At 43.9% G+C, this 120,881-nt stretch overlaps 2 protein-coding genes across 2 annotated transcripts; both read left to right on the forward strand.

Moving 5' to 3' along the window:
* The first annotated feature begins 7,706 nt into the window (after positions 1-7,706).
* Positions 7,707-10,737, forward strand: LOC139415047 (claudin-1-like). Its single transcript, XM_071162808.1, has 4 exons — positions 7,707-8,211; positions 8,590-8,754; positions 9,020-9,110; positions 9,725-10,737. Exons 1-4 carry the CDS (start codon positions 7,992-7,994, stop codon positions 9,900-9,902), a joined length of 654 nt encoding a protein of 217 aa, XP_071018909.1. The 5' UTR covers positions 7,707-7,991; the 3' UTR covers positions 9,903-10,737.
* An 8,290-nt stretch (positions 10,738-19,027) lies between these two features.
* Positions 19,028-118,129, forward strand: LOC139415056 (prolyl 3-hydroxylase 2-like). The gene is made up of 15 exons (XM_071162820.1): positions 19,028-19,681; positions 82,463-82,615; positions 85,618-85,807; positions 93,504-93,635; positions 98,123-98,250; positions 103,910-103,999; positions 104,399-104,439; positions 104,949-105,040; positions 105,640-105,767; positions 112,212-112,307; positions 113,828-113,978; positions 114,583-114,700; positions 116,169-116,244; positions 116,378-116,518; positions 116,731-118,129. The coding sequence occupies exons 1-15, from the start codon at positions 19,262-19,264 to the stop codon at positions 116,830-116,832; spliced, it is 2,058 nt and encodes a 685-aa protein (XP_071018921.1). The 5' UTR covers positions 19,028-19,261; the 3' UTR covers positions 116,833-118,129.
* The last annotated feature ends 2,752 nt before the right edge of the window (positions 118,130-120,881 follow it).

A 120,881-nucleotide genomic window follows, 5' to 3' on the forward strand; every position in this document is an offset into this window, starting at 1 on the left:
CACGGCTCTATTTAATACTGTGCGTTTCCCAGCCTCCGTTCTGGACCTGGGGACTGTGAAGAGACCTCTGGTTGCATGTCTTGTGTTGTACCGATGAGTGTCCGAACTGTGTGACAACTGCTTGAACAGGTAGTTCGATACCTTCAACACATCAATACCTCTCACAAAGACCAACAGTGATGCAGTCAATCTCTCCTCAACTTTGAGCCAGGAGAGATTGACATGCCTGTTACTGACACATTCCCTCCGTGTACATCTAAGTGAAATACATGCTGCTTTGTTCTGGACCACCAACTGTAATTGACCTAAGTTCATCTTTGCCGCACTTGACCACACAGCTGGGCAGTATTCCAAGTACGACAAAACTAGGGCCTGTAGAACCTGTCTGGTCGACTGAGATGTCAAGAAGGCAGAGCAACGCCCTGTCACGGACAGATCTGTTCCCATTTTAACAACCATTGAGCCTATATGTTTTGACCATGACAGCTTGCTTTCTAGGGTTACACTCAGCAATTAAGTCTCCTTAACTTGCTCAATCGCCACATTCTTCAATAACCTTTGCCCCCCTCCACGTGTGAGGGTACACACTGTCCTCTAGTCTTTTTTCATCTCTTCCACAGCCACTTTGATGAACTTAAAACTACAGTGCTTGTCTTTCCTTATTTTGTTCATTATGCATGAATATGAAGGCTCAGCATTTGTTGTTTGCATGTCATGCGTAAATTTGCTAATCTTGTCAACAAAAAAGTGATTCAACTGGTTGGCAATATCAAAGGGTTTTGATATAAACAAGCCATTTGCCTCAATGAAGGATGGTGCCGAGTTTGCTTTTATGCCTTGAATTTCATTTAAAGTACTCCAGAACTTTTTACAATTGTTCTTTATATCATTTATCTTTGTTCCACAGTAAAGTTCCTTCTTATTTTTGTTTAGTTTAGTTACGTGATTTCTAAATGTACTGTATTTTTGCCAGTCTGCTATGTTGTCAGACTTATTTGCTATTCTCTTTGCTTCATCTCTCTCATCCATGCAGTTTTACAATTCATCGTCTCTCCATGGGGATTTGGCAGTTCCAACAATACGTTTTTTGATGGGTGCATGCCTATCAAGTGACTCCTAAGTGGCGCAGCGGTCTAAGACACTGCATCTCAGTGCTAGAGGCATCACTACAGGCCCTGGATCAATTCCAGGCTGTATCACAACCGGCCGTGATTGGTAGTACCATAGGGCGACGCACAATTGGCTCAGTGTCGTCCGTGGTAGGCTGTCATTGTAAATAAGAATTTGTTCTTAACTGACTTGTCTAGTTAAATAAAATATCAGCAACAGAAGAAGCAGTTTCATAAATGCTTCAAGTGTAGTGTCAGGCTGTTCCTCAGAACAACAAATATTTTTCACTTATTCGATATAGGAATCATTGCATAACCTCTTGTATTATCGTTACTACACAACTTTAGGTCCGGTCTTTGGAATATTTTTTTTCTAAATATGTCTATTATATTATGATCACTACATCTGGTGGGTGTACACTGCTTTAGTGAAGAGGCGACTCCAGGATGCTGGCCTAATGCGACCAATTGAACATATGCGGTGGTACTTAATGAATATGATGTCAGTTCAGTTGTCATCTGAGACAGTCTCATCAATGATAAGATGACAAACTGGATGCTTGCAACTCTAGGCAGAGTTGCAAAGAAAAGGCCATATCTCAGATTGTCCAATAAAAATAAAAGATTAAGATGGGCAAAAGAACACAGACACTGGACAGAGGAACTCTGCCTAGAAGCCCAGGATCCCGGAGTCGCCTCTCACTGTTGACGTTGAGACTGGTGTTTTGCAGGTACTAATTAATGAAGGTGCCAGTTGAGGACTTGTGAGGCGTCTGTTTCTCAAACTAGACACTCTAATGTAGTTGTCCTCTTGCTCAGTTGTGCACCCGGGCCTCCCTCTCCTCTTTCTATTCTGGTTAGAGCCAGTTTGCGCTGTTCTGTGATGGGAGTAGTACACAGTGTTGTACGAGATCTTCAGATTCTTGGCAATTTCTCACATGGAATAGCCTTCATTTCTCAGAACAAGAATAGACTGACGAGTTTCAGAAGAAAGATCTTTGTTTCTGGCCATTTTGAGCCTGTATTTGAACCCACAAATGCTGATGCTCCAGATACTCAACTTGTCTAAAAACGGTACTTTGTTGAAGCACCTTCGGCAGCGATTACAGCCTCGAGTCTTCTTGGGTATGATGCTACAAGCTTGGCACACCTGTAATTGAGGAGTTTCTCCCATTCTTCTCTGCAGATCCTCTTGGCCTATGTCAGGTTGGATGGGGAGCGTTGCTGCATAGCTATTTTCAGGTCTCTCTAGAGATGTTCGATCAGGTTCAAGTCCGGGCTCTGGCTGGGCCACTCAAGGACATTCAGAGACTTTTCCCTAAGCAACTCCTACGTTGTCTTGGCTGTGTGCTGTCATGACGTTGGCCTGGGGGGGTAGGTTTATGACAGTCATAAATACCTCTTTCCCCTTTTTCCTCTCTCTACCCTACTGATGTTACATTTGCAAAACCATTGGTTAACAGAGATTCTGGGAACATCAGAAGGTGGGGGGAAATGAACTATATTCTGGTAATGCGACCAATTGAACATATGCGGTGGTACTTAATGAATATGATGTCAGTTCGGTTGTCATCTGAGACAGTCTCATCAATGATAAGATGACAAACTCTACAGTGGAAAGTCTACACATCAGAGTTATCGGATTCACATGGAATTGTTGTTCAATTTAAATGTTTGAATATGAAATTATTCGTGATGGGCTGAAATGTGATTTCAGCTTCTAAAATGTGAGATTTGGGTTTTCATAAGACAGGGTTCTGCTCAATCAGTGGCTCGCCCCTGTGAAGGGACATGGGCTATAAAACTTTTCAAACACGCCCTCCTCTCCCTTCCTATATAAGCCCTTGACGACAATATAACCTCCTGTTCCGAGGATGTAGGACGACGGTCCGATGTCAGAATGGTTCAGATAATAACTACAGAATGAAGCTAACATCAGCGTGAGCTTTGGTTGCGAATGGTATGAACTTTGAACTCTTATTCACTACAGAAGTGATACCTCCTAGCCGTTGAGTTAGCAACAGCAGATGCAACGAGGGTTAGGAAGGAACAGACAGAGTATCCCGTCTATCACCCAACGACATTACTACAACGTATCCAACTGACAGAGACATTCTTCAAAGGACTCGGTTTGGCAACACGGCCTTCCATCTACCACCAACCTACCGAAGTGCAGCTCAGAGTAAATATTTATTGCATTTTCCTTTTCCAAATGGGCGGTAATTTAGAATGCATCAGATACTGTATTTACGATAGCACAGTTTCTCCCTGTGTCCCTCAGTCTTCGCGCTCTTTCACTCAAACCCATCCCTTTTCCTTTGTGTAACAAGCTGTCATAGCTGTTCCGTCCGCTAGGGATGTTTTCCTTTATGACGTAATTTGTTATATGATTTAATTATGTGTGTGTAATTAGTTAGGTATTTAGTAAATAAATAATTAAACCCAATTTTGCATTGCTGATTCAAATTGTTAGCCAGGGTTCGTGCAGATAAGAGATGGTGCCAGATTTCCTCCAGACGTGACGCTTGGCATTCAGGCCAAGGAGTTCAGTTTTGGTTTCATCAGACCAGAGAATCTTGTTTCTCATGGTCTGAGAGTCTTTTAGTTGCCTTTTGGCAAACTCCATGCGGACTGTCAGGTGCCTTTTACTGAGGAGTGACTTTCGTCTCGTCACTCTGCCATAAAGGACTGATTGGTAGAGTGCTACAGAGATGGTTGTCCTTCTGGAAGGTTCTCCCATCTCCACAGAGGAACTCTATCAGAGTGACCATCGGGTATCAGAGTGACCAAGGCCATTCTCCTCCGATTGCTCAGTTTGGCCGGGCGGCCAGCTCTAGGAAGAGTTTCGGTGGTTCCAAACTTCTTCCATTTTAAGAATGATGGAGGCCACTGTGTTCTTTGGGACCTTCAATGCTGCAGAATTTTTTTGGTTCCCTTCCCTAGATCTGTGCCTTGACACAATCCTGTCTAGGAGCTCTATGGACAATTCCTCCGACCTCATGGCTTGGTTTTTGCTCTGACGTGCACTGTCAACTGTGGGACCTTATATTCACAGGTTTGTGCCTTTCCAAATCATGTCCAATCAATTCAATTTACCACAGTTGTAGAAACATCTCAAGGATGATCAATGGAAACAGGGTGCACCTGAGCTCAATTTCGTGTCCCATAGCAAAGGGTCTGAATACTTATGTAAATAAGGTATTTATGTTTTATGTTTTTTATACATTTGCAAAAAATTCTAAAAACCTGTTTTCACTTTGTCATTATGGGGTATTGTGTGTAGATTTGTACATTTTCGAATAAGGCTGTAACGTAACAAAATGTGGAAAAAGTCAAGGTGTCTGAATACTTTCCAAATGCACTGTGTGTAAATGTGATGTTTCAGGTTTTATATATATATACAGTGCCTTGCGAAAGTATTCGGCCCCCTTGAACTTTGCGACATTTTGCCACATTTCAGGCTTCAAACATAAAGATATAAAACTGTATTTTTTTGTGAAGAATCAACAACAAGTGGGACACAATCATGAAGTGGAACGACATTTATTGGATATTTCAAACTTTTTTAACAAATCAAAAACTGAAAAATTGGGCGTGCAAAATTATTCAGCCCCCTTAAGTTAATACTTTGTAGCGCCACCTTTTGCTGCGATTACAGCTGTTAGTCGCTTGGGGTATGTCTCTATCAGTTTTGCACATCGAGAGACTGACATTTTTTCCCATTCCTTCTTGCAAAACAGCTCGAGCTCAGTGAGGTTGGATGGAGAGCATTTGTGAACAGCAGTTTTCAGTTCTTTCCACAGATTCTCGATTGGATTCAGGTCTGGACTTTGACTTGGCCATTCTAACACCTGGATATGTTTATTTTTGAACCATTCCATTGTAGATTTTGCTTTATGTTTTGGATCATTGTCTTGTTGGAAGACAAATCTCCGTCCCAGTCTCAGGTCTTTTGCAGACTCTATCAGGTTTTCTTCCAGAATGGTCCTGTATTTGGCTCCATCCATCTTCCCATCAATTTTAACCATCTTCCCTGTCCCTGCTGAAGAAAAGCAGGCCCAAACCATGATGCTGCCACCACCATGTTTGACAGTGGGGATGGTGTGTTCATGGTGATGAGCTGTGTTGCTTTTACGCCAAACATAACGTTTTGCATTGTTGCCAAAAAGTTCAATTTTGGTTTCATCTGACCAGAGCACCTTCTTCCACATGTTTGGTGTGTCTCCCAGGTGGCTTGTGGCAAACTTTAAACAACACTTTTTATGGATATCTTTAAGAAATGGCTTTCTTCTTGACACTCTTCCATAAAGGCCAGATTTGTGCAATATATGACTGATTGTTGTCCTATGGACAGAGTCTCCCACCTCAGCTGTAGATCTCTGCAGTTCATCCAGAGTGATCATGGGCCTCTTGGCTGCATCTCTGATCAGTCTTCTCCTTGTATGAGCTGAAAGTTTAGAGGGACGGCCAGGTCTTGGTAGATTTGCAGTGGTCTGATACTCATTCCATTTCAATATTATCGCTTGCACAGTGCTCCTTGGGATGTTTAAAGCTTGGGAAATCTTTTTGTATCCAAATCCGGCTTTAAACTTCTTCACAACAGTATCTCGGACCTGCCTGGTGTGTTCCTTGTTCTTCATGATGCTCTCTGCGCTTTTAACGGACCTCTGAGACTATCAGAGTGCAGGTGCATTTATACGGAGACTTGATTACACACAGGTGGATTGTATTTATCATCATTAGTCATTTAGGTCAACATTGGATCATTCAGAGATCCTCACGGAACTTCTGGAGAGAGTTTGCTGCACTGAAAGTAAAGGGGCTGAATAATTTTGCACGCCCAATTTTTCAGTTTTTGAATTGTTAAAAAAGTTTGAAATATCCAATAAATGTCGTTCCACTTCATGATTGTGTCCCACTTGTTGTTGATTCTTCACAAAAAAATACAGTTTTATATCTTTATGTTTGAAGCCTGAAATGTGGCAAAAGGTCGCAAAGTTCAAGGGGGCCGAATACTTTCGCAAGGCACTGTATGTATATATATATATATATATATATATACAATTTTGAAAAAATTAATTACAGAAGGTTTTTGCTATGTCATTATGGGGTATTGTGTGTAGATTGATGAGGGTGGGGAGACGATTTAATACATTTTAGAATAAGGCTGTAACGTAACAAAATATGGAAAAAGTCAAGGGGTCTGAATACTTTCCGAATGCATTGTATGTAAACATAAACTGTGTTTAGTATGTGTTTGTGAAACATTTAAATACAGTAAACATGGCTAACGTAAACTCACGTAAACTCATACATCGCCTGGGTCCGTACAATTGCCCTTATTTTAGCGCCCCAAAAACGTCATACTTCCAGATCAACTGTAATGTCAATACCATTGTAAAGCACAATTTCTCCCCTTTCCAGCATTATCAATTACATGACCTAAACGCTGCCCATTTCTGCATAATTCAAGAAGGCAATGAGCCCCGTCGGGTCTTTTTTTAAATGGCGGGTGGGGAAGCGAAACTAATGCGTGATAGTGAGAAGGAGAGATGTTGTGTGGGAAAATAGCTTTTTTCACTCGGTCTGTCCAACATCATCTTATCGCCTCTAAAATGTAAATAAAACACTATAAATAGTTTATATATTGTGTCATTACATACCTATTTGAAGGTTTGTGTCGAATTTGAATAACGGTGCTAAAGTGATCTTAGAAGTAAACAGTGGCTTTGAGAATGATGATCACATGCAATGATGAGAAAAAAATTACTAGGTATCCCCCCTTACCCCTGTCATTGTCCATTTCTTGTTTTTAAAGGATGATAGAAGTGCTACACCTGTTGGAGAGAGATTGTAAGACAGAAATACTTTATGCGTGCTGTACGTTACGACATGACATGTCAAGATGTAACGGAGAGTCAGTTTTTTCAACTTTTCTCCAATACTATAGATCCATTACCATGTCGATCAACGCTTTAACAGAAACCTAATTCACACCCCCGATGTTGACGTCAACACAGTCGCTACAGTCCCATTAGTTTTCTTTGTAGCCTCGTCTGCGCACATTTGTATGGAATGGGGTGATTTTACGTTAGTTTTAAATACAAATTGCATACAAAACCTGACAATCCTGAAAATGTAAGCCCATTACATAGGCCTAAAATCAACTGCATTGGTTGGATTTAAAACTGGTTTAGATTTTGTGTCAAACTGGGGAAAAATCACCAAGGGTTTGATTTTCATATGGGTTGGAAAAAAGGAATGATAAGCAAACTCATTTAACAGCTCAGACTATGTCATAAGCATATAAATATGAATTTTGTGGAAGGCCATCTAATGTGAATATATTGTAATGAAATGTATAAAACACAATTATCACAAGTAGGATGTGAGTGACTATAGCAGATTAATAAACATCACAGCTTTAGTTTTGTGCCGTGGAATAAATTTGTCTCAGTTGATTTTCACGTAGTTCTTTAAAAAATAATTAAACGGCATGAATGATAGAGGAAAAGACTATCACACCCATTATGAGAAAGTGATGAGCTTTTCATAGAAATCGATCTATGTATAACCACTAGTATGCGCTCGAGAATTGTCCCGCAGACGGTTTAAATAGCCAAGAGTGGATGCACTACTCACTGAACACAGGCGCAATGCTGAGAGTACGAGATAACGGTCCACAACGCGGCAGGAATTAAACTTTAACGGAGTTCGGTTTGCTTCAATAGATTAAACAGACATTGAGAATCAAGGACATTTCAACAATTTAAAGATTAGATTTTCCACTGTTCATGTATTTTGTCTATTTTTCATCAACTCCCATTTTAGTAGCCTTTATTATCAAACATCATCTCTACCATACCATATCATCGGAATACCATGACGAGCTCTGCGGTTCAACTTCCCGGTTATGCTCTTGCTTTGATCGGTCTTGTTGGCTCAGTGATTGCCACCACTATGGTGGAGTGGAAAAGGCACTCTTACACAGAGAGCACGGTAACATCAAAGGAAACGTACCTGGGCTTATGGATGTCATGCACCGTCGACGCCACAAGACACACGATGTGCGTCAATTACAAGTCACTCTTTCACCTGCCAGGTAAGTTTTCCTTAGTGTCTGCCATCATCACCCACTATTCGATCACTAGTGGTCACTCACCTTCAGAGCAGGCACAATATAGCTTAATATAATGGTAGGCTACTTGTTGATGTCCGATTACAATGAAAATATACAAATAAGCCTAATAATACACAATACATGTTGATAATTGAAACAGATGACTACAACCATTTATTATTACAAATCATACTTGTTCACACACTGTTCCAGTGTCTATGTTCTTTCTCTCAGTAAGTTTCACACTGACTTGTGACTTTGATATGGATGTGTTCAATGTAGCCATATTCAATCTTAGTGTATGTCCGACTGAGTGTTGAGAGTATGCGTTGGCCTTTGACATTTGCCCTGTGCGTATAGCGGAGATTCTGACCACCCGAGTGGTGATGATCCTCAGTGTCCTGTTGTCAGCCATTGGGGTGCTGGTAGCCACGCTGGGGATGAGATGCACTCGGTGCCTGGAGGAGGATGAAAAGCAGAAGGATAGAGTAGCCATTGTTGGAGGATTCCTCTTCATCATTGCAGGTACAGTCGGCTACATTATCATATCAGTAATGAAAGTTGTTTTTATTGATTTAGCTCTGAACAGTAAATGCTACATTGTGAAATGCCAAAAAATGGTCCCATCTGATACTACATAACTCTGTGGTTTAGCGTACAGCTCTGTACCATAGCCCATAATGCTGCTTTTACCACTGAAAATGCTGATAGTTTTAACTCTAGGTTGAGTGAGAGAAGCTGATATGAAATAGTGTGTAATAAGATGTTCTAATATTGCTCTTCTCTGTAGGTGTTCTGGCCATATCTGTAACCTCCTGGTTTGCCAACGCCATCATCCGGTCCTTTGTATTCTCAGACTCACCTACTTCCTTACATAACAGGTACTGTCGAGTAGCACGGTAGCAGAATCATCCACAACTCTATGTGTTAAGAATTGTAATAGTCTTTAGGCTGAGTCTTATGAATGCACTACTTTTGACCAAGGACCCATAGGGTGGATCTAGTCAAAAGAAGGGGACAAAATAGGGAATAGGGTGCAATTTGTTGTACAAGCTAAGAAACTACACCTGGCTGTAGTGCAATTTATGTAAAATTGTTATTTAAATTTTGAATTCTACACATAGTTTATTTAAGCAATAAGGGACGAGGGGGTCTAGTGTATGTCCAATATACCACGGCTAAGGGCTGTTCTTAGGCACGACGCAACGCATTGTGGAGTGTCTAGATACAGCCCTTAGCCGTGGTATATTGGCTATATACCACAACCCCCCGAGGAGCCTTACTGCTGTTATAAACTGGTTACCACCGTAATTAGAGCAGTAAAAATACATTTGTCAGACCCGTGGTATACGGTCTGATATACCACGGCTGTCAGCCAATCAGAATTCAGGGCTCAAACCACCCAGTTTATAATCTGTGTTTTGCGGCTGATGTGGACTACATTCTGTGGTGTTGACTGGGTGTGTTATTTTGTGTTTCTTTTTTAAACCGATAGGTTTGAGTTTGGCAACGCTGTGCTGGTGAGCTGGGGTGCTGGTATCTGCTCTGTGGTGGGCGGATTTCTCCTGGGCTGCAGGTATCTGTGGAGTTGTCCCCAGGGCTCACGCTCAGTCTCATCCTTCACCCAACCCAAAGTCATTCCTGGCACCAGGCCTGGCACCCACTATGTTTAATGGGCCACACTATGCCTAGAGGACGCCCTAAGAAGCTCAATTCGTTGAGGCTTAAACCAGAGAGCCTACTACTCACACTGAAGGACTACAGTAGAGCAGAATATGTGTAGTTACTCAAGTACTCTACTGTGTGTGACTCGCCTACATTATGATTGTGAGAGTTCATTTGGGAGGTCTGTGTGCTCCATGAAAGTATTTTTCTAATGAATTGTGTTTGGATGTGTGAAGACGGTTGGCTGTGGTCATGATGTGCAACACCTGCCATATCTCTGTTTTCAACCTCATGTCAAGTGCCTCCACTAAAGGAATTTTCAAATATCGCCAATGTAGCTACCATTTCATTATATACCATCACCAATGTACAGTGCTGCAGAGTAGTATTCCTATGACTCTCAAAATGTACAGATGGGAATAAGCAGGAAATCTGGAATCCCCTAACAAGGGCTTCTGGGAAAGCTAGGAATTCTGGTAATGTTACTGGAACTATGCGACTCTACTGCAGAGTAAGCTTCCATAAATATCAGCTTGATTGAACTGTGTCTGATTGTGTTCTGTTGCGGCCAACAGATTAGAATACACCTTCCATTTAAATGATTTTCACTTTTCACCAAGGGAATGTATGGTTGACCTATGGCACAGATTGCACATGACAAGAAACTTTATTTCTTCAAATTTCTTCAAATTTGTACATTTGAAACGTGCACTTTAGAGTCTACTGTACTGCAATATTCCCTTAATTTAGTACTTGATCATGTGCTATATATGGTAAACTTGTCATAAATCTGCTGTTATTATTATCAAGATGAATTTGCATAAAGATACTTCATTAGATAAAGATACTACTGAATGTGTGTTGTGTTTTACAGCCTTCAAATTATGTACTTTTTATATTTTCTCTTGCTTTTCTTCTATTTGACTCTTTCAGGTTTCTATAACCTACTACCATACCCCGTTCAAAGACACTTATAACCTACTACCATCCCCCGTTCAAAGGCACTTATAACCTACTACCATCCCCCGTTCAAAGGCACTTATAACCTACTACCATACCCTGTTCAAAGACACTTATAACCTACTACCATAGCCTGTTCAAAGGCACTTATAACCTACTACCATACCCCGTTCAAAGGCACTTATAACCTACTACCATACCCCGTTCAAAGGCACTTATAACCTACTACCATAGCCTGTTCAAAGGCACTTCAATATTGGTATTGCCCATTCACCCTCTGAATGGCACACATACACTATCCATGTCTCAATTGTCTCAAGGCTTAACAATCCTTATTTAATCTGTCTCCTACCCTTCACCTACACTGATTGAAGTGGATTTAACAGGTGCCATCAATAAGGGCTCATAGCTTTCACCTGGTCAGGCTATGTCATGGAAAGAGCATGTGGTCCAAATATTTCGTCCACTCAGTGTATAATAATCAGTTGTAAAATTAAAACATAATACTGTACTTGCATCAGCATCAAATGCTTTTGCAAATCATCAAATGTCTGCATTTCTCTCTCTCCATGACCAGGGTTAGCTATTGGAAATCCCATACACATGTAACAGGCGAGAACTGAAACGATCCGCACTTGGCGTCCATTTTAGGGCAGAGTCTATTTAAGGCAGTTTCAATAAAACACTCAGAAACACTACTGATTCCTGGTCCTTTCAGTGAACAACCTGTCAGTTGTTTGTCATGTGACAGTAGGCCCATGTTTCTCATGCCATTTGAAACAATGTGTATTGAAACCAAATCACACTAAGCCAGTTCTTTTCACACACACATCACACAATGATAAGATCATTATTTCATGTAATTTGCTGGACACTAACTAGGGGTTAAACTGCTCTTGTATGGTAAAATGCACCAATAGACATTACCTTATTTCTATGTTGTCTGTGGGTGTATTCTTTCCATAAACTGAAAGAGTGGATGGTTCTTCTGTCTGACTAGTTCTGTTCTGTTGTTTCACACTATATGAAGGTCCTTTATGTCTCCGTGTGGGATTTGTAATATAAATGAAAAGGCCTAATGAGATGCCAGGTTATTTCATAAATGTATTAATGTTGCCAGGAGAAGCCTAGTAATGGACTAGAGGAGCCTAACGTTTCTCCTTTTAGTTCAAGGACCTTACATGTTCTGTTTAAAGGTGAATTGGCTCTGGAAGCCAAAACAGCCAAACACTCCATCTAAACGTGAATCGATTCTCCATTGTGTTACAGTTCTAGAAACAAAAATCCCTTTACTTTCATATCACATCAAAATAATTTCACAAATTCAAAATACACACAGTTTTACTGGTTTTAACACAGTTAGGTGCTTCTGCACCTGCATTGCTTGCTGTGTGGGGGTTTAGACTGGGTTTCTGTACAGCACTTTGTGACATCAGCTGATGTAAGAAGGGCTTTATAAATACATTTGATTGAATTTGATTGATTACAGACTACAGTATTTCTCAGTGACAACACATTTGTGGCGGCTGTCTTCCATTTACACACAGGTGTTCGGAGATAGCAGATAGCTAATTAGCACAGGTAGTTTGCCGGAAACAAGCGCTGTAACATGGAAATATAGCCGAGCGGGAACCCTAACCTTAAAGGGGTGGATCAATGTAACTTTTTTATCTTGTCTATTTGTCCATGAAAAGTCGTGTTTGTAGTCTAATTTAACTAGACTTGCCGGAAAGACCCAAGATGTACAGTTTAAGAATTTCAGTTGGTTTAGTCAATTTGTTTACAATGCCAAAAATATCCCATTCTAGATGACAACTAATTCAATCCAGTGTGCTAGTATATTTTGAAATCAGAATAGCCAGGTTGGTTAGCCATCGTTTACCTTCAAACACTGTACTTCCACATACATTACAACGATCTGACATGATGTGAGACACCAGCACTGTTTTTACTCTGGTCTGGTTGGTCTGTGACAGGGTCAAGGCAAGGACCACATGCAGGCTTCAGTAAGGATCCTATTAGTAGTGATGTGTGCATGATGCAAAGGAGAGGAGGCAGGGGAGTGGAGTCGATAGGGACATCTCCAGTTGACGCTCACTATAAATCAGTGTACATAAGATAGAAACCAGTACCCCCATATCTCTCTTATTAAACCTAGCTAGTGCATAATGAGACATGATGTAATGCATTAGTCCAAATCTGACACCAGTGTGGCTTTTGTGGCAAGGACAAAATTAACACAAAAGTGTTAAGGTTTTCAGATGTCATAGTCAACTAAATGCTATTCCAATATAAATGCTTTTGTCAAACCTCTCTTTGGATGTGCAATTGAGACAAAGGCTGTAATGACTAGAGTTGGAAGCCTGTTCAAACTACGCCAAATACAGTATTTCAGTTAAACTAAAAAAAAACATTATAATTAATAAAAGAGCACCTATGCATTAGCACTTCTGTTGTTGTGTCCTTTTTGGGAGATGCCTTCAACTTTCTTAATATATATTTTTTTACCGTATTCCAGTCACTCAGGATATCCCATGGATCTTCATCCTCTTCCTCTCTTGCCTACCCACTGCCCGGAAGGTCAACTTTTTACTGGCAGCTACATTGCGTAATGTTATTATACTAAGGTGGCTGGCTAGATAAGCGATTCTTCAGAAAGACAGGAATTACATGAACTCCTGCCTCACCACAGTTTCATTATGAGATGGGTTGTAGGGGAGGAGTAGAGCATAGGCCTAAAACATAACACATTCACTTGTATTACTACTGTGTACCTAGTAACGAAACAAACAGAAATGGCTTCCTACTCAGAACGGATGGGAAGCACACTCCCCATTCTCCCGTAAGTCTAGAATTAGCATATCTACTGTAGGTCCGAGAATTGTCCAGACCTTAACCTCTGACCGAGAAGCAGGGATAGGACACAATGAGATGGTGGTATGCATAGGAAATAATGGTTCTGTGTAGTCCATTAGGTTATTTTAATATTAGGTCCAGGCATAGAGATTCATACTGTACATGTATGCATGTTCAATATCAATGGGTTACAAAATAATTTATCTCTATGGGTCCAGATCCATCCATTCTGGATTATCCCTATAATAATGCTCTGGGAGAACCTTGAAGTTAATCACAACATCCTTACTGATTCAAATGCTCGTACAAGATACCAAAGGTTCTTAGTGCTGATCAAAAGTTCATGTTGGGAGAAGTAGGGTGGCAAGTAACATTTGTCAATGTGCCCTTGAGCAAGGCACTGAACACTTAAATTACTAAAGATGTCAATGTAAAGTGAGTGAAAAACTAATCTTTATCCTAAGTGTTGCTGCCCACTCCCTTTGTACCAAGTGCATTTTATTAACAATATCAAAACAGAAAGGGTGAAAATATGACAGGAAACATTCATTACGAGTTGGCGCAAAAGTGAAAGTAAGGCGTTATGGTCTGGTACCACGTCCGTACCAGCCAAATAAATAGTCGGGGAAGCCTCCTACGCCTTTACCAGTAAAACCTGAGGGAGAGGTTATTTTCCTGGCACCACTCCGTCAGGGCCATCACCTCCTCCCCATAGTCTGTCTTGTCATTGTTGGTAATCCCCTTACCACGGTTGTGTCGCCTGCAAACTTGATGATTGAGTTGGAGACATGCATGGCCACGCAGTCAAGGGTGAACAGGGAGTACAGGAGGCGCTGAACCCGTTTATCCAAGTACAAACCAGCGTAGGAAGGTCTGTAGCTCCCATGGCACACCCTTTGACCTGTTTAGAAATACGGTCCTGAAAGATAAAGATGTTATAATTAAGTGTCCATTCAGGCAGTGAGACAATGAATTCTGTAGGAGGCATCTCAGTCTCAGGTCGGGTTCTCAAGAAATGGTGCATAGCTGCCAAACCTTGTTCATGCTCAATGGTGGTGTATAGAGACTCTCCACATCCATGGGGACTAAAAAGGAAGCTGTACCTATATTGTTCAATTCCTTAACACATCTGTGGTATCTTGAAGATGGGCTGGGAGTGACGTCAGAAAAGGCTTAATAAAGTAATCAATGTACTTAGAGATGGGTTCTGTCAGACTTTCATTACCACTAATGACTGGTCTTACTGCTAATGACTGGTTGAAGGTAAGAGATTGGTAGAATTCATCATTGTCTAATTGACGGTAGGCTTCTGTCACATATTTGTCTTTACTCCACACTACTGTAGCACCACCTTTGTCTGTTTTTTTTTAACCACAATCTGTTCATTTTTGGACAATGATTCAACTGCATCCCTCTCTGTCTTAGAAAGCTTACATCGTGTTTGGTTGGAGTCAATTTTACCCTTAAACAGATTCTCCACATCAAAATTCACTTTCTTGGCAAACGCTGTGTACTACTCACTTCACAGAGCAGCGCAAACTGTCTCTAAACAGAATAGAAAGAGGAGAGGGAGGTCCCGGTGCACAACTGAACAAGAGGACATTAGCGCAAGTACATTAGTGTCTAGTTTGAGAAACAGATGCCTCACAAGTCCTCAACTGGCAGCTCCATTAAATAGTACCCGCAAAACACCCGTCTCAACGTCAACAGTGAAGAGGTGACTCCGGGATGATGGCCTTCCAGTCAGGGTTGCAAAGAAAAATCCATATCTCAGACTGGCCAATAAAAAGAAAAGATTAAGATGGGAAAAAGAAGACAGACACTGGACAGAGGAACTTGAGAAGAACTAGAGCCCATTTGCGCTGTTCTGTACTGGGAGCAGTACACAGCGTTGTACGAGATCTTCAGTTTCTTGGCAATTTCTCGCATGGAATAGACTTCACTTCTGAGACCAAGAATAGCCTGACAAGTTTCAGAAGAAAGTCTTTGTTTCTGGCCATTTTGAGCCTGTATTTGAACCCACACATGCTGATGCTCCAGATACTCAACTAGTCTAAAGAAGGCCAGTTTTATTGCTTCTTTAATTAGCACAACAGTTTTCAGCTTTGCTAACATAATTGCAAAAGGGTTTTCAAATGATCAATTAGCCTTTTAAAATAATAAATTTGGATTAGCTAACACAACGTGCCATTGGAACACAGGAGTGATGGTTTCTGGTAATGGGCCTATGTAGATATTCCACAAAAAAATCACCCGTTTCTAGCTTCAATAGTCATTTACAACATTAACAATGTCTACACTGTGTTTCTGATCAATTTGATGTTATTTTAATGGACAACAAATGTGCTTTTCTTTCAAAAACAAGGACATTTCTAAGTGACCCCAAACTTTTAAACGGTAGTGTATATATTCCCTTTAGTATATAGAGCACTACTTTTGCCAGGGCTCATAGGGCTCTGGTCAGAAATAGTGCACTATGTAGGGAATAGGGTGCCATTTGGGACACATTTATATCAGCCTTGTGTGGGGGTTTATTATTAATGAGAGATACAGATTGTCTCCATGGCGCACACCAAAATGTGGAATAGTAAAATCGTAAATCTCATCCCTTTGCCAAAACATGCTTTCGGCCCCCGAGCTCAGAGGAGTTGCCGACTTTTGAAAGTTATCCAAACAATAATTTATTTATTTTTGACTGGAGAGTAATATGATGCCTTGCCGATTTGTTGTTGTTGCTCATTATATCTAGAGTCAGATAATACCTGTTTTGAAGGGTATTGGCTAGACACATTATGGTTCACCACAGTGCCAAACACATGTTTACATTGACAGAGGTGCCTACAGTTATTGGTAATCTACTGAGAAAGTTAACTGTTGTGCAAAGATGACCTAATTGCTGGCTTACTAAACCGATGTTCACGTAGTGGTGGGCCATATAATTTTCACTGTTTAAAAGCATTGAGTGCCCTCTACTGGGGTGGTTAGAGCGTTGGACTAGTAACCGTAAGGTTGCAAGTTCAAATCCCCGAGCTGACAAGGTACAAATCTTTCGTTCTGCCCCTGAACAGGCAGTTAACCCACTGTTCCTAGGCTGTCATTGAAAATAAGAATTTGTTCTTAACTGACTTGCCTAGTTAAAAAAAGGTTAAAAAAAATAAAATAACAGCATTCATTCCTTCAGCAACAGTTGGGTTAGCTGGCAGGTCGAGGATTGTAATTACAAAGGCTGCAATTGTATTCATGAGTTAGCTAATCATCCATAGAGTAAGAATTTGATGGATCACTTGCATGTTCCCCAATGAGGGCACTCAATGCTTTAATGAGTTACCAACAGGTGGGACATGGGACAGTTAATATCACAATCCATATGGCTCATATTGTGGTATACAAATAGTTATTCTTCCCCATCCAAAATATTGATTCATAGATACTGTATGCTGTCTTAAGATCTTGTTGTTGAAAGGAAAAAAGCCGGGTTCCCCAACAGGCAGGTGGGTGATTTGACAGCTCTTTGGTCTTGGCCATAGTGGAGTTTGGCGTGTGACTGTTTGAGGTTGTGGACAGGTGTCTTTTATACTGATAAGAAGTTCAAACAGGTGCCATTAATACAGGTAACGAGTGGAGGACAGAGGAGCCTCTTAAAGAAGAAGTTACAGGTCTGTGAGAGCCATCCACCATTATTTGCAAATAAATAAATAAAAAATCCTAAAATGTGATTTTCTGGATTTTTTTTCTCATTTTGTCTGTCATAGTTAAAGTGTACCTATGATGAAAATTACAGGCCTCTCTCATCTTTTTAAGTGGGAGAACTTGCACAATTGGTGGCTGACTAAATACTTTTTTTTGCCCCACTGTATATGTGATCGTATACAAATTTAAGCAAGGTTTGAAAGGATTATGTTTTAGTCTGTTTGGGCCTCTTGCGGTCAATTTGCAATCTACAAATGATTTGTAATTATGGTCCGGCCCCCTAACCATCACCTCAAAATCGGCCCACGGCTGTATCTAGTTGATGATCCCTGGAATAAAATATTGCTGATATACAGGTAACTGCCAAAATAAAGGAAACACCAACATAAAGTGTCTTTATAGGGCGTTGGACCACCACGAGCCACCAGAACAGCTTCAAGTGTCTGGAAGTCTTCTATAAGAAACTCCATCATTTGGTGTTTTGTTGATGGTGGTGGAAAACACTGTCTCAGACACCGCTCCAGAATCTCCCATAAGTGTTCAATTGGTCTTAGTTGTGGTGACTGATACTTTTTTTTTTTGTATTGCTATCCTTGTAGGGACCAAGGAATTGATTTCCATCCAAAATCCTATTTTCCCTAACCCTAACCCTAACCTTAACCCCTTAATCCTAACCCCAATTGTAACCCTAAACCTAACCTCTAAGCCTAAAATAGCATTTTTCCTCAAATGTCTCCCAATTTTCCTTGTTTTACTATCCTTATGAGGACTTATGGTACCCACAAGGGCAGAAACACACACACACAAGCCTTTAAACCCCCTATGCTCTTTTAAAACCCCTCTTTCAAAGTCACTGAGATATCTTCTTCTAGCCATTGTAACCAACATAATGGGCAACTGGTTATTGACCCTAAGCATGTTGGGATGTTAATTAACTCAGGAATCACACCTGTGCAAGCACCTGCTTTCAATATATTTCCTTGTTTTATTTATTTTGGCATTTACCTGTATATGCCATAGGGGCAAGTAACGAAGCTCTGCAGAAAGTACTAGAAAGAGTATTGGCCCCAGTAGAGGGAGACAATGTACAGTGATTGAACATTTTCAGAGCTTGTTACTCGAGAAGATCTGAGGTACCGTGGCGTTGTTCCACTCTAGCCATTCTTCGATCTCAGAACATGTTTGGTTAAAGGAAAACAGGGAATGAAAATAGTCCCATTTAACATTGTGTCGCCAAACTTGTGTATTTGTAGGAAAATATAGACTAGAAGGTAGACCTGTAGCGTAGCCTTATTCAACAGTACTAGAAAACGCTGAAACTGAACAGTAGTTACTGTATCCCGTGTGTTACTAGTACATATTCTAGATATACATGTTGACACTAAACAGTAGGCTACATCCAGTTAGGTTTTATATGTTTTGTTGTGAAGTAGCCTATAGATTTAGGCTGATTGTTGCTATGATAAAATAGTTATTTCATGTAGTGCCATCGGGCAATTCATAAAGCTTAGTCTAGTAACTTTACAATTGTGTCAAATGACTGCTAATATCGTAAGAACTCAGTGAGATGTCACCATTGATTTAATCGCAGAGGGGTCGGAGTTAGTGGAGCGAGAGTGGGGGGGTCATTACAGAAAATGTTTCCTTGACTGAAGTAGTCCCATTTACACCCCGCCATTACCGTCCGGAACATCTGCCAAAAGACTCATTGAATGGGAAGCAAACCTTTTTCAACGTTTAGCCTACCACGTGACTATCACATCTTCTATCTGGACTCCGCAAGCTGCCCTGGTAATTTTATCACAAAACCGAGGAGCTTGTGCAAACTGGTGCGCGTGGAAAAAGATAACTAACGCCGAAGATGGATGTTGTGCATTTTTCCATTGGTAGTATCTTGTCGATTGCTCTTCAAGCGCTGTTGTTGTCTTCTTCATATGGTTCGTTGGAGCCCTACGACCTTTTATACAACAACGCCGTCGAAGCATTTTACAGAAAAGACTATAAAGATGTGGTGCGACACATGGAGAGTGCGCTCAGAAGCTACGCAGAAGTCCGCCAGACTAAAGTCCGATGTCGGCTGAGATGCCAGAACCAGCACCCGTTTGATTCCGCCTCCATGGACCTGCAGTTCTTTGACGTGGTTCTCCGAAGATCCTATTGTCAGAACGAGTGCATTGAGGAAAAAGTTGGAACACAGTCCATGCACAAAATCAGCGAGGATGTCATCCAGGATTTCCACAGACGAATCCCGTACAACTATCTTCAGTTGGCTTATCAGAAGGTAAAATATATTTTAGTACATCTCACCAACAACTTTTGATGTAGTTATTTATTATATTAGTCATCTTTATTAGGCTACAGTGCATCATTCGGCGTCCTACACAGGCCACTGCAATAAACTCTTGCGCAGCTGTATTCTCACCCAGCTGTTGCTGCTGCTGAGCAACGTGACGCCGTCTCTACCCGGTGAGCTGTTGGCTGTGTTACAGTGTTGTCCTTTCCGTAGCGACGGGAGAAAAGACACACTGTTACGCTCAACTATATCTGATCTAGCCTACTGTATCAGTTTTGTTGCAAATCATTTAGGGGACTTGAGTGAAACTTTGTCTTTCCCCATCCCTACTGTCTCCAATTACTAGCGTAAATATAACACAACGGGCTATAGTAGCACAGGTCCGACACTAAGAGGGTAATTTCCTTCAGTTATATGAAGCATCTTCACAAAACGTACTATTTCTCTAAAGCTAGCACGACTTTCTCACATACGCATGCACATCCATAGTAGGCCAACACACACCGCAGGTTATGGAATTGTGATAGCACCTCCCCCACTATGTCTCTCCCTGCATTCATTCATAACGTTTTCCAGACAATACCTCTGCCATTGAATCGAAACAGGTACACACATCGGTGAACTTGTTCTCCATCAGAGAATTTCCTTTGGGTGGTGGACCATTCTTGATACATACGGGAAACTGTTGAGCGTGAAAAACCCAGCAGTGTTGCCGTTCTTGACACTCAGTTCCTGGCACCTACTACCATACCCCGTTAGGCATTTAACTCTTCTGTCTTGCCCATTGACTCTTTTTTTTATGGCCTGATGGTGTGCCGGTGTCATGCCAACAGCTGGCAGCAGCCACAGAAGTGTGTGTATGTGTTTGCTTTGGCTGCCAGTTACTCCTCGATAACCAACCAGCCCATTACACAGACACTACTACACTGGTATCTGATTACTTATATTTGTATTTATTTAACTATGCAAGTTGGTTAAGAACAAATTCTTATTTACAATGACACCTACCCTGGCCAAACCCCAACGACCCTGGGCCAATTGTTTGCTGCCCTATGGGACTCCCAATCACGGCCTGATGTGATACAGCCTGGATTACATGGTGGTGCCCCTCAAATCCAGATTTGACATTGGACTGTCTAAAAACACAAACATGTATATGCCTGCCTAACAACATTTCAAAAATAGTGAATTATTCCCATCTCTAAAGCACCAACAACATCACATCTATTTGATCAAGATCTATATGAACTGTGAAGAAGTTCACCGCTCACCTCTCCTCTTTAACACTAGAACTGCTAAAGCAGTCATTTTCACTGGTCATGATTTTATAGTTGTTATTACTCTGCCATTTAAAAAGTCAAGCCCCCTTACTTCATTGACTTGTCCTAAATAAGTCTACATAACACACTGTGCTTGTTAGAATCTTAATATCACAAACAGAACTGGAGTGGAGTTATAACCAGTTTTATGAGGGCATGTCACTTTTAAAAATGTTTTTCCACCGTTGGTCCTCCTTCTGACAGTAGGGCCCGCTCCTTCTTCTGACAGTAGGGCCCGCTCCTTCTTCTGACAGTAGGGCCCGCTCCTTCTTCTGACATTAGGGCCCGCTCCTTCTTCTGACAGTAGGGCCCGCTCCTTCTTCTGACAGTAGGGCCTGCTCCTTCTTCTGACAGTAGGGCCTGCTCCTTCTTCTGACAGTAGGGCCTGCTCCTTCTTCTGACATTAGGGCCTGCTCCTTCTTCTGACAGTAGGGCCTGCTCCTTCTTCTGACATTAGGGCCCGCTTCTTCTTCTGACATTAGGGCCCGCTCCTTCTTCTGACAGTAGGGCCTGCTCCTTCTTCTGACAGTAGGGCCTGCTCCTTCTTCTGACATTAGGGCCCGCTCCTTCTTCTGACAGTAGGGCCCGCTCCTTCTTCTGACAGTAGGGCCCGCTCCTTCTTCTGACAGTAGGGCCTGCTCCTTCTTCTGACAGTAGGGCCTGCTCCTTCTTCTGACAGTAGGGCCTGCTCCTTCTGACAGTAGGGCCTGCTCCTTCTTCTGACATTAGGGCCCGCTCCTTCTTCTGACAGTAGGGCCCGCTCCTTCTTCTGACAGTAGGGCCCGCTCCTTCTTCTGACAGTAGGGCCTGCTCCTTCTTCTGACAGTAGGGCCTGCTCCTTCTTCTGACAGAAGGGCCTGCTCCTTCTTCTGACAGTAGGGCCCGCTCCTTCTTCTGACAGTAGGGCCCGCTCCTTCTTCTGACAGTAGGGCCCGCTCCTTCTTCTGACAGTAGGGCCCGCTCCTTCTTCTGACAGTAGGGCCCGCTCCTTCTTCTGACAGTAGGGCCCGCTCCTTCTTCTGACAGTAGGGCCCGCTCCTTCTTCTGACAGTAGGGCCCGCTCCTTCTTCTGACAGTAGGGCCCGCTCCTTCTTCTGACGGTAGGGCCCGCTCCTTCTTCTGACGGTAGGGCCCGCTCCTTCTTCTGACGGTAGGGCCCGCTCCTCCTTCTGACGATAGGGCCCGCTCCTCCTTCTGACGGTAGGGCCCGCTCCTCCTTCTGACAGTAGGGCCCGCTCCTCCTTCTGACGGTAGGGCCCGCTTCTCCTTCTGACGGTAGGGCCCGCTCCTCCTTCTGACGGTAGGGCCCGCTCCTCCTTCTGACAGTAGGGCCCGCTCCTCCTTCTGACAGTAGGGCCCGCTCCTCCTTCTGACAGTAGGGCCTGCTCCTCCTTCTGACAGTAGGGCCTGCTCCTCCTTCTGACAGTAGGGCCTGCTCCTCCTTCTGACAGTAGGGCCTGCTCCTCCTTCTGACAGTAGGGCCTGCTCCTCCTTCTGACAGTAGGGCCTGCTCCTCCTTCTGACAGTAGGGCCTGCTCCTCCTTCTGACAGTAGGGCCTGCTCCTCCTTCTGACAGTAGGGCCTGCTCCTCCTTCTGACAGTAGGGCCTGCTCCTCCTTCTGACAGTAGGGCCTGCTCCTCCTTCTGACAGTAGGGCCTGCTCCTCCTTCTGACAGTAGGGCCTGCTCCTCCTTCTGACAGTAGGGCCTGCTCCTCCTTCTGACAGTAGGGCCTGCTCCTCCTTCTGACAGTAGGGCCTGCTCCTCCTTCCGACAGTAGGGCCTGCTCCTCCTTCCGACAGTAGGGACTGCTCCTTCTTCCGACAGTAGGGCCTGCTCCTTCTTCCGACAGTAGGGCCTGCTCCTTCTTCTGACTGTTAAAAGTGCATCTGATAATCACCCTGATAATTGCCTCAACTGGAACCTAAAGTATTCCCGAAACAAATTTCACACATATAACAGCAGATTAAATACATTAAGAAAAGTATGATGGGGTAGAATGGGCGAGTTAATGAAGCGAACAATGAATAATTGTGCAATCACCAATTGTGAATGAAGAACAGGTCTGGCCATTTATTATATTGATCCATTCTAATCTTAAAGGGGTATGTACCTGATATCAGTCCACCTAATAAAAGCGTGCGTGATTATACATGCTGAACAGCTTTCAATATCTGGGAAAATATCCACATTGGGCAGCGGGTGAGCAAGTGTCTGAGAATGTGGTGGTGAGGCTTGTTGAACTTTAATGTCACCATGGACAATTTCTTCACTTCACTGTCAATGGCAAACAAGTTGCTTGCAAAGAAAACAAGTCTGGCCGGCCCCATGAACAAATACAGGAGCTCCCTCCCTCTGCACCAAATAAGGCACCTGCACAGCCATGGTACAGCACAACAGTACTGAAGAATGACAAGATGACAGGAACACGATAAAGAGAAAACCGGAGACGATTACGCACAACAAACCAAACAAAAGTATGTCAAGTGTCAAGTAAGTGAAAGTTACCAAAATTGTGTCAACTGTTAGGAAAAGGGATAACAGCTCAATTAAATTCAGCTGTTAGAACGTGTCAGTCAGAATGACTGCTCATTAGCTCGAAGGGGGGGTGGGGAGTGGTCCGTCGAGACCCAGCGGTTCTAGTGTTAAGGTCTACCCTGAGTGTACAAAACTTTAGGAACACCTTCCTAATATTGAGTTTCACCCCCTTTGCCCTCAGAAGAGTCTCAATTCATCAGGGCATGGACTTTACAAACTGTCAAAAGTGTTCCACAGGGATGCTGGTCCATGTTGACTCCAATGCTTCCCACAGTTGTGTTAAGTTAGCTGTATGTCCTTTGGGTGGTGGACCATTCTTGATACACACAGGAAACTGTTGAGCGTGAAACAAGTGATATCAACAAGGGATCATAGCATTCATTGGTCAGTCTGTCATGGAAAGAGCAGGTGTTTCATGCAAGGAGCAATGTTTTATCTACTCAGTGTATTATAGTAATAATCATCATCATAGGGGGCATGTTTAGGTCATGTACTGTATGGCGTTGTCCCAGCCCTATAAATCTGTGCTCAAAGGGAAATGTATATGATATTTTCAAGCAGAATAATAGTCTCAAGGGCCTCCCGGGTGGCGCAGTGGTTAAGGGCGCTGTACTGCAGCGCCAGCTGTGCCACCAGAGACTCTGGGTTCGCGCCCAGGCTCTGTCGTAACCGGCCGCGACCGGGAGGTCCGTGGGCCGACGCACAATTGGCCTAGCGTCGTCCGGGTTAGGGAAGGGTTGGCCGGTAGGGATATCCTTGTCTCATTGCGCACCAGTGACTCCTGTGGCGGGCCGGGCACAGTGCGCGCTAACCAAGGTTGCCAGGTGCACGGTGTTTCCTCTGACACATTGGTGCGGCTGGATGGATGCGGTTGGATGCGCGCAGTGTTAAGAAGCAGTGCGGCTTGGCTTGGTTGGGTTGTGTATCGACTTTTAACCTTCGTCTCTCCCGAGCCCGTACGGGAGTTGTAGCGATGAGACAAGATAGTAGCTACTAAAAAAACAATTGGATACCTTGAAATTTGGGAGAAAACGGGGTAAAATTAAACATTTAAAAATAATAATAGGCTCAACAAGGCGTTAACTAATGGCTGTTTTCTCGATAGCCTCCTCCACATGTCTCTGCATGTCTCCCAGCGTGTTGATGTCTTTATGAACTGGCTAAAATGTGACATATCAAGGCCTTGAGGTACAAAGGTAGATCTGAGGCATTCCTATTGGCTGGCCTAATACGACTTTATCGATAAGAGCAGGCTCTGTGAGTATGTGTCGAGCTGGCTGCGCGTTCGCGGTGTTGTCGAGCCGGGGGCACGTTCGCGGTGTTGTCGAGCCGGGGGCGCGTTCGCGGTGTTGTCGAGCTGGGGGCGCGTTCGCGGTGTTGTCGAGCCGGGGGCGTGTTCGCGGTGTTGTCGAGCTAGGGGCGTGTTCGCGGTGTTGTCGAGCCGGGAGCGCGTTCGCGGTGTTGTCGAGCCGGGGGCGTGTTTGCGGTGTTGTCGAGCTAGGGGCGTGTTCGCGGTGTAGTCGAGCTGGGGGCGCGTTCGCGTCCGTGGTGTTGTCGAGCCAGGGGAGTGCGCGTGTGGGTGCTGTCGAGCCGGGGGCGTGCGCGTTGTCGAGTCAGGGGCACGTGCACGCGGGTGTTTGTGAAAATAGACAACATTCCTCCACTATTTAACATTCCAGCCTCGCACACTCACCACTGGACCCGCTCTCTGGCATAATGGCCCCTTTCGGGCCTGGCAGCAGAAGGGCCCACAGACACCAACACAGACACGCCAACTGTTCTACTCTAGTCTGACTGGTGCGTGTCCCAATTCTCCAACCATTTAGCCAGGCAAATATGTTGTTTTCCAGTTGTTTGCTTTACTAAAAGGAGAGACATGCCAGGCTTGTGCAGGAGGTAAAGGGAGACTCTTGTTCTGCCCTAGGTAGCCCCCAGTAGTAGCTGGTGGTTGGCCAGAGCTGGCTCCACATCCTAAAGCCACAGCAGGATCAAAAGCCTTCAGCGGGCCCTGGACTCCCAGGACCTAGTCTCATCGGCTCCTAGGCTATGTTGCTTATCTCCAACATCCTGGGGAGGGTGACCGGTAGGCCACTGAGGGATGTGTGAACTGTTGTGAACCAAAGATTCTAACCACATTCTGTCCATATAGGCCCTGTAGGTGCTGTTTTTTGGGGGGGGAGATGTCTCTCTTTAGTGACTTGTTTCCCATGCCCATGTTTTGAAGTTTTGTTTGTGGCTAGGAAAGTTATTGCGTTATTGTTCACCATTTATTGCCAATTAACCGCAACACATTTATAGAGACAAAGGAACGAAGGAAATTTAATCACTTAAACATCTGTATTTATTTGGGATTTGGCTAGGGTCAGAGGTTATTTACAGCTCTAAATAGGGCCAGATGGCCCAACTGTTTGATTTATAATTAATTCATGAAGTTATATGACACATGAGGACAGTCTGCCTTTGCAAATTCCATCTGGCCCATCATATGACACATTGGACTGCACGTTGCTATGTATCTCATTGTGGATAAACTGATTTCCTATTGTCACTTTGTTTGGGAACCCCCCCCCCCCCCCTAGGTCACCACACTGTCTGGATCCTGCTGTTCTTGAAGCCACAGTGTTCCACAGTGTTTACTTTGTGTCTTTTATTGTTGCATTGTCGAGAAGGAACCTGCCAGTAAGCATTTTGTTTGACGGTGTATCCCGTACATATGTGTAATAAAACCTGAAACCTCTCTCTCCGGAGTGCCACGTTTTTCACCAGTTTTCGCTCAAGGCTCTACACACATGAGCAATTCAGGTACTTGTTTCTCCACTGTGAATGATGGTTTGATATCCACTCAGCAGGCTACCTGTTGTTGATCAGCTCCAACCCTCTCCTACATGGATCTCTGAGATGAAGACGTGGGCAGGACTTCTGTGGACCTAGGGGGGGTGGAGGGGGGTGACCTTAACCAATTACTAGGACTCATTTTCCACTACGCAACAGTGTAGTGATCATCGTGGCATCTGCCTCCTTGAATGCGTTGTCGTCACACTGATCCAATTAGCCAACCAGCCAAGAAGAGAAGGAAAGGGAGTAGAACCCCAGTTAGGGGGGATCCCCACACCGAATGGATCCCCAGCTAGGAGGGGATCCCCACACCGAATGGATCCCCAGCTAGGAGGGATCCCCACACCGAATGGATCCCCAGCTAGGAGGGATCCCCACATTGAATGGAAGCCCAGCTAGGAGGGATCCCCACATTGAATGGAAGCCCAGCTAGGAGGGATCCCCACACCGAATGGAAGCCCAGCTAGGAGGGGATCCCCACACCGAATGGATCCCCAGCTAGGAGGGGATCCCCACACCGAATGGATCCCCAGCTAGGAGGGATCCCCACACCGAATGGATCCCCAGCTAGGAGGGATCCCCACATTGAATGGAAGCCCAGCTAGGAGGGATCCCCACATTGAATGGAAGCCCAGCTAGGAGGGATTCCCACACCGAATGGAAGCCCAGCTAGGAGGGATCCCCACATCGAATGGAAGCCCAGCTAGGAGGGATCCCCACATTGAATGGAAGCCCAGCTAGGAGGGATCCCCACACCGAATGGAAGCCCAGCTAGGAAGGTTGGAGTTGGAAGCTGGGGTTTTTCGAGTGGAAAAATATCTCCCCCACATTTCTATTACATAATATTCTAGAGCAGTATCTGGCAAGGCGGGGAGCGCAGATCCTGGTGTTGTCCTCTGTTGCTGATAATTGAAGAGGACTTAAGAGCTGAGAAGGAGGAAGGGGTCGAGGGACTGAATATTATTTACATCAAACAGAAATCCATCCTATAATGGCGGTGTCATGGTGACCCCAGGATAGAGAGAATTTATCTCTGGAACCTGTTGATAAGGGATATTACTCACTTGGTGAAAGAGCCAGAGCACAACCTTCGTCTCCACATTCCTGTGTTGAGAGTCAGCTCTAGCCCACAGGTTAAGGACCAGGAACAATGCAGGGTTTTCCTATATGCATTTATTAGCGGTGGCCCACCGCACTTTTAAATGAATAATCGTTGGATCGATGACTGGAAGTCTACGGGAACAGCTAGCATGTCATTGCTAGCTTTCCCCCGCTAGTAGCAGTGCACATTCATTTCTGCATGTGTGTCACTCCTGAATCCACCGCTGATTGGTTGACTCTGAAGCGTGCCTTTACTAACTTACTGCACTGTGCCCACAGTGATGATGGCTGGCCCTAGACAGAGTGGCACTGGGCACGGCCAAAGACTGTCTGCATGACTGCCTCTGAGCAGATACCAGCACAGCAGGAATGTGGGCGCACTTTCCCTATTGAACTGTTCTGTGTTACAGCATCACACTAATGCTCTCTACTTCATTTAACAATCAGAAGGCTGGGGGAAAGGAGGGAAGACGCTGGGAAGCACTGCCTAGAAGACTGCAGTGTTTGTGACGGGAGATGAGGCTGCAGAGAGAGAGAGTAGAGAGAAACCTGGCCAGGAAGTGACATTCTCAACTGTGTTGACATAATTGTAAAGCCTTAATCAATCCACAGAGACAAGTTGGTTGTCCATGCACTCATTTCTGCATCCAGGAGCAGGGGTAGTGTATACTGGGTAGTGTACACTAAAGGCAGGACAGGTGCTTCTGCTGTTTGTTTGATATTGGTTCCAGCTCCTTGCTTTAGATCAACCTGGGAATTGGGCACAATGACCCACAGTGCATTCCTAATCATGTGTAATGTATTGGAGGAGCACAACATCCCTCGTCATGGCAGGGAGCAGTAGCCTGTTCTAACCAGCCGGCGACCAAAGTGGAGGGTTTCTCTTACTTATTCTTGTTTTCATTAAAGAGGCGTTCATCAGTTTGTATGGAGGGCTCCGGGTTTGGCATTGAAGTGAGAGTTTAGTGGTTCCTGTATTCTCCATTGTGTGTGTGTGTGTGTGTGTGTGTAAATATGTGATGTGATTTCTTGTGTGGCCTGTGAGGGGATGAACTTGAGTGTAACCTTGGGAAGGATCCTGTCTATGGAAAAAGGTGAAGTCTCTTGCCATGCTCAGCGTCTGTTAAACTTAACTAATGTGACTATATGATGTAGGTTTAGATCAGCTGTGGGACCTTCCATCTTATCCGTTCTGAATGAAGTATCTGGGAAGTGAAACTTCGACAGCTTTGTGAGGGTGGACTGCTGTGAGGCCAGACAGCACATCCAGAGAGACCAAAGGGCCATTTGTCTATGGAACTGACCGTTTACTGTTAATCCAGTTACTGTTAATCTCACAGAACTACACTATGGGCTTTGAGGGAGAGGTGTAGAGGGAGCGCTGGAGAGGTGTAGAGGGAGCACTGTAGAGGGAGAGGTGTAGAGGGAGCGCTGTAGAGGGAGAGCTGTAGAGGGAGCGCTGTAGAGGGAGAGGTGTAGAGGGAGCACTGTAGAGGGAGAGGTGAAGAGGGAGCACTGTAGAGGGAGAGGTGAAGAGGGAGCACTGTAGAGGGAGAGGTGTAGAGGGAGCACTGTAGAGGGAGAGGTGTAGAGGGAGCACTGTAGAGGGAGCACTGTAGAGGGAGAGGTGTAGAGGGAGCACTGTAGAGGGAGCGCTGTAGAGGGAGCGCTGTAGAGGGAGCGCTGTAGAGGGAGCGCTGTAGAGGGAGCGCTGTAGAGGGAGAGGTGTAGAGGGAGAGGTGGAGAGATGTAGAGGGAGCGCTGTAGAGGGAGAGGTGGAGAGGTGTAGAGGGAGCGCTGTAGAGGGAGCGCTGTAGAGGGAGAGGTGGAGAGGTGTAGAGGAAGAGGTGGAGCGCTGTAGAGGGAGCGCTGTAGAGGGAGCGCTGTAGAGGGAGCGCTGTAGAGGGAGAGGTGTAGAGGTGTAGAGGTGGCGCTGTAGAGGTGGCGCTGTAGAGGTGGCGCTGTAGAGGTGGCGCTGTAGAGGTGGCGCTGTAGAGGGAGCGCTGTAGAGGTGTAGAGGGAGCGCTGTAGAGGGAGCGCTGTAGAGGGGGCGCTGTAGAGGGGGCGCTGTAGAGGGAGAGGTGTAGAGGGAGAGCGCTGGGTTAGGGTTGGGGAGGATTGAGATGACGAGGGGAAAGACTAACTGTGGTGGATTCTTCCTGGGTGTGTCTCACTGTCCAGTCTGTCACAGTGGGGAGAAATGAGAAGGGGGTTGTGTACACTGGGTAGTGTACACTAATGGCAGGACAGAGTTAGTCATCACCAGTTTGGGGTTTTGACTAAGATGACATTGACTGATATTGTGTTCTTATGTTCTTGATTTAAGAAAGAGTCCGTTTTAGCATTGACTAAGCCCTTGTCTGAGAAGTTTCCACATGGAAAGGGACATTCTCAGAGTTTGATGAGGGATCTTAAATCAATCTATACTAAAGCTAATTCTGCCTGGCCATGTGCTATAAATTCAGCTAGGTTCTCATGTTGCTTCTCTCCCCTGCGCAGTATTTCCTGGAAGTTCTGGGGAGCTGATGTGTTTAGGGTGGGCGCTATCGAGGTCATGGAGGCAGGAAGTACACTCTATTTTTAAATATTTGGAGGAAAAGGACTTTGAAATTGTCCTCGTCTTTTTATTTTTTCAAATAAATCTAGATGTTATCTTCTGTGAAGCCTGGACCATTGCTTAATTGTACATCTGAGGAGATTAGTCTAGCTAGCTTGTACTCTGTGTGCTGCACATTCATGTGATGAATTGAACTCTTTTCTAGTGAATTGAGTTAAACTCAGGGAGGACGACTACCCCCTAACATTGAAGCCACGAAGTTCAAGGCAAACGGTGGTACTGCAGGCATTGTTGGCAAAAAACAGGATCTTCCATTATAGTGAATTGCCATTTTCCAATCTTAGTGTTTAATAAAAAATAAACAATAAACAATCATAGTACCAATAATTACTTCTGTTACACCAGTTTTATCTCCTATAACTGATTATTTTAAAATCACACACAGAAGTTATAAGGATCATTCAGTTGCTAATAAAACATTTTTAAAAGGGTTTATTGTAATAAGAACATTCTTATTTACAATGACGGCCTACCACGGCCGAACCCGAGCCCATTGTGCCCCACCCTATGGGACTCCCAATCACGGCCAGTTGTGATGCAGCCTGGATTCAAACCAGGGACTGCAGTGACACCTCTTACACTGAGATGCAGTGACACATTTTACACTGAGATGCAGTGACTTAGATTACTGCGTCACTCAATGGCAGCCTGCAGTACCCTGTAGGCCTTTAAGTTGAGATACTCAATGAGAGGGGGCAGCACTGAGTTAGCCTGCAACGTCACTTCCTGGAGTAGCTCACTCTACATGTTATGTCTACATACATTTCCCACACAAGACACCATCTTAACAGACTTCCTTGGCTTGAAATGTGAGTCTTCACATAGGAATGAATTGTGTCACATGATTGATGGCTTTGTCCATTCATGTGTACAGTCATTGGTTAAATTTGACTGTTGTCCTCTGTAGAAACAAATAATTGAGGAGCTTTGATATGTGGCTGGGATAGTATAGCAGTGGCCTGGTCCTCATATGTCAGAGCAGATCCATATGTCTCTGATTACCCACTGGAATTCAATCAACACAACCACACTGCAGGAGCTGATCTGGGGCCTGTGTTGTGCACGCCATGTCCAATCAGACAGTAGGACAAATGTAGTAGCGATGTTGGATGACATCTACTTTCTGATGCATGAGTCCAATGTGGCAGCTATGTTAGTATGGTTTAAGGCCTTTTGAAATGGCAGGCTGGAGGCATGTTGCATGTCTCCTTCAATGTCTCATGTGATGAATAGGGTTGAACAATTCAGGTAACTTCCCTTTCCAGGAATCCTGTTTTAAAGATTCTGGATATCTTGCTAATATTCTAATGGGTATTTCTGGAAAACCTGGGGATTTTGGAAAAGTTACCAGAGTTTTACAACCCTAATGCTGAGAAGACTTAAACAGTTAATGAATCTTCAAGTTTCTATATGATGTGAAAAACATGTGAGTCAGAGGTGCAGTCGCTCTCAGCTCTCACTCGTCAATCCCGAGGCTATGAGGTTGTTTCCTGTGAAATTCAATTAGAGGTGTTCATTGTTTACCCACGGTCTCTATGCTGTCATCAACTCTAGACCCGAGTTTCAGAGAGGCTGTATAACAAACACATGTGTTTATATGACTATGTGTGTCTGTGTGGTGTGTGAGAGAGGGGGAAAGATAGAGGGGGGATAGAGTACAAACTAAAGGCCAATCTGTTTTGAAAAGCTGGGCTGGACTCTTGATATGGAGCTCTTTATAACACACCATGAAAAGACAACCTTAATCTCCACGGCTCAGAATTTGTCCAAATGTCCATCCTTCTTGCCAGACCACTGCCAGACATCCATCCTTCTTGTCAGACCACTGCCAGACGTCCATCCTTCTTGTCAGACCACTGCCAGACATCCATCCTTCTTGCCAGACCACTGCCAGATGTCCATCCTTCTTGTCAGACCACTGCCAGACATCCATCCTTCTTGCCAGATCACTGCCAGACGTCCATCCTTCTTGTCAGACCACTGCCAGACGTCCATCCTTCTTGCCAGACCACTGCCAGACGTCCATCCTTCTTGTCAGACCACTGCCAGACATCCATCCTTCTTGCCAGATCACTGCCAGACGTCCATCCTTCTTGTCAGACCACTGCCAGACGTCCATCCTTCTTGTCAGACCACTGCCAGACATCCATCCTTCTTGTCAGACCACTGCCAGACGTCCATCCTTCTTGCCAGACCACTGCCAGACATCCATCCTTCTTGTCAGACCACTGCCAAATGTGCAACGTAGTGATGCACCGATATTACAATATTTTCCTTGCCCAACAAAAACGATACCGATAACTGATATTTAACATTTTAACGGCCTTATAATAATTCTAGTACAGTTAAATGAACTTCAGGATTGGTGGGCCCCCTGCGGGATGGTTGAGCTAATGCGATTAGCATGAGGTTGTAAGTAACAATAACATTTCCCAGAACATAGACATTTCTGATATTGGCAGAAAGCTTAAATTCTTGTTAATCTAACTGCACTGTCCAATTTTCAGTAGCTATTACAGTGAAATAATACCATGCTATTGCTTGAGGAGAGTGCACAGTTTTGAACATGAAAAGTTATTCATTAACAAATTAGGCACATTTGAGCAGTCTTGATACAACATTTTGAATAGAAATGCAATGGTTCATTGGATCAGACTAAAACTTTGCACATACACTGCTGCTATGTAGTGGCCAATATCTAAATTGCATCTGGGCTGGAATAATACATTATGGCCTTTCTCTTACATTTCAAATATGATGGTACAAAAACAATTTAAAAAAAAAATATTTTTTTATTTGTATTATCTTTTACCAGATCTAATGTGTTATATTCTCCTACATTCCTTTCACATTTCCACAAACTCCAAAGTGTTTCCTTTCAAATGGTATCAAGAATATGCATATCCTTGCTTCAGGTCCTGAACTACAGGCAGTTAGATTTGGGTATGTCATTTTAGGTGAAATTTAAAAAAGGGGAATCCTTCAGACTTGCCTAGTTAAATAAAGGTTACACACCACACTGAACAAAAAGTGTTTTTTTTTGGAGCATTTACGTATGTCCCCATTACCAGTAAAACATAATCAAAACCTATTTATTTCACATACTTGCTGTGCTGTTTTGTTGTTCATTTGTTCAGTTGTTCCATTCTCAACCAGGATTTCTATGAAACGTCGTTTGGGTCTTTGTGTGTCAAAAAAGATACACAATTTGACGTGTTAAATAAGCTTGTTGACCAATCAGGACCTGAATATGACTGCACATCACAATAATTTAACACGTTCATCATTTTTTTAACGTAGTTATTACACATTGATTACACTATCACTCGTATTTCATTTGTCACAACAATTCAACGTATGCTATGATGCTGGTAAAGTTGTCTGACACACCTACGGTGCTGGTCATAAAAACAGCTAGCTAGCTCATGGATGCAAATGATGTCCTTCCCCCAAAAACATAGCAAAACGACATCTGTTTCAGTAGCTATATAGTTAGCTAGCTAATTATATAGCTAGGTGTCATCATCTAAAATAACCCTAATTTATAAGACCGGTCTTATTTGATTAATGGTGGTCGTACCCGTCTGTGAAGCTAGCCACAATAAGGATTAGCCACAATAGTGGACTTCAAAATAAAAGTATGTCATTGACAGTGAAACAAATGAATTCAAATAGTAGAATTATGCCATAATTGAATAGATGATGCTAAACGAGGTTGGAATGTTATTTTTTAAAATGACAATTTGTTAATTTGACAATCTGTTGAAATCACACTGTATTCGACTTTAGAATTGCATTGGGGGCATACTCATTACACTGTACAGCCTTACCTGTGGATCAATGACATGGGGTATCAGTCTACTCAGTGACACCTAGAGAACATTCGCGTCTTAGCTCTTATTGCGGGACTCTGAAACAACTGAATTGAGCCACATTTATTGTAGCTAGCTAGCTGCCCCAGCAGTGGCGTCGATCAAATAATGCTTTATTACCAACGCGGTATTGTAAACACATTGTTCATGGCCGGTGTTTTCTTGTTTGCAGACTTTTTTTGTACAGCTTTGACAGTGCTACTGATAGTAGTGGTGGCACTTGGCTTGCACATGCAAATTCAGAACACTCTATGATATAAAATAGTTCCATAGTCTGTATGTCGTGATGCTGTTGCTGTAGTGCAACATCTGAAAAATAGAGCACTTGGTAGTGTGTACCGGTGCTCGACCAGTTGGCGACAGCCAACATCGCCCACAACAGGGAACGGTTTATTGTCAAGGGCAATGAATTCCATTATGTTGGGGTTAATGGATTTCGCCTTTGATTTGTCTCGCTGAAATGTTCTTACTCTTTCAAATGACTGCTCGACTTGTTGACTTCTCAATCAACACAGCAGACATTGTGGGCTAGGTTGGGAGTGCTGTGTTGCACGTGTAGTGCAAAATGACGTCATATAGGTGTGCACGTCAGCTTTGACATCGATTTTTCACATCGGCGTTAAGCTAGACATCGGCCCGATACCGATGTGACAGTTTTAGCTAATATCGGCCAATTCCGATATGTTCATCGATATATCGTGCATCCCTAGTGCGTAGTACAGGAATACAGCAAGTTCATGCTGGCTTCCCCGTTGATTGTTATTGCACCATTGTCTTCGATTTTTGGTTATTGAAGCTGCACTAAGTTTATTTGAGACACGTTTTACGAAAAGTGTCTCACTGTCTTCACTCTTTCCCCAGACAGCACTGCTGAAAAGTCCATAATGTGGCAGGTGCGCAACTCTTGACTTCCACTAGGTTATTATGACAAAACGTAGTGCTGAGGGAGAGTGTGTGTATGTTGGCATCGTCTACCACTTAGGCCAGATGTCCTCGCAGAACCTTCACTGTACATCCCATGGCTTCCCCAAAACTCTGGGTTATGTATGTCACGACCCTCACGGAAAGACTCTATAGAGTTATTTCACAAGAAGATGTTCCGCTGGCTTACACAGCAGCCCAAGCAGATTAGCTTGGTTGATGGATGGGATGTGGAGAGAGTTTGAGAAGGGGATGGCTGGGATCTGGCAGGTCCTGATGACCATAGCAGTCGGTTTGGGTTCATGCCTTTTGGATAACAAAGCCTTTGTCTTGTGAAATAAACCTGAGTAATAGCACTAGGGAGAGAGTAATCGGGTTTATGAGAATTGAGTATTCTTGGTTGGGATTCAATCAAATGCAGTTGGCTGACTGCTTCCTGCCAAGGTCATAACCCTGTGAAGATCCCACATGGGGTGTTGGGTTGGAGAGGTAGTTATTGCTTGTCTTAACCTCCCCTGACCAATATGGAAGAAAACCGCCAGTGAGTGTGACAGCTTAGAGATCAGTGTCAGGCTGATGCCCTGACTTGGGCCACACATGGTCCCTGTTTGTACAGGGCTTGTTTTTGTTGTCTTAGCTATATAAAAAGACACTCCACAAGCTTAACCCCCAGTTCAACCTATCGATGTTTCCCTTATGTCAGAGTCCTGTTAAGTGAAGTTGTACATGTGTTCTCTGGAAGTATTGGGAATGAAATATATATTTGCTGGTAGTGAGTCTCAGGACTAGCTAGCTCTCCCTGGTGGAGTCTTGCTGTGGAGATTCCTCGTTAGAATGACTTAGTTCCTGGCGAGAACAGACCAGTCCAGCACAGATGACAGACAGCTGGTGCCCCTGTCTGCAGTGAGGAGATGAGGTGTGCACTGTTTGAAAAGCAGTGTAGAAAGAAGCCATGTAGCCGGCTAGCCACTGAGATCCGCTAAAGCAAGTTACAGAACAAACGAGTAGATTGTGTTGTGTGCATTTGAAGAGCATGAGCAGGTCTATTTGCAACCGGTCTTCAATATCGAGACCTTGCCAAATGGATGCTGTGATGTGTACACAACTAGAACAAACTCTGCTTTCGTCTGCCCAGGAAAGCAGGCAGCACTAGCTGTGCTCTCTGCATTTAGTACTGAAGGCTTACTTGGAGAAGGGAGGGATAATGAGGAAGGATTCACTCTCACTTTAAACCTCTGCCATTGAAACAGAGTAAAACCTGCTTAAAATTCTTAGACAACTATTAGCTCAAGTAGTCTGCTATCGATAAACATGTGTGCAGAGTTTTATTTTACAACTGTTTTTACAACGCCCGCCTGCGCTTGACTTTATTAGGTCCTGTCAGCTTTATTTTCCAGGCTATTAACTTGTCATTAGGGTGCTAGTTTCAAAGTCAGACTTGCTGTGTAACATGGTCGGGTAAGCCCTCCTCGTGTTCATTTTCACAGTCAGACTTGCTGTGTAACATGGTCGGGTAAGCCCTCCTCGTGTTCATTTTCACAGTATGTAGAGGCTTTGTCTCCAGTCATGATTTTGAGGAAAAATGACATCATTGCCAAAACGACGTCCACATGTGCTTAATAAGAGGCAAGGCATACGTCTTCCTGGATGCCTACACACAAAGGTGACCATACAACTCTGGAAAGTAGAGGATGGGAGAGTAAAAGAAAGAGATCCCTTGCGGTGAAATCAAAAACCTCGTGACAAACCCCCTTAAGACCCCATGCAGAATAGATTGGAGTGAAGGAAGAGAGAGTTCTAGAAACTGTCTGCTTGTAGTCTCACGGACGTTAATGCTATCAAATAGCTGTATCTGACCACGCATCCCTTAGGAAGATGTTTATTGGGTGGCATGTTTACATTTCTGTGTTTTGTCTCTGAAGCAGCTTTGTTTTGTCAGGCTCTATTCTAACACAGAATTAGGCTTTATTGTAGCTATGCCTTGAGTATAGAGTTTCTTGAGGCTCTCAAGGCCACAGAGAGAGGGGGTTAGGGTAATTTTAGACAATGATTGTCCTAGATTTTTCTTCATTGGGAACATATTGTTTAGAGTTCTCTCAGCTGTTTTTCTGGGGGCTCACATAGTTATAGCATGTCCCCATCGGAACAGACTTGTCAGATGTGTGTACACAGAGCTGCTCCCCCTAATTCTCAGGCTTTCCCATCCCAATTAGCCTGGTAAATATAGATGTTTGGTGATCTACACAACTCCTTTCTGTGTACACGGTAGTGTCAGAGAGATCTATTTTGCGTATTGAATGAGATGAGAAAATGGATTCAAAGTGATTATATGCTGTAGGCCTGTTATGAGAACACAATTATTAGTTCAGCATATCACAGCTTGTATACACTGAATGTACAACATATGAATAACACCTTCCTAATATTGAGTTGCACCTCCCTTTGCCCTCAGAACAGCCTCAATTTGTCAGGTCATGGACTCTACAAGGTGTTGAAAGCTTTTCACAGGGAGGCTGGTCCATGTTGACTCCAATGTTTCCCACAGTTGTGTTAAGTTGGCTGGATGTCCTTTGGGTGGTGGACCGTTCTTGATACACACAGGAAACTGTTGAATGTAAAAAATAGAAAAACAGCAGCGATGCAGTTCTTGACACACTCAAACCGTTTATCTTTCTTCTTAGCCATGCCGAAGCAACTACTCTCATTTGCATATAGAACATGTTGCCAATGGCATGTCAAAATATGACTAATTGGGCTAAGTATGTATCTATCTAATGAAGGAGCCCCACATGAGATCAAATGCTTGGCAAGACAGTTTACAGTCTAGGAGAAATTAAATCAAGAAAACAATGCCTCTTTTTTTTGTTCTTGTACAGTGGGCTTCAGCTCAATTGCCATATCAGATATCTCCATCTCAATCTCTCCTAGCATTTCCTCAGAACATCCGGAAAACAATCATCTGGGCAATTCTCTCAATTCTCCTGCCATCTTTCAACTTGAAAATGACTCTCAAGAGCTTTCTCAGATATGCTCTAACGTGTTCTCCGGGTTTGAGCAGAAGATTAAGGGTGAAGCAGCATTTTCCAGGATGTGGGGACCTCGCTGGTTCAGTGGAATCATTTCTGGGGAACTACAGTTTCATAAAAAGCTGACATCTTAGACATTTGATGGGGCTCATAGTTTCAGAGGCTGGCTTTTATGTTGGTTTACTGGTTAACCCTAAACTCTTGTAAAGTTAAGCCCAACATATTCTCTCTTAATGATCTAAATAAGGGTATGCACGGTAGTTATGTGGTTTCAGTTAATTATAGGTGCTTATTCCTAAATACTTTTCACATGTTTACTCCATATGCTTATGAAAGAGAGACACTGGGATCTTGGTGGCCTACTGTACACAAATGTTAATATTCATTACTTAAATAAATTGTAAGGCAGACCTACATTGTATAACTGAGTTAAGTCAGTTTGAGTAATTTTGGTCCTTACTATTCATGCAATAGGAATTTCTGAGGGGAACCCTCAAACCAAACCATTCCATGCTTTGCGTGATGGTGCGGATTTCTGGAATGGCTTTCTGCTTGTTTATTTTCACATCTTCCCTGAGTGAATAAATACTTCTACACAGTAGGACACAGTCACGTTCTACACAGTAGGACGCAGTCACGATTAACCTCTTTGAGGCTGGTTGCTAAGCATCGGTGAAACAAACAGAAGGACCAATGAGAGGTCTGGTTCTCTATGTGGGGACTGCAAGCATCTCTTCATCAGGGTGGAATGTCTTTTTATGGGGCTGAGCTGATGGTGAGCCTCACTTCACTGCTCACTTTGTGGCCTCTAGCAGATGGCTAACTCCTGATGCATACCGGACAGACCAGCTATGACATTCATGAGAAAATTAGGTCCATTTCCCAAGACGGTCTCCTAGCAGACTGATTCAGTCTAAATCAGAAGAGAAGTACAATATAGCATTGTTCCACCATGGTATTTGGACCGTGGTTGGACAGATTGTTGGATATTAAACAACCAGCCTTTTATAGCTTTTTAGGGAGAAATTAACTCGGTAATGTAGGTTATTACCGTCTATGAAAGCGTCCATTGTTGTTTTTCATTTACAGTACATGCTCACCTGTTGTGTCAATATTAGCTTAATTCTAAATTTGATTTGTGCAAAATAATCACATTTTTTGTGTTCAAAAGCATGTGACTATTGCATTTCAGCCAATTTAATTGTCATGGGGGGGAAATGATCACTTACATTACTTTAAATGTCATAACAGTGCTGCCTGGAGGCAGAGGAGGCACCATAGTTCCCAGAGTGGTGGAGCAAAAAGATTCCCTGGGCCCCAGCGATGCAGAACTCCCAAACCAAACAAGCTAAATGTGTTTTTATGTTCTTTTTTGAAGAATACAACACTGAGTATTGCGCGAAAGCACCTGTTGTTCCGGAAAGCTGCATGATCTTGCTCTCCGTGGCCGACGTGAGAAACTTTTAATGCGAGTTTAACACTCGCATGGCCGCCGGGCCAGATGGACGGAAGGTAGCCTAGTGGTTAGAGTGTTGGACTAGTAATAGAAAGGTTGCTAGATCGAATCACAGAGCTGACAAGGTAAAAATCGTTGTTCTGCCCCTCAACAAGGCAGTTAACCCGCTGTTCCTAGGCCGTCATTGTAAATAAGAATTTGTTCTTAACTGACTTGCTTAGTTAAATAAATGTTCAATTTAATTCAATCACCAAGCTGGGGATCCTGGGACTAACCACCGCCCTCTGTAACTGGATCCTGGACTTCCTGACGGGACAGTCCCAGGTGATGAGGGTAGGCAACAACACCTCCGCCATGCTGACCCTCAGTACGGGGGCACCTCAAGCGTGTGTGCTTAGTCCCCTCCTGTGCTCCCAGTTCACGACTGCCTGGCTGCGAACAACTCCAACTCCATCATGAAGTTGGCTGACGACACGACGGTGGTAGGCTTTTATCACCGACGGCGATGAGACGGCCTACAGGGAGAAGGTCCGAGACTTGGCAGTGTGTTGCCATGACAACGACCTCTCCCTCATCGTCAGGAGCTGATTGTGGACTAGAGGGGAGAGCACATCCCCATCCACATTGATGGGGCTGTTGTGGCAGCATCACCGCTTGGTATGTTAAATCTACCACCCTCTGTAGCACTTTGTGGAAGATGTGCGGAGAGCCCAGTACATAACTGGGGCTGAGCTCCCTGCCATCCAGGACCTCTATATCAGGCGGTGTCAGAGGAAGGGCTGAAAAATTGCCAAAGGCTCCAGCCACCCAAGCCATAGGCTGTTCAATCTGCTACCTTCGGCAAACAGTACCTGAGCATCGGCTCTCGGACCAACAGGCTCCGAGAGAGCTTCTATCCCCAAACCATGAGACTAATAAATAGCCATAAGACTTGCTAAATAATGAAGGGGACTATCTGCACTAACCCACAAAACTATGCACTATATACAGTACACACTTTTATACTTATCATATGCTGCTGTTACATTCTTCATTTTACTCTTATTATTATCTATCCTGATGCCTAGTCACTTTACCCTGGTTTCATTTATTTATTCAACTAGGCAAGTCAGTTAAGAACAAATTCTTATTTACAATGATGGCCTACCCCGGCCAAACCTGGACCATTTGTGCACCACCCTATGGGACTCCCGATCTCAGCCAGATGGGATGCAGCCTGGGTTCGAACCAGGGACTACAGTGCCTCTTGCACTGAGAGGCAGTGCCTTAGACTGCTGCGCCACTCGGGAGCCCTTCATGTACATAAATACCTCACATTGATCTGGTAGTGTATACAGTGCCTTGCGAAAGTATTCGGCCCCCTTGAACTTTGCGACCTTTTGTCACATTTCAGGCTTCAAACATAAAGATATAAAACTGTATTTTTTTGGTGAAGAATCAACAACAAGTGGGACACAATCATGAAGAGGAACGACATTTATTGGATATTTCAAACTTTTTTAACAAATCAAAAACTGAAAAATTGGGAGTGCAAAATTATTCAGCCCCTTTACTTTCAGTGCAGCAAACTCTCTCCAGAAGTTCAGTGAGGATCTCTGAATGATCCAATGTTGACCTAAATGACTAATGATGATAAATACAATCCACCTGTGTGTAATCAAGTCTCCGTATAAATGCACCTGCACTGTGATAGTCTCAGAGGTCCGTTAAAAGCGCAGAGAGCATCATGAAGAACAAGGAACACACCAGGCAGGTCCGAGATACTGTTGTGAAGAAGTTTAAAGCCGGATTTGGATACAAAAAGATTTCCCAAGCTTTAAACATCCCAAGGAGCACTGTGCAAGCGATAATATTGAAATGGAATGAGTATCAGACCACTGCAAATCTACCAAGACCTGGCCGTCCCTCTAAACTTTCAGCTCATACAAGGAGAAGACTGATCAGAGATGCAGCCAAGAGGCCCATGATCACTCTGGATGAACTGCAGAGATCTACAGCTGAGGTGGGAGACTCTGTCCATAGGACAACAATCATTCGTATATTGCACAAATCTGGCCTTTATGGAAGAGTGGCAAGAAGAAAGCCATTTCTTAAAGATATGCATAAAAAGTGTTGTTTAAAGTTTGCCACAAGCCACCTGGGAGACACACCAAACATGTGGAAGAAGGTGCTCTGGTCAGATGAAACCAAAATTGAACTTTTTGGCAACAATGCAAAATGTTATGTTTGGCGTAAAAGCAACACAGCTCAACACCCTGAACACACCATCCCCACTGTCAAACATGGTGGTGGCAGCATCATGGTTTGGGCCTGCTTTTCTTCAGCAGGGAAAGGGAAGATGGTTAAAATTGATGGGAAGATGGATGGAGCCAAATACAGGACCATTCTGGAAGAAAATCTGATGGAGTCTGCAAAAGACCTGAGACTGGGACGGAGATTTGTCTTCCAACAAGACAACAATCCAAAACATAAAGCAAAATCTACAATGGAATGGTTCAAAAATAAACATATCCAGGTGTTAGAATGGCCAAGTCAAAGTCCAGACCTGAATCCAATCGAGAATCTGTGGAAAGAACTGAAAACTGCTGTTCACAAATGCTCTCCATCCAACCTCACTGAGCTCGAGCTGTTTTGCAAGGAGGAATGGGAAAAAATGTCAGTCTCTCGATGTACAAAACTGATAGAGACATACCCCAAGCGACTTACAGCTGTAATCGCAGCAAAAGGTGGCGCTACAAAGTATTAACTTAAGGGGGCTGAATAATTTTGCACGCCCAATTTTTCAGTTTTTGATTTGTTAAAAAAGTTTGAAATATCCAATAAATGTCGTTCCACTTCATGATTGTGTCCCACTTGTTGTTGATTCTTCACCAAAAAATACAGTTTTATATCTTTATGTTTGAAGCCTGAAATGTGGCAAAAGGTCGCAAAGTTCAAGGGGGCCGAATACTTTCGCAAGGCACTGTATATAGTATCAGTCAAAAGTTTGTACACCTACTCATTCCAGGGTTTTTCTTTATTTTTTTATTATTTTCTACATTGCAGAAAAGTAGTGAAGACATCGAAACCTATGAAATAACACATGGAATTATGTAGTAACAATTATGTAGTAACAAATCAAAATATATTTGAGATTCTTCAGTAGCCACACTGCCTTGATGACAGCTTTGCACACTCTTGGCATTCTCTAAACCAGCTTCATGAGGTAGTCACCTGGAATGCTTTTTAATTAACAGCTGTGCCTTGTTAAAAGTTAATTTGTGGAATTTATTCCCTTAATGCGTTTGAGACAATCATTTGTGCTGTGACAAGATAGGGGTGGTTTACAGAATATAGCCCTATTTGCTAAAAGACGAAGTCCATATTATGGCAAGAACAGCTCAAATAAGCAAAGAGAAACAACAGTCCATTACTTTTAAGACATGAAGGTCAGTCAATCTGGAAAATTTCAAGAACTTTGAAAGTTTTTTCAAGTGCAGCTACAAAACCATCAAGCGCTATGATGAAACTGGCTCTCATGAGGACCACCACAGGAAAGGAAGACCCAGAGTTACCTCTGCTGCAGAGGATAAGTTCATTAGAGTTACCAGCCTCAGAAACTGCAGCCCAAACAAATGCTTCACAAAGTTCAAGTAACAGACACATCTCAACATCAACTGTTCAGAGACTGCGTGAATCAGGCCGTCATGGTCGAATTGCTGCAAAGACAACACTACTAAAGGACACCAATAATAATAAGAGACTTGCTTGGGCCAAGAAACACGAGCAATGGACATTAGACTGGTGGAAATCTGTCCTTTTGTCTGATGAGTCCAAATTTGAGATTTTTGGTTCCAACTGTCGTGTCTTTGTGAGTTGCAGAGTAGGTGAATGAATGATCTCTGCATGTGTAGTTCCCACTGTGAAGCATGGAGGAGGAGGTGTGGGGGTGCTTTGCTGGTGACGCTGTCAGTGATTTATTTCGAATTCAAGGCACACTTAACCAGCATGTCTACCACAGCATTCTGCAGCGATACGCCTTCCCATCTGGTTTGGGTTTAGTGGGACTATCATTTGTTCTTCAACAGGAAAATGACCCACCACACCTCCAGGCTGTGTAAGGGCTATTTGACCAAGAAGGATAGTGATGGAGTGCTACATCAGATGACCTGGCCTCCACAATCCCCGACCTCAACCTAATTGAGATGGTTTGGGATGAGTTGGACCGCAGAGTGAAGGAAAAGCAGCCAACAGGTACTCAGCATATGTGGGAACTCCTTCAAGATTGTCGAAAAAGCATTCCAGGTGAATCCGGTTAAGAGAATGCCAAGAGTATGCAAAGCTGTCATCAAGGCAACTTTAAATAATCTCAAATATAAAGTATATTTGTATTTGTTTAACACTTTTTTGGGGTTACAACATGATTCCCTGGTTATTTAACGTGTTATTTTATTGTCTTGATGTTTTCACTATTATTTTACAATGAAGAAAATAGTAAAAATAAAGAAACTCTAGTAGGTGTGTCCAAACTGACTGGTACTGTAGCTACATTCTTGTGTATTTTATTCCTCTCATGTTTATAATTAGTAGATTCTGCATTGTTGGGAAGCATTTCACGGTTAAGTCTACACCCGTTGTATTCAGTGCATGTGACAAATAAATCATTTGATTTGACAGTGATTAATCCATTGTTAAATAGGTTTTCTGTGGGCTATGATGGGAACAGTTTTTCTAATCAGGTCACATGTTGTTGTTTTTTAACTCCTTGGAAAATCTCCTGACCCTGGTGAGGATGTAAACCTTATCAAACTGTAGCAACCTTGTGCTTGTTCATACGAATTACATTTTTTATAAACTAGACTAATGGCTGTTTCCTCTGTAGACGCCAAAATAACCGTATAGAAAAAGTAATTAATGTTCCCTATAGGAATGGCTGAAAGAACCAGAGGTATTCAGGGTTTTAGGCCGTCACACGCTGGCAAGCCCTATTGTGTTGATTGATTAATTGCGGTTAATCATTTTGAATTTTAAAGGTCTAGCCAGACCACGTTTAAATATCAACCAAATTTGATCACGTTCACATGTTCTGCTAACACAAACAAATGTACTATAAATACCTAACGTTATCACGCCTACCCTGGCCAGATTGACAGGGCGCGTAGGCTGTATGCAGCTGCTGCTGTTAGTAGCCTACAGTTGATCAGACTGAAAAAATGTATTTTTTTCTTCTGATAGGCATACATAAATAAATCATATTTGGGTGTAGCGTAGGCTGTTGCGACATTTATGTCAAGAGTTTTGGCTTGTCTGTCGGGAGTAATGTGTTGTCACAGTTTGCTGAATAAATACCGGAGTAGTGGAAAGCGCACTTGAGCATGTGTTGTGCCCGTGATTTCTGTTAATCTGATTGGACAAGGCGCGCACAGAACCTGCAGCACTCCAATGTGAAGGACATATAAATTGTGCTGGAGTTGACAAATCAAGAGGCAAATCAGTCTAAAAAAAACAGTAACCCCAGCTTCTTTTCCTCTCACTCGCCGAGCGTGATGTGGTCTGTCGAAACGTGCAGGCGTGTGATAGGCTCCCCGTTCTACAGTATGTTTTCCATGAGCTGTGTCCCAGCCTCTACAGCAGAGGCTGGTCTTGACGCCAGGCCACTGCGGTGGTTTTCTGCCCCGTCAGGCTGCAGGGAGGCCGTGTGGTGGGAAGCATAGTGAAAAGCCTCTAACGGGAAGGCCAGGGCACTAGGCAATGTCACACTCTGTATCATGTGACCTCAAAGACTGAATCGTTCTGGAATAGGACAGGATGGGACTGTAAAAGGAAATGAATTATATGGGAGTCTTTTGTACTCTCTGACTGTGCAACTGAATTTGCAGAGGTTCTGTTGCACTAGCGTATTTGCTAGTCTACACTAGGACTACACCAAAGGTTAGCAGGGATTATGTGAGTGAGGAATTTGATGCTTGAGGGCTTTAGGGAGAAGTGTTGAGAAAATAATTTATGGCCTGAATGACTGATTTCAATCAGGGCCCCGCATCCATTGGGAATGCTGTTATGGATGGTAATAGCTGTCACCTTCGGTTCACCCTCTTTCCCCAGTGCCCTCAGACTTACTGCGACTCATTGGGTCTTGGACAAGGTTTCTAAACCAGTACCACCCTCTGGCTAGACTTTCTGGATAAGGGGGGATTTTTTTATTTTTTTTATCAACAAGAACACCCCCCTCGAGTACAAGAAGGAAAAATCAGCATCACACCTCTGTGGGAAAGCTGTATATGTCTAAGACATCTGTTATATTGTACCCTGTTAGCTGCGTGGGGCGACTTTCACTCACCATCACCTGGTTGACATTAGAAAGGAAGGTAAATGTTTGAAGGGTTTAGAGATGTTTTCATCCTGGCTTTCTTTTGTCAGCCCCACAGCTAACAGCTGTCGCGGCTCTGTGTGGAACTCACATAGAAAACAAAACAGACATCTCTGTCCCAGGACAGAGGACAGGTATTATGGAAGGGTGTAACTATAGCTTACTACTACATGGCTGTGTGGAGTGCCTGGGGAGAGTTGAGCATGCAGACAAGTAGGTCACTTACCTATCAACCCCGTCCTTGTATAATTAAGCATGCTCTTTGGGAATTACCTCCCTTTTTGAAAGATCTTACACTATGTTTAGACATTAACTCCGGTTGCTCCCAGCACATACCGTACATACTCCCCAGGCTGTCACATAGCATTTCCCATTGTGACCCTTTTGTTTTTACAGTGACGTTAAGACTTGGAATGCAAAGCTGCAGCCTTGTTATTGCTGTGATTATTTCAGTTAGACTGCGCTGCTCCCTGCTATTCGCTTTCTGTGCCACACACAATCAGGACCCCAGGACTGCTTACTGCTTGGCAGGGAAATCTGTGAGGAGGATATTGTGTATGATTCCTGGTCAGGAGTGTATTGAATGAAGCTGAAGGAAATAGCAGTCACGACTAGAGGCTTCATGCGGGGCTGTGTCAGGCCACTTCCCTTCCTCTCCAGTTGTGACAGGAGTCAGGAAGATCAAAGTGGAGCCCCCTGCAGGGTTTGTACTCGGGGGTATGTATGTATGACCCCCGTCCCACCCCCGCCTAAAGAGGAAATTATGTCAATAACTAATCAGGGAGTTAAAGGGACACCTTTTCTTCCACAGGCCCTGGTGTCCCAATCCCATCACCAATGATAGTCACTGTGTTCCCCAGTTGTTAATTTACTGTCTATGCCCTCCCCTGCCTGTTATTCTATGGAGAATCTCCCTCCAGGAATCTGTGGGAGGTCCCCCATGATCCTGTTACTCCTCTGGCTGGCTTATCTTTCGGCTGAGTCCTCAAGCTGAAAGCCAGATGGTGGCGGTGTGAGTTTCCCAGACTGCTTTGTGTGCGGAGGCCTGATGGCATTGCTAGGGATTTCCTTTCGTCCCTGGGGATGGACAACTCTCCTCACCGTCACTCAGTGGGAAGATTCAAACTGCATATCTCAGTCCTTTCTCTCTGTTCACCTCTTCTAACAGGAATGGGAGGTCAAGCAGTAGCTGAAAGCACATGGTAAAGGTTTCATGCATTCCACATGGCTTACGCTTATCCAATACCTTTTACAGTAGATATATATAAAAGGTAGGCCAATAAGGGAAGGGAACAATCTAGCTGATTGAAATGGGGCCAGTCTGTACTCATGCGCTCCTGGCTCAGAGGCCGTCTGTAGAATCATGGCTTGGATCTGGAGAGACACAGTACAATGGAAAGTACTGTGTGCTCCACCCATTTACCCTACAGGGGGTGAACTCTCATCCTTTCTGAAGAAACTCATCCCTTCATGCATTCCTCATCTACTGTTAGACTGGGCCTCTCTATGTCACTCTGTCAGGGAGACATTTGAGAATAATGGGAAAGAGTTTTGAAAGCGTGGCTTACAGTACCTACAATGGAGCAGAAAGGGTAGGGATGTGTTTCCACATGAAGAACTTGAAGGTCAAGATAGTGTGGAGAAAGATTTTTAAATGTGTTGTAGTACATTTATAGTTGATGGGCCATGGACGATTCTGCAAACCTAATGAACTTGCTGAGGTTTTGAACCCAGGGAGGTTTTCTTGTTTCAGTACAAAACTATTGCCTGTGTTAGCATAGGATCATAAATCGTGTGGATTATTTCATGTGGGCTTGATGTTTCCTGCCAGGCTCTTACATAGTTAGACTTTTCCATCGGAGGGGTTCCTCAGTGGCCATGAGAGTGTGGGCCTTCCCCGGCAGGTCTTGTTAAACGGGAGAGTGATTTATGTTAACGCCGTTGTAAAGCCAAGACTGAAGTCAATCGCTTCTACTGTTGACTGATGAGGAAACCCCTGGACTTGGTGGGCTTGATGACAGAACTGAGGACTTTCGGGCGAGAGTATTTTTTTTCCCAACCTGCCACATTTCTCCTTCTAAAAATCCTGTGCTTATGACGTAGCAGACGATTTAAACCTCAACTTATCAAATCACATTTTATTTGTCACATGCACAAAATACAGCAGGTGTTAGCCTTACAGTGAAATGCTTACTTACAAGCCCTTAACCAACAATGCAGTTTTAAGAAAAATAAGTGTTAAAAGTATTTACTAAACTGAAGTAAAAAAAGAAGAAAATAGAAAAATAACAAATAATTAAAGAGCAACAATAACATAACAGTAACGAGGCTATATACAGGGGGTACCGGTACAGAGTCAATGTGCGGGGGCACAAGTTAGTTGAGGTAACTGAGGTAATATGCACATGTACACTACCGTTCAAAAGTTTGTGGTCACTTAGAAATGCCCTTGTTTTTTTAAAGAAAAGCAGATTTGTTTTGTCCATTAAAATAACATCAAATTGATCAGAAATACAGTGTAGTCATTGTTAATGTTGTAAATTACTATTGTAGCTAGAAACGGCAGATTTTTTTATGGAATATCTACATAGGTGTACAGAGGCCCATTATCAGCAACCATCACTCCTGTGTTCCAATGGCACTTTGAGTTAGCTAATCCAAGTTTATCATTTTAAAAGGCTAGTTGATCATTAGAAAACCCTTTTGCAATTATGTTAGCACAGCTGAAAACTGTTGTGCTGTCAACTGTAGTTGAACATCTTTCTCTGCTCAAACCATCTCTGTTTGATCCTCATTAGTCAGACCTAGAGAAAGAAGCCTGTCCTCCCTGTCATAACCCAGTCTAACCCAGTCCTAGCCCAGTCTAACTCAGCCAATGAGTCAGTCTGCTCCCCGTAATAGCTGGGTTTGTTGTTAAACAGCTGTGTGTGGACAGTGTTCCAGACTCACCATCCAAGTTTAATACCAGTCTGGGACTACAGTGATGAAGATGGACCTTTCAAGGAGGAGAGAGTGAGTGTGAAAGAGAAAAGTTCAGAATATTTAAAGGGATACTTCGAGATTTTGGCAAGGAGGCCTTTATTTACTTCCCCAGAGTCAGATGAACTTGTGGATTCCATTTTTTTAACATGCTAGCAGATACCTATAGACTTCCAGTCATTGCGCTAAGGCTAATTAGCATTGGCTTTCAAAACTACGTCTATCTTCCTTTATATTTGACCCAGAGACATAAACCATGGTATCCACGAGTTCATCTGATAAAGGGCCTCATTACCAAAATCCCGAAATCATTACCAAAATCCCAAAATCATTACCAAAATCCCAAAATCATTACCAAAATCCCGAAATCATTACCAAAATACCAAAATCATTACCAAAATACCAGAATTATTACCAAAATACCAAAATTATTACCAAAATCCCAAAGTACCCTAAATATTCTGAACTTTTCTCTTTCACACTCTCTCTCCTCCTGTCTCTCTCTCTCACACACACACACACACACACACACCCTCTCGCTCTCTCTGTCAGAAAGGGAAGTCGCACATGGACGAGAGCATTCTCTTCTTGGTCACACGGTTTCGCACCGCGAAGTCAGGACGGGCTGTTGGATGATGTTAGAGCATGGATGTCTGTTTCTGGCCTGCTAGCTAGACGGGTCTTGACCAGACATTTGTTACTGGACATCACAGGGCAGATGTATGACATGGTAGCGATAAAGGAAAAGAGGTAGACATGACTGGCTGCTAGTTACGCTCTCTCTTTACTGCCTGTGAATATGAGTGTGTGTCTCAGTTTGTCTGCGATAGATATTACTGTCCACTGTTCTGTGTGTTTTAGAGGTGTTTTTCACTGTGGTGCTGGCAGAAAGCCACACAAACTCATTTTTAATGACCTTAGAAATAGCCCTGGCTAGAGGTGTTTTTCACTGTGGTGCTGGCAGAAAGCCACACAAACTCATTTTTAATGACCTTAGAAATAGCCCTGGCTAGAGGTGTTTTTCACTGTGGTGCTGGCAGAAAGCCACACAAACTCATTTTTAATGACCTTAGAAATAGCCCTGGCTAGAGGTGTTTTTCACTGTGGTGCTGGCAGAAAGCCACACAAACTCATTTTTAATGACCTTAGAAATAGCCCTGGCTAGAGGTGTTTTTCACTGTGGTGCTGGCAGAAAGCCACACAAACTCATTTTTAATGACCTTAGAAATAGCCCTGGCTAGAGGTGTTTTTCACTGTGGTGCTGGCAGAAAGCCACACAAACTCATTTTTAATGACCTTAGAAATAGCCCTGGCTAGAGGTGTTTTTCACTGTGGTGCTGGCAGAAAGCCACACAAACTCATTTTTAATGACCTTAGGAATAGCCCTGGCTAGAGGTGTTTTTCACTGTGGTGCTGGCAGAAAGCCACACAAACTCATTTTTAATGACCTTAGGAATAGCCCTGGCTGGCAACACCTCTCAACCATCTCAGTAGGTTAGAGGTGTTTTTTCAGCTTTTTAATGACAGCTACTTTGCGTTTCATAGTGTTGGTCAGCTGGAACATGTCTTGAACTGAACAGCTTTCCATTTACTCTGACTTGAGACATGCAGTTGTTGTTTTAATTCAGGGTGCCACATCCGATCCCGAGCTTGTCTAGGCTACAGACTTCTACACCTGCATTGCTTGCTGTTTAGGGTTTTAGGCTGTGTTTCTGATATATCAGCTGATGTAAGAAGGGGTATATAAATACATTTGATTTGATTTACAGACAAGGAATTATTTTTTTAATGATGGAGCATGTTCTGTGCAGTCTTAGTGGTGGGTGATTCTTAGGAAAAGGTGTTTTAAACTTCAATCGGGATCAGGTGAATATAAATATTTGGCGACATTCAGCACCTTGAAGAGACCTCTCTAGCTCTCCTTATCTCTCCCTCCCCTCGCCCCCCCACACACACCCTTCCCTCTTGCCACCTTGGCTCATTCCGAAATGACATCAATCCCCAAAATGTCCTGAAATACTTGTATAGTCCCTTGTGTCCAAAGCTGCCACTGAACTATGGGAATTCCACAGTAACAGAGTGATGCTGAGAATTTTTCCCATTAAAATGCATGTCAAACAAAAACCAATGATCATAAAGTTTAACAAACCATACAATTCTATGCACGAGGACTTCTTGTAACAAAGCACGTTTACTTGAAGAACAGTGCAGATGTTGACGGCACAAATAGCTCCAACCTGGTGAAAACAAGCCTTTTGACTGATGTTTATACCTGTAAGTATACAACTGTAAGTGTTTTAATGCTCTAATTAGATCAGGTGAATATTAATTAGGTTAGGTTGTCATGTGAGACGTTGTTTGTGGGTCATGCCTTTTTAAAATGTCTTAATGTAAAACAGTGGAGAATGTATAGGGTTTGTAAATGTGCCATATCAGCAGTCAGACAGAACCAGAATTCCCCCAGAAAGAGCTTCTGCATCCCAAATGCCATGATATTCCCTACATGGTGCACTACTTTTGAACAGAGCCCTATGGGCTGTAAGGAATCAGTTTGTGTTTGTGTGCTCACGTGTGTGTCTCGTTAAATGAGCGGTAAAATACCTAATTGGATTTAAGCTGGATCCTTATTGACTCCTCTTTAACCTCCTTCTCCTAATCTCTGACATGTGTTTTTATTTCAGAAGACCTCTGCAGGAAAAATACAATATTAAACTGTACCATATATATGCCGATCTTATCCCATATGAGCCAAAGTGGGCAGGGTTGAAACCACTGCCAGGTGGAGTGTTTTAGTACAGACCCTGGGAGACCATGTGCCCCAAATGGCACCCTATTCTCAAAAGTAGTGGACTACCCTATGGGCCCTGGTCTAAAGTAGTGCATTATATAGCAATTAGGCTGTCATTTGGGTCTTAACCTGAGACTCTGTGTAGATGAATATCTCTCCCTCTGTAAGTGTTCCAGGATATTCCGTTTTAGAAGCATTACAAAGTGTCTGTCAGTCACTGTCGTCCATGGCATTGATGCCCCAAGTCAGATGAAGGCCACATCTAGAAATGTTTAACTCATATGAACACTACCCATCTCCTGTAGCTTCCTGTACAAAGGAGGTTGATTCAGTGTAATAATGTGCTGTCTGTCAGTCACAATGCCTCATCGGCGTAGATCTCTCAGGGGGAGGAACGTATAAGATGTAGCAGAGCTCCAGTTGTTCCATCCAGGCAGGGGTCCTCTGGGCCTCAGCTTGCCCAGGACAGGGGGCCTCTTTGTGGGTTGATGGTGGAGATTGCGCCGCTCTACTGGAGTGCGGTGGCCTTCTGGCCCAGTTCACTTACTGTAACTGGATTGGCTGTTTAGAGCAATCCCTCAACATGCACATACCCATTCAGCAACCCAATGGTCGGTGCCGTTTAAGATGAGCCAGATCGTTTTGTTTTACGAACATGGACTTATATATTACAGCATATTAGATGACTGTCATTCGTATTCCATTCACCCAGTTCAAATTAACAGCAATAGGTTTAGGCTACTACATGATACTTACATTTCCCTGTACCTATCATGAGATTGCTACAACCTAGCCTATTAATGAAGGTTTACAACGCAGTTGCACACAGGTCGAGAGAGAAATTTGAGGTGACACACATGGACAGACAGTGACACATTCAATACCGCCTTGCACACTCTTGCCTGCATCTAGCTGATCTAGGGTGTAATCATTAGTCCAACAGAATTGACAGAATGAATACACCCCTGATCACACACACAGTTCACTTTCACAGCCACATGCAAACAGCTAGTTGTATTACTTCTTGTATCTACACACTCTCCTCATCTCACCTTTTTCCCTCCGCTTGTGGACTTCAATGCGTAACAAACCAATCCAAACCTTCATATCATAACCCCTACATGCAGCCTATATCGTTGTCACCATATTAGCTAAAGTATCGTCATAGTCAACATGGCTAATAGAACTAACGTGTTAGTAAACCCCCTACAATAATGCAGTACAGTGTACAGTCAGTAAGCAGTTTAGCAGTTACACTGGCGGGCCTCAGTCCAAAAGCTTACTTGCCACTGAGCTTACCCAACTAGCTAACATAGCATCTCTCTGTTTGAGCCGGATGTTTGAGTAGGCTAAACTAGCTAGTTGCATTTGGTAGCTAAGTAAGTGAAAGTGAAAATAAATGACAATATAGCTAGCTTTTTCTCTCTATCTCTCTCTTGCTCCTCCTTCATATTTGAATAAATTAATTTGTTCAAAATTGTTCAACTACTGTCATTCTCTCTTGAGTCAACTACTCATCACATTTTATGCACTGCAATGCTAGATAGCTGTAGCTTATACTTTCAATACTAGATTCATTCTCTGATCCTTTGATTGGGTGGACAACATGTCAGTTCATGCTGCAAGAGCTCTGATAGGTTGGAGGAAGTCCTCCAAAAGTTGTCATAATTACTGTGCAAGTCTATGGAAGGGGGTGAGAACCATGAGCCTCCTAGGTTTTGTATTGAATCGGTGTACCCAGAGGAGGACGAAAGCTAGCTGTCCTTCTGCTACACCATGGTTCTACCCTACAGAGTGCTGTTGAGGCTACTGTAGACCTTCTTTGCAAAACAATGTTAGTCAATTATTTGGTGATGAGAATTTATTTTCTGTAGTTTTATCTAAAAATGAAACTTTTTATGAAATTCACTGAAGATGGTCCTTCCCTTCCTCCTATGAGGAGCCTCAACTGATGCAACCCCGAAACTCCCCCCAAAACCCACATGCAATCATCCCCACATAGCGTACATACGCACAGAGATTTCCTCTCAGCCATACCCCAAACCCAGCCCCTGCTGAAGACATTCATAGGGACATGCATCATATTAATGGATTCCATTCCATATGGTTTGGCTTAAAGTCAGCACCTTACAGGTGCTCAACTCTGTGACCTTTAAATGCAATATCCAGAGCTCAGTGTGTGGCCAAGGGCTATGTGTGTCATGTGTCTTTAAGTTTGCTAGTTAGACAGGATATGGACTAATAAATGATCAGACAGAGGGATGTGTGATTATAAACAAGCCACAGCTGGGGTGGTCCTGTTCCCTAGTTGTTTTAGTCTGTGTTTCTGTTGGTGTTTGTCACACCATTCACAAATCAGGCCTGTGCTTGTTTTCTCTTGCGGTTGCTAGTGTTAGTGGCCTTACTGGCTTAGCTAAGAGCTCAGTTGCTCTGTAATGGGCTCAATCACATGGAATCATATAGATACTGAGCCAGGTTCTGGTTCTCACCAGGCACGGAATGAAAACCAAATGCACAAGAGGCCTACAGTACACTGCCATGGACAATTGACTTCCACTAGAAGACGTCCGCAACCACTCCCGGCCATACCTCCAACAGACAATGCTTAAGACTTGTGTTCTGAGGGAAGGTTTGTCAATGAACAGTGGAGGTAGAAAAAGTCAATTGGAAACAGCCTTTTCATAATGAAGTATGAAAATCATGGCTAGCGGTTAGCCTTTTCCCCCTGAACAACACATGGACCACATTACCAATGTTTAGGGTTTTGAATTGGAGATTGTCAAGTGTTATGATAGCCAGGGGATACAATGTTCTGTGAATTGTTAATTCCTTACAGATTTAATTTGAAAATATGGTCTAAACTTCATTTCTTACCATGTGGAAGTGTATTTGAAGAAAATAGTCTAAAAGTGATATCTTTATGCCTACAGTGCGTTTCAAACCGTGTGCTGAATTTAACCACTGAAAAAATAACAAATGAAAGTGATGTCAATGTAATGTAATGACAAGGTTGTGCTGAGCCTGCGCCAGAGCTTCACGTTCCGTCCATGTCGTACGACCACAAATAACTTAATGACAGGACACTCACCGTCCCCTCCTAGACCTGCTAGCACATTCCCTTTCTCCCTTTTCTATTACAGGCCATCACCAAGGCCCTACAACTAGTCATCAGGCGATGGGAGGGCCATGACAGCATCGCGTTAGATCTGCTGCTCCCCGCAGGCGGACGGACCTTGGTCTAAAACGGGCAGCTGCTCCTCATGTACAGATAGGCTAGTGGTTTGTGAAGGGTTCCACTGCTAGGAGATGCCAGCCTGCTCTTGGGTGGTTTCAATCTCTCCACTGCTGCCTCGATGATTATGATATCTGTCAGTAGGTAGGCGTCTCCCAATAGTCAAAAGTGTCTTCTTTGACCTTTCCTTGTCTCCTTTCCTTTGTCTGCACTAGACTGTGAAAAACTAGACAAGGAAAATCATTTCACCAGTTATTTTATAGCCTTGCAGATGGAGACAAGGAGAGAGACTTTAGACTATTGACACACAGAGGCGTTGAAGAACACTGCTGATTGCTGACACTGTCCATTCCATGTGGCCTTGAACTCCGCCTCCAGAGACGTGTTCCTGAGTCAAGAAAATGTTCTTGGGTCAGTTTCTGAATTTAAAATGGATTAAATTGAGATGTTTTATTTTGTCACCCCCAGGGGTACGCGCAATGCCGTTGGCGGTACGCCAAATGAAAACGTGATTAACATTTTTTTTTTTGTAAATACAGTTGAAGTTGGAAGTTTACATAGTTTACAAGTTTACATCTTAGGTCAGTTAGGATTACCATTTATTTTAAGAATGTGAAATGTCAGAATAATAGTAGAGAATGATTTATTTCAGCTTTTATTTCTTTCATCACATTCCCAGTGGGTCAGAAGTTTACATACACTCAATTAGTATTTGGTAGCATTGCCTGTTTTACTTGGATCAAGTGTTTCAGGTAGCCTTCCACAAGCTTCCCACAATAAGTTGGGTGAATTTTGTCTCATTCCTCCTGACAGAGCTGAGTCAGGTTTGTAAGGCCTCCTTGCTTGAACACGCTTTTTCAGTTCTGACCACGCATTTTTTATAGGTTTAAGGTCAGGGCTTTGTGACGGCCACTCCAATACCTTGACTTTGTTGTCCTGAAGCCATTTTGCCACAACTTTGGAAGTATGCTTGGGGTCATTGTCCATTTGGAAGACCTGTTTGCGACCAAGCTTTAACTTCAGGACTGATGTCTTGAGATGTTGCTTCAATATATCCACATAATTTTCCTACCTCATGATGCCATCTATTTTGTGAAGTGCACCAGTCCCTCCTGCAGCAAAGCACCCCCACAACATGATGCTGCCACCCCCGTGCTTCACGGTTGGGATGGTGTTCTTTGGCTTGCAAGCATCTCCCTTGTTCCTCCAAACATAACGATGGTCATTATGGCCAAACAGTTCTATTTTTGTTTCATCAGACCAGAGGACATTTATCCAAAAAGTACAATCTTTGTCCCCATCTGCAGTTGCAAACCGTAGTCTGGCTTTTTTATGGTGGTTTTGGAGCAGTGGCTTCTTCCTTCTTTCCTCCTGAGCAGCCTTTCAAGTTATGTGGATATAGGAATCGTTTTACTGTGGATATAGATACTTTTGTACCTGTTTCCTCCAGCATCTTCACAATGTCCTTTGCTGTTGTTCTGGGATTGATTTGCACTTTTCCCACCAAAGTACATTCATTTCTAGGAGACAGAACGTCTCTCCTTCCTGAGTGGTATGATGGCTGCGTGGTCCTATGGTGTTTATACTTGTGTACTATTGTTTGTACAGATGAATGTGGTAACTTCAGGCATTTGAAAATTGCTCCCAAGGATGAACCAGACTTGTGTAGGTCTACACTTTATTTTCTGAGGTCTTGGCTGATTTCTTTTGATTTGTCCATGATGCCAAGCAAAGAGGCACTGCGGTTGAAGGTAGGCCTTGAAATACATCCACAGGTACACCTCCAATTGACTCAAATTGTGTCAATTAGCTGAAGCTTCTAAAGCCATGACATCATTTTGGGGAATTTTCCAAGCTGTTGTGTATGTAAACTTCTGACTGGAATTGTGATGCAGTGAATTATAAGTGAAATGTATCTGTAAAAAAAATTACTTGTGTCATGCACAAAGTAGATGTCCTGACCGACTTGCCAAAACTAGAGTATGTTAACAAGAAATTTGTGGAGTGGTTGAAAAATGAGTTTTAATGACTCCAACCTAAGTATATGTAAACTTCCGACTTCAACTGTTTACATACACTTAGGTTGGAGTCATTAAAGAGGGGGTATGCAGCTGGAGGTTGAATGTTTGAAAGGGTACGGGACTATTAAAAGTTTGGGAATGAATGCCGTAGCGGAAGGAAACCGCTCAGGGATTTCACCATGAGGCCAATGGTGACTTTAAAACTTTTACGGAGTTGAATGGCTGTGATAGAAAAAAACTGAGGATGGATCAACATTGTAGTTACTCCACAATACTAACCTAATTGACAGAGTGAAAGGGAAGCCTATACCGAATACAAATATTCCAAAACATGCATCCTGTTTGCATCAAGGCACTGAAGTAATACTGCAAAAAATATGTGGCAAAGCAATTCACTTTTTATCCTGAAGTGTTATGTTTGGTGCAAATCCATACAACACATTACTGATTTCCACTATCCATATGTTCAAGCATAGTGGTGGCTGCATCATGTTATGGGTGTGCTTGTAATTGTTAAGGACTGGGGATTTTTTCAGGAGCTAAGCCAGGAAAAACATGGTTTAGTCTGTTTTCCACCAGATGCTGGAGAGATATTAATTCACCTTTCAGCAGGACAGTAACCTAAAACACAAGGCCAAATCTACCCTAGAGTTTCTTTCCAAGAATACAGTGAATGTTCCTGAGTGGGCGAGTTAAAGTTTTGACTTCAATCTGCATGAAAAACGATGGCAAGAAAATAGTTGTCTAGCAATGATCAACAACCAATTTGACAGATTTTTAAGATTTTTAAAAATGTTTATAATGGGCTAATATTGTACAATCCAGGTGTGCAAAGATCTTAGAGACGTATCCAGTAATACTCACAGCTGTAATTGCTGCCAAATGTGATTCTAAATAAATGTGCAAAAAAAAGTTTTCACTTACGGTAGTCATTATGGGGTATTGTGTGTGTGTGTGTGTGTGTGTGTGTGTGTGTGTGTGTGTGCAAAAATCAAATTATTTTGAATTCAGGCTGTAACACAACAAAATGTGGAATAATTCAAGGGGTATGAATACTTTCTTAAGGCACTGTAATTAAGACCGTGTCGTGGATGAGTTATACCAATTGATAAAGTATAGGCTTGAGGTCTGCAGTCATATGGATCATGGGATTGTATTTATGGCCAGCTTTAAAGAACATGTGTTTTGGGGATTCTTGTGAAGAGAGAGGAATTCCCCTATTTAACCCTGTTGAACCTGTCCTGTCACACACTCCCAGCTTCTTACATTATCAATTATCACCAAAGCATAAGATCTTAACTTTTTTGGTCCATCAGCCACGGTGGCAGGTAGATTTTCAAAAAATCTCCCTGCTGCTGATTTTTTTACCTACCCAAATATTTTTCTGCCGTAATTACACCAACAACAAACATGTTTGGGATGAGCATGCTTTCTGTTTTTCTGAAACAATACATGTATTACTAGTAAGAATGAATGGGGTATATTGTTTTCAATTGAATTTGCATGTTAAAATAAATAATTTAGTACAATAATAAAAACAGGTAAGCAGTTCTAAACTGAACATCAAGAATCAACCTAGTGCCTTCCCAGCCACAAGGCTGAGTGATACGGCTTATTTATTGTTATAGTTCAGGGCTCTACGCTGACATATTTTACGGGTACATGATGTGCTCGTAAGTAGAAATGTAGAAGCACACACAATAATCTAGAATAACAATTATAGTTTGATAAGAAATTACTAAATGTTTTCAAGAGTGATCAATGCTCAATCAAGCACAATCGTTAGGTGAGACAATTTTTTACCTGCCCCTCTAATGAATGGGCCATTACCATGGTAACTTGGGCACTCGCTTGTCTGTGATGAAAAACTGACTGAGATGTTTTCCTAGCAGCAGACAGTTGCAGCAAACTCAAACTAACATTGAAAAACAACCTAGCGTGTGAACAAAACGATATAACTGTCCAGGAAACAAAGTCATTCTTTAGTAGCCTTTCTGGTCAATTCGACTAACTTCTACATGTGGCCTTTGGATTTAAAAAAATAACTGTTCCCAAATGCTCTGTGTGACGACCCGCCAATGTGGCTGGTGAAATAGACATTCTTACCCCTTTCTTACAATGACAAAATCTACACGCATTTGTCAGATGGCGGCTGTTCATTTCCAACCCTGTTGAAGACAGGCCAGGAGATTTTATTAAATCGGCCACACTCGAGAAGTAGATCAGCATATCATCCATACTCATGTAAGCACACAACACACGCAACATGCACACACAACACACACACATGCACACACACATGCACACACACAACACACACACAACACAACACATGCACACACACATGCACAGACATCAACACACACACACAACACACACACATGCACACACACAACACAACACACACACATGCACACACACATGCACAGACATCAACACACACACACAACACACACATGGACAGTGAGCGAGTGAATGTGAAAGGAAAATATGTAATGTTGCCAACATGGCAGGGTGTCGGTGCTACAGAGCAGTACCCCTGAGGGAAGTAGCGAGTCACTGAGAATATGGACAAAAAGAGCTGGCTGTGAGGCTCCTAACACTGCCATACCGCCTGGTTCACTTCTACTGAAGGGTTATAGCTGCTGTCTTACACACACACACACACACATTCCAAGTCACACTGTGTGTATATGTGTGAGTTTCGGGGTGGGCGTGCTTACTTGTGTGTCTGTGTGTCCTGCTGGTGCTATTGTTGTGTGTAGGACACAGTGTTTTATGGGTAGAATGATTTACTGTACATTCTATCAGGATTAAAGGGGAAATTCGCCCAGATTACAAAATTACATATTGGTTTCCTTACCCTGTAAGCAGTCTTTGGACAAGGTATGACAGCAATCCATGCTTTCAATTAGTTTCACAGGCACTGTTTCCAAATGTTAACATTTTAGGATTTGTGGCACAAATCCCATTCAAGTCATGAGATCGATATTAGCATTTTCCACACATGTTCAAATCATCTAAAAGGGTATTTTTGTCATACCTTGTCCATAGACTGCTTACAGGAACCCAATGTGTCATTTTGTAATTTGGGTGAACTCTCCCTTTAACACATTCATCTCCTTTGTTCTCATTGTGTGCACCCAAATGCGCACCCTATTCCCTATATAGTGCACTACTTTTGACCAGGGTGACATTTAGGACTCCGCCATTATGTAACCAAATGAAGTGTTCAAACGTGTCTTTGTGGTGGAGTTTAGGTTGGCAGTTGCCACCCTTTCCTCACTACTTTATATAGGGCCCTATCAAACCTGTGTTGCGGAGAATGCAGACGGAAATCACGGAATCTTGACATAATAACAGAATTCAACAATATTAAAACTTTGTAGTAAATTAACTAAATGTATTGAACTTATTAGAACATGCATTAATTTGACCAAGTTAATCATAAGACATGAACAAAATCCATCTTATTATTATTTTCCAGTAACTTTTGTAAAACAGGCACGCACCACACACTCACACTGTTATGTCTACTCTTTGTTTAGCCATTAGCGATGATGCTAATGATAACCGATTTCTGGTAGATGGAAAGGCTTTCCCAAAAATCTTAAAAAACAGAGAACTGTATTTAGGAAAAAACTAAATGGATTCAGGTCAAAAATGTCATGGATTTTATAGGGTCCTATTTATACAACCAGTGCCAGCTTGTTAAGCCAATGTCAGCTTTTTAACAATACACTTTGTTTAAACTCCTGTGATTTATGTGTGTGTTTTTCATTGTGTGCAGCATATGTTTATGTGCGTTGCTCAATAGAGTTTAATGTTGCACTGTATTTATTCATGGTATGACAGGATTTATGAGACATCCCAAATGGCACCCTATTCTCTACATAGTGTACTACTTTTATGGGCACTGGTCAAAAGTAGTGTACTACATAGGGAATAGGGTGTCATTTGAGATGCATACTTTGTACAATAGGGGTTCTCTGAGGACTGGACATGAGTTCTGGGTCAGACTAGAGAGGATTTTTTTTAAGGACACAACCTCATAAACCTTCCCAGCACTGTCCCATTTGTACGAGACGTTGAGGAAGGAAGAAAGATTAGCCTTGAGGAGAGGACAGCCAAGGGGCTCGGACGATGACGGACTTCTTCCGTTTCACTGATCTTTGTAAAGAGTCATGAAGAGAAGCAGCAAGTACGTTAACGCTTAAAGGGACAGTTCACTCAAAAACCATCTCTCTGTATTTTGGTCCACTGTTAATACTATTCCAAAAAAATGGTGTATATCAACAGTCAAATTTTCAAGATTTCAGTACAGAGCAAAAAAAAATCTGTGGGGATGATGATGCATTTTGCATCATGATGATTTAAGTGGTCGCTATACTGTGAGAACCCCGAAGTTTAACTTGTCTAATAGAGGTCGACCGATTAATCGGAATGGCCGATTTAATTAGGGCCAATTTCAAGTTTTCATAACAATCGGAAATTGGTATTTTTGGGCAACGATTTTTAATTTAACTAGGCAAGTCCGTTAAGAACACATTCTTATTTTCAATGACGGCCTAAGAACGGTGGGTTAACTGCCTTGTTCAGGGGCAGAACGACAGATTTTCACCTTGTCAGCTCAGGGGATCCAATCTTGCAACCTTACAGTTAACTATTCCAACGCAATAACGACCTGCCTCTCTCTCGTTGCACTCCACAAGTAGACTGCCTGTTACGCGAATGCAGTAAGCCAAGGTAAGTTGCTAGCTAGCATTAAACTTATCTTATAAAAAAACAATCATTCATAATCACTAGTTAACTACACATGGTTGATGATATTACTAGATATTATCTAGCGTGTCCTGCGTTGCATATAATCTGACTGAGCATACAAGCATCTAAGTATCTGACTGAGCGGTGGTAGGCAGAAGCAGGCGCGTAAACATTAATTCAAACAGCACTTTTGTGCGTTTTGCCAGCAGCTCTTCGTTGTGCGTCAAGCATTGCGCTGTTTATGACAAGCCTATCAACTCCCGAGATGAGGCTGGTGTAACCGAAGTGAAATGGCTAGCTAGTTAGCGCGCGCTAATAGCGTTTCAAACGTCACTCGCTCTGAGCCTTCTAGTAGTTGTTCCCCTTGCTCTGCATGGGTAACGCTGCTTCGATGGTGGCTGTTGTCGTTGTGTTGCTGGTTCAAGCCCAGGGAGGAGCGAGGAGAGGGACGGAAGCTAAACTGTTACACTGGCAATACTAAAGTGACTATAAGAACATCCAATAGTCAAAGGTTAATGAAATACAAATGGTATAGAGAGAAATAGTCCTATAATTCCTATAATAACTACAACCTAAAACTTCTTACCTGGGAATATTGAAGGCTCATGTTAAAAGGAACCACCAGCTTTCATATGTTCTCATGTTCTGAGCAAGGAACTGAAACGTTAGCTTTCTTACATAGCACATATTGCACTTTTACTTTCTTCTCCAACACTTTGCTTTTGCATTATTTAAACCAAATTGAACATGTTTCATTATTTACTTGAGGCTAAATTGATTTTATTGATGTATTATATTAACTTAAAATACGTGTTCAGTCAATATTGTTGTAATTGTCATTATTACAAATAAATAAATAAATAAATAAATAAATAAATCCTCAGATTAATCGGTATCGGCTTTTTTGGTCCTCCAATAATCGGTATTGGTATCGGTGTTGAAAAATCATAATCGGCCGACCTCTACTGTCTACCCCATATTGGATGCATTTTGTGTTTTGAATGTTTTGATAAACTGCGCTCTGCTCTGCCTCCCCCAGAGCTTTCAGAAAACAAACTTCATCCTTGTGTCTTGTTGGCTAAGCCTACCAAAGATATTTGACCGGAGGAGTAAAACCCTCCTCGGCTGTTGTCCAGGTTAAATGGATTACTGTCCTTATAGTGGCCTCCCAGACTGCTCTTCTGTTTCCTGTTGCCTCCGCTTTGCTGTTATGTTGTCCTCCGTAGGGAAACTCCTATGAGAGAGAGGGAGGGCGATGGAGAGAGAGGGGTAAAGAGAGTCTGAGAGGGGGGCGAGTGAGACAGAGAGAGGAAGATATGTTCCTGAGCCAGGTCTGGTTCTATGTTCAATTAGGAGCCACGTCTGGTTCTATGTTCCATTGTGAGCCAGGTCTGGTTCTATGTTCGGTTGTGAACCAGGTGTGGTTCTATGTTCCATTGTGAGCCAGGTCTGGTTCTATGTTCCATTGTGAGCCAGGTCTGGTTCTATGTTCCATTATGAGAATCCAGTAGAGTCGGCGGCCAAGAGAGCTGCATGCCAGGCTACTGTCAGAAATAAGGCTCAGTCTCCACTCCTTTCCAAATATCCCACGTCTTTAGCCCCACACACAGACACTCACACAGACACTCACACCACCCTGCCACACTGACCTGCCAGCCTGCCTGGTTACTTTGTTAAATGACCCCACGCTGTGCTGTGAGACAATGGTCTTATCAGAACCTCTGGTGAATGGACTCTGCATGGGAGCCCCCCACACACACACACACACTCTGTCCCTCCATCTTACAGGAGTCTAACAGTTATCTCATCTCTGTTATTGTCTCACTCAGAGCAGCTTAGCCCTGGCTAACTGATTACATGGAGATAGCAAGCTAATCGGAAGTTCGCTAGCTGATGACATTGAATTCACTTAACTAAACTGTGCGTAAAGTTAGCTAGCTTGCAGCCCAGTTGAGTTAGCCTTGAAATGTAACATTCAATATGGCAGCTCTTTCACAAACCTGACATTTTTAAAGAGATGGTGTACAATTTTCAATGTAATGCATCTCAATAGGAAAATGTGTGCTTTTACACAATGTAGAAATCTATTCCACAAATGACTTTGTAATTTCAATGACAGTAGGGCACAACACGTGCTTCAAAAGTAGCTAGAATTCATAAAGGCTCAAAATAGGCTGTATCTTAATACATTTAAAAAATCAATTTTCCGGTGCTCCTAAATTTCATGAGGTGCTCCTAACTTTAAGTTGGAAGCACCAGTGCCACAAATGATTTGTTAAATTTTAGAGCCCTGCTTAAGGCTAACTTTAAAGGCATGTCTACGTTTCACTGTTGTGTCCCATCAAACACCACTGAGGAATGTGGTTGTTTTTTTATCATTGTGTTTCTGTATCTTTTTTTGTGTTTCCTATGCTCCTGACTTGATTGTCTTGTTATTCAGCCCCCCCCCCCGTTTGATAATTTATTACAAATCTAAAACTTAAATAACACATTTACTTAAGTATTCAGACCCTTTACTCAGTACTTTATTGAAGAACCTTTAGCAGTGATTACTGCCTCAAGTCTTCTTGGGTATGACGCTACAAGCTTGGCACACCTGTATTTGGAGAGTTTCTCCCATTCTTCTCTGCAGATCATCTCAAGCTCTGTCAGGTTGGATGAGGAGCACTTCTGCACAACTATTTTCAGGTTTCTCCGGAGATGTTTGATCGGGGCCATTCAAGGACATTCAGACACTTGTCCCGAAGCCACTCCTGAGTTGTCTTGGCTGTGTGCTTAGGGTTGTTGTCCTGTTGGAAGGTGAACCTTCACCCCAGTCTGAGGTCCTGAGTGCTTTGGAGCAGGTTTTCATCAAGCATCTCTGTACTTTGCTCCATTCATTTTTGCCTCGATCCTGACCAGTCCCTGCCACTGAAAACATCCCCACAGCATGATGCTACCACCACCATGCTTCACCATAGGGATGGTGCCAGGTTTCCTACACACGTGACGCTTGGCATTCCGCCCAAAGAGTTCTTGGTTCTCATGGTCTGAGAGTCTTTAGGTGCCTTTTATTGAGGAGTGTCTTCCGTCTGGACACTCTACCATAAAGGCCTGATTGTTGGAGTGCTGCAGAGATGGAGAACCTTCCAGAAGGACAACCATCTCCACAGAGAACGGATACTATATACTTGTTGTTGGGGTGGGATTGGTGTAGGGTGTGTCTAACTCATTGATATATTTATTGAATATTATATGAATCCTATACATTAAAATTGACAATTTGGGTGCAATCAGTATCTGAGATCAATTATATTTCAACAAAATAATGTTGCAGGAATGTTAATCTTATCAGTTTCTAATGACAGAACCATTTCATTTCAGAACAATCTGAGATGGTAGATGTCAAAATCCTCTTTCTTGTGCTTTTTGAGGATGTTGAGATTTGGAATAGGAGCTGTGCCTGTGGGGGACTTCTCAGAATGTTCTGCTTTTTAAGGTAATGGCTGTGACTTGTGAGACTCAATATTGTGCTGTTTTTAAGAGTTTGTTTGAGAATGTTGATGGGATGTTGATACACAGCAGTCCAGAGCGAAGATCAACATTCTTGTTTGACATGTCAATGGTAATATCCTTAAGTGCAGAGCCACTTACAGCTAAAGGTTAGGGAGCTAGTAGAAAGGTTACGGAACATGTAAATGATGTATGTTTTGCATACTGTGACTGGTGGTCTTGAAGATCCGCTCTCCATTTTAAAATGATTTGGAAAGCAGGTGGAAAACCATGTGAATGATCCATTCATTTCAGCTTGCTTTAAATTAATCTAGGATTCCTAAAGTGTCAATGTGTTTCCTTTAAGTATAGCTTTTTCAAATGGAGATGCCTGATACTGCAGGCTATGTGTACCGCCTTCCTTTTAAGAACCTCTCATAACGACATGAGCAGATTGATTTCAACATGGAAAAATACATTTTATATTTCTCTGGGGAGGAGGCTGTGCGGGATACAGTGAATGCTGGGTGGCTGGATGAATGCTGGCATTGTCACACACACATACCATAGCCTCCCTTGTGTGTGAACAAAGTGCTGGCCTGCTTTTGATTTAACACTCTAACACTGCAGAGAATGACCCCTGACCTGTCTCAGAGGGGTCTGTCCATAAATGTTTCTGTGAAATGTGACGTATTTCATGAATGTCATCCTCAGGTGGGAACCCCCCTTCAGAGTGATTCTGTGGGAGATAATTACACTTTAGAAGTCGTGCGATCTCATGTTATCTCCTCGGTGGCGTTGGTCAGTTGTATGGGACCAAGAAGACATTTTGGTGATGAGGGTAGACACATGCTGGCCATTGGGGGGAGGCTGCTGCCCCAGCCACAGCTTTGGCCTGCTGAGGAATGCCATATAGTGGCTGAAAGCATAGCTATGTATAGTCCACACACACACACACAGGCTTACCCACAGACACACACATTTAACCCTACGGACTGACAGGGACAAAACATGTCTATTGGCTACATTTTCTGGCGCTAATATCTAATTGGAAATCTTTTCAGTTTTCCACCAGAAAGGCCTCCTTTTGGCCGGTGGAAATCATAGATATTTGAAATTGTGTGCAAGAGTGGTTTAAAATAACACTGGGCTGCCAGGCCTGTTTTTAGAAGCTCCTGGGACAAAGGATTTAATGTTACTGTACACGGGGAGGGAAGGAGGGAGTGAACGTGAGAGAAGTTTAAAGCCCTGATTTCCACCCTGTCTGAAAGTCACACACTCACACCTTCTGTTTTCAGGATGCCACACAAAGCAGACCTTGTGAGTCAGCACAGTTCAAGAACAGGGGCCAGACTGCGGGGAGTGGGTGATGGTTGACTGAGGATACAGTAGCCAGTGTTGCTTCAGAATAGGTGAGGAGAAACAGGCTACTCTTTTAATGTCAGTGATTTGACAACAACTCCCATGGGGGTAGAGACATGAGTCCCTCAGGAGTCATAGGAAGTGGTCTGTCCTGTCCAATTACTGAGCTCCAGAGAATAGTGATGTTACCCACAGGACCAGTTTTGGTTACAGAGTACTGCTGTTAGAAACCAGAATAAACATCTACATTTTCCATCTGGCCAAACCCAGATTTCCACCAGGAGACTGGCATCTGAGATGCATCATAATGGGCACGAATTGTGTTTTGTTTGCTAATACGTTCTCTACGATGGCCCTCTGTTTCCCACTCTGGGTCCTCTCTTTGTTTCCGACTGCAGTGACTGAGCCTCAGTGTTCTCTAACCAAAACCAGCTGGCCCCATCCAGACCACACAGCCAGGGCACCTCTACTGTGTAAAGTGGCAAGATTATTACACCACTGTTTTCTTTGCTTTTCAACAAACATATCTGGACAAGGCCTTTAAAGAGGGGAGGGAGGGATGAAGCCATATCCTGTCTCTTCAAGCAGTCTTGTCATAGTGAAAGGGGCTGTGTGATGTCTCCCGTCTCTTCAAGAGATCTTGTCATAGTGAAAGGGGCTGTGTGATGTCTCCCGTCTCTTCAAGCAGTCTTGTCATAGTGAAAGGGGCTGTGTGATGTCTCTTCAAGAGGTCTTGTCATAGTGAAAGGGGCTGTGTGATGTCTCTTCAAGAGGTCTTGTCATAGTGAAAGGGGCTGTGTGATGTCTCTTCAAGAGGTCTTGTCATAGTGAAAGGGGCTGTGTGATGTCTCTTCAAGAGGTCTTGTCATAGTGAAAGGGGCTTTGTGATGTCTCTTCAAGAGGTCTTGTCATAGTGAAAGGGGCTTTGTGATGTCTCCCGTCTCTTCAAGAGGTCTTGTCATAGTGAAAGGGGCTGTGTGATGTCTCCCGTCTCTTCAAGAGGTCTTGTCTTAGTGAAAGGGGCTTTGTGATGTCTCTTCAAGCGCCCCATCAGGCTTGTAAGGCATTTCTACCTTATTGGATGAACACACGTTGGGCCCTTGGTGGGGTGAGGACAGCCAGAATGGGGCCAGGTGGGGCGAGGACAGCCAGAATTGGGCCAGGGTGGGGCGAGGGATAGCCAGAATGGGCAAGGGTGGGGCAAGGGACAGCCAGAATGGGGCTAGGTGGGGTGAGGACAGCCAGAATGGGACCAGTGTGCAGAGCTGTCAACAGGAAAGGGGGAGGGAGGGAAGGAAGAATGGGGTGAGTGTAGGAGGGTTGAGGCGGGGCCGAAAGCTCACAAGGAAGGCCCAAAAGCACACTTATGACATCACATAAGAATGTTCCCCTTTTCCACGTTCTTCTTAGTACAGACACATTTTCATTGAGATGTGCTTAACGTGTTATATACGCTAACCATGTCTATGTAATGGACACTGCAGCTGGCTGGCTGGCTGGTTTTACTTGAGAGCTTGTGTGTTAGTGTTGTGCTTTAGAGGAGGGAAAACAAGTCCATGTCTGGTTAGTGTAACCGCTCAGCAGAAGTGATCAGAGTCAATGTACAGTAGCCTACTGACGATCTACAGTCCTTGTGTATGTAGCATAAAACGGCTTTAATTAATTAGCTTAACGACTTGAAATGTTTTGAAAGATTTATTTGGAGTGACGTCACAAGAAGCACTCTCTCGTGTGAATTCCACTAACGGTCCGTATGTAGCCAAACGTAGCTGCTGCTCATGTTAGTATCTGTACTGATGGCGCAAAAGCCATGAGAGGGAGACATAGTGGAGTGGTAACGCGCGTGCAAGCAGTTGCTCCCGACGACACTTGGGTACACTGCAGCATCCACTGAGAGACTCTTGCTGCCAAGGGAATGCCTGACAGCATGAAAGCCGTTTTGGACACTACAGTGAAAATTGTTAACTTTCTTAAAGCAAGGCCCCTAAACTCTCATGTATTTTCTGCACTATGCAATGATATGGGCTGCGGCCATGTAACGCTTTTACAATATACAGAAGTGCACTGGTTATCAAGTATTGACAGGTTTTTATTAAATTGAGAGACGAGCTTAAAGTTTTCTTTACTGACCATAATTTTCACTTGTCTGACCGCTTGCATGATGACGAGTTTCTCACAAGACTGGCCTATCTGGGTGATGTTTATTCTCACCTGAATGATCTGAATCTGGGATTACAGGGACTCTCCGCATCTATATTCAATGTGCGGGACAAAATTGAGGCTTTGATTAAGAAGTTGGAGCTCTTCTCTGTCTGCATTAACAAGGACAACACACAGATCTTTCCATCATTGTATGATTTTTTTGTGTGCATATGAACTCAAGCTTACAGACAATGTCAAATGTGATATAGCGAAGCACCTGAGTGAGTTGGGTGCGCAATTACGCAGGTACTTTCCTGAAACGGATGACACAAACTACTGGATTTGTTATCCCTTTCATGTCCTGTCTCCAGTCCACTTAACAATATCTGAACTAGAGAGCCTCATCGAAATTGCAACAAGCGGTTCTGTGAAAATGTAATTTAATCAGAAGCCACTGCCAGATTTCTGGATAGGGCTGCGCTCAGAGTATCCTGCCTTGGCAAATCACGCTGTTAAGACACTGATGCCCTTTGCAACCACGTACCTATGTGAGAGTGGATTCTCTGCCCTCACTAGCATAAACTAAATACAGGCACAGACTGTGTGTGGAAAATACAATCTAACATTACAGAATTATGTGCATCCTTTCAAGCACACCCTTCTCATTAACCTGTGGTGAGGTATTCACAATTTTCGATGAACAAATAAAGTTTTATATGTAAGATGGTTAAATAAATAATCAATAATAAAATTATTGATTATTATTATTTGTGCCCTGATCCTATAAGAGCTCTTTGTCACAACCCGGCTTTTGGGAAGTGACAAACTCACACTCATTCTTATGTTTAATAAATGTGTGGCAGGCTTACAATGATGGCAAAAACCAACATTTGAGAGTGTGCTGACCCTGGTGCTAGAGGGTTTACGCAGCTGGAGGGTGAATGTTTGAAAGGGGACGGGACTATAAAAAGTTTGTGAACCACTGCTCTAATAGAACAGGTCATTGAACATACACACATTTTCCTATAGTTGGAGTACACAATGCAAAATACTTCTGCCAAAAACACAGCTACTACAGCCAGTAATGGCTGTTTACACAAATTAAATGGTTTGTTTGATGCGCTAGTGAGTGCATTTCCAATTACTGTTCTGGGCAAATAGAAGTCCACTCATACTCCCAATTGTTAACGATTTACAGTACACACTGTTGAATAGGGATGGTAGTTTTCTTGGACTTTTCGCCAGATGCTTTTATCGAGGTGCCAAGCAGTGATGAATTGTGTGGTAGCTTCTGAAAGTACCCGTCTGTTTTCCCAAGCTTTCAGGCAGAATCCATATGAGCCAGTAGGTTTACAGTGGAAACTAAGAGCACTGTTTGCGATGTATGAATAGGCTGCATCACATTTATCCCTGTCATTATGCTTGAAGACACAGAAGGGTCTGCTTACAGTTTGGGACAAAAAACATACAAAGCCAAACTACAACAGCTGCTACTAATAATACTAATACCTTCATTCATAATAATAATCATTAAATGTGCCATTATCAGTTCTGTTCTCTCCAAATGGCTTGATTTGACTTGTGTGTCCTTCACTGTTGAGCCTTTCTTCATGACTGCTATTGTCAGTGAGCAAAACATATGTCAAGTGCCTTATTGGTATGCTCTGGAATGATCCAGTAGCATTTACAGATCCTTGTGAAGATTAAACAAAGATTAAAACACTCCCAATGTTGTGTCTAAGCAGATACATTTTTTAACTTGTGTTTAGTCTATACAGACATAACAACTTGGCCTTAACATCTTCCTGATTAGACTGCCATACTGTAGATATTCTGTTGAATGCCTCCCTGTTTGGGTATGCAACCCCAGTCCAAATACGACTCAACCTCATAAATATTGAGTTAGCAACAGTAAACTGTCTGTTTGTAAACGGACTGTCTTTAGACCAGTAAATATTATAACACATCATCAAATTAAATGTAGTCTATATTAGTACAATATCTTATATTTTATTGCCAGCATTACGTAGTGACTTAAGAGATGACTGGAATGTACTGTATGTGAAGAGCGCTAGGTGATGTGAGTAAATGTTGTCTGATGGAAGGATGAGTGACAGAATGTACAGCACTGTCTGTGCAGCTCTGTTTCATGTTGAAATATGCTCCAAACATCAGACTTCAATATGCACCACCTGGTTTGTGACTTGCCTTGAGAAACAATGTCTTCTTTCTAGACTAGAGGTGTCAAACTCATTTTGACCGGGGACCACATTCGGTCTACAACGAGGTCCACAGGACTGCACTGAAACTGTGGTATATTTACTTGCCTTCAGAATTTGCATAAAAATGGTCCTCTATCCATCGATTTTGGAATTTACGATGCTCCCTGATTGTCTAGCTTCCTTTTGGGTGATTATTAGTGAGCTGGACACAGTCAAAAAACGAAGAATGTAGGTCTATTATCATTTATACACAATTTCGATTTGGTTTTAGATATTTTAAAGTATATTGAGTTCGTCAACAAAAACACTAAAAATAGCACCCTGAAATGGTATGACGGTATGAAAATGTGGATATCACCCAAGCCGAGCGCCAAACTGGTGGCAGTTGTGAAAAAAAGTAAATAGTTGGAAGAGTTGGTTGAATATAATGCCACTGTTAATTAGATGGTTTTTACATCAACCGGGCTATTTTCTCTTGAACAGTATGGTCTATCTACTGGTAACTCGTGGACAATATGGACACAGATATAATAACTGAATACATTTTTATGTTATTCTATTATAAATTACCTAAATTAAAATAGATTGCCATAGATTACCTGTTAATTACCAAAAATTCTGGTTACTTTAATAAACTGCCAGTAGTTTTGCAACCCTAGAGATAATGGATATAATATCAACAAAACAAGTTTCCTCTTAGATACCTTCTCTGACAGATGTTTAAATTCTACGCTAGTCAGCAGTGACCAGTGCTAGTCAGCAGTGCTAGTCAGCAGTGCTAGTCAGCAGTGACTAGTCAGCAGTGACTAGTCAGCAGTGACTAGTGCTAGTCAGCAGTGACTAGTGCTAGTCAGCAGTGACTAGTGCTAGTCAGCAGTGACTAGTGCTAGTCAGCAGTGACTAGTGCTAGTCAGCAGTGACCAGTGCTAGTCAGCAGTGCTAGTGTCAAGATCGTTGGAATAAATAGACCAAGGCGTGCGTGCGTAGAGTTCCACATGTTTCATTTATGCAACTCACCAAAACAGGCACAGGATGGACCGGGCTGGGGAGAAGCACAGGAGGCCTGCTGCGTGGAGCTGGCACAGGACATACTGGGCTGTGGAGGCGCACTGGAGACGTGGTGCGTAGAACCGGCACACATTGTACCGGAACACTGACACTCTCCTCAAAGCGAGTGCGGAGAGCTGGCACAGGTGGCATCGGACGGTTAACATGCTCCTCAGGGCAACTGTCTTGCCTCTCCAGCCAAACCAACAGCTCTCTCCCATCACTCTCCTCAACTTTCGCCAACCACTCCTTGCTCGATCTATCCCAATATTCCTCCTCGGTCTCTGACTCACCGCTCAGTTCCGCCGGCCACCCCGTGTAACTCCCCCCCCCAAAAAATTGATGAGGCTGCTTCTTGGGCCTACGTCGTGGCCGTGAACCCCGGTGTCGTCGCTGACCCTCCCTCGCTGCTTCCGTCTGCTCCCATGGAAGGCGATCCTTTCCGGCCAGGATTTCCTCCCACGTCCAGGATCCCTTCCCGTCCAATATCCTCCCTTGTCCAGGATGTCTGCTCCTCCTGGACACGCTGCTTGGTCCGTGGGTGGTGGGATCTTCTGTCAAAATCGTTGGAATAAATTGACCAAGGCGCAGCGTGCGTAGAGTTCCAAATGTTTCATTTATGCAACTCACCAAAACAATACAGAAACAAACTAAACGAACGTGAAGCTATGCAGTGCTCAAGGCAACTAACACAAATAAGATCCCACACCAAACAGGTGTGAAAATGCTGCCTAAGTATGATCCCCAATCAGAGACAATGATAGACAGCTGCCTCTAATTGGGAACCATACCAGGCCAACCTAGAAATAAAGAAACTAGAATGCCCACCCTAGTCACACCCCGACCTAACCAAAATAAAGGATCTGTAAGGTCAGGGCGTGACAGCTAGTCAGCAGTGCTAGTCAGCAGTGACCAGCGCTAGTCAGCAGTGACCAGCGCTACTCAGCAGTGACCAGCGCTACTCAGCAGTGACCAGCGCTAGTCTGCAGTGACCAGCGCTAGTCAGCAGTGACCAGCGCTACTCAGCAGTGACCAGCGCTAGTCAGCAGTGACCAGCGCTAGTCAGCAGCGCTAGTCAGCAGTGACCAGCGCTAGTCAGCAGTGACCAGCGCTAGTCAGCAGTAACCAGCGCTAGTCAGCAGTGCTAGTCAGCAGTGACCAGCGCTAGTCAGCAGTGCTAGTCAGCAGTGACCAGCGCTAGTCACCAGTGCTAGTCAGCAGTGACCAGTGCTAGTCAGCAGTGCTAGTCAGCAGTGACCAGTGCTAGTCAGCAGTGACCAGTGGTACTCAGCAGTGACCAGCGCTAGTCAGCAGTGACCAGCGCTAGTCAGCAGTGACCAGCGCTAGTCAGCAGTGCTAGTCAGCAGTGACCAGCGCTAGTCAGCAGTGACCAGTGCTAGACAGCAGTGACCTAGTCAGCAGTGCTAGTCAGCAGTGACCAGTGCTAGTCAGCAGTGCTAGTCAGCAGTGCTAGTCAGCAGTGACCAGTGCTAGTCAGCAGTGCTAGTCAGCAGTGCAAGTCAGCAGTGACCAGTGCTAGTCAGCAGTGCTAGTCAGCAGTGACCAGCGCTAGTCAGCAGTGACCAGCGCTAGTCAGCAGTGACCAGCGCTAGTCAGCAGTGCTAGTCAGCAGTGACCAGCGCTAGTCAGCAGTGACCAGTGCTAGACAGCAGTGACCTAGTCAGCAGTGCTAGTCAGCAGTGACCAGTGCTAGTCAGCAGTGCTAGTCAGCAGTGCTAGTCAGCAGTGACCAGTGCTAGTCAGCAGTGCTAGTCAGCAGTGCAAGTCAGCAGTGACCAGTGCTAGTCAGCAGTGCTAGTCAGCAGTGACCAGTGCTAGTCAGCAGTGCTAGTCACCAGTGCTAGTCAGCAGTGACCAGTGCTAGTCAGCAGTGACCAGTGCTAGTCAGCGGTGACCAGTGCTAGTCAGCAGTGCTAGTCAGCAGTGACCAGTGCTAGTCAGCAGTGACCAGTGCGAGTCAGCAGTGACCAGTGGTACTCAGCAGTGACCAGTGGTACTCAGCAGTGACCAGTGGTACTCAGCAGTTACCAGTGGTACTCAGCAGTGACCAGTGCTAGTCAGCAGTGCTAGACAGCAGTGCTAGTCAGCAGTGACCAGTGCTAGTCAGCAGTGCTAGTCAGCAGTGACCAGTGCTAGTCAGCAGTGCTAGTCAGCAGTGCTAGACAGCAGTGCTAGTCAGCAGTGACCAGTGCTAGTCAGCAGTGCTAGTCAGCAGTGCTAGACAGCAGTGCTAGTCAGCAGTGACCCGTGCTAGTCAGCAGTGCTAGTCTACTATTACCTCAGAAGTCGTAAACCATTGTTGGCAGATGTTTTTGTTGTCACACAGACATATCTGCTATTGGAATGTGTGTAATGCAAATGACCAGGGCTAAGGAGCTCACTGTACTGTACTTCTCTAATCGGTGAACCTTTTTAGCGAAGGTAAGTCAGTGAAGGTCTGTCAGTGAAGGATTAGCAGGCTATGCCGGGTGTTTTAGTGGTGAAGAATGTTTATACATGTAATAGCCACTGGCATACATTTGACACCTCAAACGCTACATGCACTCAATGCTATTAGAGTGTAGTTAGGGTGTTGTTGTTCTACAGGTCCCAAGAGAAGGCTCACTCAGTAATAGGCCTGGATGAGGCTAGGGAGTATTGACATATCTGCTTGTTTCCATTTCTGTGTCCTGACTTCAGATATACTGTAGCGTACACAGTGTGGTACTGTGGAGTTTTGGCATAATTCCTCTAAATCTACCCACCCCCCACTACAATGGAGCAGGTTTCAACACATTCAAACTATCTCTGGCATATCTGTGAATTTCACTTTTTCTCAATGCAGTTCATCTCCATGACAGCTATGTCCATCAAGGTGCAGGTATGTGCATTGTGTGTTTCCAGAAAGCAGCTTACGTAAAGAGGTTTTTCCTTTGTGTGCAGGCCATTGGCTGCCAGATTTCCCCAGTTCTTCCCAGTTTGTGGGAAGGCAGTAGATGCTGGTTGCCTGGTTGGTGACTGCTACTGACTCTTGACGCCCATGCTTGTCTCCCCATCATTTGAGAGGGAGGGATACAGTACGTGCTTGTCTCCCGATCATTTGAGCGGGAGGGATACAGTACGTGCTCGTCTCCCGATCATTTGAGCGGGAGGGATACAGTACGTGCTCGTCTCCCGATCATTTGAGAGGGAGGGATACAGTATGTGCTTGCCGTGACAGCGGCCTGGCTACAGCACTATTTACATATTTAAAGTGGGTGGCTCCTGGGGAGAGAGACATGCACATTTGACTTGAGTTTCTCACCTATCCCACATCAAGAGGTTTTTACTCAGAGTGAGTAGAAGGGTTTCTAGAGCACTAGCATCTCTGAACAGAGAGCGGGCTGTGATTTGCAAAGCAAGTGCAATGCGAAAATGTCAGCAGTCAGACGTCCACCAGCAGGTGGTCCCTAAAACGCAGCGCCAAACGAACGGCCGATCAACATTCGGTGTGTGTGTGGTCCCTAACACAGGTTAGTGTTTAGCTGGGAGGGCAGAGTGAGGGCACTAGTTATTTCCCCCAATACAGGTGCTCCTTTGTACAAGGAGTGCTGGTGGTTAATGGTAGGGTTGGGAGCTTTGAAGTTAAACAGGTGATATACATATTCGTGTGTATACATTTTTTTTTCTCTTTTGAAATGAAAGGAAAAATCGAACATGTTGTTGTGGGGAAAGCCTTATAAAGAACCGTTGATAACAAGGATTGGGGAGGTCAACTGAAAGCAGTTGATCTATTTTGGGAAAACTTGCTACTGGAAGACCGTCTGTATCAGAATGATAGTGATTCTGTGGGAACCGTACGTTTTCTCATCCATCCCACTCATCCCAACCTCGCATCCTGGTTAGGGGGTCAAACCTCCCCTATTTACTAATAGTCTGTCACCACGGCAACTCAACACAGCCCCGGAGAAATCCCACCGATGCATGTAAGAGAGATTGAAAAAGAGAATATATGGCTGATTCAACTTCACTTTTTGAAACGAGTCTCCTTTCTTGATAATGGAAAGATTTTTGATATACCAGCACTACCTGTGCTACCAAACACACCATTTGATACTGTTCATCTATCGTGCTGTAATCCATCTTTAAACATTTGATCTGCACTGTCATACTCAGGGGATATTCTGACTCATTTCAGGGGGTTGGATTTATGTGCACATGTTTCTAATGAAATAATCTGAGTGGTTGAATCATGCTTTAATATGTGACAGTTTGATACTGTACTCCTGGAAGTCTCCTCGAAGCCCCTCCAGCCTCCCAGATCTTTCCTCTCTCCATAAACCAGAGACCTCACTGGATGTGTGAGGTCAGCGCTGTGGAGTTTCGCTGTAAATCTACCATCACTAGAGAATGAGTCACTCAGCACGGCTCCTCCAGTCCTATCTGTTGCCAGTGGGATACCCCTGAGGTCCTCATGTTACAGTTTTTCATAGGGAACCTTCACGCTTACTTCACTGTTTTTTTTATTTAATTGCGCCATTTTTTTTAAACATCTGTTTTTCCAAGAGGAAACTACTTCACACAATGTAGATTTAAGCAAATGTTGTGAAAACTTTACTTTTGGCACTTTGACCTTCTCTAAGGGTTTTGATGTTGATATAGAATTGTGAACAGAGATTTGTGATGGTTTGGTGGCTCCCCATGATCAAAGCTGGATGGCAGTCTCCTCCTCCGCTTTCTCTCTCTAGTCTCTCATGTCTCGGGACAATCGGTCTGGCAGTGCTAAGACGCAGCTGTGTTTGTACTGCAGTGGCGTGCTGGACTTTATCCCCATTCCTCCTGCTGACCCTCTCTGGGGGGGTTGGGGGAGAGGAGAGGAGCAGAGCAGAGTGGTAGGTGGTGTTAGTCACTCCCCAGGTGGCTGAATCTCCCCCATCTCCTCTCCTGGACGCCACAGCCCTATCCTTGGCTCTTAGTCTCGGACGCAGAAAACTATGGTGGAATTAGCTGTGATTACCGGAAAAGTGGAGAGGTCAGCATTTGGATGGGACACAAAAATGCCTCCCCCGTCCTCCCGGCTGTCCTGCCGACAGGCCGTTAGCCTCGGCATGGGCAGTAAGAGGGAGAGGTGGACTGTGCAGGAATGCAGTCGACGGCAGTTTACTGTTTTGCCTTTCAGAGGTAACCAAGCATGTCCACACAGTTTTTCTTTCCCCTGCTCCTCTCCGGCAGAGATAAAAGAGGCTGCTTGGAAAAGGAGAGGGGGGGGGGGGAAGAGGATGATTGTTGATCGGCACAGCCCCAAGAAAAGGGCTCAGCGGCCAGCCTTTCTGGTCAGGAGAGAGTCTAGAGCCAGCCTTTCTGGTCAGGAGAGAGTCTGGAGCCAGCCTTTCTGGTCAGGAGAGAGTCTGGAGCCAGCCTTTCTGGTCAGGAGAGAGTCTGGAGCCAGCCTTTCTGGTCAGGAGAGAGTCTGGAGCCAGCCTTCCTACTCAGGAGAGAGTCTGGAGCCAGCCTTTCTGGTCAGGAGAGAGTCTGGAGCCAGCCTTTCTGGTCAGGAGATAGTCTGGAGCCAGCCTTCCTACTCAGGAGAGAGTCTGGAGCCAGCCTTCCTACTCAGGAGAGAGTCTGGAGCCAGCCTTTCTGGTCAGGAGAGAGTCTGGAGCCAGCCTTTCTGGTCAGGAGAGAGTCTGGAGCCAGCCTTTCTGGTCAGGAGAGAGTCTGGAGCCAGCCTTTCTGGTCAGGAGAGAGTCTGGAGCCAGCCTTTCTGGTCAGGAGAGAGTCTGGAGCCAGCCTTCCTACTCAGGAAAGAGTCTGGAGCCAGCCTTTCTGGTCAGGAGAGAGTCTGGAGCCAGCCTTTCTGGTCAGGAGAGAGTCTGGAGCCAGCCTTTCTGGTCAGGAGAGAGTCTGGAGCCAGCCTTTCTGGTCAGGAGAGAGTCTGGAGCCAGCCTTTCTGGTCAGGAGAGAGTCTGGAGCCAGCCTTTCTGGTCAGGAGAGAGTCTGGAGCCAGCCTTTCTGGTCAGGAGAGAGTCTGGAGCCAGCCTTTCTGGTCAGGAGAGAGTCTGGAGCCAGCCTTTCTGGTCAGGAGAGAGTCTGGAGCCAGCCTTTCTGGTCAGGAGAGAGTCTGGAGCCAGCCTTTCTGGTCAGGAGAGAGTCTGGAGCCAGCCTTTCTGGTCAGGAGAGAGTCAGGAGCCAGCCTTTCTGGTCAGGAGAGAGTCTGGAGCCAGCCTTTCTGGTCAGGAGAGAGTCTGGAGCTGGTTGTGGAGTTAAAAGCTTGGAGCTGGGTCTTTGGTCCCTGGTCCCTGGTCTCAGACTATTCTTAACTGTAGTCCCAAGGTAAAAAATGTTGCCTTTACGTTCCACACATCTGGAAGTTCTCACAAAGACTTGTACAATAGCCCACCTGTGCTTCAAAACGACAGGAGAATTAAGTCCTCAAGTTTCACAGCACAGGATGAATCATGTCTGTCTGCTGAGGGCTCAGTGCTGTTAGTGAATGATGCTGTTCGTCTGGTTATATTCACCAGCTATGGAGCCTTTGCACAGTTTCCCAAATGGTGCTATGGTCCTCACTGGTGTGTCTTGGCTATTTCAAAGGAACGAAACATTGGCTAATTCCATTTGTCTGGAGAACAAATGGAAATAGCATGTTGTCAGGAACGTTATAAAATCATTAGGTTTTTGGCCAAAACTATTTAAGAGCTACTGCCTTCGAGAACTTTTAGAATAACACTACATGTATGGGGAAATATCAGTGTCGATACAGACCTGCTGGTAGTCAACAAATGTCACACAGGTCACTGAAAGCACCATTGGGCTGTTCTACGGCTAGTTAACATGGACCCTGTGTGAGAGTTCAGAGCACTTCGGAGCGGAGATTGTGTCGGCAGCTGCTGGCTTTTACTGAGCTCATTTGTTCCCACTTACAACGAATTACAACTATATAAAGGCTTTATATAGCATACATAAAGGCTTCATAAGCACTACATGAATGCTTCACAAATGATCTCTAAGCATATATCATACTCTATATGTCATTATTATGAAGCCTTTATGTATGCTCTATAAAGCTAAGCTGTACTTCGTTTAACGTGTGACTGCTCATTTAGATTGTCTGCCCCAAGGCCTGTACAGTATCCATGTCACTATTACTAAAACACGCTATCAGGCCTCTGATAGTGGTTAGTTCAGGAGGCCTGTACAGTATCCATGTCACTATTACTAAAACACGCTATCAGGCCTCTGACAGTGGTTAGTTCAGGAGGCCTGTACAGTATCCATGTCACTATTACTAAAACACCCTATCAGGCCTCTGATAGTGGTTAGTTCAGGAGGCCTCTGATAGTGGTTAGTTCAGGAGGCCTCTGACAGTGGTTAGTTCAGGAGGCCTGTACAGTATCCATGTCACTATTACTAAAACACCCTATCAGGCCTCTGATAGTGGTTAGTTCAGGAGGCCTCTGATAGTGGTTAGTTCAGGAGGCCTGTACAGTATCCATGTCACTTACTAAAACACCCTATCAGGCCTCTGATAGTGGTTAGTTCAGGAGGCCTCTGATAGAAGTCAAAGATGCTTGGAAGGCCCCATTTCATCCTTCTGTTGTTATTCTAGTTGCATTTGTCTGTAATGGAAGATAATGCTTGGGATTGGGATCATTATTTCACGCCAATATGCCAACATTTTTGATTCCCACATGTTTCAGATGAGGGTGATGTTGACTGAATGAATGGCGGATTTCCATACCGACATGATGTGGATAAGAACAGTGTGTCCTTTAAAATCACTATTCTTCTCTCCTGATGATCTCTTGCTCAACCAGAAGCATTCATACTGCAAACTAGATAACTTCATGAATGATAGGCTGCAGGAGGCCTTTTGTAAATAAGTATTTAGTATTTTTATGCTCAAGTCAGCACTGGTTTTACGGTCCTCTTTGAAGTGTAGCTAATGATATGCCACTTTCTTAGGGTACGGTAGATTCCATGCCAATCCTACATCTTAATGAACACTATCTTTTTGTACAGAAAAGGTGTCAGGTCATGAACCTGACCCCGTTCTTTGAATGGCACGATATACACCACATTTACTTCATGTTCTCTCTGCTACCGCACGGCAAGTGGTGTCGGAGTGCCAAGTCTAGGACCAAAAGGCTCCTTAACAGGTTCTACCCTCAAGCCATAAGACTGCTGAACAATTAATAAAATGCCCCCCCTCCATTTGTTTTGCACACTGCTGCTACTCGCTGTTTATTGTCTATGCATAGTCACTTCACCCCTACCCTACCCCACCCCTACCCCTACCTAATGTACAAATTACCTCAACTAACTTGTGCCCCGCACACTGACTCAGTATTGGTACCCCCTGTATATAGCCTCATTATTGTTTTTTTATTGTTATTTTTTATAATTTTTTACTTTAGTTTATTTACTAAATATTTTCTTAACTCCTCTTGAACTGCACTGTTAGTTAAGGGCTTGGAAGTATGCATGTCACGGTAAAGTCTACACTTGTTGTATTCGGCGCATGTGACAAAGTTTGATTTGATTCGAAAGCTGCTGCAGTGTCTGCACTGTCAGCATCAATATAATCAAAGACTTTGAGGCCATTGCCTCGGGGTGATTGCAGGCAATTGGAGTGGCCACTTCTGTAGAAGTAATCAATACCCTTAGGGCTTGTCTCGTCTTGGTGTAGGAGGCTGGGAAAGCTTGTTTTGTCTCGGTGTAGGAGACTGGGAAAGCTTGTCTTGTCTCGATGTAGGAGACTGGGAAAGCTTGTCTTGTCTCGGTGTAGGAGGCTGGGAAAGCTCGTTTCGGTGTAGGAGACTGGGAAAGCTCGTCTCGGTGTAGGAGGCTGGGAAAGCTTATCTTGGTGTAGGAGACTGGGAAAGCTTGTCTCGTCTCCGGTGTAGGAGACTGGGAAAGCTCGTTTCGGTGTAGGAGACTGGGAAAGCTTGTCTCGGTGTAGGAGACTGGGAAAGCTTGTTTTGGTGTAGGAGGCTGGGAAAGCTCGTCTCGGTGTAGGAGACTGGGAAAGCTTGTCTCGTCTCGGTGTAAGAGGCTGGGAAAGCTCGTCTCGGTGTAGGAGACTGGGAAAGCTTGTCTCGTCTCGGTGTAGGAGACTGGGAAAGCTTGTCTCGTCTCGGTGTAAGAGGCTGGGAAAGCTTGTCTTGGTGTAAGAGGCTGGGAAAGCTTGTCTTGGTGTAGGAGGCTGGGAAAGCTTGTCTTGGTGTAAGAGGCTGGGAAAGCTTGTCTTGGTGTAGGAGGCTGGGAAAGCTTGTCTTGGTGTAGGAGACTGGGACAGCTTGTCTTGGTGTATGAGGCTGGGAAAGCTTGTCTTGGTGTAGGAGGCTGGGAAAGCTTGTCTCGTCTCGGTGTAGGAGACTGGGAAAGCTAGTTTCGGTGTAGGAGGCTGGGAAAGCTTGTCTCGTCTTGGTGTAGGAGAGTGGGAAAGCTTGTCTCGGTGTAGGAGGCTGGGAAAGCTTGTCTCGTCTCGGTGTAGGAGACTGGGAAAGCTCGTTTCGGTGTAGGAGGCTGGGAAAGCTTGTCTTGGTGTAGGAGGCTGGGAAAGCTTGTCTTGGTGTAGGAGGCTGGGAAAGCGTGTCTTGGTGTAGGAGGCTGGGAAAGCTTGTCTCGTCTTGGTGTAGGAGACTGGGAAAGCTTGTCTCGTCTCGGTGTAGGAGACTGGGAAATCTAGTTTCGGTGTAGGAGACTGGGAAAGCTTGTCTCGGTGTAGGAGACTGGGAAAGCTTGTCTCGTCTTGGTGTAGGAGCCTGGGAAAGCTCGTTTCGGTGTAGGAGGCTGGGAAAGCTTGTCTTGTCTTGGTGTAGGAGGCTGGGAAAGCTTGTCTTGTCTTGGTGTAGGAGACTGGGAAAGCTTGTCTTGGTGTAGGAGACTGGGAAAGCTTGTCTTGGTGTAGGAGGCTGGGAAAGCTTGTCTCGTCTTGGTGTAGGAGACTGGGAAAGCCCGTTTCGGTGTAGGAGGCTGGGAAAGCTTGTCTTGGTGTAGGAGACTGGGAAAGCTTGTCTCGGTGTAGGAGTCTGGGAAAGCTTGTCTCGGTGTAGGAGACTGGGAAAGCTTGTCTCGGTGTAGGAGACTGGGAAAGCTTGTCTCGTCTCGGTGTAGGAGACTGGGAAAGCTTGTCTCGTCTCGGTGTAGGAGACTGGGAAAGCTTGTCTTGGTGTAGGAGGCTGGGAAAGCTTGTCTTGGTGTAGGAGGCTGGGAAAGCTTGTCTCGTCTTGGTGTAGGAGGCTGGGAAAGCTTGTCTCGTCTTGGTGTAGGAGGCTGGGAAAGCTTGTTTCGGTGTAGGAGACTGGGAAAGCTTGTCTCGTCTCGGTGTAGGAGACTGGGAAAGCTTGTCCCGTCTCGGTGTAGGAGACTGGGAAAGCTTGTCTCGTCTCTGTCTAGGAGACTGGGAAAGCTTGTCTCGTCTCGGTGTAGGAGGCTGGGAAAGCTCGTCTTGGTGTAGGAGACTGGGAAAGCTCGTCTCGGTGAATTAGACATGTATCGTCTTTGTGTGGGATCAGTGCCATCCTTTGTGTTTCATGTGAAGGGGGCGGTAATGAGAAGGAGGGTCAGGGTGTGTCTCCACTTCCTGAGGTGAACACTGTCATTAATATACTCCATTGTCCTGTACTTACCTCGGCCACACTGATGTAGTTGGTGTTCTGTGCTAATGTCTCTCACTCTCTTTCTCTCTCTTGCTCTCTCTCTCTCCTCCCCCATCCTCCCTGTATAGTTGAAACAGTTGGACAAGGCAGCGGCGGCGGCCCACACCTATTTCCAGGCAAACCCGGAGAGCGTGGAGATGGATCAGAACCTGGAGCAGTACAAGGCTCTGGAGGGCACCGACCTGGACCACTTTGTGGACAGAGAGGCACGGCCACATCAGGTGAGAGTGTGGAACAGGGACCTTTTTGTTTCGGTTTTCCAGACTCAGATTAAGCCTAGACCTAGACCATGAAGTATTTTCAATTGAGTTTTTCTTTTGAGAATGATTTTGAATCCAAGACCAGGCTTAATCTATGTCCGGGAAACCTCCCCTCAGTGTCAGTGTTCTTTAGACTGTCATTGATCCATGGAATTTACTGAGTGCCTTTTTGATAATTTAACGAATTCAGGCCTTGTTCCAATACCTTTAAACGACATCCTTCTATTCTGTTTTCCCTGATGAACTAATCACTAATCTGACATGGTTGGATTGGCAATAGTGTGCTAAGGAACCATGCTTTTACTTATCCAATCACTTATGGGTCAGTAATTACCTAAAGGGAGAAAGGATGCATTTGAATGCTATTGGAACAGGCCCTGATACAGATAGAGGCTCCTCAGAGCACCCAGTGCTTGCCTTATCGTTGCTTTGGCAGGACCAGGCAGGGTTGCTCTCTCTTAAACCCTCTTGCCTCTTTCTGCCAAATAGAATTTGGTATACAGTCTTGGAGTTGAACGTGATGGTGTTGTCAGGTCTTCGTATTGCATTGAATACCGTATGAATCCTGCCTACAGTACAGTTCATACATAGTCCGTGCCAGTTAGCGTTAGCTGAACCAGGGGCTGTTTTTAACATTGTTTTCCTGCTTTCTTTCTCTCTTTGGCCGTTCTAAATTAAACTTTATGTGGCTGCATTCTTTGTCTAAATGGTTGTTTTGTCTTTTGTGGAAACATTTTCATGTCTTTAGGATGACAGTGGTCACTACAGTTTAATGAGAGGAGAAGTTTAGGCCATTGACCTGCGGAGAGTACGGAAGCCAATAAAGGTCATTCTGTGGAGGGCTCTGTCAATACACACACACTGGACACACACACACTGTTGTCATTATGTGGAGGGCTGTGTCAATGCTCACACACACTGTTGTCATTCTGTGGAGGGCTCTGTCAATGCTCACACACACTGTTGTCATTCTGTGGAGGGCTCTGTCAATGCTCACACACACTGTTGTCATTCTGTGGAGGGCTCTGTCAATGCTCACACACACTGTGGTCATTCTGTGGAGGGCTCTGTCAATGCTCACACACACTGTTGTCATTCTGTGGAGGGCTCTGTCAATGCTCACACACACTGTTGTCATTCTGTGGAGGGCTGTGTCAATGCTCACACACACTGTTGTCATTCTGTGGAGGGCTCTGTCAATGCTCACACACACTGTTGTCATTTTGTGGAGGGCTGTGTCAATTCTCACACACACTGGACACACACACACACACTGTTGTCATTCTGTGGAGGGCTGTGTCAATTCTCACACACACTGGACACACACACACACACACTGTTGTCATTCTGTGGAGGGCTGTGTCAATTCTCACACACACTGGACACACACACACACACACTGTTGTCATTCTGTGGAGGGCTGTGTCAATGCTCACACACTGTTGTCATTCTGTGGAGGGCTGTGTCAATGCTCACACACTGTTGTCATTCTGTGGAGGGCTGTGTCAATGCTCACACACACTGTTGTCATTATGTGGAGGGCTCTGTCAATGCTCACACACACTGTTGTCATTCTGTGGAGGGCTGTGCCAATGCTCACACACACTGTTGTCATTCTGTGGAGGGCTGTGTCAATGCTCACACACTGTTGTCATTCTGTGGAGGGCTGTGTCAATGCTCACACACACTTGTCATTCTGTGGAGGGCTGTGTCAATGCTCACACACACTTGTCATTCTGTGGAGGGCTGTGTCAATGCTCACACACACTTGTCATTCTGTGGAGGGCTGTGTCAATGCTCACACACACTTGTCATTCTGTGGAGGGCTGTGTCAATGCTCACACACACTTGTCATTCTGTGGAGGGCTGTGTCAATGCTCACACACACTTGTCATTCTGTGGAGGGCTCTGTCAATGCTCACACACACTTGTCATTCTGTGGAGGGCTGTGTCAATGCTCACACACACTTGTCATTCTGTGGAGGGCTCTGTCAATGCTCACACACACTTGTCATTCTGTGGAGGGCTCTGTCAATGCTCACACACACTTGTCATTCTGTGGAGGGCTGTGTCAATGCTCACACACTGTTGTCATTCTGTGGAGGGCTGTGTCAATGCTCACACACACTTGTCATTCTGTGGAGGGCTGTGTCAATGCTCACACACACTTGTCATTCTGTGGAGGGCTGTGTCAATGCTCACACACACTTGTCATTCTGTGGAGGGCTCTGTCAATGCTCACACACACTTGTCATTCTGTGGAGGGCTGTGTCAATGCTCACACACACTTGTCATTCTGTGGAGGGCTGTGTCAATGCTCACACACACTTGTCATTCTGTGGAGGGCTCTGTCAATGCTCACACACACTTGTCATTCTGTGGAGGGCTCTGTCAATGCTCACACACACTTGTCATTCTGTGGAGGGCTGTGTCAATGCTCACACACTGTTGTCATTCTGTGGAGGGCTGTGTCAATGCTCACACACACTTGTCATTCTGTGGAGGGCTGTGTCAATGCTCACACACACTTGTCATTCTGTGGAGGGCTGTGTCAATGCTCACACACACTTGTCATTCTGTGGAGGGCTGTGTCAATGCTCACACACACTGTTGTTATTCATTGTATCACTCGGTGGTGTCTGTCTGTCTCCACATACAGACTACACTACACAGGTTTACTCTTATGTTTTCGTCATGTAGCAGGCAGATGCAACTTGTATTGAGTAGCTCACAGTAACTTTCTTGGCTGCAACTCTGTGTGTATAGTTATCATGGTCCCAAGCTCAGCTAAATTCTTCCTCCTCTTTTTCTCCCCAATGCTCCCCTCAATTATCCTCTCTAAATCCTCTTCTTCCTACCTCTCTCCCCCTCTATTCTCAACCTTCTCTCTTCCCCTCTCTCTCTATTCCCACCCTTCACCCCTCACTCTCTCCCCATTCCACTCTCCCCTTTTCTCCCCACAGCGGTCCTTCTCAGCGGGGGTGAAGCTGTATGACAGTGCAGACTACAAGGGGGCCATCTCCCTGTTCGAGGAGGCCCTCCAGGAGTACTACAGGGCTGACGTGGAGTGTCGGGCCCTCTGCCAGGGGCCCCAGAGGTTCGAGGAGCAGGACCATATCCTCTACCGCTACAGCCTCTACCAACTGGTCTCAGGTCAGTCACTATCTTGTCCTATGTTTTGTCATTCTAGTGTCTATAACACCTCCTTTGTGGTGTCTATGTAGAGTCTTGAAAACCTATGTAGGGTCTAGAACACATCCTATGTAGGGTCTATAACGTCTATGTAGTGTCTATAACACCTATGTAGTATATATGTAGGGTCTATAACACCTATATGAAGTGTGTAACAGCTATGTAGTGTCTATGACACATATGTGTAGTGTCTATAAAACCTATGTAGTGTCTATAACCCCTGTATGTAGGGTCTATAACACCTATATGTAGCGTCTATGTTGTGTCTTATATATATACTATGTTATTCATATTGTCTCATGTTTTGTTTTATATACTTTTATTTTTACATATTGTTTGACTGAAATCAGAGTTTGCATTTGTTGGCTCTGAAAGAATTCAACTCTTGTTGTACTAGGTGACTCTTATTATGCTAGGTGACTCAGTTTGTTGACATGAATAGACATACTTGAATATGTAGTATGTGGTGTATGGATGTGACCTGCTTGTTCTGTGTGCTGAGTGTGGCTACACAGTGCCAGACCAGAACACCTTAGGTCAGAGGTGTCAAACTCATTTTGCCTCGCAGGCCGCATTTGGTCTTTACCGAGGTCCGGAGGACCCCACTTAAAATTGGTTATATTGCCTCGCTGTCAAAATTTGCCCAAATTTGTCCTCTATTCATCACTTTTGGCATTGTTGATACCCCTGACTGTCTAGCTTTCATTTTGAAGTCAATAGTCTATACATGTAGATACATTAGAATTTCTACAGTTATTTTTTACATTTTAAATTACTTGAAACAGTCTACTTTAGTAGTTGATTTTTCTGGTTTACAGCTAAGAGAAGGGGTGAAGCTGAACTAATAACATCTCTCTTCTTCCAACGGGTGGTTAACATTGTTTACAAGCCCCTGGTGCAAAATGTAACTCTCCCCCTCAGAGAAACACAGCCTTGAGTTAAAACAGCAACTTATCATGTTATGGAAGTGTTGCTTTAATGTAGGATGAGAAACTGCTCTTGGTGAAGTGTTTTGATATGGCGTACAGACCCTTTTTTTAATCTTATCGTGAATTTTCTCCCAACACTAGAAATTATGTATCCTCATTTCTAGAGTCCTCACTATTTCTAGAGTCCTCACTAGAAGTGATGCCACACTTTTTGTGTTGAAGATTAGTCATAGATTACAACATATTTGAATGAGGTGAAGTTTGAGATGGCTGCCATGGTTGGGTCAACATTTGCTCAGATTAAGAAGAATTAGCTGAAACATTCTTGCAAACAGAATCTTGATTGATTTGACAAAAAGGACTCCCTTGCTTTGGAAAGTGTTAAATTTTTTTCATGTTATGAGGTCAAAACAACATGAATGTTCAAATAAATGGACTGCTATTTCATTTTGAAGGGAGTACCGGTAAACTCTATTTAACAGCAGTTATCCCTACGCCATATCTCATGTGGCTGAGCCATTCATTTTGAAGGAGATCTACTTAGCGTAAATTACCTCCTCGAGGATCCTTTTTTTCAAATACATGATTTGTCCACCTGGACTGCTTTATGGCAGAGCTCATTTTGAAATACCTCCCTTCAACTCTGTTGGCCTCTCAAAGGAAATGTCACGCAAGACTTGATACACCAATGACTCCTCAAACTCCTCAAACATATTGTCGTTCTTGGCCTTTCCTGTGTAATATCCTGGTATTGTCGTTTCAAAACATTGTTATAGCCACGAGTTACTCTTTGGCTAAGTGATCCAACAGACCACTGAACATGTTGAAAGGAACTCTAAAAGGGTGAAGATGAGTGCAGGAAAATCTAATTGCTAGTCCAGAGAGTGTTTCAAGGTAACATATTGATTGTTTTAAACAACACAGAGTGTAATGTGTACTTCACACATTCCTCCTTAGTGAATGGTGTGTGTTTGTGGTGGGATACTGTGTTAGCCATGTGTGTATGTCTGTGTACGACTGCACATGCATAGCCTCAAAGGATCTGTATGACGTGCTCCTTAACTATCTTAGACCAGTGTACCCAACTACGGTCCTCCAGTAGCTTTCCATCTATGTTGTCAATGCCAGGAGGTTTGTCATTATTGATCGATCACAATCATTTTTCCACCTCTCCCACAATAACTTTACTTTATTTCTCTATTTGGTTACGTCAGGGTGTGATTTGGGTGTTCATTCTAGTTTTCTATTTCTTTGTTGGCCGGGTATGGTTCCCAATCTATCGTTATCTCTGATTGAGAATCATACTTAGGCAGCCTGTTTTCCACCTGAGTTTGTGGGATCTTGTTTTTGCACAGTTACTAGGTAGACTGCAGAACGCTACGTTCGTGTATTCTTTTGTTGGTGTTCATCTTAATAAAGAAAGATGTACGCTTACCACGCTGAGCTTTGGTCTCATTCCGACGACAGACGTAACACTTTGCCAATAAAGTAATCATTCAAATAATTGCCAACATCAAATGTTTTTGTGATGAATAAACCATCTGATTCAATGAAAGGAGTTAATCTGCTCATAAATTAATTTACAGTACTTCAAAAAAAAATCCATCATTCTTTATATCATTGATCTTGGCTTCATAATACAGTACTATCATCATAATCACAACCACTATCATCATTATTACCACTACCATGACTATCACCACTATTACCACTACCACCACTACTATCACCACCACCACTACCATCACTACCACGACTACTACCACCATTACGATCACTATCATCACTACCACAACTACTATCACAATCACCACTACTATCACTATCACCACTACCACCACTACCATCACTATCACCATCACTATCATCACGATCACTATCACCACTACTATCACTATCACCACTGCCACGACTGCTATCACTATCACCAGTACTATCACCCTCACTATCACCACTACTATCACCATCCCTATCACCACTACCATCACTACTATCACTATCAACCTCACTATCACCACCCCTATCACCACTATCACCACCACCGCTATCACCACCACTATCACCACCACTACCACCCTCACTATCACTATCGCCACTACTATCACTATCACCACTACTATCACTATCAGCCTCACTATCACCACCACTATCACCACTACCATCACTACTATCACTATCAACCTCACTATCACCACCGCTATCACTATCACCACCACTACCACCCTCACTATCACCACTACTATCACTCTCACTATCACTATCGCCACTACTATCACTATCACCACTACTATCACTATCAGCCTCACTATCACCACCACTATCACCACCACTATCGCCACTATCCAATTGGCTCCTGTCCTCTCCACTGACTGAACTCCTGCCTCCAGCCCCTCCAGCCTGACATCACTGAACAATACAGTAACGTTACACCACAGCATCATGAAATCAAAAAGACTGCCTCTCCTAAAGAATTGAAATATGATTAATTGATATCATGCTTTTTTCTCCAATGTGTGAGGGCAACAAATACAAACATGGGCTGGACATCAAATGAACCAATACACAGACTATCAGCGAGGGGAGAGACTATCAGCGAGGGGAGAGACTATCAGCGAGGGAAGAGTTTATTGTTGTGTTTCTCTCTCAAATTCTAGAGCTATAGAAGTATCAGGTTGTCTGGACTTCCCTGGCCTCTGACTTCACAGAGCTTGACTCACAGGAGCAAGTCATTGGTAACCTGAATCCCACCTCTGTCATCTTTCTTTTCTGTTTGTCACAGAGAAAGGATGATGATATTTTATACGTACACTGAGTTTACAAAACATGATGAACACCTGCTCTTTCCATGACAGACTGACCAGGTGAATCCAGGTGAAAGATATGATCCCTTATTGATGTCAATTGTCAAGTCCACTTCAATCAGTGTAGATGAAGGGGAGGAGAAAGGTTAAAGAATGATTTTTAAGCCTTGAGACCGTTGAGACATTTGTGTATGTGTGCCATTCAGAGGGTGAATGGACAAGACAAAATATTTAAGTGGGTTTGAACAGGGTATGGTAGTAGGTGTCAGGTGCACCGGCTTGAGTTGGTCAAGAATGGTCCACCAGCCAACTTGACACAACTGTGTGACGCATTGGAGTCAACATGGGCCAGCATCCCTGTGGAACGCTTTCAACACCTTGTAGAGTCAATGACCTTGACGAATTTAGGCTGTTCTGAGGGCAAAAAGCGTTGTAACTCAACATTAGTATGGTGTTCCTAATGTTTTGTACACTCAGTATATGCACATGCACACAGACAGACACACACACACCTCCGGTGAGATCATTTCGATGTCATCTCAGTGTCTGTTTTTTTTTTGTGTGACCACAGGGAACATACTTCATTTCATAAACCTCAGTTTCCCCTCTACCACGCTACAGCAACTCTTGGAGGATAGTGGAATTTGAAAATAGTGGTTCTTTATTGTTAATAATAACAGCAATTAGTTCCTCCGTCTACCACAGGGGGTAGCATTAGGCTAACTGTAGGACACCTCAGTGACCAGGCTAGCTGTAATACAGCTCAGTGACCAGGCTAACTGTAGGACACCTCAGTGACCAGGCTAACTGTAGGACACCTCAGTGACCAGGCTAACTGTAGTACACCTCAGTGACCAGGCTAACTGTAATACAGCTCAGCGTCTCAGTGACCAGGCTAACTGTAGGACACCTCAGCGTCTCAGTGACCAGGCTAACTGTAGGACACCTCAGTAACCAGGCTAACTGTAGGACACCTCAGTGACCAGGCTAACTGTAATACAGCTCAGTGACCAGGCTAACTGTAGGACACCTCAGTGACCAGGCTAACTGTAGTACACCTCAGTGACCAGGCTAACTGTAATACAGCTCAGCGTCTCAGTGACCAGGCTAACTGTAATACACCTCAGTGACCAGGCTAACTGTAGTACACCTCAGCGTCTCAGTGACCAGGCTAACTGTAGTACACCTCAGCGTCTCAGTGACCAGGCTAACTGTAAGACACCTCAGTGACCAGGCTAACTGTAATACAGCTCAGCGTCTCAGTGACCAGGCTAACTGTAATACACCTCAGCGTCTCAGTGACCAGGCTAACTGTAGGACACCTCAGTGACCAGGCTAACTGTAATACAGCTTAGCGTCTCAGTGACCAGGCTAACTGTAATACACCTCAGTGACCAGGCTAACTGTAGTACACCTCAGCGTCTCAGTGACCAGGCTAACAGTAGTACACCTCAGCGTCTCAGTGACCAGGCTAACTGTAGGACACCTCAGTGACCAGGCTAACTGTAATACAGCTCAGCGTCTCAGTGACCATGCTAACTGTAATACACCTCAGTGACCAGGCTAACTGTAGTACACCTCAGCGTCTCCGTGACCAGGCTAACTGTAGTACACCTCAGCGTCTCAGTGACCAGGCTAACTGTAGGACACCTCAGTGACCAGGCTAACTGTAATACAGCTCAGCGTCTCAGTGACCAGGCTAACTGCAATACACCTCAGCGTCTCAGTGACCAGGCTAACTGTAGGACACCTCAGTGACCAGGCTAACTGTAATACAGCTCAGCGTCTCAGTGACCAGGCTAACTGTAATACACCTCAGTGACCAGGCTAACTGTAGTACACCTCAGCGTCTCAGTGACCAGGCTAACTGTAGTACACCTCAGCGTCTCAGTGACCAGGCTAACTGTAGGACACCTCAGTGACCAGGCTAACTGTAATACAGCTCAGCGTCTCAGTGACCAGGCTAACTGTAATACACCTCAGCGTCTCAGTGACCAGGCTTACTGTAGGACACCTCAGTGACCAGGCTAACTGTAATACAGCTCAGCGTCTCAGTGACCAGGCTAACTGTAATACACCTCAGTGACCAGGCTAACTGTAGTACACCTCAGCGTCTCAGTGACCAGGCTAACTGTAGTACACCTCAGCGTCTCAGTGACCAGGCTAACTGTAGGACACCTCAGTGACCAGGCTAACTGTAATACAGCTCAGCGTCTCAGTGACCAGGCTAACTGTAATACACCTCAGTGACCAGGCTAACTGTAGTACACCTCAGCGTCTCAGTGACCAGGCTAACTGTAGTACACCTCAGCGTCTCAGTGACCAGGCTAACTGTAGGACACCTCAGTGACCAGGCTAACTGTAATACAGCTCAGCGTCTCAGTGACCAGGCTAACTGTAATACACCTCAGTGACCAGGCTAACTGTAGTACACCTCAGCGTCTCAGTGACCAGGCTAACTGTAGTACACCTCAGCGTCTCAGTGACCAGGCTAACTGTAGGACACCTCAGTGACCAGGCTAACTGTAGTACACCTCAGCGTCTCAGTGACCAGGCTAACTGTAGTACACCTCAGCGTCTCAGTGACCAGGCTAACTGTAATACACCTCAGTGTCTCAGTGACCAGGCTAACTGTAATACACCTCAGCGTCTCCGTGACCAGGCTAACTGTAATACACCTCAGCGTCTCCGTGACCAGGCTAACTGTAATATACCTCAGTGACCAGGCTAACTGTAATATACCTCAGTGACCAGGCTAACTGTAATACACCTCAGTGTCTCAGTGACCAGGCTAACTGTAGTACACCTCAGCGTCTCAGTGACCAGGCTAACTGTAATATACCTCAGTGACCAGGCTAACTGTAATACACCTCAGTGTCTCAGTGACCAGGCTAACTGTAATACACCTCAGTGTCTCAGTGACCAGGCTAACTGTAGTACACCTCAGCGTCTCCGTGACCAGGCTAACTGTAATACACCTCAGTGACCAGGCTAACTGTAATATACCTCAGTGACCAGGCTAACTGTAATACACCTCAGTGTCTCAGTGACCAGGCTAACTGTAATACACCTCAGCGTCTCCGTGACCAGGCTAACTGTAATACACCTCAGTGACCAGGCTAACTGTAATATACCTCAGTGACCAGGCTAACTGTAATATACCTCAGTGACCAGGCTAACTGTAATACACCTCAGTGACCAGGCTAACTGTAATACACCTCAGTGACCAGGCTAACTGTAATACACCTCAGTGACCAGGCTAACTGTAATACACCTCAGCGTCTCAGTGACCAGTTAGTTCTCATTTACAACTGCGACCTGGCCAAGATAAAGCAAAGCAGTGCGACACTAACAACAGAGTTACACACAGTCTATATACAGTGTGTGCAAATGTAGTAAGATTAGGGAGGTTAGGCAATAAATTGGCCATAGTGGCAAAATAATTAAAATTTTGAAATTAAACACTGGAGTGATAGATGTGCAGAAGATGAATGTGCAAGTAGAGATACTGGGGTGCAAAGGAGCAAAAAATAAATAACAATATGGGGATGAGGTAGTTGGGTGGGCTGTTTACAGATGGGCTGTGTACAGGTGCAATGATCGGTAAGCTGCTCTGACAGCTGATGCTTAAAGTTAGTGAGGGAGATATAAGACTCCAGCTTCAGTGATTTTTGCAATTCGTTCCAGTCTTTGGCAGCAGAGAACTGGAAGGAAAGGCGACCAAAGTAGGAGTTGGCTGGTGATAACAATCGAGAATGTATAATAACCAGTGGAATGAAAAACACCGTATGAAATACCAACGTTGGGTAGCCAAATATTGTTAGTGGTTCATCGTCATTATTATACAACTCAATGCTTTTTCTGTGCTTTACATGAGTAATTAATTAATTGACCTGTATCCTCTCCACCCTCCTGTGTGTGTTTCAGACCACTTCACCCAGGTGCTGCACTGTGAACACGAGTGTGTTAGAGACCTGTCCACTCGGCCCGGTCGTCTGTCTCCCATGGAGAACTACCTGCCTCTGCACTACGACTACCTGCAGTTTGCCTACTACCAGCGTGAGTAACATTACCTTACACTGCCTCTACACTATGACTATCTTCAGTTCACCTACTTCCTGAGTGAGTAACATTACCTTACACTGCCTCTACACTATGACTATCTGCAGTTCACCTTCTTCCTGAGTGAGTAACATTACCTTACACTGCCTCTACACTATGACTATCTGCAGTTCACCTACTTCCTGAGTGAGTAACATTACCTTACACTGCCTCTACACTATGACTACCTGCAGTTTGCCTACTACCAGCGTGAGTAACATTACCTTACACTGCCTCTACACTATGACTACCTGCAGTTCACCTACTTCCTGAGTGAGTAACATTACCTTACACTGCCTCTACACTATGACTAGCTGTAGTTCACCTACTTCCTGAGTGAGTAACATTACCTTACACTGCCTCTACACTATGACTAGCTGTAGTTCACCTACTTCCTGAGTGAGTAACATTACCTTACACTGCCTCTACACTATGACTACCTGCAGTTCACCTACTTCCTGAGTGAGTAACATTACCTTACACTGCCTCTACACTATGACTAGCTGTAGTTCACCTACTTCCTGAGTGAGTAACATTACCTTACACTGCCTCTACACTATGACTACCTGCAGTTCACCTACTTCCTGAGTGAGTAACATTACCTTACACTGCCTCTACACTATGACTATCTGGAGTTCACCTACTTCCTGAGTGAGTAACATTACCTTACACTGCCTCTACACTATGACTATCTGCAGTTCACCTACTTCCTGAGTGAGTAACATTACCTTACTCTGCTTCTACACTACGACTACCTGTAGTTCGCCTACTACCTAAGTGAGTACCGTTACCTTACTGCACCTTACTGAATCTTACTCCGCCCTACTGCACCTTACTGAACCTTACTCTGCTCTACAGCACCCTACTGAACCTTACTCTGCTCGACAGCACCCTACTGAACCTTACTCTGCCCTACTGCACCTTACTGAACCTTACTCTATCCTACTGCACCTTACTGAATCTTACTCTGCTCTACAGCACCCTACTGAACCGTACTCTACCTTACTGAAGCGTACTCTGCCCTACTGCACCTTACTGAACCTTACTCTATCCTACTGCACCTTACTGAATCTTACTCTGCTCTACAGCACCCTACTGAACCGTACTCTACCTTACTGAAGCGTACTCTGCTCTACAGCACCCTACTGAACCTTACTCTGCTCTACAGCACCCTACTGAACCTTACTCTGCCCTATTGCACCTTACAGAACCTTACTCTATCCAACTGCACCTTACTGAATCTTACTCTGCTCTACAGCACCCTACTGCACCTTACTCTTCCCTACTGCACCTTACTGAACCTTCCTCTACCTTACTGAACCTTACTCGGCCCTACTGCACCTTACTGAACCTTACTCGGCGCTACTGCACCTTACTGAACCTTCCTCTACCTTACTGAACCTTACTCTGCCCTACTGCACCTTACTGAACCTTACTCGGCCCTACTGCACCTTACTGAACATTCCTCTACCTGACTGAACCTTACTCTGCCCTACTGCACCTTACTGAACCTTACTCTGCCCTACTGCACCTTACTGAACCTTACTCTGCCCTACTGCACCTTACTGAACCTTCCTCTACCTTACTGAACCTTACTCTGCCCTACTGCAACTCTAGACTATGGTTGCGTCCGAAATGGCACCCTATTCCCTATATAGTGCACTACTTTTGACCAGAGCCATTTGGACAACTGGTCTAAAGTAGTGCTCTATATAGGGAATAGGGTGGCATTTGAGATATAGGTTATTATGATTACCTGAAGTTCACCTACTACCAGCATGAGTATTACCTTACTTCACCCTACTTTACCCTGCTTGACCTTGCTTGCAGACAGGGTGTGGTTTTCAGACTACAGGGGTGGCCAGCCCTCATCCTGGAGGGTTGCCATGTGTACAGGCTTTTGTTGATTGACTAACAAACCCACACCCATCTTAAATGAGATAAGTATTCACCTGATGACTCACACAGAGAGCTGGGAAATGCTCTGTGGAGAAAGACTAGGAACTGTATTCATAAAGCTTCTCAGAGTTAGAGTGCTGATCTAGGATCAGCTTTGCCTTTTAGATTGCAATGAATGGACAGAACTCCTAATCTGGGATGTTTTGTGAGTACAGGCCTACACAATCAACACCCAACAGACCAGGACCACACCTCAGTAGGAAACCACACAAACTCATTCAGCAACATCTGGTGTCCGTATCTAAAAATATATGCACGCATGACTGTAAGTCTCTCTGTATAAAAACCTCTGCTAAATGGCATGTATTATAATAGGCCGGCAGCCTTTGTCTTCATCCTAAATGGCACCCTATTCACTGTATAGTGCACTACTTTTGACCAGAGTCCATAGGGAAATAGGGGGCCTAAATGGGGAATAGGGGGCCATTTGGGACAGTCTGTGTAGTCTGGGCTGATTGAGGATCAGACGTTAGAGGGAGAGAGAGACGGGTTGGCAGGACAGTACAGCAGCGGAGAGAAGGAGGGAAAAGACGATGTGATGAATACTTATGAGCTCATCAGATCATGTCTAATGCCCCTGCACCACATGTCTAATAAACCAAGTGGATCGTGGGATTCTAGGAAAAACAGAGCTCAATGAATCATTCCCAACAGCGGCACTTACTGTGTCGTCTTCCGTATATAGTGCACTATTCCCTATATAAAGAACAGGGTACCATTTGGGACACATCTGTGTGAATACTGTGTGAATACTGTGTGAATACTGTGTGAATACCGTGTGAATACCGTGTGAATACCGTGTGAATACCGTGTGAATACCGTGTGAATACCGTGTGTGAATACCGTGTGTGAATACCGTGTGAATACCGTGTGAAGCTTTGCAAGGCTCTACAGTTGATGTTACTTGGAGACTGTGGGAGATGCCGTTAACCATATAATGAGTTATTTAATAGGAACTCTATGCTATTGACAGTGAGGAGTGTCAACGCTGAGTCTATAGCAGGCTGGACTTTCGAGGCAAAGGAGAGATTTTCAGTCCGGTTTAAATGCAAAGGCCTTGTCACCCATTGAGATTGTATGGGGTCTCTTGGTCTCTTTTACAAGGCCCCATGTAAAAGTATATGTTAACCTTTTACATGGGGGAGAGAGGTAAAGAGAGAGAGACAGATTGAGAAAAAACAGCAAGAAAAATTGTCTTAAATGTTCCAAAAAGTTTTTTATTGTTGCAATGTTTCATGTCATGCCAATAAACATTTTTAAATTGTTAAAATGGAAATGGAGAGAAATGGAGAGAGAATGTGCAGTCATCCATCAACGTCTCTAATTGCTTGTTAAAAAGACAAGTCTCCTCACTCAGCAGCCTCTCATTGCTCTGCGGGAAGCTGTTTCCTCAGTAATCCGTGCGGTGACATTGTCGTTTTTATGGCCTGAAAGCCCCTCGCTGTTTAAGACCTGGGAACCAGGGAAACCTGAAGAGACGTGCTGACCACAGAAACACTCGCTGCCTTTGCCCCTCCAAGAAGTGGTTTCAGAGCCAAGCTGCTTTACAAGCTAGTAAAGCACACACACGTGTGTGTGTGTGTGTGTGTGTGTGTGGGGGGGGGGGGGGGGGGGTGTACAGTGTGTGTTACTAGCAAGTCACTACTCGCTTTAGGATCTTTAGATACAGCAGATATACTGCACATCCTCCTCACACCTAATCAGTCCCACCAGCCATCCTCCCCAGTCCCAGTTCTCTCCTAGCCTGGAGCAGCAGTGTGGGTGTGTGGGAGTGCGTGTCTGTGTTTCCACTATCTCACCCAGCCTCTGACTGCCTGTCACTGCTCTAGCGTCTTGCTCCAGTGTGCTCATGGTTCTGGAATGTTCAGCTGCTAGACTTCCAGAAGCTCCAGACACACATCTCATCCATGGCCTAGGGGGCTTTGTTACATGTGGCTTTGTCTGTGCTGACCTGTATGAGTGGGGAAACTCTTCCTCAACAGTGCAGAATACGTGTAAAGTAGCAAAACTATCAATATACATTAGTGCACTCTATAGGGAACAGAATGCCATTGGGAACACACAGCCTTACAGGGTAGTTCAGGGAGGGAGTCTGAGGTGTGGTGACCGGTCCTCACACCTAATTCTGTTGATCATTTTTCTCTCTCACTCTTTGTTCATCTCGCTCTCTTTTTCTCTCACTCCTTACCCACTTCTTTCAATTTCAGTATTCAATTCCATTTTCAATGTTCAGCTCTATTGGCACAGTAGGAACCAGCCAGTGTCGCCAAAGCAACACAACACAGTAATATCGATATCTACCTGATAATGTGCACTTTATCTCACTGTCTCTCCCTGTCTCTCCAGTCAATTTCAATATTTAATACCGTTTTCAATTCAAACGAGCTTTATCGACACAAGAACCTCACAACGTTGCCAAACAATACAACAGAAGAAAACACTACTGTCCATTTCATAATGTCTTCTTTCTCTCTCTGTCTCTCCAGTTAACATGGTGGAGGAGGCTTTGGTGTGTGCCCAGTCCTACCTGCTGTTCCACGAGGGGGACGAGTTTATGACAGAGAACGTGGAGTACTATAGAGAGGCTATAGGTCACGACCTCAAACCCCGGGAGGTAAGACCTTGGCTCCGTCCAAAATGGCACCCTGTTCCCTATATAGTGCACTACTATTAACCAGGACCCATATGAGCTATTCCCTATATAGTGCACTACTATTAACCAGGACCCATATGAGCTATTCCCTATATAGTGCACTACTATTAACCAGGACCCATATGAGCTGTTCCCTATATAGTGCACTACTATTAACCAGGACCCATATGAGCTATTCCCTATATAGTGCACTACTATTAACCAGGACCCATATGAGCTATTCCCTATATAGTGCACTACTATTAACCAGGACCCATATGAGCTGTTCCCTATATAGTGCACTACTATTAACCAGGACCCATATGAGCTATTCCCTATATAGTGCACTACTATTAACCAGGACCCATATGAGCTATTCCCTATATAGTGCACTACTATTAACCAGGACCCATATGAGCTGTTCCCTATATAGTGCACTACTATTAACCAGGACCCATATGAGCTGTTCCCTATATAGTGCACTACTATTAACCAGGACCCATATGAGCTATTCCCTATATAGTGCACTACTATTAACCGGGACCCATATGAGCTATTCCCTATATAGTGCACTACTATTAACCAGGACCCATATGAGCTGTTCCCTATATAGTGCACTACTATTAACCAGGACCCATATGAGCTATTCCCTATATAGTGCACTACTATTAACCAGGACCCATATGAGCTGTTCCCTATATAGTGCACTACTATTAACCAGGACCCATATGAGCTATTCCCTATATAGTGCACTACTATTAACCGGGACCCATATGAGCTATTCCCTATATAGTGCACTACTATTAACCAGGACCCATATGAGCTGTTCCCTATATAGTGCACTACTATTAACCAGGACCCATATGAGCTGTTCCCTATATAGTGCACTACTATTAACCAGGACCCATATGAGCTGTTCCCTATATAGTGCACTACTATTAACCAGGACCCATATGAGCTATTCCCTATATAGTGCACTACTATTAACCAGGACCCATATGAGCTATTCCCTATATAGTGCACTACTATTAACCAGGACCCATATGAGCTATTCCCTATATAGTGCACTACTATTAACCAGGACCCATATGAGCTATTCCCTATATAGTGCACTACTATTAACCAGGACCCATATGAGCTGTTCCCTATATAGTGCACTACTATTAACCAGGACCCATATGAGCTATTCCCTATATAGTGCACTACTATTAACCAGGACCCATATGAGCTGTTCCCTATATAGTGCACTACTATTAACCAGGACCCATATGAGCTGTTCCCTATATAGTGCACTACTATTAACCAGGACCCATATGAGCTATTCCCTATATAGTGCACTACTATTAACCAGGACCCATATGAGCTATTCCCTATATAGTGCACTACTATTAACCAGGACCCATATGAGCTATTCCCTATATAGTGCACTACTATTAACCGGGACCCATATGAGCTATTCCCTATATAGTGCACTACTATTAACCAGGACCCATATGAGCTATTCCCTATATAGTGCACTACTGCTGTCTACATAGGGAACAAGGTTCCATTTAGGACCGTATGCATTCTACATGGGACACAGGTGTGTGCGTGCGTGCGTGCGTGCGTGCGTGCGTGCGTGCGTGCCTGCCAGCCTGCCAGCCAGCCAGCCAGCCGACATACTGTGCAGCTAATGACTGGTCACTACTAGTGTGTTTGTATTCCTCAAACCTTCATTCCATTTCAATTCAATTTAAGGGGCTTTATTGGCATGGAAAACACATGTTTACATTGCCAGAGCAAGTGAAGTAGATGATAAACAAAAGTAAAATTAAACATTACACTCACAAGTTCCAGAACAATAAAGACATTTCAAATGTCATATAATATCTATATACAGTTAAAGTACAAAAGGGAAAATAAATCAACATAAATATGGGTTGTATTTACAATGGTGTTTGTTCTTCACTGGTTTCCCTTTTCTTGTGGCAACAGGTCACAAATTTTGCTGCTGTGATGGCACACTGTGGTATTTGTTGTTTTCTAATTCTTTGTGGATCTGTGTAATCTGAGGGAAATATGTGTCTCTAATATGGTCATTCATTGGGCAGGAGGTTAGGAAGTGCAGCTCAGTTTCCACCTCATTTTGTGGGCAGTGTGCACATAGCCTGTCTTCTCTTGAGAGCCATGTCTGCCTACGGCGGCCTTTCTCAATAGCATGGCTATGCTCACTGAGTCTGTACATAGTCAAAGCTTTCGTTAAGTTTGGGTCAGTCACAGTGGTCAGGTATTCTGCCACTGTGTACTCTCTGTTTAGGGTTTAGGCATTCTAGTTTGCGCTGTTTTTTTGTTAATGCTTTCCAATGTGTCAAGTAATTATCTTTTTGTTTTCTCATGATTTGGTTGGGTCTAATTGTGCTGCTGTCCTGGGGCTCTGTGGGGTATGATTGTGTTTGTGAACAGAACCCCAGGACCAGCTTGCTTAGGGGACTCTTCTCCAGGTTCATCTCTCTGTAGGTGATGGCTTTGTTATGGAAGGTTTGAGAATCGCTTCCTTTTAGGTGGTTGTAGAATTTAACGGCTCTTTTCTGGATTTTGATAATTAGTGGGTATCGGCCTAATTCTGCTCTGCATGCATTATTTGGTGTTCTACGTTGTACACGGAGGATATTTTTGCAGAATTCTGCATGCAGAGTCTCAATTTGGTGTTTGTCCCATTTTGTGAATTCTTGGTTGGTGAGCGGACCCCAGACCTCACAACCATAAAGGACAATGGGTTCTATAACTGATTCAAGTATTTTTAGCCAGATCCTAATTGGTATGTCAAATTTGATGTTTCTTTTGATGGCATAGAAGGCCCTTCTTGCCTTGTCTCTCAGCTCGTTCACAACTTTGTGGTAGTTACCTGTGGCACTGATGTTTAGGCTGAAGTATGTATAGTTTTTTTGTGTGCTCTAGGGCAACGGTGTCTAGATGGAATTTGTATTTGTGGTCCTGGCAACTGGACCTTTTTTGGAACACCATTATTTTGGTCTTACTGAGATTTACTGTCAGGGCCCAGGTCTGACAGAATCTGTTCTGCTGTAGGCCCTCCTTGGTTGGTGACAGGAGCACCAGATCATCAGCACACAGTAGACATTTGACTTTTGACAGATTCTAGTAGGGTGAGGCCGGGTGCTGCAGACTGTTCTAGTTCTAGCTTCATTTTGTACTCTAACTTAGCATTCAGTCCTTATAAAGTTCAATTTATCGTTGCAATGTATTTTTCTTCTTGGCTTTTGAAAGTAAAAAAAATATCTTCAGACTAAACATTACTCACTCAGTTCCAGGTTGGATGGTGTTTTCAGTTTGTTTGCCAGAGCATTTGCTTTATAGCTTGGGCCTTCCAGGTAATTCTGTCCAAAATCAGGTTGTAGGTTTGAAGTTTTGATTTGAAGTGAAAGTTATGTTGTGGAGGGTAGCATCCTGTATATGTCCCTGCCAAAAAATACAAGTTTATCTAACTCTAAATGTATATTTTTTTAAAGAACATGCTGAAAAATGCAGGAGCTCATCTGCTCATCTGCTCATGACCTCTGTCTCTCTGTCCCTCGCGCGCTCTCTCTCGCTCTCCCTCTCTCTCTCTCTCTCTCTCCCTTGCTGTCTCTCTTTCTCGCTCCATCCCTCTCCCATTTCTCTCTCTCATACTCGTCTCTCTCTCTCCCTCCCCCCGCTCTCTCTCTCTCTCTCTGACTCTCTCTGTCTGTCCCTCTCTCTCTCTCCCTCCCTCTGCTCTCTCTCTCCCTCTCCCCCCTTTCTCCCTCTCTCATATCTCTCTCCATCTCTTGTTCTCTCTCTCTCTCTCTTTTTCTGTCTCTCTCTCTCCTCTCTCTCCCTCTCCCCCCTTTCTCCCTCTATTGCTCTCTCTCTCTCTCTTGCTCTCTTTTTCTCTCTCCTGCTCTCTCTCTCTCTCCTGCTCTCTCTCTCTCTCTCCTGCTCTCTCTCTCTCCTGCTCTCCCTCTCTCTCTTTTTCTCTCTCCTGCTCTCTCTCTCTCCTGCTCGCTCTCTCTCTCTCCTGCTCTCTCGCTCTCCCTCTCTCTCTCCCTTGCTGTCTCTCTTTCTCGCTCCATCCCTCTCTCATTTCTCTCTCTCATACTCGTCTCACTCTCTCTCCCTCCCCCCCTCTCTCTCTCTCTCTCTCTGACTCTCTCTGTCTGTCCCTCTCTCTCTCTCCCTCCCACTCTCTCCCTCTGCTCTCTCTCTCCCTCCCCCCCTTTCTCCCTCTCTCATATCTCTCTCCATCTCTCGGTCTCTCTCTCTCTCTCTCTCTCTCTGTCGCTCTCTTTATTTCCCCCTTTCTCCCTCTCTCTCTCTCTCTCTCTCTTTTTATGTCTCTCTCTCCTCTCTCTCTCCCTCTCCCCCCTTTCTCCCTCTATTGCTCTCTCTCTCTCTCTCTTTTTTTCTCTCTCCTGCTCTCTCTCTCTCTCTCCTGCTCTCTCTCTCTCTCTCCTGCTCTCTCTCCTGCTCTCTCTCTCTCTCTCTCTCCTGCTCTCTCTCTCTCTCTCCTGCTCTCCCTCTCTCTCTCTCCTGCTTTCTCTCTCTCTCCTGCTCTCTCTCTCTCTCCTGCTCTCTCTTTTTCTCTCTCCTGCTCTCTCTCTCTCTCTTTTTCTCTCTCCTGCGCTCTCTCTCTCTCTCTTTTTCTCTCTCCTGCGCTCTCTCTCTCTCTCTCTCTTTTTCTCTCTCCTGCGCTCTCTCTTTCTCTCTCCTGCTCGCTCTCTCTCTTTTTCTCTCTCCTGCTCTCTCTCTCTCTCTCTTTTTCTCTCTCCTGCTCTCTCTCTCTCCTGCTCACTCTCTCTCTCTTTTTCTCTCTCCTGCTCTCTCTTTTGCTCTCTCTTTTGCTCTCTCTTTTGCTCTCACTTTTGCTCTCTCTCTCTCTCTCTCCTTCTCTCTCTCTCTCTCTCTCTCTCTCTCCTGCTCTCTCTCTCTCTCTCTCTCTGGGGACTCAGGGACCTCATTTACTCAGTATAGAGCAGTAGAGAGCTGTGGTCTGCCTCCCTGCCAAATAGACCTTTCAGCAACAGGGAATAGGGGGAAATCATGTCCCAATGCCCACAGAAACAATTTAGGAGCTGTTTGCATTACGGGTGAAAAGAGGATTTTTCTGGAAACCACAAACTGCTGCTCGGGTTTCATAACAAAGCGTCACTCCTTTTTGTCTATTGCAGATCTTCGCCCATTCTTTCTCCCTCTCCTCTTCTCCTACTCCCAGCTACTATAATGTAAGTCCAAGACGAGACTTTTTTATCGGGTCAGGTCCATGCTTAAGAGGCGTCAGGCTGCGTTCCAGCCGCTCCGGTCACAGCAGTCCTCCTTTAAGGCCCTGCCAACTAGTAAAAAGCTCATCTGTGAAATGCTGAGATGGCAATATAGCACAGCCATTGGGTTCATCACTGAGGAGAGGAGAGGATGGTACCCCCCACTGGGTCAGGCCTGTAGGATGCTTGGCAGCTGAAAAGGTATTAGGGTAGGGATGTACGTACAGTGCTATAGTACTACAGATGTGTAGTGGTTAGGGACATGGTCTTCCTAAATGTTATGCTTCAAGGGAGATTCAGTAGCTAGGTAATGTGCTAAGTCAAAATGGATTGTACCTGTGGAGATGAACAGCCCAGTGTGTCTCCAGAAGGCTGAGTGGTACCTGCGGCGCCATGAGCAGGAGCTGGAGCTACTGATGATCGGCAGTGACAACATGCACGTGGAGCTTACAGAGGGGGTGAGTAGTACGCTGAGGACCAATGGCAACGTAGCCTCTTATTGGAACTCTTTGGGCTGTCTGTAAAACTTGTGAATGGCTTTCCTGACTAATGACAGAGCTTGGGCCGTATGAAGCGTCTCAGAGTAGGAGCGCTGATTTAGGATCAGTTTTTGCTTTTTAGATGATAAAATGAATACGATAGCATGGATGGAGGAGGACCAGATCCTAGATCAGCACTCCTACTCTGAGACACTTGATTCATAGTGTGCAGCACAGTAGCAGGTGCCTGGTAGTTACACCATTACTCTCTCAGCACACAGCACCACCTGGTGGTCATGATGGATAACCATTGGTGCTGTGTACTGCATCATTTCCATGTTGTGGACATTTTCTGATCTGTCAATGTTTTACTTGTAGCATTATTGGACCAGCACAGGAGGCAGAGAGGATTCTAACCGGTGAGCAAGCCCTGAAATATCCCCTTGGAAATGTTCAATAGTTCTAATATTTTTAAAAAATTGTATAGCTTACAAAGATATGCGTTTTACGTAGACCATTAGTAAAACCAGGCTGTATCACATCAGGCTGTGATTGTGCGTCCCATAGGGTGGCGCACAATTGGCCCGGCGTCGTCCGGGTTTGGCCACAGCAGGCCGTCATTGTGAATAAGAATTTGTTCTTAACTAACTTGCCTAGTTAAATAAAGGTTAAGTAAGGAATCTATCTATCTGAATACTTCAATATGTGGTACTTTGAACTGCAATACTATGTATTGTATAAAATTGCACTGACATCTACTGCATGCTTCTAGTATGGCAGCCTATATGATGTCACTAGTCTCGTAGTTACTCCCATGTAGAAGACCTTGACGAGAGGCAAAGAACGGTGTATTTCAGCTCTGTTGATGGTCTCCGCCTTATTTAAATGAACTTGATGTACTGACTCTGTTCTTCCATTCCCCCTGCAGGATCCCTTCTGGTACTGATGGATGGATGGAGTACGTGCCCATCTCAGAGAAGAAGAACTTCACCCTGGCCCCGCCACAGGAGCTCAGAGAAGGTACGACCACATACTCTGTTCTCTTCACAACTGCTCAAATGTAATGGAATTATTCAGTTAGAATTGACAAAGACATAAGACAAAAAGGTCATGATAAAATATTACCATTTGGTAACTCCAGCTCCTTTTCCAGTGTTGGGGAACATCCTCTTGTTGGCGTAGAGAACATTTAGCAGGTTAAAAGATTATTTCCTGCCCTTCTTCACATTTTGACATGGGGTGCAGAGAACATTTAGCCTTTTTTAAGCTCATTTTCTCAGTGTATTCATGTGATATTTGAGTGACTAGAACATTACAACAAAATCTATGGACTTAAAAACCTAGCTAAAAAACTCTGCTGACATGGGCTAGTTGATCTGGACATGTCTGACAAGTTATAAAGAGCTCTCTAAGGTCTGTAATGACTGACATGACAAGAGAAACTGATTATTCACTACCCAGTTTCAAAATGGAAACCTTTGTATTGTACTATTGCAAGAGTCAGTTGAAAGCCGGACGGGGGTATTTTTTTGTGGAGGGGGCCACAGTTTGGGAACCACCGCCATTGAGGGGTTAACACGTTTCCTGATCCTCTGTGCTGGTCTGCGTGTGTTCTGTAGGAGGGCCCCTGGTGTATGACAGTGTGCAGCTGATCCAGAACTCACAGGCCCTGAACGGAACTCAGAGGGTTCTCCTGGATGATGTCATGTCTGTGGAGGAGTGCGCCGAGCTCAAAAACCTGGCCCATGTAAGATAATTGATATTAAACATATATTAACTGCAGTCGATTGATGTATTTGATCATATTTACACTGGTTATAGTATCGACGTATACACTGTGTACACGGTGACTGGGTTCATCAGGAAGTGTATAGAGGATGTTGTTCCTACTGTGTCGATTACAACTTATCCAAACCAAAAACAGTTGATAGATGGCAGTATTCACACAAAACTGAAAACGCGAACAACCGCATTTAACCAAAAATCTAATTTTATTGGTCACATACACATGGTTAGCAGATGTTATTGCGAGTGTAGTGAAATACTTATAGTGTAGCGAAATGCTTAACCACAGCAAGATGACTGGGAATACATGTACAAACAGACCAGCTATGCCCTCCATACGGCAATCAAATAGGCAAAATGACAGTACAGGGACAAAGTGGAGAAGCAGTTAAATGGCTTAGACACGAAACACATGGCAGGAACTCCATACTACTGACTATAAGGGGAAAGCCAGCCATGTCGCGGACACCGTCGCCTCGCTCCCGGACAAGTTGAACACCTTCACTCTCTTCGAGGAAAACTACACAGTGCCGCGAGGACTGTGGGCTCCCGCCGCTCCTCAACGAGACAGCCTCTAGGGAGGAGGGGAGGACCCTGGTGTAGTGGTGTCAGGAAAATAACCTCAACGTCAACAAAACAACGAGACAGCCACCAGGGAGGAGCGGAGGGCCCTGTTGTAGTGGTGTTAGGAAAATAACGTCAACGAGACAGCCTCCAGGGAGGAGGGGAGGGCCCTGGTGTAGTGGTGTCAGGAAAATAACCTCAATGTCAACAAAACAACGGAGTTGATCGTGAACTACAGGAGGCAGCATAGAGAGCACGCCCCCATCCACATCGACGAGGTCACAGTGGAGAGGGTTAAAAGCTTCAAGTTCCTCTGCGTACACATCACTGACGACCTGAAATGGTCCCTTCATAATGACAGCATGGTGGAGAAGGCGCAACAGTGCCTCTTCAACCTCAGGATCCTGAAGAAATTTGACTTGACTCCTATGACCCTCATGAACTTCTACAGATGCACCGTTGAGATCATTCTGTCGGGCTGTATCACTGCCTGGCAACTGCACCGCCCACAACCACAGGGCTACAGATGGTGGTGCGGTCAGCCCAACGCCTCACCAGGGGCACACTCCCTGCCCTCCAGGACATCTACAGCACCCGTTGTCACAGGAAGGCCAAGAAGATCATCAAGCCGGGCCTCCGCCCAGCACCCTGTCCTGAACCTTAGTCACTGTTGCTAGCCGGCTATCACCCAGTACTCTACCCTGCACCTTAGAGACTGCTGCCCTGTTTACAAAGTCAATAAACACTGGTCACTTTAATAATGTTTACATACTATTTTACCCACTTCATACTGTATTCTAGTCAAGGCTCATCCTATATATACACCTTTTCTATCCACATATTGTCCATACTGTCTATACACACCATTCACATACATACACTACATGGCCAAAGTATGTGGACACCTGCTCGTCGAACATCTCATTCCAAAATCATGGGAATTAATATGAAGTTGGTCCCACCCTTTGCTGCTATAACAGCCTCCACTCTTCTGGGAAGGCTTTCCACTAGATGTTGGAACATTGCTGCAGGGACTTGCTTCCATTCAGCCACGAGCATTAGTGAGGTCGGGCAACTGATGTTGGACGATTAGGCCTGTCTCGCAGTTGGCGTTCTAATTTATCCCAAAGGTGTTCGATGGGGTTGAGGTCAGGGCTCTGTGCAGGCCAGTCAAGTTCTTCCATGCTCGACAAACCATTTCTGTATAGACCTCGCTTTGTGCACGGGGCATTGTCATGCTGAAACAGGAAAGGGCCTTCCCCAAGCTGTTGCCACAAAGTTGGAAGCACAGAATTGTCTAAAATGTCATTGTATGCTGTAGTGTTAAGATTTCCCTTCACTGGAACTAAGGGTTCTTGCCCGAACAACGAAAAACAACCCTAGACCATTATTCCTCCTCCACTAAACTTAACAGTTGGCACTACGCATTCGGGCAGGTAGCGTTTTCCTGGCATCCGCCAAACCCATATTCGTCCGTCAGACTGCCAAATGGTGAAGCATGATGAAGTTTGTGCACAATGTCAATTTCATCCATATGGTTGAACCGCTTATAAATTACAGCACTTTTTGTACACAGTCCCCCCATTTTAAGGGAACAAAAGTATTGGGACAAATTCACTTGTGAATATGTTTCTAAACACTTCTAAATTAATGTGGATGCTACCATGATTACGGATAATCCTGAATGAATTGTGAATAATGATGGTGAGAAAGTTAGACACCAAATATATACCCCCAAGACATGTTTACCTCTCACCATTACAATAACAGGAGAGGTTAGCATTTTATATCATACCCTCAAGACATGCTAACCTCTCACCATTACAATAACAGGAGAGGTTAGCATTTTATATCATACCCCCAAGACATGCTAACCTCTCACCATTACAATAACAGGAGAGGTTAGCATTTTATATCATACCCCCAAGACATGCTAACCTCTCACCATTACAATAACAGGAGAGGTTAGCATTTTATATCATACCCTCAAGACATGCTAACCTCTCACTTTTACAATAACAGGAGAGGTTAGCATTTTATATCATACCCCCAAGACATGCTAACCTCTCACCATTACAATAACAGGGGAGGTTAGCATTTTATATCATACCCCCAAGACATGCTAACCTCTCACCATTACAATAACAGGGGAGGTTAGCATTTTGGTGGTGGTATCATATATTGTCTGTAACTCTCCCTTATCACTATTCACAATTCATTCAGGACTATCCATAATCATGGTAGCATCCACATACATGCAGATGTGTTTAGAAACATATTCTATTCACAAAAAAAGTGACCCCAAAATGACACAAATGTTTTACCTTTAATTCCTATAGGGCACAAAAACACAACCAAAACAAACAGCAAATTTTGCAACAAATGTATAGAGTCACAAGCTTGATGTAGTCATTGAGTGCTATGAATATGGGACCAAACACTTAACTTTTTACTACTTGAATACACATATAAGTTAATTTGTCCCAATACGTTTGTCCCCCTAAAATGTACTATGTACAAAAAGTGATACAATTTCTAAATGGTTCACCTGATATGGATGAGAATACACTAAAAGTAAATCTGACAGTCTGCACTTTAACCTCGTAGTCATTGTTTGAATTCAAATTCAATGTTTAGAAGTATAGAGCCAAAAAAAGAACAAATTCTTCATTGTCCCAATAATTACGGACTGCACTGTACGAATACCGTGCATTCAGAAAGTATTCAAACCCCTTCACTGTTTCCATGTTTTGTTATGTTACAGCCTTATTCTAAAATGGATTCAAAATATTACATATTCACACACAATACCCCGTAATGACAAAGCTAAACTGGTTTTTAGAAATGTTTGCAAATTTATACAAATTAAAAACAGAAATACCTTATTTACATAAGTATTCAGACCCTTTGCTATGAGACTTGAAATTGAGGTCAGGTGCATCCTGTTTCCATTGATCATCCTTGAGATGTTTCTACAACTTGATTGGAGTCCACCTGTGGTAAATTCAATTGATTGGACATAATTTGGAAAGGCACACACTTGTCTATCTATATAAGGCCCCACAGTTGACAGTGCATATCATAGCAAAAGCCAGGCGATGAGGTGAAAGAAATTGTCCGTAGATCTCCAAGACAGGATTGTGTCGAGGCCATAAAAAATGCCGGACTGCGGTTTGCAACTGCACATGGAGACAAGGATTGTTCTGGAAGGGTATCAAAAAAATGGCTGCAGGATTGAAGGTTCCCAAAAACACAGTGGCCTCCATCATTCTTAAATGGAAGAAGTTTGGAACCACCAAGACTCTTCAAGATTCTCTGGTCTGATGAAACCAAGATTGAACTATTTGGCCTGAATGCCAAGCATCACGTCTGGAGGGAAAAACCTGGCACCATCCCTATGGTGAAGCATGGGGTTGGCACCATCATGCTGTGGGGATGTTTTTCAGCGGCAGGACTGGGAGACTAGTCAGAATCGAGGCAAAGATGAAGGGAGCAAAGTACAGAGAGTGGCTTTCGGGCAAGGCTCTGAATGTCCTTGAGTGGCCAAGCGAGAGTCCAGATTTGAACCTGATCAAACATCTCTGGAGAGACCGGAAAATAACTGTGCAGCAACGCTCCCCATCCAACCTGACAGAGCTTGAGAGGATCTGCAGAGAAGAATAGGAGAAAATCCCCAAATACATTTGTGCCAAGCTTATAGCGTCATACCCAAGAAGACTTGAGGCTGTAGTTGCTGCCAAAGGTGCTTCAACAAAGTACTGAGTAAAGTGTCTGAATAGTTACAGTTGAAGTCGGAAGTTAAAATACACCTTACACCTACATTTAAACTCAGTTTTTCACAATTCCTGACATTTAATCCAAGTAAAAATTCCCTGTTTTAGGTCAGTTAGGATCACCACTTTATTTTAAGAATGTGAAATGTCAAAATAATAGTAGAGATAATTATTTATTTAAGCTTTTATTTCTTTCATCACATTCCCAGTAAGTCAGAAGTTTACATACACTCAATTAGTATTTGGTAGCATTGCCTTTAAATTAATGAACTTGGATCAAACGTTTCGGGTAGCCTTCCACAAGCTTCCCACAATAAGTTGGGTGAATTTTGGCCCATTCCTCCTGACAGAGCTGGTGTAACTGAGTCAGGTTTGTAGGCCTCTTTGCTCGCACACGCTTTATCAGTTCTGCCCAGACATGTTCTATAGGATTGAGGTCAGGGCTTTGTGATGGCCACTCTAATACCTTGACTTGTTGTCCTGAAGCCATTTTGCCACAACTTTGTAAGTATGCTTGGGGTCATTGTACATTTGGAAGACCCATTTGCGACAAAGCTCTAACTTCCTGACTGATGTCTTGAGATGTTGCTTCAATATATCCACATAATTTTCCTACCTCATGATTCCATCCATTTTGTGAAGTCCCACCAGTCCCTCCTGCAGCAAAGCACCCCCACAACCTGATGCTGCCACCCCTGTGCTTCACGGTTGGGATGGTGTTCTTCGGCTTGCAAGCCTCCCCCTTTTTCCTCCAAACATAACGATGGCCAAACAGTTCTATTTTTGTTTCATCAGACCAGAGGACATTTCTCTAAAAAGTATGATCTTTGTACCCATGTGCAGTTGCAAACCGTAGTCTGGCTTTTTTTATGGTGGTTATGGAGCAGTGGCTTCTTCCTTGCTCGTTTTACTGGGGATATAGATACTTTTGTACCTGTTTCCTCCAGCATCTTCACAAGATCCTTTGCTGTTGTTCTGGGATTGATTTGCACTGTTTGCACCAAAGTACGTTCATCTCTAGGAGACAGAACGCCTCTCCTTCCTGAGCGGTATGGCGGATGCATGGTCCCATGGTGTTCATACTTGCGTACTATTGTTTGTACAGATGAACGTGGTACCTTCAGGCGTTTGGAAATTGCTCCCAAGGATGAACCAGACTTGTGGAGGTCTACGCTTTATTTTCTGAGGTCTTGGCTGATTTCTTTTGATTTTTCCATGATGTCAAGCAAAGAGGCACTGAGTTTGAAGGTAGGCCTTGAAATACATCCACAGGTACACCTCCAATTGACTCAAATTATGTCAGTTAGCCTATCAGAAGCTTCTAAAGCCATGACATAGTTTTCTGGAATTTTCTAAGCTGTTAAAGGCATAGTCAACTTAGTGTATGTAAACTTCTGACCACCTGGAATTGTGAAATAATCTGTCTGTAAACAATTGTTGTAAAAATGACTTGTCATGCACATAACCAACTTGCCAAAACAATAGTTTGTTAACAAGAAATTTGTGGAGTGGTTGAAAAACGAGTTTTAATGACTCCAACCTAAGTGTATGTAAACTTCCGACTTCAACTATATGTAAATGAGGTATTTAAGTTTTGTATTTTTATTTTTTTTACATAAATTAGTCAAATTAAAAAAACTGTTTTTGCTTAGTCATTATGGGGTATTGTGTGTACATTGATGAGGGGGATAAAACATGTTTTAAATAAAGCTGTAACGTATCAAAATGTGGAAAAATTCAAGGGGTCTGAATACTTTCCAAAGGCACAGTTGACAGCATTTGGATTTATTGTTACAGTGCTATTTATTTTAATTGTATTTGTGCCTATATTTCAATATTTCTTCCTTTTTAAATGTTGTATTATTTGTGTTCTTGTTTGATGTTGTATTGCATTGTTAGGAGCTAGTAACATAAGCATGTCGCTGCACCCGCTATAACACCTGCTAAACTGGGTACACCACCGATAAACTTTGATTTGTGTTTTAACATGTTTACATTTTACATCGTCATTGACACGTTATCATTGTCATGAGTGCAGGGGTTTATGCGTCTCTGTGTTTGGTCCACAGACTATCACTATGGCAGGAGATGGATACAGAGGGAAGATGTCTCCTCACACACCCAACGAGAGGTTTGAGGGAGCCACTGTGTTAAAAGCACTGCAGGTAAGCAAGCTTCTATACAGAGAGACACATTGGAGGAGATAAAACGAGCCTCCGTTTGAAACCAGAAAGTATTGATTACATTATGAACACTTACTTAACACTTCATTTGTATTGCCCTTTTGATATAATAATCTCTCAGTAACAGTATTTTCTTAACATTATCAAAAGTCCCTCTTTCAGTACCTTAGTGGGCAACTAGAGAATATGTTGAAGTGAATGTTTATACCATGTTTCTACTGTGTTTTACCATATTTTACTGTGTTTTACCTTGTTTCTACTGTGTTTTACCATGTTTTTACTGTTCTACCACGTTTCTACTGTGTTTTACCTTGTTTCTACTGTGTTTACCATGTTTTTACTGTTCTACCACGTTTCTACTGTGTTTTACCATGTTTCTACTGTGTTTTACCATGTTTCTACTGTTCTACCACGTTTCTACTGTGTTTTACCATGTTTCTACTGTGTTGTACCATGTTTCTACTGTTCTACCACGTTTCTACTGTGTTTTACCATGTTTCTACTGTGTTTTACCATGTTTCTACTGTTCTACCACGTTTCTACTGTTCTACCACGTTTCTACTGTTTTACCATGTTTCTACTGTTTCTACTGTGTTTTACCATGTTTCTACTGTGTTTTACCATGTTTCTACTGTGTTTTACCATGTTTCTACTGTTCTACCACGTTTCTACTGTGTTTTACCATGTTTCTACTGTACTTTACCATATTTGACTGTGTTTTACCATATTTTACTGTGTTTTACCATGTTTCTACTGTGTTGTACCATGTTTCTACTGTTCTACCACGTTTCTACTGTGTTTTACCATGTTTCTACTGTGTTTTACCATGTTTCTACTGTTCTACCACGTTTCTACTGTTCTACCACGTTTCTACTGTTTTACCATGTTTCTACTGTTTCTACTGTGTTTTACCATGTTTCTACTGTGTTTTACCATGTTTTTACTGTGTTTTACCATGTTTCTACTGTGTTTTACCATGTTTTTACTGTGTTTTACCATGTTTTTACTGTGTTGTACCATGTTTCTACTGTTCTACCACGTTTCTACTGTGTTTTACCATGTTTCTACTGTGTTGTACCATGTTTCTACTGTTCTACCACGTTTCTACTGTGTTTTACCATGTTTCTACTGTGTTCTACCACGTTTCTACTGTGTTTTACCATGTTTCTACTGTTCTACCACATTTCTACTGTTCTACCACGTTTCTACTGTTTTACCATGTTTCTACTGTGTTTTACCATGTTTCTACTGTGTTTTACCATGTTTCTACTGTGTTTTACCATGTTTCTACTGTTTCTACTGTTCTACCACGTTTCTACTGTGTTTTACCATGTTTCTACTGTGTTTTACCATGTTTTTACTGTGTTTTACCATGTTTCTACTGTGTTTTACCATGTTTTTACTGTGTTTTACCATGTTATTACTGTGTTTTACCATGTTTCTACTGTGCTTCTGCTGTGTTTTGTTTCTACAATGTTGTTACTGTGTTTTTTTACCTTCAGTACGGCTATGAGGGCCGTGTCCCTCTGAAGAGCGCTCGTCTGTTTTATGACGTCAGTGAGAGGGCAAGGCGCATCATTGAGTCTTACTTCCTGCTCAACTCAACACTTCACTTCTCCTACACACACTTGGTGTGCCGTACCGCCATCACAGGTGAGCCAATTTCCCAGTGACCATGTCTTGTCCTAGAGGACATGTTTAATATTGCAGGCATATGTTAAATGATTGATTGACAAATCACCTTGCATCATACATAACTTATTTAATTATTTATAGATCAGTCACAATTTACCCACAATGCATTACAGAATTGATGCTCTCAAACATGCCCATTGATTATTGTATCCATATATCTGTTGTTGAGTTCCTGCCCGACTAGATTTGTAGGCATTGCATCAATCAATGGTTGCGTTCCATGTCATTGACGGTGCTGTCGAGCATCAGATGGCTGTATCCTTTGATATAGCTGATATGTTAAATACCAATCCAGGCGTTGTAGGATCTGGCATGCGTCTGCAATGTAGTCGGGTAGGAACTTGACATATATCAAACTTTCCTTATAGTGTCATATAACTTTGAACATCATGTGAATTTCAGCATGTTGGTTCAGTCAAATTTGGTTTGTTTGCCTCTGTGGAGGTTAAGTAAACTTAGTCTGTTTTGGGGTTTATAAAGTTGATCTCTGTTTGGTGTTAATAAAGTTGATCTCTGTTTGGTTCTGTTTGGTGTTAATAAAGTTGATATCTGTTTGGTTCAGGGCAACAGGACCATAGAAATGACTTGAGCCATCCCATCCACGCTGACAACTGTCTGTTAGACCCAGAGGCCAACGAGTGCTGGAAAGAAGCACCAGCCTACACCTACAGAGACTACAGGTTAGGGCTTATACCTTAAGCAATAAGGCCCGAGGGGGTGTGGTATATGGCCAATATACCACGTCTAAGGGCTGTTCTTAGGTACACCGCGTTGCTTCGTGCCTGGACACAGCCCTTAGCCGTGGTATATTGGCCATATATCACAAAACCCTGAGGTGCCTTATTGCAATTATAAACTGGTTACCATCGTAATTAGAGCAGTAAAAATAACTGTTTTGTCATACCCATGGTATAACGTCTGACATACCACGGCTTTCAGCCAATCAGCATTCAGGGCTCGAACCACCCAGTTTATAAAGCATGTTAGGGTTGATGCTTAGCTCTGGTCCAAGGCTAAGTTGCTTCCTAACTACACTGAACCAAAATTGAAATGCAACATGCATCATATGAGGAAATCAGTCTATTGAAATAAATTCATTTGGCCCTAATCTATGGAAATCTACAGATATGCATCTGTTGGTCACAAATACATTTGTTTTTAAAAGGTAGTTGCGTGGATGAGAAAAGTAGTCGGTATCTGAAGAGACCACCATTTATTTGCCTCATGCAGTGCGACACATGTCCTTTGTGTATGGTTTGATCAGGCTTTTGACTGTGGCCTGTGGAATGTTGTCCCACTCCTCTTCAATGGCTGTGTGAAGGTGCTGGATATTGGCATGAACTGGAAAATGCTGTTGTATACGTTGATCCAGAGCATCCCAAACATGCTCTACATGTGACATGTCTGGTGAGTATGCAGGCCATTGAAGAACTGGGACATTTTCAGCTTCCAAGAATTGTGTACAGATCCTTGCGACATGAGGCTGTGCATTATCATGCTGAAACATGAGGTGGTGGCGGTGGATGAATGACACGACAATGGGCCTCAGGATCTCGTCATGGTATCTCTGTGCATTCAAATTGCCATCAATAAAATGCAATTGTGTTAGTTGTCTGTAGCTTATGCCTGCCCAAACCATAACCCTACCACCAACATGGGGCACTCTGTTCACAACGTTGACATCAGCAAACTGCTCGCCCACATGACGCCATACATTTTTGAGAAATAAGCTTTTTCTTTTTTTGCATTGTGTTGTGTGTCAAAACTGCACATTTTAGATTGTCTTATTGTCCACAGCACAAGGTGCACCTGTGTAATGATCATGCTGTTTTAATCAGATTCTTGATATGCCACACCTGTCAGGTGGATAGATTATCTTGGCAAAGGAGAAATGCTCACTAACAGGGATGTAAACAAATATTTGTGCACAACATTTGAGAGAAATGTACTTTTTGTGCATATGCAACATTTCTGGGATCTTTTATTTCAGCTCATGAAACATGGGACCAACACTTTACATGTAACATTTATATTTTTTGTTCAGTATACATTGAAATCTACTCATGCTACCAATGGCACCATACTATACCATTACCTAGTGTTCAATAAGCATGGCTATAATACCAATGGTTTTCATTGTGTTCTCAGTGCTCTGTTGTACCTGAACGGAGACTTTGAGGGCGGGGAGTTCATCTTCACAGAAATGGATGCCAAAACAGTCACAGTGAGTCCTCTCCCAAGAAGGGACACTTTTTGTTGGCTGTATTTCCTGACATTTTTATTAGTCTTACTATTTTACCCTTTCTTTGTACTTCAGTACTGACCTTGATCTCCCCCTCCTCCTCCTCCTCCCCCAGGCTCAGGTGAAGCCAAAGTGTGGTCGTATGGTGGGCTTCTCGTCCGGAGGGGAGAACCCCCATGGGGTGAGGGCCGTCACCAGGGGGCAGAGGTGTGCCGTGGCCCTGTGGTTCACCTTGGACCCCCTCTTCAGAGAACTGGTAAACTGTCATGATGACCCCATCTATCATAATATCTTCCATAGTGACCCATATAGAGGATAGTACATCATGCTATGTATATTATTGCTTTTTATTTAGGAGTATGTTTATTGGTATTTGTTTAGGAAGATGTTTATTGGTATTTATTTAGGAAGATGTTTGTATCATAATACATTGTTCCTATTCCCCCCCCCCCCCCCTCTCTCCTCCAGGAGCGTCTACAGGCTGATGAGGTGGTGCAGGCATTGGACAACCAAAGCAGCCAATCAAAGTGGGACACGAGCCTCAACATCAACCCCAAAGATGAGCTGTAGTAGCCAACCAACACCCAGCTCTGCATCCCCCAAATCTTTATGTCTATTTATTTAATGAAGTTTGGATCAGAACAATTTTATTTTTGTACTGTTTGATGTGCAAGGTTATATCGTTGTTGTTCTTAGTTTTGTTGTCGTCTTGGCTTTAGTGTTGTTGTGATTTTTATTTCTGTAAATGCCAGTACTTGAGTTCCCATTTGGGTCTTAGTTTTTCTCTCTGTTGGGTTGAAACCCAGTCGTTGTACCTCACACTTTAAAGTTTCAGGTAACTTCCAGGTCATTTCCAGGTCACTTCCAGGTCACTTTGTGATGAACTTTAAAGTTCCAGGTCACTTTGTGATTCATATACGAGGTTGTTTCAATACCACCCTGTCCTACATATGTCCAGTTTTTACTGCACTGTGAACCAGCCAAAGAGAAGAAAGCCAGTTGACATTGTTTCTCTCTGTTAGAAAAAATAAATAAATAATGTCTGTTTATGCTTTGGTTTATAACGTTTAAAACATGCACTCATAAAACAATATTTCTTTCAGGCGGTGTGAACACAGTAAATGTTTATCTATTTATTCATTGAAATATTGTCTTGAATATGCATTTACCGAGAGAAAGATGTCGGGCATTATTTTTACAAACAGGGAGCTATAATCCTTTTCAGTGACGGACAGTAATGTCTGATCTTATCTGTCCCGACTTTATGTGCACTTCCTGTTTGTAGTGTGATAAAGACGTCATCCCTCCCTAGCTCTGGTCCATGACGTTAGTGCATCTTACTAGTGTTAGCAAGCCTTAGTAACGCCTCGGACCAGAGCTAATCCCTCCGTTCAGTGTAATCGAACACAGAGTAAGATAACTGTTTACAAGTTAGCTGACACAATGGTGTGTGTTTTAAAGATCGACAGCTGCTATTGCAATTGTCGGCATTTGATATTAGAACCTTTTTAATAAAAGATGTCATTTATTCCTGTTTAAAGGAATTATTATTTTAAGGTGGCGTAATAAGTGTCCTTTCCTTTCAAAACGTCCTCATTTCATGGGTAACAATAGACAGGCAGGCACATGCACTGTTATAGTCCAATGGAAAGAATGTGCCTTGTGTGTACTGTGATATTTCAATGACTATTTCAACTGCTAACTAAATGTAACTTATCATTTTAAGTTAATAGAGTAGGGTTTTAGCTCATCTTTTGATAGGGAGGATGGCCACTTGTGTCTAACTAATATTTAAATATGAATTGCTGTATCCATCTCTGTTGTTGTAATGTGTACTTATAAATTAAAAAGACTATACTGCATAAAATAGTTTCAACTGTGTCCTTTATTTGGGAATGTGTACATTGTTTACAGTTTGTCAACACATTTTAAATAGGTTCAGTTAACAAATATTTAGAGAAGTGGTTTTGGAAAAATGTATTTGAAAATCTAGACATGAATACGACAGCAGTAAATCATTAAATCCTTCAAAGTACTGACTGATTAAACTAAACTTTTTCTATACTGAACAAAAATATAATAAAACAAAACAACATGTTTACATTCCTGTTAGTGAGCATTTCTCCTTTGGTCCCATATTTGATGAGCTGAAATAAAAGATGCACGAAATGTTCCATACGCACAAAAAGCTTATTTCTCTCAAATTTTGTGAACAAAATTGTTTACATTCCTGTTAGTGAGCATTTCTCCTTTGCCAAGATAATCCATCCACCTGACAGGTGTGACATATCAAGAAACTGATTAAACAGCATGATCATTACACAGGTGTACCTTGTGCTGGGGACAAAAGGCCACTAAAATGTGCAGTTTTGTCATACAACACAATGCTACAGATGCCTCATGTTTTGGGGGAGCGTGCAATTGGCATGCTAACTGCAGGAATGTCCACCAGAGTTGTCAGAGAATTTTATGTTAATTTCTCTACAATATGCAGCCTCCATCGTTTTAGAGAATTTGGCAGTACCTCCAACCTGCCTCACAACCGCAGACCACATGTAACCACACCAGCCCAGGACCCCCACATCTGGCTTCTTCACCTGCGGGATGGTCTGAGACCTGCAAATCGGAAAGCTGATGAAACTGGGTTTGCACAACCGAAGAATTTCTGCACAAACTGCCAGAAACCGTCTCAGGGAAGCTCATCTGCGTCCTCACCAGGGTTTTGACCTGACTGCAGCATCTGTACACAGTTCCTGGAAGCTGAAAATGTCACAGTTCTTCCTAGGCCTTAATACTCACCAGACATGTCAGCCATAAAGCACGTTTAGGATGCTCTGGATAAACGTGTACGACAGCGTGTTACAGTTACTGACAATATCCAGCAACTTGGCACAGCGTGAGACAACATTCCACAGGCCACAATCAACATGTTGATCAACTCTATGCAAAGGTGATGTGTCGCCCTGCATGAGGCAAATGTTGGTTACACCTGATACAGTCCTAGTCTGGGTTTTTCTGATCCAAGTCGCAACTTTTTTTTAGGTATCTGTGACCAACAGATGCATATTTGTATTCTGAGTTGTGAAATCCATAGATTATGGCCTAATAAGTTTATTTCAATTGACTGATTTCCTTTTACTGTATGAACTCTAACTCAGTAAAATCTTTGAAATTGTTGAATGTTGAGTTTATTTTTGTTCAGCGAAATTACAAATTATAAATACATTATCGAGCCATCTTTCTTTTTAAATCTCTAACATCTATAGTTATCTATGTCACTACTTAAACTTAAAAACACTTTTGACAAACAATTTAGGGTTTGATTCAATCCGTATCGCAGAAGTTGAATCTAGCCCTTAAAGTTATTATGGGAACAGTAAATCATATCAAATGTATTTATATAGCACTTCTTACATCAGCTGATATATCAAAGTGCTGTACAGAAACCCAGCCTAAAACCCCAAACAGCAAGCAATGCAGGTGTAGAAGCACGGTGGCTAGGAAAAACTTCCTAGAAAGGCCATAAAAAAAACCTAGAGAGGAACCAGGCTCTGAGGGGTGGTCAGTCCTCTTCTGGCTGTGCCGGGTGGAGATTATAACAGAACATGGCCAAAATGTTCATAAATGACCAGCATGGTCAAATAATAGTAATCACAGTGAACAGGTCAGGGTTTCATAGCCGCAGGCAGAACAGTTGTAACTGGAGCAGCAGCACAGCCAGGTGGACTGGGGACAGCAAGGAGTCATCATGCCAGGTAGTCCTGAGGCATGGTCCTAGGGCTCACGTCCTCTGAGAGAGAGAAAGAAAGAGAGGATTTGAGAGAGCATAGTTAAATTCACACAGGACACCGGATAAGACAGGAGAAATAACAGCAGCAATATGGCTACCCACACTGGGACTGTCTACCCACACTGGGACTGTCTACCCAGACTAGGACTGTCTACCCACACTGGGACTGTCTACCCAGACTAGGACTGTCTACCCACACTGAGACTGTCTACCCACACTGGGACTGTATACTAGCCCTGAGACGACTGCCTACTAGCCCTGAGACGACAGCCTACTAGCCCTGAGACCCTGAGACGACAGTCTACTAGTCCTGAGACGACTGCCTACTAGCCCTGAGAAGACAGCCTACTAACCCTGAAACCCTGAGATGACAGCTTACTAGCCCTGAGACACTGAGATGACTGCCTACAAGCCCTGAGACCCTGAGACGACAGCCTACTAGCCCTGAGACGACAGCCTACTAGCCCTGAGACCCTGAGACGACAGCCTACTAGCCCTGAGACGACTGCCTACAAGTCCTGAGACGACAGCCTACTAGCCCTGAGAGGACAGCCTACTAGCCCTGAGACAACAGCCTACTAGCCCTGAGACGACTGCCTACAAGTCCTGAGACGACAGCCTACTAGCCCTGAGACGACAGCCTACTAGCCCTGAGACGACAGCCTACTAGCCCTGAGACGACAGCCTACTAGCCCTGATACTTCAGCCTACTAGCCCTGAGACGACAGCCTACAAGTCCTGAGATGACAGCCTACTAGCCCTGAGAAGACAGCCTACTAGCCCTGAGACGACAGCCTACTAGCCCTGAGACGACTGCCAGTAGCCCTGA

Source organism: Oncorhynchus clarkii, chromosome 1 (assembly GCF_045791955.1).
Source record: "Oncorhynchus clarkii lewisi isolate Uvic-CL-2024 chromosome 1, UVic_Ocla_1.0, whole genome shotgun sequence".
Classification (NCBI taxonomy): domain Eukaryota; kingdom Metazoa; phylum Chordata; class Actinopteri; order Salmoniformes; family Salmonidae; genus Oncorhynchus; species Oncorhynchus clarkii.

Bases quoted from the DNA above. Each gene is read 5' to 3' on its own strand.
- LOC139415047 (XM_071162808.1), top strand. From the start codon at position 7,992: ATGACGAGCTCTGCGGTTCAACTTCCCGGTTATGCTCTTGCTTTGATC. The intron at 8,212-8,589 runs GTAAGTTTTCCT...CTGTGCGTATAG, and splicing joins GTCACTCTTTCACCTGCCAG to CGGAGATTCTGACCACCCGA. The intron at 8,755-9,019 runs GTACAGTCGGCT...TCTTCTCTGTAG, and splicing joins ATTCCTCTTCATCATTGCAG to GTGTTCTGGCCATATCTGTA.
- LOC139415056 (XM_071162820.1), top strand. From the start codon at position 19,262: ATGGATGTTGTGCATTTTTCCATTGGTAGTATCTTGTCGATTGCTCTT. The intron at 105,041-105,639 runs GTACGACCACAT...TGTGTTCTGTAG, and splicing joins GCCACAGGAGCTCAGAGAAG to GAGGGCCCCTGGTGTATGAC. The intron at 114,701-116,168 runs GTTAGGGCTTAT...TTGTGTTCTCAG, and splicing joins TACACCTACAGAGACTACAG to TGCTCTGTTGTACCTGAACG.